The 109,527-nt window shown below is 41.8% G+C and overlaps 1 protein-coding gene across 2 annotated transcripts; it reads left to right on the forward strand.

The window, feature by feature from the left end:
- Positions 1-9,037: 9,037 nt before the first annotated feature.
- On the forward strand, positions 9,038-82,387 carry LOC124709110 (cytochrome P450 4C1-like). 2 transcript variants are annotated; one of them, XM_047240761.1, is made up of 12 exons: positions 9,038-9,261; positions 19,175-19,281; positions 35,228-35,318; positions 38,530-38,715; positions 48,588-48,657; positions 55,843-55,969; positions 61,292-61,364; positions 61,446-61,555; positions 74,285-74,353; positions 74,760-74,931; positions 77,363-77,542; positions 82,080-82,387. In XM_047240761.1, the coding sequence occupies exons 1-12, from the start codon at positions 9,099-9,101 to the stop codon at positions 82,235-82,237; spliced, it is 1,506 nt and encodes a 501-aa protein (XP_047096717.1). In that variant the 5' UTR covers positions 9,038-9,098; the 3' UTR covers positions 82,238-82,387. The 2 variants fall into 2 exon arrangements, with proteins under 2 accessions (XP_047096717.1, XP_047096718.1); XM_047240762.1 differs by lacking the exon at positions 74,285-74,353.
- Positions 82,388-109,527: the final 27,140 nt, after the last annotated feature.

Raw genomic sequence — 109,527 nt, forward strand, 5'->3', positions numbered from 1 at the left:
ATATAGAAGATTGAGAGCAGAAAATTGCGTTTTGTAACGGCTGGTTCAGCAAGCGTGAATATTTCACGGGGATGCTCAGTGGCAAAAACTGTAAGACAAGCGTTGTGCATCACGGTGTAATTTACTGTTAAACTTCCGACATAGAAGGCCAACCGGTACTCTACTTCCTTCTACGTACATCTTGCGAAAAGACCGCGAAGGTAAAATCAAGGAGACTCGAGCTGACGCAGAGGTCTACCAACAGTAGTTCACATGGAGCACCACTCGCGACTGGACCAGAAAAGATAGACAAAGTACCCTGCGCCACACATAGTAAGCTTTGTTACAGAGTATACATATGATGAAATTTCAGACATTAAATATGTCCAGTTGTACTACTGTACAAGCCTATATGGTGTGTGATGAAGGGTATTTCCGGTGCCGCTATAACTTCACCTTATGCCTATTGAACTCCATAACGGTAATTGAGAAGAATGACTGTAGGTACGTGATATCCTTAAATAATAGTCATGTTTCTGCAAGTGGAAGTTACTGGAGCTTTCATCTTTTCTATAGGCGAGCGAATGCCGGAGATATGAGGACAGCAGGTTCTGCCGGAGATTTGCGGGTACCGCCTTCGTTTGCGAGAGCCCATGTTGGTCAGTGTCATGTATTTCAAAACAGATCTTTGTTTCTGCCGTACCCTGTAGAATCAAATAGGGATAAAAGTTTTAAATATTTACAAATTTAGTTTTTGATCAGCTCGTAATAAATGTTCCCGTAGCTGAATGTCCTGATTCCTTACACAATTGCGATAAATTCGTGAGATTGACGATCGTTTTAAAGATTACCAGTTCTTGTATAAATACGACGTATTGTTCGAAATGGATGCAGTTTTCTCACAGCTGCAGCGTAAAATACTCGAAATATTTAATTCGACAAGCTAAAACTGTATCATAATATTTAAAATAATTATTAAAATAAAATGAGTTTTTAATGTACCGGTACCGTGTTTATAAAATGCCACAAAAAGTGTAAAATAATTTCTCCTAGCCCCATACAGATTCCCAACACCATACGAATCTGAAAATTTCTGATTGTGAATTTTTAATTGCTATGTTGTAAGATTTAAATCCAAAAAGGTGAAAACTCTGGATGCATGCTTTAGACACTACTAAGAAGCTGAGCTATTCATGGATCAGTTACGTTTTGCATGCTCCCCACGTTCTTCATTATAAATGTTACAAGTATTTTCATAGCTATTATTAATAACAAATAAAATATTTCATGATTATCTGTATGGGATTAGGAATCTGTATGAGGTAAGTAGAGATTATTTTATACTTTTAAAACCGATCTAAAAACGTCGTATATTAAAAACTGATTTTTATTTAAAGAATTATTTTCTGGCTTTTGGTCTCGGTTGTGTGAAATTACTTAATCAATACCACACATTTTGATAAGATTAAAAGAGAGACGTCGTAAATTTCCGGTTAAGTGTATCAATGATGACGAAAAAGAAACAGCATAGACCACTGCATAGCTCATACAATATACATCGTCTAATTTTTGATTATTTGTAATATTTGTAGAAGTTTGTGGAGATGAGTGAAGAATAAATAAAAAAGTTTATTAGTCAAGACGTTAATGGACGTCAGCGTTACCCATAGTGGATTGTGACTTGGGTCCATTCTCAAACTTTATGACAAGGTTTGTACTGTTGCGGAACTTAAGTCCTGTACCTCTCGCTTAATTACCTCCTTTTCAACACAAAGTTCACACTCACTATATTTACACGCTATCATACGCGCAACGTGTGACACATCCGTAAACAGAAGATTTCCAAGTTTTTTTTTTTTTTTTTTTTTTGCCTGTAAGAGTACAAACAAATTGAATATTCGTAGTTCAGTTCAGTGCTGTTTAACACTTGATGCATCCGTTTGTCTTAAGCTATAGAATTGAAAACGGTGGCAAATTTTAATTAAAGATTTTATCGAGTGTCTTGTTGGCTCTTTAATTTTGGAGAAATGTTATTGCTGTACTGAATTTACTGCAGCTACTTGTTGTTTAAAACTACTGAACATGATTCAAAACTTTTAAAAATGTGTGTGAAATCCTAGGGGACTTTACTGCTAAGGTCATCAGTCCCTAAGCTTACACACTACTTAACCTAAATTATCCCAAGGACAAACACACACACTCATGCCCGAGGGAGGACTCGAACCTCCGCCGGGTCCAGCCGCACAGTCCATGACTGCAGCGCCCAAGACCGCTCCGCTAATCCCGCGCGGCTTCAAAACTTTTAATTAAGTATTCTTTTGTCATTGTTATTTGAGGGGGGGGCTAATATTTTAATTAGCTTAAGAAGTGTCACTTTTTTGTAAATGAAACTAAAAAAAATTGTGTTTTCAATAAACATATATTTTATACTGTTAACTCAGTAGACTCCCCACGGGATATTTCCTATGAGCCCCCAGTCCACCACCTCAAAAGATAAGTGAATAATCTTCTGTATAGTATTTATAGCTAAGTAATATGTGATTACAAAATTGACGTACCTACTGCGCACACTAGCTACCGTTAATGCAATTAAAATTATATCTACTAGTATGTAGCCTCCAATAGCAAGGTACAAACACTAATGATTCGTTGTGATGGGCATACTTACCTATTTCTGTAAATAATCATACTTTGTAACGTGAGCTAACTTGTGATTCTTACTTATTAACAATGCAATAGCTATACTGTGATCCTTCTTCTAATTAAAATTCAAATATCTCTCGGCGATAAAAATATTGCTAGAAATTTGTCATCAAAATGTGTTAGTGTAATATTCGGATGTCTTAATTTACCCCATTATGTACTTATCCACTTCAATTCCGTCGTTCTCTGTCTTTTGTCTAACGAATCTTCTTTCAAGGAAACATAAACCTGTCCATGGGACTAGCTCAGTTTAGGGAGAATAAAAACATGCTGGGATCTTAAAATTTTCTCCTTATGAAGGGTAAGTTTATTCACCGACTTTTTCAGACACACGCAGTCACTGCTGTGCACTAGCGCCAGTGTAAAGCGAACTACTAAAATAATCGAACATGCCACAGAAATAACTATTGCCACAGCCACTTTCACCGTAACATTTTAATATGCAAACACAGCTCCCCCACTTCAGATGTTGACGACTATGTGTTAGAGAACATGTTGGACTCTCGACACAGTTATTCCTTAACTGAGTTATTGCACTGAACATAGTTCAAATTAATGGCTCCGTTTTTGTAAATAATCTATCTAGAACTCGAATAAAAGACCTTGTCAACCTTAGGACAACAGCACTGTATAACAAATCTCAATTTCCGGAAATTACTATGTAGTGCCTATTAACGCAATATTTCTCACTTGACTCGTACCCACGAGCGCAGTTCAATTCAACAACCAATACCAGACCTAACCAGAAACCACTCGTCTTCACGGGATGGTTCTGTACAAGTCGACTAGTACAATAAACCGGAACGAAATCTGAATTTACGCCGCTTACAAATAACCATCACGCCAAAATATCTTTAAAAAAGTGACTTGTTAGCGTACAGCCATCAGCTAATAATCCCTGAAGGATACGACAACCGATTTTAACATCTTAAGTAATCTCTTACTGAACAATAGCTCGAATTCCGCTCAAGCCCAAATCGTTACTGAACAATATAACCATAGGAATCAGTACTAACCTCTTTATAAAGCAATAAACGCAGTGTTTTGAACCACAACATTCACCTGCAGCCAACCTCTCGCGCTGGCTTACCCTACAGTTTAACGCCAACCCTGGTATTCCCAGACCGACAGACCCCCACGGTCAGACCACTTTTCTATATTCTCACGAAAATCTGTCATGAAGGTCATACTAAATTTTTAGGAACCATTAACTTTGAACAAACGAATAGCGTTACAATCACTTTTAACAATTAAGTTGTTGTATGTCATGTATGCCGTCGGTGAATTTTCAGCGGCTGGCTGCCTCTTGGTGCATACTCTACATCTACAGCTACATGGTTACTCTGCAATTCACACTTAAGTGCCTGGCAGAGGGTTCATCGAATCATTTTCATACTACTTCTCTACCATTCCACTCTCTAATGGCGGGTGGGAAAAAGAAACACCTAAATCTTTCCGTTCGAGCTGTGATTTCCCTTATTTTATTATGATGATCATTTCCCCTTCGTAGGTGGGTGTCAACAAAATATTTTCGCATTCGAAGGAGAAAGTTGGCGATTGAAATTTCGTAAATAGATCTCGCCGCAAAGAAAACCGCCAGTGACTGCCACCGCAGCTCGCATATCATATTAGTGACACTCTCATCCCTATTCCGCGATAACACGAAACGGGCTGCCCTTCTTTGCACTTTTTCGATGTCCTCCGTCAATCCGACCTGGTAAGGATCCCACACCGCCCAGCAATATTCCAGCAGAGGACTGACAAGTGTTATGTAGGCTGTCTCTTTAGTGGCTTTGTCGCATCTTCTAGGTGTTCTGTCTACAAAGCGCAGTCTTTGTTTGGCCTTCCCCAATTATCTATGTGGTCTTCCCAATTTAAATTGCTCGTAATTGTAATTCCTAGGTATTTAGTCGAATTGACAGCCCTTAGATTTGTGCGATTTACCGTATACCCAAAATTTATCTGATTTCTTTTAGTAGCCATGTGGATGACCTCGCAATTTTCTTTGCTTAGTGACAATTGCCACTTTTCGCACCATACAGAAATTCTCTCTAGATTATTTTGTAATTGGAATTGATCGTCTGATGATTTTACTAGACGGTAAATTACAGCATCATCTGCAAACAATCTAAGGGGGCTGCTCAGATTATCACCTAGATTATTTATGTAAATCAGGAACAGCAGAGGGCCTATGACACTACCTTGCCGAACGCCAGATATCTCTTCTGTTCTACTCGATAATTTACCGTCTATCACGACGAACTGTGACCTTTCTTCGCCGCTCATGTTGCTGGAAGGTTGGAAACACCCGATACCCACAGCTCGCAGTCTTTCTACTCTCCTTCCGTCTATAACAACCTCTTCACAACAGTTTTACATAAGGACACTACAGGCGAACATAACCACAACAACGTTTTAACTTAAAGTTAACATACAGTTGATCCGTACATAAGCTAAGGCGACTCGTTCATTCATGACGACAAGCGCAACATATTTTGACGCGTAACAGGTTCCTATCATGCCTGTAACATTAACTATTAAATGTGCAACCGTGCAACACTTGACTAGCGCACACTTACGTACCCCGTATTAACCCGTTGAGTCCCAACAGCATGAAACAAAAAATAATTTTAAAATTTCTTGAAAAACTCACCTTTATCGCCATAGTAAGCAACGAATACAAGAAAAAATTGTCACAAAGTAAACAATAAATTGTTTTAAAGTTGTGGTTTCACATTGGAACCACTGGCATGTACAGTTTTCAATCACACATCATTTCATGTAAGCCATTTTTCCTAGAAATAACCCCACATTCTCAAACCTCCATGAACTCATAATGCCTAAAACGAATTATAGTCCTAAAGAGCAAGTAAAAATGGGCCTAAATTCAATATGTTTATATCAAAAGTACGTAGTCCTCTAGTGGTTTCATTTCGAAACCGCTCATAACAGCAGTAGTGCAAACTCAAAATGACGTTACAATAGCTATTGGTATACTTACTTTCTCTGTCAATGAGTATATTTACTTTCTCTGTCAATGAACTCTTCAATATGAGCACTATGAAAAAGGAAGAAGAAACCCCCACATATCACAATCACGTAGCACAATCTCCGCACCGACCGTTGCTTTGAACGTCGTTAAGTGAGTGCTACAATGCATAGCACTCGTAGAACTACTCAGTGTGCCACTAAATGTCTCTGTCTTGCCTTAGCTTTGGCGGTGTCACGCAAATGGCTCTGGTACATCAAAAAATAATAATAAATAAATAAAGTGGTGGTTTTAAATCCTCTTCTCGGGTTTGCTGTCGGACCATATTGTGCAAATCGCACAGTTTTTCGTCGATACAGTTTTCGCCACCTTCAGGTGGTTACAGCTGCTGTTGTCACTGCGACTAATGATGGGCAAGCGGTGAAGTCGAAGTCTATCGGGCCAGAAGCAGGCAATACACGTGTGCGGGAAGACGCTCGGAGTTGGTGCTCATAGTGACACCCACTGGCAGCCGTAGGAAGACCATTCGCGGGTGCGCTTGGGCAACGACTGTGCTGCCACACGCTCCTGTCGTTAAAAACTGAATTCAGTCTCAGCAGTGCGTTGCGTCGAGTGATGAATCGGAAGCTCTTGTTTCTGCTGTTTTGATTTAATAACAGCCAGTTCTGGATTCCAAGCGTCGTTTAATGCAAAACCTGCATCCCTATTGATAGGATTGTCTGCAGTACGGATATACAGGGTGGTCCATTGATAGTGACCGAGCCAAATATCTCACAAAATAAGCATCAAAAGAAAAAATTACAAAGAACTAAACTCGTATAGCTTGAAGGGGGAAACCAGATGGCGCTATGGTTGGCCGCTAGATGGTGCTGCCATAGGTCAAACGGATATCAACTGCGTTTTTTAAAATAGTAACCCCCTTTTTTATTACATATTCGGGTAGTACGTAAAGAAATACGAATGTTTTAGTTGGATCACTTTTTTCGCTTTGTGATAGATGGCGCTGTAATAGTCACAAACCTATAACTTAGTGGTATCACGTAACATTCCGGCAGTGTGGACTGTATTTGCTTCGTGATACATTACCCGTGTTAAAATGGACTGTTTACCAATTGCGGAAAAGGTCTATATGTATGGCTATTGTGATCAAAATGCCCAACGGTCGTGTGCTATGTATGCTGCTCGGTATCCAAGACGACATCATCCAAGTGTCCGGACCGTTCGCCGGATAGTTACGTTATTTAAGGAAACAGGATGTGTTCAGCCACATGTGAAACGTCAACCACGACCTGCAATAAATGATGATGCCCAAGTAGGTGTTGTAGCTGCTGTCGCGGCTAATCCGCACATCAGTAGCATACAAATTGCGCGAGAATCGGGAATCTCAAAAACGTCGGTGTTGAGAATGCTACATCAACATCTATTACACCGGTACCATATTTCTATGCACCGGGAATTGCATGGCGACGACTTTGAACATCATGTACAGTTCTGCCACTGGGCACAAGAGAAATTACGGGACGATGACAGATTTTTTGCACGCGTTCTATTTAGCGACGAAGTGTCATACACCAACAGCGGTAACGTAAACCGGCATGATATGCACTATTGGGCAACGGAAAATCCACGATGGCTGCGACAAGTGGAACATCAGCGAACTTGGCGGGTTAATGTATGGTGCGGCATTATGGGAGGAAGGATAATTGGCCCCCATTTTATCGATGGCAATCTAAATGGTGCAATGTATGCCGATTTCCTACGTACTGTTCAATCGATGTTACTACAAGATGTTTCACTGCATGACAGAATGGCGATGTACTTCGAACATGATGGATGTCCGACACATATCACGCGTGCGGTTGAAGCGGTATTGAATGGCATATTTCTTGACAGGCGGATTGGTCGTCGAAGCACCATATCGTGGCCCGCACGTTAACCGGATTTGACGTCCCCGGATTTCTTTCTGTGGTTAAACTTGAAGGATATTTGCTATCCTGATCCACCGACAACGCCTTACACCATGCGTCAGCGCATTGTCAATGCATGTGCGAACATTTCGGAAGGCAAACTACTCGCTGTTGAGAGGAATGTCGTTACATGTATTGCCAAATGCATTGAGGTTGACGGACATCATTTTGAGCATTTATTGCATTAATGTGGTATTTACAGGTAATCATGCTGTAACAGTATGCGTTCTCAGAAATGATAAGTTCACAAAGGTACATGTATCGCATTGGATCAACCGAAATAAAATGTTGAAACGTTCCTTCGTTCTGTATATTAATAATAAAAAACCTACCTGTTACCAACTGTTCGTCGAAAATTGTGAGCTATATGTCTGTGACTATTACAGCGCCATGTATCACAAAGTGAAAAAAATGGTCCAACTAAAACATTCATATTTCTTTACGTACTATACGAATATGTAATAAAACGTGAGGTTTCCTATTTTAAAAAACGTAGTTGATATCCGTTTGAGCTATGGCAGCGCCATCTAGCGGGCCAACCATAGCGTCATCTGGTTTCCCACTTCAAGCTAGACAAGTTTCGTTCTTTGAACTTTTTTTGTTTGATGCTTATTTCGTGAGATATTTGGCCCGTTCACGATCAATGGACCATCCTGTATATGGTCTCCGTAAGAACACAGTCCCAGAACAATGATGCTGAGAGTAATACATCAGTCTTATCGTAAGACATGCGATTTCCCGTGTCCAAGGAGTGCTCCGCTACTGTTGATTTATGATGTTGCCCCAGAAGTGTATGACGATGGTGTTCAACACAACTCTTTTGCACGGTTCGGCAGGTAAGGTTTCCCACATAGGGATGGCATCTTATATATGCGTAGTTTCCTAACACCAAGATTGTCTCTGAACAAGCACAACAAATTCCTCAGTTTTGCTGGTAGGCGACTTGAGGTCGTGTCCCGTGGGGATTTTTTTCTATTCTTTAAGCGAAGCCGCCAAAATACGGCAAGAAGTCCGTTGCAGTGGATGCCTTCGTATCTTTATTTACGTCCCCGCTTTGAACTTGCTTAGAACGGAATGCATGGCGTACCTGTCTGTCACAGTAGCCGTTCTGTTCAACATCGTCCTTACGTGCTGTAGCTCACCGGGCAGACTGTCGGTTTCAGAGGAAAACCACTTAGTCCCTAAGGGTAAATTAAGCGGGATCGAACTCGCAAATGACTGCTGTATGAAGCTAAACCAATGCTAGCAGCCGCTGCTGTGTTCACTGGTGACCCCTCCCGCGTATCCCCGACACTCAGCAGCGCGTTGTGCTAGTCCTGCGAACCAGCTGTTTTGCGGCGGTGGGGGAAGTCTGAAGGTCGGCCTCTGCCGCGCACAACTGCAGCAGTGTTAGTCCACACCTCGGCGCTCAGTCTCGTCCGTGTGTCGCTACCGGCAACATTTTGAGACGGCTCCGAGCGATGCTCGACTTAACAGCGCTTCTGTTGACGATCATCGTGGTCGCAGTGTCTGCGAGCATCATTTCCAGGAAATGGCGTTGGAGCCAGGTCGAGAAACTTCCAGGCCATGTAGCTCTGCCCCTCCTAGGGACCACTTACGTCGATTTCTTCACGAAACGTGAAGGTAAGCAGACGTTTGCGCTCTTCTTTAGTTTTCATACGTCTCTTACGGAGTGCGTACAGAGGGAATTTCTTAATATTATTCATCTTCCTTGCTATTCCAGTGGCTGACTGATGAAGAGTAAAAGATAATCTCTGCGTATTACCTTGCAACTGCAAGACCAACACCACAGTATCAGATACCTATATTTTTACTGTGCCCGCCTTGTAACGTGGTAGTGACAACGAATGTTTAAATGTTTCGTACTAACTTTAAATATTTTTGGCCCTGTATAGATCGAAAGAAGTGGTATCTGATACTCCCTGTAGAACTATTATAATCGTAGGCGGTTAAAACTGATGGTTTCCTAATAATCATCGAGAGATAATTACTGTATGATTATTTATAGATCACTCAGATTTTGTATTACGTCTTCGACTAGATACGCCAAGAGCAATGCGTTCTCGTAACAGTTAAAAAAACTAGAAGCTATACCAACACTTAATTCATTTTGTTCGGTAATGAGATTATATTTATTATTTTTTTTTAAAAAAAACTTCTAACTGAAGATGGAATGACGGTGGTTTTTAATGGGCGGCCAACTGTCCGAGCGTTATTTTCGCCTCAGAGATATCACAACGCAGCCAGTTGCATAAAAAGAAATTAATTGTTTCAATGGGAAAAATTTGAAAACTTCGATTTTCTTTCTTAAAACTTCTTTTGCATCTGAATTTGCAAATTAGTGGTCCCGCTTCACCTCTGTATTATTTAAATCTGTGCAAAATTAGAAGTATATCAACATTAAAACTGCGTTGTTATGAATGACATTTTCGATCTAAAAACATAAAAACGTGATGCTGGACCACTGATACGTTGTTATACAAGAAAATTATTACACTAGTTGGCGTGGTGTTGCGTAATAAAACAAACTGATACTCCCAGCAATTCTCTAGCCCAGGGCTTCCCAACGTGTGGTGCGCGGAACCCTTAGGGGTCCGCCGGCTCTTTCTAGGGGGTCCGCAGCCACCTTTCACCAAATCGTGTAAAATAGTGAGTAAAAGAATTGAATAAAAATGTGAAAATCAAATTCATCACTACTTTTTTCCTGTGAAAAACGTGTACTTTTACTTCAGGTCATATTCCCAAGCAGCCTTTGCGGTCCCTAAGTGAGAGCGCATACACAGTTTAGTGCCGGAGAATGCGGCTTCTGTGATCGACTGTTTCGCAACAATACGGGGGTCGTTTGTGCGCCGGCTCACGGCGCTTGATGCGCTGAAACCTATTACGCATGCGCAGAGCGAGCTTTGTTGACCAATCAGTGCTCGCTGGCTTGTATGCGGCCACAGGCATCATTAAATGTTAAACTTGCTTTGTCAGTGCACCACCTATATCATAAGTCGATTTTTGAACAGTTTATTACTTCTAACATGGATCGGTGGCTGAAGTCAGGATCATTGAAGAAGGGTGCAGTTTCTCCATCGCCTTCACAACAAGGGAAGTTTCCAGTTCAAATGAATGGAGGGCGACCAAAGGAAGAACAATCACAAGGAGCTCCACAGCCGGATTTATTATCTGAAAACACTGCAAGTACTCCATTGCTTGCAAGATCCTGTGGAAGTGGAATAACGAAGAAGCGAAAGTACAATGAAAGCTATTTAGAAATGGGCTCTATGGAGGCAAAGGAGGGTAAAGCTCAGTGTGTAATTTGTGCACGAGTCTTTCCAAACAGTTTAATGGTTCCAGTTAAATTGCACCATCATTTTGAAGGTACTCACCCAGATTTCCAGGCTAAAGACATTGATTTTTTTCAAAAGGAAGAGTGCTGAACTAGCTGGTCCTCAGTATTGCATGAAAACTCATGCAAAAACAATTAATGAAAATTCATTAAAAGCTTCTTTCTTGGTTAGTTATCGAGTGGCAAAAATAGGCAAAGCTCATACCATTGCAGAAAATCTCATAAAGCCGTGTGTTGCAGATATTGTTTTTTCCATGCCAGACGAAAAGGCAGTAAAGCTTGTATCTTCGGTGACGTTATCAAACAATACTATCAAGAAGCGCGTTGTTGAAATGTCAAATGATGTGAAAGACACTCTTGTTTCTTGCATCCAACACAATTCATTTTCTCTGCAGGTAGATGAATCCACTGATTTTGCAGGATTAGCGACTTCAATGGCTTTTGTCCGTTATGAATATTCTGGGTGTTTTGAGGAGGGCCTCGTATTGTGCAGACTACTACCTGCCAACACAACAGGTGCTGAAATATTCAGTCCATTTGATGATTTTTTAAGGACTAACGAAGTTTCATGGTCTAATTGCGTAGATGTGAGCGCAGATGGCGCAAAAGCTATGACGGATCCTACAGTTGGAGCAATAACGAAAATAAAAGAAAACGCCAAGAATTGCAGCAGTAGCCATTGTGCTCTCCACAGATATGCTTTAGCTACGAAACAAATGCCTGTTTCGTTCAAGAAAGTTTTAGACGAATCCATTCAAATCATTAACAACATGAAATCAAGACCGTTGAAGTCAAGACTTTTCACAATACTTTGTGAAGATATGGGAAGCCTTCATCGTTCCCTGCTTCTCCACACAGAGGTGAGGTGGCTCTCACGTGGGAATGCACTGTCTCGGTTGTACGAATTAAGATTGGAAGTCTTAGCTTTCCTTTATGAGCATAACACGAAATTAGCAGACCCTATTAATGACGAAAATTGGTAGTGTATACTTGCCAATTTGTCAGATATTTTCTCCAAAATTAATGAAATGAGTATTTCACTCCAAGGGCAAAGTTAAACAAAGGTCAGTTCTATCGACAAAGTTCGAGCTTTCAAGAGGAAAATCAGTTTTTAGGCAGAGAGTGTCGAGGAGGGGGAGGCTGAGTGTTTTCCTCTTCTCAAGGAGTTTTTGAAAAACAGAACATTGGCGCTTGGGAAGAATTTGTTTCATCAAATTCTGGAACATCTCCGAAGCTTGATGTCATTGTTGGAGCATTTTTTCCCAACAGCTGAAGATGAGAAGCTGCAGAAATACGAATGGGTGGTCAACCCATTCACTATGTCCAAAAAGCCAAACATTCTATCATCAAATGAATATGATTTGTTGATAGAAATTGCCACAGACCCCACCTTGAAATCAAGTTTTGACACTGACGGCTACTCACACTTTTGGATTCCGTTTGGATAGCAAGAAATACTACCCCCTTGTTGAAAAGGCAAAACGTGTACTTCTTCCGTTTGCCAAACATACATGTGTGAATCTGGATTCTCGATCTATGCTCCCCACAAAACTAAGTACCGAAGCCGTCTAGATGTGGAACCAAACATCCGTCTCCAATTGTCGAGAACTGAACCTAACTTTTCAAAATTGTGTGAGCACAAGTACCCTCAACCATCACATTAGTATTCCATTATTATTCCTGCAGACTCATCTACAGTGAAGAAGAAAACATTTTTCTTCGTAGATGCTCAGTGAATGTACCTGAGCTATAACTCTGTAGGAATTTTGTTTCTGTCTTCTATCACTTACAAAATAATTACTAATTGAATTCAGTTGGCATTGATATTATTGTTGCGAAAATTAAAATGATCTCTAAAGCTAATTTCTTTTCTTTATAGCATATTCCGTCCTCTCAGATAAAATATGGTCTGCCTATACTTCAATTACAATTACTTGTTATTACTCTGACACTATATTGTGCCAATTGGCTACGAGCATAAACAAATGAAGACTTTTCACATGCCACCTTGTAAAAGGTAAACCTCCTCTGCCAGAATTGTTTCCTTTCCGAAAAAAAGTCATACGTTCTGTGAAATGCTTTGTCTTCTTATGTAGAAATAAGAGAGTCTGTTTGTTTTCCTAATTTATTTGCAGTGAAGGCTGACTGCCACGATATAGTGTCCAAGTAGTAGTTGAAGTTGTCAGCTGTGGCTAAACTGTTACAACGCCACCTGCTAGCTGCCGGCTATGGACTGACACCTGCCGTTCAGTGGATACGCAAAGACATAAAAATAACTAGACTTTCCGAGCTGTTTACATGGGCACAAAAATCGATTGTGGAACTGGAAAATGTCTTTATACAAGCAGATTTCCAGAATCGATTTTGAAGTGTTTATCGACCAACCAAAAGCGGAAGTGCGAAGCTTACGAAATCCGGTTTTGGAAACGCCTGTAAACCGGGTGAAAGTATTCCAACACATTCCACAACAGATGTCACAATAGTCCCTTAAAGGCAATTCCTTAGCCTCTTTTCTCTCATGATGTGTTTGTATCATGGGTCTACCTCTTTTCTTCACAGTCGCGCGGAATGGCCACGCACATGTGTGTGTGTGCATGTGTGTGTGTGTGTGATCCTTAGCGGAAGTTAAACTTAGGTTAATAGTGTGTAAGACTAGGGACTGATGACATCAGCAGTTAAGTCCCATAGACTTTACATACACTTAAACATTTTTCTTCTGATTTCACGAAAAACCACACACACACACCACTGTTACGAAATATGGATGCTCCTTACACAACAGTAGCCAAACAGTGGAAGTGAGCAGACCACAAGCAGCAGCTTGTCAACAGCAAACAGTTTGGACGTGACGTTGATTGCTCTTGGAGGAAGGCAGCTCCAAAGTGTGAAATGTCAATTACCAAGTAATTTTAATCAGACTATAGTGTGTTGAACAAAGGGAGTAAATCCACTAGTAAGTGTCTGGATACAGTGGGAATTCAAATTGGATCATTAATTTCAAGTTGTTTTCATTCATTTCTAAACCAAAGACTATTGATACTTCAGGGGGGGGGGGGGGGGAGGTTCAAGGTTCATTGGGAACGTGGCACTTGCGTTACGAAGCTTTCAGTTCCCATGGGTTCCGCTCTGAAATTTAAAATTACTGTGCTCTTGACTGCCTAGGGATCCGCCATGGATTTTCGACTGAAGAAGGGATCCGCGAGCTGAAAACGTTGGGAAGCCCTGCTCTAACCATATCCAACCTACTCTTTCCATTTAACAAGAATAATACAAAAACCGGAGCAAATCCTACATGTCTCGCCCACTTTCACCCCCTTTTTTTAACCCCATTCTTAGGCATTACCCTCTACCCTGCATTCAACTCTACCACTTTTATTTTACACAATATTTGGCGCATTATAGAGAAATATATTCATCAACGTAACAATGAAAACACGTACCTTCTCGCGTATCAACAATAAAAGTGCAGAATCTTATAAATCGCCATGTTCCATGTGAGGTTTAACTCACTCAATAAAAACTCCCAATGACTCTCAAAACAGACGAAGGGGTAGCGCTTTAACTCTTTACAGTGGTTTCGATAGTCATGGTTTCGCTTCTTGCGACCACTGAGTGGTGGCGTTGTCGTCCAGTCGTCTCTGCCGTCACCACATTCTCTCAAACAGCGTAATAGATATGAAACATTACACTAAAACCACAATTAGACAAAAAACTAAAATCTGTAGGCCGAAGTGGTGTCTCGCAGCTGGGTGTATGTATGTAACAAATACAGGGCCGAAAAATTGCAGTTATCCACAGACATCGTTCTCATAGTTTCACAAAACGCGCTTATGTTTAACAGCAGATTTTAGAGGAGGAAGTTCACACGCTGACTGACTTTGTGACGGGTAAAAAATTGTGCTTCATTTTCAACGTAACCCGCTTGAGGTTAGTGAAAAACTTTTCATTGAGAGTAGATTTTATTCCACATGCCTTGAGAAAGTAATATCTGCAAAATGTTCTTCGACACCTCGCATAATCTCTTTGTTAGCTTTGAAACTTATTTATTTGTCAAACTATCTTTGTCGTAAGGAGTTTTAGCCTTCACTTATTTTCACTCATCATCCATTCCTTTATTCCATACTGTTTGGTCCAAAACACTGCGTGGTATTCCACATTGTTAAACTTGCAAATAAACAATGAGAAGAAATCCTTTTTGCTTCACAGAAATACTGATCATTACCTCTCCTCTAAACAGTTTTTGGTTCGACAGTAAAACATGGGTTCTGTGAGCTACTTCATAAATGTTTCATTGTCTATTGTCCGCTACCATAGTCATCTTTCTCACGTTCTCTTCTGCGGTTACAGTTTTTGAACGTCCTTCTGGTGGGTTATCAACAAAAGAAGAACGGAGATGTTGAATTCTATCGCCCATTTCTGTTTGAAATGAATGAGCAGACACCTAATAAGCCTTATTGACTCATGATGACTTCTTCGTAGATGATAAACAATTTTGCGATATGGTGGTATTTCATATTATCCTTTTCGAAACACGTCACTGCCGTTTTGGAACGCTGTACTGGCAGAATTAAAACAAATTTATGGTAGCCTGAACATTTTTCCCTTTGCTCTCGTGAACTAACTGTAGAAATAATGTGGCGTTCTGCGAATGAATGATATAGGAAGGCAACTGAACGTTATTTCTAATCATGATTCGCGGATTTTGTGAGACGTGGTTCACTGAGAACATTTATTACTTTCTGGGACCATGGTGTTTACAAACACTTCCGGAACCAGGACCTTGTGTGTTCTCAACAACGTTCTTTCACAGACCTGTCGAGGTTGCACACGAGCAGATCACACCGGCTCTCAAAGCAGTATTCCTACTACCTATCACATTTATCAGGAATGACGTCATCGGTTACTGTCTCGAAAACACGTCATACGAAGCAAACACGCGATAGCACGTGAGTAACGATGTACTAGGCGCGACCGCGTTCCTTAAATAAACTGACGCAATGTCGGCTGTCGTTCAAGTGAGTTATCCTTTTACAACCGCAGTTGTCGACGGCGAATTGCAACTAACAATAAACGGTAACAGGTACATCTCTGAAATGTAGACTATGATAATTATGTTTCCTATATTAACAGAGAGCATTTCCCTCCAATACAAACGTCTTTTAACATTTTAGTTCTAACAGTGATGAAGTTAAATTATATATCTTCTCTTATTCCTGTAAGTGTTTGGTAGTGCAGTACCATCGTTAATGGCATTCACAAGTTGCGACATGTCGTGAATCGAACAGTGGTCCAGTTAGTGGTACTGAATTGTAAAATTTAGTGCGTTATCACTTTGTGTTAATATGAGCAGAACAGGTTTGACATTTTGGTGCTGAAGTGCACACCTCACGACCCATCATCGTTGCTCTTACAACTCCATTCCTGCTCCTGTTTTGAACGAGCACCGAGAAGTATGTGGACCGTTTTCTCATTTGTAATCACTCCTGGGTGAATTAATTTACTGTAGCTGTTCACGAATTCCTATTTTCGTTGACTGGTGTGTAGTGTTACTAGCTTCCAAATTCTCAAGTATATTTCGCAATGAATACGTGTACATATGCATGCCTGTTTATTGGTTTCTCATGTTCATTCACGCTCTTCCTTTTAAGATCTAACGAACAGGAGTAAGTCCTTGCTTTAACCAAAACGCAACAACCCTTTTATAATATTCGCATGAAACACCTTTTTTCTTCGGTATTCCAACCCATTTGATGAGATTAGCCGCGAATCCCTCTCTTGTGCCCACCACTTAATCTGAGAATAGCACTTGCACCCTACGTCTTCAATAAGTTCTATGCTCTGTCTTATCCCACATTTTTTCGCTCTTCAAGCCCCTTTAGTACCATGGAAGTTATTCCTTGATATTTTAACGCCTGTCAAAAATCGTCTTGTCCTTTCTTCTTCTATATATTCTTCACATGTTCTTGGCCTTCCTCATATCATATCAGCACATCTAATTTCCCACAACCTCCTGTAGCGCATTTCAGACGCTTCGATTCTCTTCTTTTCCGGTTTTCCCGCAATCCATGATTAACTACTACACATTGCCCCAAACATACATCCTCAGAAATGTCTTTCTCAAATTAAGACCTATGATACATAATAATAGGAAGCTTCTTTTGAAAATGATGGAGTGCAGCAAATAATCGTCCTTTCATTTCAGGTTTTATTAAAGCAAATCTAGATTTCGGCTAGTGCCTAGCCACTATCACTGCAGTACATCATAGTTTCAATACATGTCCTAGCATGTCAGTCCCCTGTTGTTCGGGCTTCTGTCACAGTTCATTCAAGACTTTTGAATGAACTGTGACCGAAGCAATCTAGATTTGCTTTAATAAAACCTGACAGGAAAGGACGACTGATTTCTGCGCTCCATCATTTTGAAAGTCATATCATTGAGTGCTCCCACTTGCTTAAGGGAAGGTAACTTGATAAAGCTTCTTTTGGCAAGGAACCGCCCTCTGTGCCTGTGGCCATTGCTTTTCACGTCCTCCCTGCTACGTCCGTCATGTGTTTTTTGATTGCAAGATGGCAGATTTTCTTTGGTTTGTCTGTTTTGTGGACCGAAAATTGGATGTTAAGTTTTTCGCTAATCTGATTTCTGCTGCTTCTCTTTCTTCGATTTACTCTAAATCAATGACGTGTGCTCGTTACACGACAATCCATTCAATGTTTCCCACAGTTCATCGTCTTTCACGGAGCATAACAATGTCATCAACTCATCTGACCATTGACATCCTTTCATATTGAATTCTATCCACTCCTGAACTTTTCTTTTATGTCCAACATTGCTTCCCCGATGTATAAATTAAACAGTATGGGCGAAAAACTACAAATGGCTCTGACCACTATGGGACTTAACATCTGAGGTCATCAGTCCCGTAGAACTTAGAACTACTTTAAACTAACGAACCTAAGGACATCACACACATCGATGCCCGAGGCAGGATTCGAACCTGCGACCGTAGCAGTCGCGCGGTTCAGGACTGTAGCGCCTAGAACCGCCCGGTCACCGCGGCCGGTGAAAAACTACATCCCTGTCATAGAATATCTATTCGAAGCACATGTTTGTTGTTTTTGGTGTTGTTGTTGTTGATGTTGCTGTTGCACTTCTCCCTTATTCATTTTAGTTTCTCCTTCAGGAGGGAAAATGATATCGAATGAATAAAATGTTTAGTGCACAATTTTACATTTGTCTTGAATTGGGCCATAAGTATCTTTCAGTGGCGTAAAACGACTCGACTTTGTCCTCACTTGTAATGTTGGAGCAAATGCAAACACGCATCCACAAAACACACGAATGTATAGACAGAAATGCGAAAGAAAGGAGTAACTGTGAAATCTATTACCTGATCGAAAAATAATTAATTCTTTTCTTGAGTTAAATAATAGAAAAATGCACCACTTTTTGCAATCTTAGCACAACGCGTTTCGAAAATTTGTTCTCCTTTTAAGTGCATTTGTTTAGATAAACATTTTTTGTGTTGTCTGTATGTGTGATTTTCTGCCTCTCTTGCACTGTAGTTGTCTTTTTGGTTGTATATTGCAATCAGAAATTCGGAAACATGAATCTTGGAACTTTTTTATATGCTAATGGTAGAGATAGTAATTTTGTTTTTCTTCTTACAATTACAGTGCCTCCACCATCACACAGAATATCACACATACGCAAATCATCCAGTGCACTGTTTGTTTTTGTTATCAAAACCAGCTACAATGATATTAAGACGGTATGGTTTCACAAAGCGTTTCAGTGCTGTCAGATGTATTACATTTTCTGAAGATTACATGTTGTATGTTAAGTTGTCAGTTATAAAATTTATTTTACCATTATTGAATACTAAATTATGTTTATATTTTGTTGTAGATGTTGAGTAGATTCATTAAGATAATGTACATGTTTATGGAAATTACTGAACTGTCACCTGTTTGTGAAACATTTGAAAAAATTAACTGATTCGCTATCTAGTTTGTGACTGTGCACGGTTTGCACGAAAAAATAAGTAAGTGGTGCAGTTTTTCATTATGTAAATCATGAACGTCACAGCTGCAGACTTTTCAAAAACATTGATTGTGATGAACGAAAATAAATTCCCTTCCCACACAATTACTAGAGTAGTTGTTGAAGTATTGTAAGTTTCACATGATTTTTTTTTGTTGCAGACCGAGTTCGGTCCTTTGACGAGGTGTGCAATAAGTTTGGGCCCATCTTTCGGTTGTGGTTAGGTCCTTACCCAGTGGTACAGATATCAAAGCCAGAATACATGGAGGTAAGTGCAAGTTGTGACTCCAGTTTCCGGGAAGCACTGCAAGTGATCCTTGCTTTAATCATAAACACATGTCCAAGCGATTCCACATGTTATCTTTACATAAATAAAAGTATTATCTTCTCAACAATCTTCAAATCGTGAGCTACACCATTAATTTTTATTCACTCATGGCACTTTTGTTGCTTATGTATGTGGTCACTTTCAGAACTCAAATCAGTCATCAGATTAACTAATTTAATACGACTGAATTTTGAACTGCTGGTGTATCCCTGTATCACCACAATAAAATAAAAACAGTGAATGGTTGTAGGAGTGTGAACGAGAACAGTGGCGTATTTAAATTTACAAAATAGTGACAAGTTTTTATTAATCCTTTTATAAATACAATGAAACGGATAAACCTTACAAAAAAAAAATCAGAAATCAGAAAAGGGATGGTGTTTGAATGGCAAAGCATTTATTTGGGGGGAAACCATACAAATTCTCCCATGATTTAATCCCTTTTACAACACAATCTGACTTTGTTTACATGAATCCAGTGTGAGGCCCAATTCTATTCAAATGCAATCAACTACGACTAAGTGCAGCACAAACTATGGTTCACAGAGAACAGGGAGCTGTGAATATCATTTAACAAACCTCCGCCGGTGCAGCAATACCTTACCCTTTCCCCTTGATTCAGGCTGCCTCAGAAAACGGTACTCTCTTGTCGATGAGCGGCACGCTGCTGCAGCTCTTAACGTTCTGATGCGTCCATGAAAACTTGCAAATTATGCAGACTGGCGTTCTGATTATTAGAACGCGCGAAACCTAGCTACCAGACCCCTGAAATCCCGGCAGATTACAGTATGAGGTGCACCCACTCGCTGGTCTGGCCAAACAATTTGACTTCCAGGCACGACGGCACGCATGGAATTGTCAAACGCCAGATGGCCGACTCAGGACGTATAAGTTCACCCTCATGACACACGATATGTTCGAGATGGTATATAGTTCCACTGTTTGTACAGTGGAAACTGCCACTGGCTCTTAGTCCACCACAAGTCGCAGACCACAAGTCTCACCCTCTAGGGAAAGACCTGAAGTTCTACACCAGAAGACGAAGAAGCCAAAGAATCACAATCACTTTCCACCAAGCCTCGGTACAGAAGCCGAATTAGCAGAAGAAAGCCGCCTCCACATTGTACAAACAAATCAAACTATCCTCTGCTCATTGAATCTCCCCTCTTGACTATTTTGCTGGCCTCGTAGCCAATCCAGATACAAGACCGGGGTTCTCACGTTGGCGAAGCAAGTCTCTGCTTTGGATATCCTAAGAGGAACCGATCTGCGACTCAGAATCTCTCTTGTCTGAAAAAAGAAGACTTTAGACTAGGGAGGCGTCGTTCTCACGGTAAGCATGGCCATGTTTCGGCAAAAAACTCTACCTATTAGAGACCACAGTCCCTCATTTACGAAGAGTTTTAATCTTTCCAGACTGACCATTTCCAATTTCTGAAAGAAGGCAGTTAAGCTTTCCAGACAGTCGTAACTGTGAGCTGTATGTTCTTGCTCCTCGCTTAAAGAACCTGGCGAATTTCTGGTGTCAGGGGCGTTACAATCTTGAACTTCCTAAGACACGTTCACAAGCTGCTCTGTTTGTATCGTCCCAGCTTCTATCATGAGAATGCTTCCAGTTTAATGACCATGCCAAAGCTCAGATTGCAGCCATATCTCATAAATGGCTTCCTCTACCCACTTTCTACCAACTGGCTGACTTCACGACAGTCTGTTGCCTGGCCCAGGTAAAATGTTTTGTGATTCGATGCCGTCTTACTCCAGGCCTAAGTGGGAAGAGTGGAGTGCCATGGCCCAAAGTCCCTCTGCAGGTACAGTTCACAGAGTGCTGCTTCCCCAAAGCACTCTTACAGCCAAATAGCTGGACGCAACATTTACGGCCTACAATTCATCTTTCCTCCTGTTCTCTGTCGCCTCCACTACTGTCCCTTGGGTACAAGCTCTCTACAGGCTACACATGCAGTTATATGAACATTCTACTTACAATTTTCTCATGTAAAAAGTCATAAATCACACACACCAAATGTAGTATAGGGGAACAGTGCAGTTAAAGTGAGTGAGTGGCGTGCCACCTCTCAGCATTACGTACATTACATATTATTCTTTTCAACGACTGTGTACTGTCCTCACCAGGAATTTTTTGCCCCATTATTGAATGAAGTATCCATCGTATATGTTTGACAGGCATTTCAGGTGTTGTCAGAATTATGTGAATAAGAAACACCTTTTGATGTATCTGGCAAATTTTTGTTTGTTGGACGACAGCATTGTCGCAAAACACAATGAGAGTGGGAAGTTCTGACTATGTAAGCAAAATCTCAGTCATAAACTTTCCATGTGTCCTCATAGACCCGTCTAAGTCTTACTCTGGGGCTGACACACCAATCCAGTCCACACAATCTGTTAAATAAAACATCATCATTTTGTAATAAATCAAACTAATCATCCACATGTGGGACAGGAGGGCATGGATAATGAAAGCATCGTTGTATGCACAATTGTTTAACGTATATGAAGAGAAATGGCTAATTTTATTGTACTTACTGTTGAAACAAAGTTGAGAGGCTTACCGTAGGGCCCTATCCAAAATCCACAGGACCTTTAAAGGTCCACCTAGCAACCTAGTACCACATGTGTCAGGTGACCTCGATAAAGTTTGAGGAATTACAGAAGTAAGTTGACAGGAATAATATAATATCAGGATTTAATCGGTTCAATTTAAGAAGAATGTACCGTTTTGATCTATTTGACAATGCGAACGGAATGAAACACTGTTTGGTACCATCTGCAATCAATAACAAAGAAAGGTTGACTTAATTATGGAAACGACATATGTGAGCTGTCCGAAATCCTGGAGGAACAATATTTAGGGCCTTCCGGGGTGGCCGAGCGGTTCTAGGCGCTACATTCCGGAACCGCGTGACTGCTACAGTCGCAGGTTCGAATCCTGCCTCGGGCATGGATGTGTGTGATGTCCTTAGGTTAGTTAGGTTTAAGTAGTTCTAAGTTCTAGGGGACGGATGACCTTAAAAGTTAAGTCCCATAGTGCTGAGAGCCATTTGAACCATTATTTAGGCAGATACATCCAAGAAAAAGAATGTAAGGACCTACTTGAATCAACAGAACATAACAAAGGGCCATCTAGTCACATATGGGTGGAATCGCAAAGAGATTTCGACTAATTTAAGGAATTAAGCCGTTGCAAAACCATCTGAAATCGTGGAATGCATTGTGTAAATAACCTGAACACTTGTAAGGGCACATACATCGATGCTGTCCCTGACACACCAATGTACCCTTACCCATCTTTGGTCCAGTGAGGTAGCATCACTGACGGGGAAGCCACCTTGTGCTAGAAAGGTGCTGCTTTGCATCCACCGTCTGCTTTGGTGGTGCGTAGGTCGGTTTCTCCCCCCCCCCCCCCCAACATCCCCCACCCCTACCTACTGGGCTTCATAAAGAGAGGATCGCGAGTATGCATGTTGTGCGCGGTTGGTTATAAATGTCTTTCCTTTGTTTGGAACTGAGGTTATTAAAAGTCAGAGAATGATTTATAAACTAAAGCTCACCTTTAACAACTTGCTAGCAATGGCTAACTTGGTTCAAACGGTGTTAAACGAATGATTATTAGCTGAGTGAATGTGATAAGGCTCGTCGGAGAGATAAGCTTGCTTGTCTTTAATAACAAATCGAGTGCGACCAAACACGTGCGAACTTCATCGAACCTCATCATACTGATGATAACATTTTGGTGTAGTTTTAATTAGAATTATTGGAATTATAGATAGACTTCCTATGAAAAGTCAGACAGCGAAAATACGCGAGTCAACTCAATATAAAGGAGGAGGCAACGTACACACTATTACCTCTAGCTAGCCACAACATTCTAATGGCGCTGAGCAGCAGGTTAAACTTACCCAGGCTGTCTTCCTGCAACCAGACCCAAGAAACGTGTGTCCAAGCATATCTAATTTCTGTCCTGCGCAAACCTGTGGGATTATGAAATTTCCTAGCTAATTATAACTAATATTACTTGTAAAAGCAAGAAAGGCGCCGGTGTAAACATGGCATCAACCAAAGGTGTCAGTCATTTCTCTCATTCTCTCTTAGATGTTGCTGTATGCAAGCAAATAGGACACGCCGCCCGGGGGTGGCCAAGCGGTTCTAAGCGCTACAGTTTAGAACCGCGCAACCGCTAGTCTCAAGTCGACAATGTTTTGATTTTTTTTCAGAGTTGCTTCCAAAAGTCAGAACTGCCTCTCCGTTGGTCTTTACCTTTCCTAAAATGAAACTTATTGTCAATTTAACATCGTCAGTTTTCTTTTCCATTCTTCTGTGTATTGTACTTGTCAGCAATCTGGATTCATTGCGCTGTAAAGGTAAAATGTGCGATTATTATCGCAATTGCCATCTCTTGCTATCTTCGGAAACGTGTGATGCTGTTTTTCCGAAAGTTTGATAGTATATCGCCAGTTCTACACATTCTGCACACCAACGGGAATAATCGTTTTGTTGAGACTTTCCTCAACGGTTTTACAAATTCCGATGAAATGTTATCTATCTCTTCCGCCTTATTTGCTCTTAAGTCTTCCAACGCTCTTTTAAAATCAAATACTTGATCCCCTTTTTCTTCCCTATCAACTCCTGTTTCTTCTTCTATCACATCATCAGTAAGTCCACCCCTCACAGAGGCTCTTAATGTCCTCTTGTCCACCTATATCCTCTCTCTCTTTCATTTAAAAGTGGAATTCCCTTTCCCATTCTTTGATTTTTTCTATATGCTGAGTCCGTCCTTCCCACAAACATTTCTTTTATGATTTCTTCACATTTTTCACGCATCCTTTTCACCTTAACTTTCCTGCACTTCCTGTTTATTTCATTCCCATGTGACTTATTTGTCTGTATTCCACAATTTCCCTAAAAAATTTGTTGCTTACTTCTTTTGTCGAAACTGAATTATTTATTCTGTTACCCATTGGTTACCTCGCAGCTACCTTCCTTGTAACTACGTTTTTCCTTGCAACTTCTAATGAGTGCCCTTTCTTAGAGATGTCCGTTCCTCTTCAACTGAACTGCTTAGTGAGCTATTCATTATAGCAATATTTACACCCTTGACCAAAAGTATTAAGCACCCTAGGTAGCTCTGAGTGGTTGTGAAAACTAAGAAAATTAAATAAATAGAAACAATTTGTTCGAGTTTATAGTATTTATTAGTAATACAAATCAATATTTCGTGGGTCCACCTTTTGCCCTTATTACAGCAGAAATTGTTTTTGATAGAGAGTACACTAGTTTTTTACAATCTTACACACTTACGGTGCTTCCACTCAAGTCTCAAGTGCTCTTTTAATTCTTCTTTTGACTTAATTGTGTGTCGCCTGACTTTGCGCTTCAATAAATCCCATAAATGCTCTTATGGGGTTCAGACCAGTCCAGGCGCGGACAGATTTATGGCAGGTTGCGTCATCGTGCTAGAATTTAAGGCCATCCATGAACGTAACACCAAAAAGTGTTGTTAAAGAGGGCAGTAAAGCAGATTCTAGGACGCCTATGTACTTTGTGGAATCCATCGGCCTTCACATACGACCATTTGTCCAACTCCTACAGCGTTCATGCAGCCCCAGATCATGACGACCCTGCACCGTGTTTTACGGTAGGTACCAGACACTTTTTGGGATATACTCCTCACACATCCGGCGTCGGACACAGGTCACACCGGGTTATCAAATATCTGAAGTGAGAGTAAATACGGGAGAGAATTCTTTCATGAGTTTTAAATTAATTAATTTCGTTTTTTAGCCATATTGTTACGTGTTGTTATTGCATCAAGTTGGTGAACCACCTACGAATGTTAGCTTAGTCAGACTACATGATACTGTATCTGTCTTGATCGGTGAATGTCTGGTGTTTTAGAGCCCACTCATAACGGCCTTTCTACTCTTGTCAGAGGTCCACGGCTTCTTCCTGGTTTACAGCCTTTATACCTGCTCCTTGACGTCATCTACGAGAGGTGCGAGCAGATATAGTTAAAACTTTCATGAAACTCAGCAGCAGAGGTCTAAAGAGGTTTTCTTCCCATTTTTTAATGACACACATACTACATTCGGTCCTCACTGTCTATTGTGATTCACTTTCACCCGGTTCTGGGCCTATTAAAGTGCTACCCGGGCACAGCGATCCTCTTAGTAGCATATTATACAGATATGCCTGAACATTTCACAGTTTTCTAATCTCCACTTGCGATTTCCCTTGCTCCTGCAAAGGCTTTATCTGCACTCGTTTTTCTTAACTAAGTTCGTTCCTCTTAGGGGTGATGCGGCAGTATCACCGGTGTCTCACATCTAAACAGGAAAAGAGCACAAGATTAGAGATATGTGTTCACAAGGAGCGAGTGTAACGAAATGATTACTACTCAACAGAACATCCAAATAACAAATTTTACTACACCACATATTTTATTGGTGGCTTTCAGGTGGATCATTGTTTCTTGGCCTTTTTCGGTGCCGTCAAACCACTTTTAACCAAAGGTTTTATTTTCTGATATGTATATCGCAAACGTGGAGAATTTCTAGGGTCGTCAAGGGTGTAATAACCTCGAAGAATTTCAAGCAAGTCCCTTCTTTCCTTATCATTTCCGCATTAAAGTTCTTTGCGCAGTGATTCTTCCTAATTAGTCTCTTAAACCTCAGCCTACTGTTCATTATCTCTAAATTGTAGATCTGAGTCTATACCTGGTCCTGGGTGCGCCTTACGATCCAGGATCTGAATTCGTAATTTCTGTCTGACCATGCTGTAATGTAACTGGGATCTTCTCGTATCTCTCGGCCTTTTACTTGTATACCTCCTCCCCTTTTGTGATTCTTGAACAGAGTACTCGCTTGTTAGTAGCTGAAATTTATTACAAAAATCAATTAGTTTTTTCTTTCCTCTCTCATTCCTACTACTAAGCCAATATTTCTGTAACTCTTTCTTCTGCTTCTTCCCCTACAACCACATAACCGCTTTCCAGTCCCCCATGACTCAGATACTTTCTCTCTCTACGTCTCGTTCTTGCGACGGCATGTGTAACTGAACTATTGTCGTCGTTGTTGCTGTGCTATCGATTCCGATGAGAACAACCCTGATACTGAAATCTTCACAGTAACTCACTCTCTGTCCTAACTCCCTATTTATAACTAATGCTACTCCCGTTACACCGTTTTCTGCTGCCGTTCTTATTACCTTATACTCATGTGATCAGAAACCTTTGTCTTCTTTCCATTTCAACCATAGACTCCTTAAGCACACATATACTAGTCTTAACATTTGCCTTTTCAGATTTTCTATCTTCGCTACCATGTTAAAACTTCTAATATTCCAGGCCCCAACTCGTAGAACGTTATCCTTTCGTTGTATATTCGATCCCTTTCCCACGGTTATCTCACCCTTGGCAATCCCCTCTCGCAGATACAAATAGGGGAAGAGTTGAGAATGTTTTGGTTGTGGAGAGTCATCATGACACTTTTTCAATTACAGGTCACATTTCCAGTGAGTACACGTTAGATTATCTTCAGTGCAGTGATTTCTGTTGCCTCCTTGCAACCTCAAGCCATTGATCACTGCTGATTCTTCCGCTTTTGGAGGGGCAGTTTCCCAAGCAAGGGCAAGAGAGTGCCCCGTGGATGACATTTGGCCCTGGATGTATGATAAGGGAGGGTGTCATGAACTAGAAGCTGCCTCCGCCATGTTAATAGAGTCAAATATTAGCTTCCGGTGGAAGTGTTCTGATAAAATATAGAAGCTTGCATCATTTACAGGTATATTAGTCGTTCTAATTATAGTCTAATGTGTAAAGGAATCACATTTCATTCGCAGGTCGACCCGTTCAACCTATATATTCTTTCATATACACGAATTTTAGTTGTAGTGTTACTTTTATTGTAATGATTTTATTTCCGTAATTTGACTTACGATTTCCTATCGACACGACTCAAAAAGCGCTGTGAGAAGGAAACATTGCAATTCGTGCAGACATAGCAACCTATGTTCTCAGTATTTTCGCGAAGAGGAAAACTGCTGGATTACCACATCACATACTTGGCTTCTTGGTTATTCGAAACGTATAACATAAAGAAAATTACATAACGAGGCCAAATGCGTCGTATTACTGGATCAAATATGCCTTTAAGACCAGAAAAAAGTCCGAGAATGCCTTCCTTACACTGTGTTATCCACGAAATCAGTGTAATATTTACTATTTTAAACAACTTTTGCGTGGACACGGCGTAAATTAAGAACAAGAGACAATTGAAAACAGCAGTTTGCTAATGTTTAAGGCCTACAAACGTGTATTGATTTTTAATGGCAACGTACAGTGTGAGACTCTAGCAGCACTTCCCCTTATCGTACATTCATGACATTGCCTCAGAATTATTTAAATCCTTGGGAAAGCTCATCATCACAAAATCTTTCCACGTGGCGTGCTAGATATATGAGACAAGGGAAATATGCTCAGAATTCAGGAAGAATATAACAGTTCAAAAATGGCTCTCAGCACTATGGGACTTAACATCTGAGGTCATCAGTCCCCTAGAACTTAGAACTACTTAAACCTAACTAACCTAAGGACATCACACACATCCATGTCCGAGGCAGGATTCGTACCTGCGACCGTAGCGGTTGCGCGGTTCCAGAGTGAAGCGCCTAGAGCCGCTCGGCCACACCGGCCGGCGAATATAACAGTTCCAATTCCAAAGAGGACAGGTGCTGACACATGTAAATGTTACTGAACCCTCAGTTTAATAAGTAATGCTTGATAATTATTGTCACTAATTACTTACAAAAAGAACAGAAATACTGGGGGACAATGACTTATGGGAAGAACAGTTTGGGTTCCGAGGAAATGCGGGTAGAGGCGAGACAAAATTTACCCTACAACTTATCCTTGAAAACAAATTGAAGAAAGCTAAACAGACGTTTATAGCTTGTGGAGATATCTAGATATTTCATGATAATATTGACTACAATACACTCTTTGAAATTTTGAGGGTAACAGAGGTAAAGTACAGGAAGTGAAAGGTTATTAACTTCGACGGAAACCAGACTGTAGTTATAAGTATCTAAAGACATCAACGAGAAGCCACAGTTGAGATGGGAACGAGACAGAGTTGTAATTACCCCGATGTTATTCAGTCTGCACATCGAGCTAACGGTGAAGGAAACCAAGGAGAAACTGAAATTGAAGTTCAGATAGAAGAAATAAAAACTTTGCGGTCTGGTGATGACATTGTAAATCTTTCATAGTGGGTAAAATACTTCAAACAGCAGTTGAACAAAATGGATGGTGTCTAGAAAACTTATTCCATTATGAACATCGACAAAAGTAAAACAAGAGTATGGAATAGAGGAATAGCGTTGAATTAAATAAGGCGATGCTGAGGGAACTGGATTAGAAAATGAGACACTAAATGTAGCAGATGAGTTTTGCTACTGGAGCATCAAAATAACTGACGAGGTCAAGTGGAGAGGATGTAAAATGCTAATCGGTAACATCACGAAAGGTATTTCTGAAAAACAGGAATTTATTAACGCATAATATTAATTAAAACGTTAGGAAATCTTGTCTGAAGATATTTGTCTGAAGTCTGGCCTTGTATGGAAGTGAAACGTGGAGAAAAAGCGGTTCAGACACGAGAGTACTACTCGCAGCTTTCGAAACGTGTTTCTATAGAAGAATGCTGAAGATAAGATGTGTACATCGAGTACCTGATGAAGAATTACAAGATCAGTTGAGTAAAAAAGAAATGTGTGGTACAATTTGACTAAAAGATGGGATGAGCTGGTAACACTGGTCTTAAGGCATCGAGGCAGTAGAGGGAAGTGTGTGTTAGGTGTAAGGCGGGAGGGGGGGGGGGGGGAGGGGATCAATGCGGGGATTGGGGGTATGGCAGAGGGAGACCAAGTTTGATGAATACAGTAAGTAAGTACTGTACGTTCAGATGGCTGTAGGTTGTGGTAATTCTGTAGAGACGAGGGGCTCGCACAAAGCAGACCAGCGTGGAGAACTTCATCGATCTAGTCCTCGAACTGAAGACCACAACAACAACTTCCTCCATTGCGTTCTAAATTGGTGATAAACAGTTATAATAGGAAAGCATTGACTCCGTTATTTACACTCAACACGTACTTCTGGCCTTAAACAGCCATAGATACCTTCATCAGAATCCGCTGAATCGTATCAGAATCCGGAAACGAAATGAAATCTTACTAGTTATCGCTCTTCTAAACTAACAGATCAACTAAGATCTGGGACGGAAACAGCGTTAACAGTTTTGAGACAGATAACAATATACATGCATAAATGCCGTTTCCTCTCGTCTAGAGGTTTCGGAATTTTGAGAATGTAATGAAAAATCAATACACATACAAGGCATTACATTTAGGTGATATATATTGTCTGAATTAATAAAGACCGTAAAGGAAATTCTACCTACACGTATACTCAAGGTGAGGTCCAAAGTCTACGAGGGCAAAAATCTATAACCCGTAAATAGAAAAATGTCGCACAGAAACAGGCAGAAACTTCAAAACCCGTTCTCAAAAACAAATAAATGCTTTCAGGCGAAACCACTACGGAAAATCATTTACTGTACAATGTATGTTGGAAACGAAACATATCATCAACAGTTAGAAACCAATTTGGTAGCACTGCATAATGAAGTCACTGGTAAGACCCTGAATCTGTTAGAACAGCTAGAGATATACCTCCATAAAATAAAAAAAAACAGAATCTATGACAGACAGATTTCGCAAACCACAGTTATTTCAGTAATTTTACAGACGTATTTAAGGTTATCCCCTGCGTATGTCGATTGTTTAATAATTAGATTTCTGACACTACGAATGAATTCCTCTTCTATCACACCATGCAGAACAACATCTGTAAAGTGTTTACAAAAATGTTTCTCCAAACATATACGTGAATAGTGATATACATGAACAGGATGGAATAACCAATGTTCGAGTATGATCGTGTTAAAAAGGTAAAAACGCTTTTCTTGGATTATTCTGTAATTTTACACTGTTCATTTTCTCCACTGTTCGCACATATTCTCCGCATTAGATTTACGAGATTCATTACTTAACATCAGATGTTTTCGTGACAGGAACATGCATTTCACCTCGTTCAAGAGCAAAACAAATCGTATACTTAGGCCTGGGTATTGACCCACAGGGACTGAAATGCATCGTGTACTTAATAAAACACGAAAATTTGTGACTGAAGCGTTTCTTAATTCTTATTTCCAGTTACATTATCAGTCGAAATCTTGCTGTTGTAGCTTCCTAAACAGAGCTGCACACAGGCGAACAGAAGAAAAAACAAAGGACATAAATGAGTAGACATCAATTTCACTTTGCATGGCACAGAGATACTATAGAATTACAACCATAACATATCTATCTCCATATGTACTGCACGATTTAAAGTGTAATGACAACATAAAGTAAATCTCGGTTAAGGCAGATGCAAGGTGGCAAACCTCTATGGGCTATGCACAGGGAGTGCCACGCCCACGTCAATCGCCACTTTGAAGTTTTGAATAACTAATTATGGCAGTAATGACAAGTAGCAGCATGGATTTGAACAAATTTGTGGTTCATCGTGCTATGCTAACAGGGATGGCTGAAGGATGAGCAATGAGAAAGTGCTGCATTGCGACAAGGGCAAATAATTTTTGCGGGTAGAGATTCTCGCGGGATTATACTCAGGGTGCCGGTGGCGGGAATCCAGCCGCGTGTTAGCCCGAAGGTCGAATTTTACAACCTCCAGCACTCCAGGGGTGTTGGCACTACCAGGGCAGTCTCCAGCGGCGGCACTTTGCTGCCGCCCGACAGGCAGGTGGCATTTCCAGCAGAACAATGCGAGGCAAGCAAAATATCTCCCCGAAGTGAATAACGCAGGGAGACACTGTTTCCCCATCGCCCTGGACTCACGAAAACGTCGTAAGCGACATTACTAGAAAGGAATGTATCTCCGAGAATTCCCCACTCGATATTTTTTGAGCATGAGACCGAGGGGCGAAATGTGTCCATTTAGACGCTGGCGTCTGGAAAGTTCTTCGGACGAGCGGCGATTCCCACAGGCGACCACGATTGGCCAGATCAACGTGACACATGTGGTGTTTCCCACCCATTCACAGTCAAGCGGAAGTAGCGCCCATTGGTGAAATGTTTGTTACAGTTTTGCGATTGGGCAGCCACACCAGCGGGGTGCCACGCCGCACTAGGTTCCTGATAGAAAGGAGACACTTGCATTCCAGCCGTTCAGCCATGTATGGATGTGAAACATGGACGATAAATAGTTTGGAGAAGAAGAGAATGGAAGCTTTCGAAATGTGGTGCTACAGAAGAATGCTGAAGATTGTATGGGTAGATCTTGTAACAAATGAGGAGGTACTGAATAGAACTGGGGAGAAGAGGAATTTGTGGCACAACTTGACTAGAAGAAGGGATCGGTTGGTAGGACATGTTCTGAGGCATCAAGGGATCACAAAGTTAGTATTGGAGGGCAGCATGGAGGGGAAAAATCGTAGAGCGAGACCAAGAGATGAATATACTAAGCAGATTCAGAAAGATGTAGTGTCCAGTAGTTACTTGGAGATGAAGAAGATTGCACAGGATAGAGTAGCATGGAAAGTTGTATCAAACCAGTCTCTAGACTGAAGACCACAACCACAACAACAACAACAACAACACTGCTTTCTATGAGGCAAGCGACCTCACCCAGTCCGATTCTTCAACAGAAGCCTGTATTGCATAGTCAAATGTCATTAAGTGCAGAAGAATCACACTGTAGAAATTTATAATAGAATTCAGAGTTCAGTAAATAATTCATTAGCCTATCGCCTCACACTAGCAAACGAAACTCGAAGGTCGCTTCCCACAGATGCCAAATTGAGATTCATTGGAAGAATTCTCAGCAAAGTAGTCCGCTAACGAAGGAAGTTGCTTTAAAAACACTCGTTCAGCCAGTATTTGATATGGCTCATCAGTCTGGAATCCGTTGGAGATAGAATTGATAGGGAAAATAGAGAAGATCCAAGTTCATTTAAAAAGCGCGAAAGCGTCACAGAGAGCCCAGCGATCTCCAGTGGCACCCAAAGTATCCTCCGCCATGTACCATAATGTGACTTGCATAGTAAATATGTAGATGCAGAATCGATTTTTATCAACAGCTAATTCAAGAAAAAAGTATAAACAAAATGGACTGTCACTATGGAATTTAATATACCAGAAAAGAAATACGTAAAGTATACTGTAAAAATCCATACTACAAGCCTTTGAAGAATATGTATAGACAAATAATTAACAGCATCTACAAAAAGAGGGGAAATATGAAAAGTAGAAAATCTGGAAAGACAAGGTTTTATTAAAAAGGGCTGCGAGAAAGTGCGTTGCCTTCCGCTTGGACTCTGTTCGTTATGTGAATAGTTATGAGGTGATCCATATAAGGTACAGACACCACCCCCACCATCCCTAAAATAAAATCAAGAGGTGAGATGCTAATATGAAGGTTAATGATTTTACCTCTCTGAATGAGAATGAGTATGTTATAGAAGAACGATATCAGCTACCTACTAAGAACGGAATTTGTACTGACAGTAAATAAAATAAAGACAAACATTAATATGAGTAGCATAAAAGCGAATAATGGTTTCTCAGACTTCAGTGACTGAGACAGGTGTAACAGCATAAAGTCACCTTACGCTATGAGAAATGGCATCCATGCCCCATATACAGACCTCAATTTTTTTTGTCGTTTCCTTGATTACGTAAGGCGTATACCGGAATAGTTCTTGGTGATTATTATTAACGTGCAGCTACACATAGAGGTGCACTGTGGTATGTAGCTATGATCTGTAACCGTTGTATGGCAGCCAAACTTAGTAGATATGCTAATGCGGTAATGCGGAACCGATTTACGCCGTCAAAAAATTAGTTCAAAATTTGGCCACGAGGCGCAAATATGAAACTATGCAGCAACTCTTCATGTCCGGCGCTCATTTTGAACAAACTATGTAAGCAGTGGTTAATAATAGAATTAGCATCATACCTTTCTCGCTTGCTTGACCTTTTCTCCTCACGTTCAGTTCCTAATCCATTAGGATACAGGAACATTTCTATAAGTCTTTCTTATATTCACAGCACCAGATTTCCACAAGGTGGCCGAAACTGGATCTAAATATATTTTCCAACGTAAAACGGTTCCGCATTAACGCATCAGAATGTCTAACAAGTCTCGCCTCTATACGATCATTACAGCACACACTGGACGTCTGTGAGTAGCAGCACTTTCATTGTTACGACCTGGAATTGGCCACAACGAATACTTACCAGTACCCTGGCTGGAGTGCGGGAGTGCTTCGTCTTCTGTGATTTCATTCCCGAAGAAGTACTGAATTCCCACATCGCTGAATTTCAATAGATACCTAAACTGTAGAAGTGGGAGTGGAAGACGTGAAGCACTTTTTCTATCGAGGGAATAACGTTTAACGAACGAGGGGCAGAACACAGGAGGCGATAAAAAGGCTACGAAGCTTCCGAACATTTATTTGGAGCACGATACGGGATGAAATTGGACATGAACGATATAAATCAAGAGAATATGGAGAAATAGGAAATAAAGTTAGTGTGGTTTCCGGATCTAGTCATCTGATATCGATCACTACTGATGATCAGATCCAGGGGAATGACGCTGCTTCTCCATTGTCAGCCGTATGGGAAAGCGTCAGAGGATAGTAGAGAGACGATGGTGGGTGGAGGGTGAGGAAGGGACAGCTTGTCTGACTACTAATTAACTGCGCAGGTGATCATATCTTAGGCGGTCTTTACTTGATCCACCGTAATCCAGTCGCTGTAGGTCGCCGCTTTCCATACGCTGTAACCTAGACGTTTGCTGTTACGCAATGCGTCTATTATTAGCTGCCTCCCATTACGAAGTCCGTTCTGGCTCGTTCTTGGGAAAGACTGGCCGCTTGTTGTTGGCAAATACGTGCGTGCGGGTCAAGACAATATGGATGTCTGCACGAGATCTTTTCGTTGATGATGTACTGCTGGGAAAACCTGCACCTATTGCTACAGCGAGCAGTGAAGAATGAAAAGTACAGAAGGTTGCGTAGAAAATATTTTATTCAGTGCGTCAACTACTAAATATAGTGTGTATCATAATTAATGGCGTAAACGTACACAGTTGAAAGTACAAGATACTAGAAGAAAAAACGTCTCTCTAAACATAGGGCCGAAAATGCATACCTTAAGAGCTACAAGCAATTTTTCATCTTCGATACTGTGAAACGAACCTCTTCTACTGCAAGTTCTTTACTTTCCATATTTTGGGAACTCGTAGTGTGGACCAAAACATGAAAGAAAGGTCCAGTAAACATGTGGTCTAAAATGCATTTGTTAAGAGCTATGAGCACTTGTTCATCTTTGCTACTTTGAAACACAACTCTTCTAACGATCAAGTGCGCGTAACTTTTAAGGTATGCGTTTTAGAGCACATGTTTGCTGGACATTTTTTTCTTATTTTGGTCCATACTACCAATTTCAGAATATGGAAAGCAAAGACCTTGCAGTAGAAGAGATTTGTTTCATAGTACCGAAGATGAAAAAATGCTTGTAGCTCTTCAGGTATGCATTTTCGACCCTATGTTTACTAAGACTTTTTTGCTTATAGTGTCGTGTACTTTCAACTGTATGCGTTTACGCCATTAATTATGATACGCCCTGTATACAAAGAAATACCTAGTTTTAAAAACAAACGAGCGATGAACGTAAAGCAGTCGAAAGGTTGTTCTTGTTTCAGCTTACCAGCAATATAAAATCTGATTTGTATTTCGCGGTGTTTCAGAAAGTACTGTCCAGCAGCGAGATAATAGACAAGTCCCACTTCTACGTCTTCCTGTACCCGTGGCTGGGGCAGGGCCTCCTCACCAGCACAGGTAAGGAGCCTGTATCAGAGTTTTCACTAAGACAGAAGCAGGAATTACGGAAATTCAGTTGACTATCATACATATACCTTAAGGATACTATTTATCAACAAATGCTGTTTAGTAAATTACAAAGTCAAAGATCACTTAATGGACAGAGATGGTTCATATTGGAGACCGCTATAGAAACAATATAATGATTCGATTTGTACTTGATTCCTGTACGATGCCACGAAACTAAGGAAACGTTGTATTGTGTAATTTAGTTTATAGTTCTTAAACACAGAATAATAAACATGGTCAGTATCACAACAATGAAATTGCCATTTACAGATCTGCTCGTTTATATTAGTGAAATATTTAGGAATTCTTACTTTGAAAGTGACATTCGTGGTTGTGTATAATTGGAGTTACGTGTTTCGCCTTGTCGAAATTAGAATTATACTGCATGACATTTTTTAAGCGCACCAAATCTAAGTACGTTGTATGTTTCGTAGCCTATTGTTTCAGTCGGCTTGTTACGGTGCAGCAACCATGATGTCATATCACTTTACGAGTGACATCTGCTGAAAGTAAGGATATAAATTAAATTAATTTATCGTCTTATTTCTCATGACTTATATTTGTAATATTTGGTATCGTGGTTCATTTTGGGATCTTTGGAGAGGCAGTGGGTTAGTCGATAGGAGGCTTCGTATATAGTATCTATTTCCTAGCAAGTTACTCTGGATAAGTTTCAGATTTTCTTAGAGTTGGAAGAGGTAATATGTTTCACTATGGCTGCTAACAAACGCAAACTACTGATAGATAAAGTAACACGTGGTATAACAGATTCAGACGATCCCTAAGGGGTCTAGCTCTGGTTTGAGTTCGTGGCTGATCGTCTGAGCGCCGCTTTGAAGTTTGATGGGAACTTGGACGTGGCACCTGGGCGTGGCGGTAACGGCTTCTATCAGATGCACCAGCGTCCGGGCGTTACATGACGAATGTCGTTAGCATTTCGCGCAATGCGTCATAGTGAGACACATTTACTCGCACTGTTTGAACATAAGCCACTAAACCTACAGCAAACCATGGTCGGACACATTACAGTGCTCAAGTAGAAGATTATTTATATTTATAGTTAGACTTTGGTAGTGAGGTATCTAATTAGTTAGTGAGCGGAGAAGGAATCTGTAACGCCATTTGCAATCAAAAAATTTATTCTAATATCATCCTCATCAAGGTGAATCGCATGCACTACTCACATATTTATTTATGCATTTAATTGCCCAGTGAGAATCACACAAATAAACAATTAAAGTCAGCTTAACTAATCATTCAAAAAAGATACACAAATAACATTGCAGTATGTGCTAGAAGAAGTAACCACACATATGAACAATATTTATAATGGTACGTTTTCAGGGTGTAATTGTCGTTTCTTAATAATAAATTACATTTTTGCACGGTCTGCCCATAATTTAAATTCTGTTAGAGCTAGATAAATTTGGATGGCACTGGCAGAAAGAGCACCTTTTTTTCCCTATGAGGATGATGTGCCACTTACGTGAATGCAATAAATGTTCAAGACACAGTGTTCTAAAAATATAGTCCTGATAATATGAAAACTGCTTTCACTTGAATTATGATTGCTGGAGCTCCGTCATGTACAAATTTACTATAACATATCATTTTAATCAGTGTCTCATCGCAAATTTTTTGATGTCTTTATTTTTAGTAGAGCACACACTGATAAAGTCGTGAATCGGACTATGGAATGATGTTAAGAGTTCCTCGTCCCGATGAAGGGGAAATCAGGGTGCTGTCTATAAAGGGGGCCTCCGTTTTTCCCTCGAGGGTGGTGTACTGGAGGCCTTTGATGAAGCGAGATTTGTGTCTCTCTGGGCAGTGATTTAGGTGCTTGGCATTTCAGACTTAAATTTTTTCAAACAGCCATCACTAGAATTTTTTGTCAGTACTTTGAGTCGGGACTTGAACTCTGATAGGACAGTGCATACCAGGCACGAATGGACTTTGGTAGTTTGGGTCCTTTGAATTATTCCGGCTGAGTCGGACTTCTTTTTAAAGCTTTTAGTTCTATGAACATACGCAGAACTTTCAATTTAATACAGGCAGTATTTATTGAAATTTATAATGATCTTAGACAATAAACGGCCCTGGAGTCATTCTTAGGCCGAAATTACAAAATCAAAACGGACAGTCTTCACCACGCCGCTGTTAATTTGTGTATGATTGATTAATTAATAGGTAAAATTATTTGACATTGTTATATCCAACGTAACAAAATTATGTTCCTGATTATTCATATCAGTGAACTTAATTTAATTTTTATTGAAAATAACAGGATAACCAAGAGATGTACAATGTAGATGAGCCAAAAATTTTATTCGCTAGTCGCAGTGAAAGTTTCACAGTTAGATTAGATTAGATTAGTACTTGTTCCATAGATAATGTATATGACACACTTTACTTTAGTGGGAATCTACTTTTTTCTTTAATCCACTAATATTTTGGTTAAATATGGTAACATCATTATTTACTTTACTGTTGTGAGAGTCTTGTGAGTTTTAGACCTCTATAGCGCCTGCCTGCCTGAACTTCTCATTGGACACTGATATTAGTGGTAGAAGTAAAGTTTAAGAAAAATGTTTCATAACGTCGCAAATAGATCGATTCTGCATTGTCGTCCTTTGGTTAGTAATTGTTGTCATACTGTATGAACAACAGAAGGAAAAGAGAAAGCCTCCTCACTCACCCCCCCCCCTCTCCCCACACACACACACGATCACAAACAAACGCGCGCGTGGTCGTTGAGCATCGTCACTGCTCAGCATATGATTTTTTACACGAAGTCTGAGCTAGAAACATACACACTTTCAGTGAAGATTTCATTGTGTGTTCATAGATTATAATTTTTTTTATTTTTCAAATTTTTTTGAAAACCCATATTTATTTACGTAACAGGATTATATTTCGTAACTGTGTCCGCACCACCGCTTCCTTTCCCACCTATTTTCCATCACGGTTGCAGCTGTACGTCTTAAGGTGGATGCTGTTGAAAAGGCATTCTGTCTCCCACAGCATAAAAACGTCAACTGCTAACTGCAAGAAGTACTGGAGGCTGTTCTACAGTGCCAGAAAGGGCTCGAATTTGTTCTTTATTTCGTCCCTAGTATCGATGACTGTCTACTGTTACTAAGATCGAGTTTTACGTTTACAGGTTCCAAGTGGCACATGCACCGTAAAATGATAACCCCTGCATTCCACTTCCGCATATTAGACAACTTCGTCGAAATATTCGCTGAAAATGGAGAGATTCTAGTTGAGAAACTTAAACCCAAGGCTGATGGAAAAGCGTTTGATATCTACCCGTTCATTACCCGCTGTGCCCTGGACATTATATGTGGTAAGTAAACATGGTATCATTAACTTATCTGACGTGAACTGCAAGTAAAAAAGAGTAGAACATTAATTCAATTACTCTGTATTTGAACAGATATGTTCATTGCTGAAAGAGGATTTATCAGTGTACTGTGCTTAGTCTCCACTATCTAACATTCTGTCATGTACCTCACCTACGTAGACATCATTTCACGCCTCGCTAATATACAAACAACCATATTGCTGTTTGTCTCTCTCCACACTATGTAGATTCCACTTTGGGTGCCAGCCTCATTTTACATTCAAAACCCCCTGAGAAAAGACTTTCAGAGGTCTATTTCATTCTAAACGTTCTGTTGCTCGTGCTTTGAATTGGTGTAATAAAGTCAGCTGTTCACAGCTGATCAGATATTCCTGTTGCTTGTATTTTGAACGGGTGAAATAATGGCAGAGGATCAGATGTTCGGGAACGACAAAAAAACACCTCTACAATCCTGTCATTAGTGTGTTATAGTGACGGTTTTTAATGTAGTTCAATTCGATGAAGAAATAAAAAAAACTTTTTACCCAGAGTAGGAATGCTATGAGGATTCTGAATCGAAAATTTCCTTAAAAATTGCTTGTAATATAGAAACTACATATCTACACTACCCATGACATCACAAGTCACGCCCTTCCTCATCTATGACGTCACCATCACATTGCAAGGCACACATCCTTTCTTCACATCATCTTGTCTCCGCCCCTCCCCCCCCCCCCCCCCCCCCACATCTCTCCACTGCCATCTCCAACCAGTCACAGCCTAGCATTTAAGAAGGCATTAAAATGAGACAGCCAGTCATCCTGATACCTTACAAGCTATTAAAATGAAACATCCAATCAAACATAACGCTGGAGTAGCCACCTAGATCGTGCTCAAAAATATCAAAACGACCTGACGTTTCTTCTGTCATGTTCAAATGTATTTACCCGAAGAATTACTTTCAGGGGGTAACTTACAGTATTTCCATATTTAAAATACGTCAGCCACACACTCACTCACACACCCTCAAATATACACACACACACACACACACACACAGTTTAAGTAGCACTTGTGTATGTTCACAGTTTTCTTATTGTACAATACTTGGCGTAAGGTGCAACGGACCTTGAAATACTTTCCATATCTAAATTGTTCTATAATGCTTGTCAGATGTCTCAGTGTTCTTTCCGTGATTAAAACGTCCGCAGAAATACAATATAACACCAAAAATGCAATGTTTATGTCAAGTATCACAATGTTATTCTCTACACACGCACACACACTTCCATCAAAACATGACTGAACTAATGGTTCAAATGGCTCTGAGCACTATGGGACTTAACATCTGCGGTCATCAGTCCCCTAGAACTCAGAACTACTTAAACCTAACTAACCTAAGGACATCACGCACATCCATGCCCGAGGCAGGATTCGAACCTGCGACCGTAGCAGTCGCGCGGTTCCGGACTGAGCGCCTAGAACCGCTAGACCACCGCGGCCGGCTCATGACTGAACTCTCAGATGAAGTGCCCAAACGGTATTCCATGTCTTAATTGTTATCGAAATGTGTGGCTAAAAATAACACGTAAACATGTGGTTTAAGCTTCACGTTTAGTCCTAAATGAGGTACTGTAGCAGAAGTAACCCGATCAAGCCTGTAACCGCAGAAAATGACATATTTTTAATTTAAGAACCAAATTATCTGCAAAAAATGTATTAGTGGCACAATGTCTATGTCAACGTCAATTGCAAATCTTGTGAAAAGATACATCAACAAAACAAACATATTGTTATGTAAAGTGTTATAATAGTCTCTGCATGTCCAAATACGAGAAGGGTGTTGGCATTTCAGCCTGAAAATGTTACTGGGAACTCAAAGAACTATATTATATTTCACTAATTTTGAAAATTGGTGAATGGAAGCATAGCAGTTCCCATTTCTTACCACGAATGTGCATTACCTCAAAGTGTCATGCCGCTTTGATTGCGTGACTCCACGACTTAGCAATATCAGTGTAACATGGGGCACTATAATGTAGACTGACTTTGAAAGTATGTAGTTGCATAGCAACCATCATTTTTAACTATACAAATATATATTGCTACTGTCCAGTATGCCATCTGAAAACATGTTTCATTAGCTCAACCTTTCCAAGTTTTTTGTTACTGGTTTGGACAATCGCCACCAGATGTACCAACAAAAAACAGTTGCTCGTGGTAAGCAACCTGATCCTATTCCTATTCTAAATGCATTCGAACCAAGGGAAGAGGTACATATGAATAGTGAACTAGCTGAAACTGCTTTTCGCGGACGTAATATGTGGACAGTACCAAAATTGTGAGACTAACAATGTTTACTTCGATAATCCTCACCGATCAGTGAGTTTTCAGCTCTAAGCTATACCAGAAGTAGTGCCCATATGTGTTCTGTACACACACACACACACACACACACACACACACACACACACACACACGCACGCACGCACTGGTCATACCGGACTCGAGAGTCCATTACCGCAGCAACGTATTTTCGCCATCAGTCCCTGTCTTGGGCAATTTCCATCCATTCACCTTCAATACCTAGGCTCCTCAAATTAGACTTCACATTGTCCTCCCGTCTACACCTCGGTCTCCCCACAGGACGTTTTCCCTCTAAGTGCCCTACCAGTACTCTGCGCGCTGCCCTGCCCTCATCCATTCGAGCTACGTGACCCGCCCATCGCAGCCTACGTGATTTAATAATATTGATTATGTCAGGGCTTGAGTAGAGTTCGTGAACCTCTTCGTTATGCAGTTTTCGCCACTCTCCGCAAATTTCATCCCTTTTTGCTCCTAAAATTTTCCTCAAAATTTTGTTTTCGAATACTCGAAACGGCTTTTCATTTTGCACAGTGAGAGACCAAGTCTCACACCCATACAGCTTAACTGGTAGAATAGTAGTTTTGTATATTCTAATCTTTAAATTCCTAGACAATATCCGTGATGAAAGTAATCTATACAGTGAGAAGTAGCACACATTTCCCGCCCGTAATCTCTTCTTCAGTTCGGATTCAATCTCATTTCTCGAAGTGATGTCCACGCCTAAATACTTAAATGTGTTCACTTTTTCAAACTGCATGTCTCCAACTCTTAACATTTCCTGATCTACTGCTGTTGGCGTTCTAGTAGTAACCAGGTATTTAGTTTTGTCTTCACTTATCCTTCGACCTACATCTTCACTAGCGTTGGTTAACGCATTTGCATTTGCTGTTACAGATTCTTTCCTATCGCTGATGATGTTTAGATCATCTGCATACCCTAATATCTTAAGATTTCCATTTAACTCCACACCCCCTGAATTATCTGCTGCCATTCGTACAATATATTGTAGGACTAAATTAAAAAGTAGCAGAGACAGGGCATTTCCCTGCTTAAGTCCGTTCTTTATTACAAATTCTTCTGACTACAGTTTCCCCACGCGTACACTACCTTTTGAGTTTTTCAAACTCGCTTCTATAAGTCTAACATACTTCTTTGGTATTCCATGTTCCAAAAGAATTCTGTACAATTTTGATTGTAATTCTGAATCATATACTTTTGTAAAATCTATGAAAAGCTTTTGAACTGGTTTATTATTTGCCCATTTATTTTCCAAAATTTGACGCAGGGCGAATATTTTGTCTATAGTTGATCTGTTCCTGTTTTGTAAATATAGATCATTAAATCTGAAAGGTGTCTGCTTTGATCAGTCATGTTTCATAAGTTCCATTTAAATACATGTCGATTACTGGCACGCACGTTTGCTTATGTTTCGGTAACACATCGAGCGATTTCCGCATCTTCTCTACCACATTAGCTACACTTACGTCTTTGTCTGTAGTCTTCCGTGCGGGTTCAGCCCAGCCAATGAATAGCGCGGACCTAGTCACCTTACTTGAGCAGGCTACCTACGAAACGAGGAAGTGGTCAGTTAAAGTGTAGTAGGTAGCTGGAGTGTGTTTTCTCTTATGGTTGCGAGCAGGCAGACACGGTTGGCCGGAAAGTGGTCGCTAGAAGCTGTGTGTGATGGTCAGACAGTTGTCTGATTTATTCCGTTTTGGTACTGCTGTGGACAGAAGGTGGGATATAAGATGCACGGAAAGGGAGGGAGAGAGAGAGAGAGAGAGAGAGAGAGAGAGAGAGAGAGCTGTGTGTGAGTCCAGTAATAAGTTCGTATTGAGGACGTGAGAACAACAAGTATATATTTACCTTCTCTAATTGTCTGCACAGCAACATCCCAGGTGTTACATGCTTCACCCACTGTCCCTGCTGTCGAGACATCTTCGCGGGTACCGGGCGCAGTTGGGCCACCCTCTCCCCAAGGGGAGTGGCGGGTTCAGCGGCGTTCGCGGCGCATGAGGCGGAGGGTAAATGTGGAGGCTGGCCGTGTGGCATCGCCCGCTCTGCCTGTGGGAGGACATGTGGCTGCTCCTGCAGCAAGGTCCTAGCAGGCACACGGGGGGAGGGGTTTATCAGTTATTGGGAGCTCCAACGTTAGGCGGGTGATGGAGCCCCTTAGGGAAATAGCGGAAAGGTCGGGGAAGAAGGCCAGTCTGCTTGCCGGGGGGTCTCATCCGAGATGTGGAAGAGGCCCTGCCGGCGGCGATAGAGAGCACTGGGTGCACCCGACTGCAAGTTGTTGCTCATGTCGGCACCAATGACTCCTGCCGTCTGGGTTCAGAGGTCATTCTCAGTTCGTACAGGCGGTTGGCGGAATTGGTGAAGGCGGAAAGCCTCGCTCGCGGGGTGGAATCAGAGCTAACTATTTGTAGTATCGTTCCCAGAACCGATCGCGGTCCTCTGGTTTGGAGCCGAGTGGAAGGCTTAAACCAGAGGCTCAGACGATTCTGCGGAGATCTGGGGTGCAAATTTCTCGACCTCCGCTATCGGGTGGAGAAATGTAGGGTCCCCCTGGATAGGTCAGGCGTGCACTACACGCCGGAAGCGGCTACAAGGGTAGCGGAGTTCGTGTGGAGTGCACATGGGGGTTTTTTAGGTTAGAGAATTCCCTCCCTAGGCCCGACAAGACGCCTCCTGAGACGCGGCAAGGTAGGAGGAGGCAAAATGCAACAGGGAATAACAATATTAATGTGCTAATAGTAAACTGCGGGAGCGTCTATAGAAAGGTCCCAGAACTGCTCTCATTAATAAACGGTCACAACGCCCATATAGTACTAGGGACAGAAAGTTGGCTGAAACCAGACGTAAACAGTAATGAAATCCTAAACTCAGATTGGAATGGCCGGCCGCGGTGGTCTAGCGGTTCTGGCGCTGCAGTCCGGAACCGCGGGACTGCTGCGGTCGCAGGTTCGAATCCTGCCTCGGGCATGGGTTCCTGTGGTGTCCTTAGGTTAGTTAGGTTTAAGTAGTTCTAAGTTCTAGGGGACTTATGACCTAAGATGTTGAGTCCCATAGTTCTCAGAGCCATTTGAACCATTTTGAACCAGATTGGAATGTATACCGCAGAGACAGGCTGGACAATGAAGGGGGAGGCGTGTTTATAGCGATAAGAAGTGCAATAGTATCGAAGGAAATTGACGGAGATCCGAAATGTGAAATGATTTGGGTGAAGGTCACGGTTAAAGCAGGCTCAGACATGGTAATTGGATGTCTCTATAGGCCCCCTGGCTCAGCAGCTGTTGTGGCTGAGCACCTGAAGGATAATTTGGAAAATATTTCGAGAAGATTTCCCCACCATGTTATAGTTCTGGGTGGAGATTTCAATTTGCCGGATATAAACTGGGAGACTCAAACGTTCGTAACGGGTGGCAGGGACAAAGAATCCAGTGAAATTTTTTTAAGTGCTTTATCTGAAAACTACCTTGAGCAGTTAAACAGAGAACCGACTCGTGGCGATAACATATTAGACCTTCTGGTGACAAACAGACCCGAACTATTTGAAACAGTTAACGCAGAACAGGGAATCAGCGATCATAAAGCGGTTACGGCATCGATGATTTCAGCCGTAAATAGAAATATTAAAAAAGGTAGGGAGATTTTTCTGTTTAGCAAAAGTGACAAAAAGCAGACTACAGAGTACCTGACGGCTCAACACAAAAGTTTTATCTCAAGTACAGATAGTGTTGAGGGTCAGTGGACAAAGTTCAAAACCATCGTACAATATGCGTTGGATGAGATGGAAAAGAGCCACCGTGGTACAGCAACCGAGTTAGAAAACTGCTGCGGAAGCAAAAGGAACTTCACAGCAAACGTAAACATAGCCAAAGCCTTGCATACAAACAAAAATTACGCGAAGCGAAATGTAGTGTGAGGAGGGCTATGCGAGAGGCGTTCAATGAATTCGAAAGTAAAGTTCTATATACTGACTTGGCAGAAAATCCTAAGAAATTTTGGTCTTATGTCAAAACAGTAGGTGGATCAAAACAAAATGTCCAGACACTCTGTGACCAATATGGTACTGAAGCAGAGGATGACAGACTAAAGGCCGAAATACTAAATGTCTTTTTCCAAAGCTGTTTCACAGAGGAAGACTGCACTGTAGTTCCTTCTCTAGATTGTCGTACAGATGACAAAATGGTAGATATCGAAATAGACGACAGAGGGATAGAGAAACAATTAATATCGCTCAAAAGAGGAAAGGCCGCTGGACCTGATGGGATACCAGTTCGATTTTACACAGAGTACGCGAAGGAACTTGCCCCCCTTCTTGCAGCGGTGTACCATAGGTCTCTAGAAGAGCGTAGCGTTCCAAAGGATTGGAAAAGGGCACAGGTCATCCCACTTTTCAAGAAGGGACGTCGAACAGATGTGCAGAACTATAGACCTATATCTCTAACGTCGATCAGCTGTAGAATTTTGGAACACGTATTATGTTCGAGTATAATGACTTTTCTGGAGACTAGAAATCTACTCTGTAGGAATCAGCATGGGTTTCGAAAAAGACGGTCGTGTGAAACCCAGCTCGCGCTATTCGTCCACGAGACTCAGAGGGCCATAGACACGGGTTCACAGGTAGATGCCGTGTTTCTTGACTTCCGCAAGGCGTTCGATACAGTTCCCCACAGTCGTTTAATGAACAAAGTAAGAGCATATGGACTATCAGACCAATTGTGTGATTGGATTGAAGAGTTCCTAGATAACAGAACGCAGCATGTCATTCTCAATGGAGAGAAGTCTTCCGAAGTAAGAGTGATTTCAGGTGTGCCGCAGGGGAGTGTCATAGGACCGTTGCTATTCACAATATACATAAATGACATTGTGGATGACATCGGAAGCTCACTGAGGCTTTTTGCAGATGATGCTGTAGTGTATCGAGAGGTTGTAACAATGGAAAATTGTACTGAAATGCAGGAGGATCTGCAGCGAATTGACGCATGGTGCAGGGAATGGGAATTGAATCTCAATGTAGACAAGAGTAATGTGCTGCGAATACATAGAAAGATAGATCCCTTATCATTTAGCTACAAAATAGCAGGTCAGCAACTGGAAGCAGTTAATTCCATAAATTATCTGGGAGTACGCATTAGGAGTGATTTAAAATGGAATGAGCATATAAAGGTGATCGTCGGTAAAGCAGATGCCAGACTGAGATTCACTGGAAGAATCCTAAGGAACTGCAAGCCGAAAACAAAGGAAGTAGGTTACAGTACACTTGTTCGCCCACTGCTTGAATATTGCTCACCAGTGTGGGATCCGTATCAGCGGCTCCACACGTGGGCCCCGTTTTCCTGTCCCAGCCTTGGTGGAAGGGTGGAACATTCCGAGACTGCTACAACACTTGGTAATAACCATTATTATTGTACATACATTATAGCAAACAAAATTGAAATTATACAAATATAGTGGTCCTAAACCACTTCAGAATTTTAAATGAACTTGGGCCAGTATTACTCTACGATGTTTTCGCCGCATCTTGTGTTGAAAAATATAGATCCACCTAATAAAATTTGTGGAATTGTTTCTAAGTTATAGACTGAACAACAATGTCGATTGAAGGTCCGCCTTGGTGAAAAACACTTTTAATTTTATTCTCCCCCCCCCCCCCCCAACTAGTTTCAGCCACAGTATCCAATTACCATTGGTTTTTTTCTTTATTCTGAAACATGACGAACAGTTTTATAATAACTTATTTCCTTTAAGTCTCAGAGCACAGCTTCTCCACTGACCGTTGTTTCCGGCATATTTTCTGTGTTTTGGAGCCGTTTCTTCGTCGTACAGCATTACATCTGCAGCTGTATGAGCGGTTGTTATTAACAAATATGAAAAAGTTGACTTACATACGTCAGCGTTATACTACTCGAGAACGTAGTAGTGTTGTGGGTTCAGTTTTGGTATGCACTAGGTTGTTACGTAACTTGCCCTGTCCTAGTGTTCTTTGGTCGGCTTGTAGAAAAACGTAACTTTTACATCTTCGTCATAATTAAAAACATTACGCCATCTGGCTCTTCGCGTGTGTTGTGAGAATGTATCGCATAATACAATGACGTAATATTCTGAATTATGACCAAGTTGTAATAATTACGTTTTTATGTGTTTAAAGGTATCTGCAAGCAGACCAATGAACGTGAATACATGAAAAATTAAATAACAACATGTGCACACCAAAACTGTATCCACATCACTGCCACAATTCCCAATAGCATATCGCAAACTTATCTAAGTCCACTTTTTCGTATCTGTTAATAACAACAGCTTATGCAGTTGATGACATGCAGTATGCGAAAGAAATGGCGGCAAAACACAGAAAACATGCTAGGAACAACTATAACCAACGTAGAAACCATGCTGTGACTTAAATAAGGTATTATAAAACTATTGACAAAATACAAAAAAATGGTTCAAATGGCTCTGAGCACTATGGGACTTAACATATGTGGTCATCAGTCCCCTAGAACTTAGAACTACTTAAACCTAACTAACCTAAAGACATCACACACATCCATGCCCGAGGCAGGATTCGAACCTGCGACCGTAGCAGTCGCGCGGTTCCGGACTGCGCGCCTAGAACTGCTAGACCACCGCGGCCGGCCACAAAATACAGTATTTGGAAACACAATACAGATGTAATAATGTTTTACAATGTTCATAATGTTGCTAATTTTGCATGTTTTAGATGAAGGAAAAACTCACTGATGTGCCGATAATGTTGCTGAAATTAGTTTGTAAAGAAAATGAATAAAAACAACTTTCTTGCCCTTAAGCGGACCCACAATACCCATTGTTGTTTTTATGCAAATACGGCCCAATTGAAAAGTTTCAAGATAACATGATTATAGACTGAAAACAAATACAAAACTGGAAAAAAACAAACCCATCAGGATATTAGTAATGTACGACGTCATAAATTTACTTAATACTAGGAAGATTAAATTGGCATCTTCGAAAACAAGGATTGTGCTTAAACAAAAGGACAGTTATTTAACAAAGATAATCGGAACTGCTAAAGAAAAGCAATGAAAATCTTATAAAAAACTGTTTCCTTTTTTGATGAATTTAATGTGTCAGTTAAGGTCTATTCATTATCAATTCTTAAAATATCGAAAAGATTTACTGACTTATTTTTTTTTAATTTTTGGGGTCCTCTGGTTGTATACACATTACTGCAACAAATGTATGCTATTGACATTTTGTTTGCAAGTGTCATATGCAAGCTTTCTTATGTAAGCATTACTCTTGGTTTACAGGTGTAGCGTCGAAGTGATTTTCATCGAGAAAATAATATATTCAGGCAAAATAGTGTATGTCAAAAATTTGTTGCCAGCGTAACAGATTCCTTTGTCACAGGGTACTTTCATAATGTATAAGGCTCCAGACATTTATACTTCTTTGTATTTTCTTTTTAAAAGAATTTGAAATACCTTTAGACTGATGCTTCCTTCTCGTATGCCCAGAAACAGCAATGGGGACTTCAGTCAATGCTCAGAATCAGACGCAATCTGCTTATGTCAACGCCGTTACCAGGTACGTGTTGGAAATGAAACTTTTTCACTTATAGATAACACAATACTAGTGTATCTACCGACTTCTCTAGGATAGATTGAAATTATCTTTGAGTAAAATCGTATTTTGTTTAATAAAAGTTGTGAATTAAATTGCGAAGAAATACTTTAATCTCTTCCTAGACATTTACAATAGCCAACATTTAAGACAAGGATTTAATTCTACAGATAATACAGGAAATACTGTACGACAATAGCTTACTTAATGCTATTATGAAACCATAGTTTATTTGTAATTCAGCATGTACAGAAATAATATTAAATATCAGTCACTATTTTAAAAAGAGGTACTTCTTTATTAAAGTCATAACCCGTTTCAGGCACAAATACTCGTTTTCAGAATTCTGCACTCTTACATACTGCGTGAAGATGGCACCATGTAGTCTACTGTTGAACAGTGTGAGAAATAGTTATTTTTTTCACTATCACTTTTTTTTTTAAATTTTAATCGATGCTTCCAGTTACAAATTACAAATATATGTTCTAATGCAAAAAATCTTGGTAGCAAGAAGGAATAATTCACATTAATGTGAAAATGTCATAAGGTGCATTTAGGCTGGAAAACTATCGTAAGTGAGCTTTTGGGTAACATCCTCCACGTGAAGATCATGCTTCTGGAGAACTGGAGAACACTGCACAGATCCTACACGTAACAGAAACACGTAACAAGTTGAACCTGCTAGAAGAAATATAAATACATATATACCAGTGTAAGATAGCATAGCTCGCCCGGTTAGCCGTGCGATCTAACGCACTGATTTTCGGACGGAAAGGCTTGCCGGTCCCCGGCACGAATCCGCCCGGCGGATAAGTGTCGAGGTCCGGAGTGCCGGCCGGTCTGTGGATGGTTTTTAGGCGGTTTTCCATCTGCCTCGGCGAATGCGGGCTGGTTCCCCTTATTCCGCCTCAGTTACACTGTGTCGACAATTGCTGCGCAAACACTATCTCCACGTACTCGTACACCTCAATTACTCTCCACGCATACATTGGGATTACACTCGTCTGGTGTAAGACGTCCCCAGGGAGTCCACTGGGGGCCGAACCGCATAATAACCCTGGGTTCGGTGTGGGGCGGCGGTAGGATGAGTGGACTGCTCTGGCTTGTTGTGGGGTTGTGAACCACTGAGGGCTACGGCGGGGACGAAGCCTCTCCGTGGTTTCTAGGTCCCCAGTTTCATACAGTACAATACAACACAATACACCATAACATCTGCTGAATGAGCAGACTGAACTAGCAAATAAAAATCTCTTTCTAAACTTCCACCTTTCATGCTATGTTGTACAATTCATAAGATTATTAATACATTACCTACGTTCCTTATGTGACCTTTGTATTAGAATTATTTACAAGAAACAATTTACCTGAGCTCTAAAAGTATCGTTAGAGAAAAAACAGTGATACATTGTAAATGTGTCTCCCTACTAGTTGGTAATTAGAATATGTACTCCCAATATATCGTTCTATGCAGAGGGTCTTGTAAGTTCCTGAGCTTGCTGTTAATACGTATACATATGTAACACTATTTTGACACATAATGTATTCAGATATGTTACAATGTTATGTCAAATTTCAATTAATTTGCTGTACAACTCAAGCTCATAGGTTAACTTAAGTGCAGTCACGCATAGAAGTAAGAACAAAAAATTAAAAAAAGAAAAGCAATGAAAATTTACTACACGTCACGGATAAGCAGATTTCTATATGTTCTACTGTAAGTTTCTGTTCCATTAATTTCAACATTGAACAACCGTGTAGATATGACGATAACATTTGTGTGCCTCTGCTCCGTAGAAAATCTATGGACATTTAAAAACGTTACTGTTTATAAAGCTCATGACCGGCGCTTGTACGACAGAAAAGTCTCGGTCAATAACTGTGAAGTACTGCCGAGTGAAACTTGCGAACAGTACAAGTGAAATTATTCATTATTGTATGTGCTTCATGATGCGAAGCTGTTGATCAAATTAAATAACGTGTACTGGAACGTACATAGTTTTCCTAGTAAAAAATCGGAATATACGAAAGTACGAATTCAAGTTGATCTTTTCGTACCTGCTGTAACCATTTTTGCAAGCAGAGCACACATTTCGGTGTCTAACTAAAAATATCAGTTAAAATTAATCAACTGTAACTTTAAGAAAGAAATAATTATTTGTCACGTGGTGCAACAGCAGCTATCACGGGGTAAAGAGTACGTACTGCCTCACATGTGAATGCAAGCATCTGAAGTTGGGCATACGCATCTGTTGTCGGCAATGCTTTGAATAAACATGTAAACGATCATAAAGTGGTTCCTCCTGTGTTTTTAATATTCTCCCAATATACGATCAATACAGTGACACAACTTCAAAATAATACAGGGTGAGTATAATTAAAGATCCAGTTTCAGTACGCTGTAAACGTCTGAACCATTGCTCAGAATGAAGTCAAATTGGAACGGAATATTATCGAAGAATAGGGAAATGTTACGGAAACAAAAAAATTAACGAACATTTTACCGCTAGATGGAGCTGTGAGAGGCAGAATATGGGAACATAAAAGACTCGGGATACACGGCTGTTCCTCAGGTTGCGTTTGAGACGCCCAGCATGACAATGTCAATGCAGGATTGCGCGCTGCTGGTAAAAATCTTTAACAAGAACGGTAACTATGCACTAGTCGGCCTGCAGACGTTCTGGACGCCCAAGGGTATGAAAAGAGGCGTTGATCCGATTTCTGACAAGGTTATGGAGCAAATGATTATGAAATTCGAAAAGACAGATTCTTTTGAAGTTCAGTGTGACAGAGGCGAGTGTAAGATGTGACAACAACATTGCGGGCTGGGCTAGACGTTGGCGTACAAACGTGCAGTGCAGGGGGAATTGCCCGAACTTTAGACATGCGTGTGAGCACTGTGCATAAATGTCTACGAACATCCTGCATTGCTGTCCATACAAAATTACCCACATTCCGGAGTTGCCTCATACTGACCCGCCAGTCAGACAAACTTTTACTTTAGAATTTCTTGCTCGAGTGGAATAAATAACAATAAATCACCTTGGAACATTCTGTGTACAGACGAAGTCCATTTCCATCTGCAGAGACTTTTATATACAGGGTGGTCAATTGATCGTGACAGGGCCAAATACCTCACGAAATAAGCGTCAAACATAAAAACTACGAAGAACGAAACTTGGCTAGCTTGAAGGGGAAAACCAGATGGCGCTATGGTGGGCCCGCTAGATGACGCTGCCATGGGCCAAACGGATATCAACTGCGTTTTTAAAAATAGGAAGCCCCACTTTTTATTACATATTCGTGTAGCACATAAAGAAATATGAATACTTTAGCTGGATGGCGCTGTCATAGTCACAAACATATGGCTCACAATTTTAGACGAACAGTTGGTAACAGGTAGGTTTTTTAAATTAAAACACAGAATGTAGGTACGTTTGAATATTTTATTTCGGTTGTTCCAATGTGATACATGTAGCTTTGTGAACTTATCATTTCTGAGAACGCATGCTGTTACAACGTGATTACCTGTAAATACCACATTAATGCAATAAATGCTCAAAATGATGTCCGTCAACTTCAATGCATTTGGCAATACGTGTAACGACATTCCCCTCAACAGCGAGTAGGTCGCCTTCCGTAATGTTCGCACATGCATTGACAATTCGCTGACACATGTTGTCAGGCGTTGTCGGTGGACCACGAATGAAATCCGGGGACGTCAGATCCGGTGAACATGCGACCAATCCACATGTCTTGAAATATGCACTTCTATACCGCTTCAAGTGAAACATCTTGAGGTAACATCGGTAGAACATTACGTAGGAAATCAGCATACATTGCACCATTTAGATTGCCATCGATAAAATGGGGGCCAATTATCCTTCCTCCCATAATGCCGCACCATACATTAACCCGCCAAGGTCGCCGATGTTCCACTTCTCGCAGCCATCGTGGATTTTCTGTTGCCCAATAGTGCATATTATGCCGGTTTACGTTACCGCTGTTGGTGTATGACGCTTCGTCGCTATATAGAACGCGTGCAAAAAATCTGTCACCGTCCCGTGATTTCTCTTGTGCCCAGTGGCAGAACTGTACACGACGTTCAAAGTCGTCGCCATGCAACTCCTGGTGCATAGAAATATGGTACGGGTGCAATCGATGTGGATGTAGCCTTTCTCAACACCGATGTTTTTGAGATTCCCGATTCTTGCGCAATTTGTCTGCTACTGATGTGCGGATTAGTCGCGACAGCAGCTAAAACACCTACTTGGGCATCATTTGTTGCAGGTCGTGGTTGACGTTTCTCATGTGGCTGAACACTTCCTGTTTCCTTAAATAACGTATCCGGCGAACGGTCCGGACACTTGGATGATGTCGTCCGGGATACCGAGCAGCATACATAGCATTTTGATCAAAGTAGCCATGTATCAACACGATATCGACCTTGTCCACAATTGGTAAACGGTCCATTTTAACACGGGTAATGTATCACGAAGCAAATACCGTCCGCACTGACGGAATGTTTCGTGATACCACGTACTTATACGTTTGTGACTATTACAGTGCCATCTACGACAAAGCGAAAAAAGTGGTCCAACTAAAACATTCATATTTCTTTACGTACTACACGAATATGTAATAAAAAATAGAGGTTCCTATTTAAAAAAACGCATTTGATATCCGCGTGACCTATGGCAGCGTCATCTAGTGCGCCAACCATAGCGCCATCTGGTTTCCCCCCTCAAGCTAAACAAGTTTCGTTCTTTATAGTTTTTGCGTTTGAAGCTTATTTCGTGAGATATTTGGCCTGGTTACGATCAATGGACCACCCTGTATACAGAATTGCAGAGTGTGGGCAACGGAATATCTGTTCACACCTAAACCGGTGGCGCTTCATTTTGCATAGGCAACTGCGTGGTGCGGGTAGACGGCATCGTTCAACGTAAGGCCATATTTCTTCGAGGACATGGCTGCTGCGGGTCTTGTTCTTGTACCGTCACTGGCAAACGCTGTGTGAGTCTTTTGCGCACCTACGTCATTACAGCGCTTCAACAGCTTGGATATGTGAATAGGATGATTTTTATGCAAGTTGGCGCTCCTCTGCACATTGCACAGCCAGGAAGCAGCTGCTTCACAGGCGTTTTCGAAATGCTGTAATTATCTGCCGTCAATCACCTGATATTAATCCATGTGACTTCTGGCTGTGGGGTTATCTGAAAGATGCTATATTCAGTGCTCTCAATTACGAACGTAGCAGGACTGAAGACGCATTGCTCAACACACTCTGATTGTGGCCACTGACATAGTCCAGTCGGTCGTGAAACATGCTGTTTCCCGTTTTCAGTTTGTGGCAGAAAACGGTGGACAGCATATTGAAAATGTCTTCCGACAGTCTCACGACAACTAAAAATCATGGTAAGTGCAAGTACTATTCGCGCAGTAACGGTTCTGTACAGACTTAATGATGTAAATAGGTAGAAATCGAGAATCCGGACGCTTTTCATCTTCTGTCGACATCGACACTGGCATGATATCGATCCTGGGAATTCCCAGACCTTCAGGAATGTTTTAACTTTAAATTTCAATTTTTTTATGTAATTTTGCATTCGCCATTGTAATTTTTCATTTATTTTATTAATTTTGGAGCTATGTTAAGATGTCATGCTAACTGGCAATTAATGACGCGTTGGATTCGTCTTCTCTTGTCCCTGTTGCGATTGCTGGTAAGATTCGACGGATGTCTCCAGAGAAGAAAACAATACTGTCGGCCATAGTATTATTGCTGTTATGCAAATTTTGATTTGTTCTGTGGAGTCCTTCAGTGCATATTTTATAGGATATTGGAATCCCATTCCAAACAATGGTACTGCAGTCCTGCTCCAATTACCAGTATTACTTTGCTTTTACATCTTGGAGACGCTAGAACAGCAGTCGATCGCCCTTAACGTCTGTCACAGCCAGGTGACAAAGTCATCGTTTTCAAAGCGGCAGGGGGCGTCATTCCATCGTAGTTCAGCCAGTCACCACGAAATATTTGTAAATTACACACACGAACCTTCCTCGAGAATCACTCTACCTGTTACTGAGAACCAGATCAGAATCTCTACGGTACTTTCTGATATTTTTAGCAGATCATGAAGCCTCTAATAACAAGAAAATATTTTTTATGTGGTATAAATACAATTTAATAATTTTCGGATTTTTTCTTTTACTTGTACTGTGAAACCTTGCTTCTTGCCAAATTTGACGAGTCTACCGTAAAGGGAAGTACACCATATGTTTTGATGAGTGTATTTGCAAGTAAATATATGACATAAGTAAATATGTAACATAAATGACCATATCTTCTGATCGAGTTGGCGGAGAAGCCTAAATTTCTTACTTCGCCAAGGGTCCAATGACCCTAATATGTGATATAAATTTTAACATGATCCTTCTGCCCCTCCCGAAGAAAAAGAAGTGTTAACAGTCGGACAGACAGACAGATACACTGTAAGACAGACACGCGGACAAAAAAGAGATCCTATTCGGGTTCCGTTTATACCGACTGAGGTACTAAATCCTAGAAACCCATTTCACTGTTGCTTTCATGCTGTTTTTGACCTCAGGATAATTAAAAACCGATGTCCTCGTTGATTTTATGCGGTTTTGACCACAAGACAATCAAAACTCGATTTTTTTTTTCATTCAATGTAATAGGATCTTGCTGTGGTGGACGGGCATACATAAGTGTGCCACAACTATTCAATGCCAAACTTGTGCAGTCATGCACATTGGACAGTACGGATGGTTTTCTAGGCAAGTCAAGTAGCCATTGTACTGCAATTCATTTGTCATTTGTAGGAAGACCAATTTATTTTATGACGCGTAAAGCGCCGTCTACTGAAATTCTTTGTTTTCACAACGTTTCTTCCTTCTTCAGTCATATTCCGTTCAAATCTGACGTCATTCGGAGCGGCGTTTCTTGTTTTACAGTGTTTTGAAGCTGGAACTGTAATTAAAATTATCCTATATATAAAACTGTTTTACATATTCAGCAAACGGTAAATCGTGCAGATAATTTGACAAATGTTTAACTGTCTTAAAATTTATCCCAAATTTCAGAGCAAGGATTAGTTTACAAGTTGTGATACTTTTTATTATTTTCAGGATCAGTGAACTAACCGTGGAAAGAATGATTAATCCATGGATGCAGTCTGATTTCATTTTCGAAAGGACTTCGTCAGCAAAAGAGTACTACGACCAACTGAAAATTTTGCACGGATTTACAAAGAAGGTACTGGTAACATGTTCATTCCCCTTGCTTTAAGGATTTAACAAGAAGGCAAGAGAATGTATTTATTAATCTTTTCTACAATTTTACGAAGAAAGTATTGAAAAGATGTTCCTTCCGAATTTTGTGTACGTTTTCTGCAGCTTTACAAACAAGGAATTGACAACTGTTCTCGCCAAATTTTGTATGGCTGTGTCTGGTTGTCAGCGGCTCGCGGTCTCGTGGTAGCGTTCTCGCTTCCCGAGCGCATCCCGGGATCGATTCCCGGCGGGGTCATGGATTGTCACAATCCCCGCGATGACTGGGTGGTGTTGTGTCGTCTTCCTCATCATCATTCATCCCTATTAAGGGTCGGAGGAAGGCAACGGCAAACCACCTCCATTAGGAACGTGCCTAGTATGGCGGTGCGGGTCTCCCGCATCGTTCCCCTACACTCTGTCAAGAAGCATGTGGCTTCACTTCCATTCCCATTTGTCTGGTTGTTCATAGTATCGGCCAATCATTATTTTTATTTATGTTTTCCTGTGTCTTAGCAGTATGTGACTGCTCGTAGATGTCGGTAAATGCACTATATGAGATTCACACTGCCCCTAAGATATGAATAACAATCAAAGCAATATCTGGAGCATTAGTGAAGAAATGAAGGAGTCGCGAAATCTGGTGTCTTATTAGACGTGATGCTATATTCCTCTGCTTCTTCCAGCACGAGAACGAGCCTGTTGGTAGAGAGGAGGTCGTTCAATTTAAAATTCAATTCAGGAACGCGGTGTGTAATGATATTCTACAAAGACAAACACCACTATAAAAAAAAACCGAAAGTACGTGGAATGATCTAAAGGTCCACTGGCAGTACACCCGTGAGTAGTAATGTAATGGCCCCACATTGCTACATTTTAGATTTTCTGGGGACCAAGCAGTACTTAAGAAGCTGACCATTTCGTAGAAAAGAAAAAAGTCTTGCCTATCGGCAGTCAGTCTTTCAGTCTATAATCAGCTCCATACATCGCACCGGAAGCTAGCCTAGCCTAGGAAAATTACGCACCCCCCCCCCCCTTCCCCGTCCCCCCCTCCCCCCGCGCGGCACTGTTGAAGTATCGGGCCCTCTGAAGAAGACTACAGTTGAGTCGTACACAGAAAACTTTAGGAGGGAATGCCATTTGGATGTGCTGTGGCAGGGGGAGTGCCGAAGAGCTCTCAAGCACAAGAGAATACCTCACTGTGTGTCGTCCAACACGTGAAATTAATTCCTGATTGTACAAGAAAATATTTCACATTGTTAACACTCATTTAGTAACTTATCTGACATTGTTATCACATAAAGTTGGTCACCTACAACCTAAAACGGGATATGTATCACCTGAATTTCATTACAAAAAGCAATGCTTTAGATTTTTTCATCTACCTCTATGGCTATTTCACCCTACAGTAGGAAGTTTCCTCGTTCTGCCACGGGCAAGATATCACCACAGACAAACCGTTCTGTACTTTACTGCCACCACGCCACATTCACTTCTTTCACTAACTCAGAATACTACCTCTCTCTTTTTCTTAGCGTTTCTTCAACCGTACGGGGTCCACCGATTTCACGATTTAGTAATTTCTTAGTAATCTCTGTGACCAGATATGTTTCCTGTCGCCTCAGTCGTCAGTTAATCTAAGGGAGGGAAGTCGTATGCGCCAGCTGTCTGTGTACCGTGAAGCCGTAGTTCTGTGTGTTATCGTGTTTTAACGCTTTGTGTATCGCACTTTGTGGGGAGAAAGTAGAGCTGGCACGTAGCACGTAGCATGGGCACGTAGCGCAACAAAACTACTTCAGGATAATGCAATAATCTTCATCTACATACATGCTCCCCAAGCCAGTGTACTGTGCGAGGCGGAGGGTACCCTGCACCACAGCTAGTCATTTCCTTCAGTGTTCCACTCGCAGATACAGCGAGGAATAACCGACTGTCTCCGTATGGACGATAATTTCCCACGTGTTATCTTCGTGGGCCCTACGCGAAATGTATGTGGGCGACAGTAGGATCGTTCTGCAGTCAGCTCCAACTTCCGGTTCTCTTATCTTTTTCAGTAGTTTTCTTCGAAATGAGTGTCTTCTTACCTCCTGGGATTCCCACTCGACCTCCCGAAGCATATCCGTAACATTGCATGGTGATCGAGCCTACCGGTAACAAATCTAGCAGCTCCTCTCTGAACTGCTTCGATGTCTTCTTTCAATCCGATCTGGTGCGGGTGCCAAACACTCGAACAGTACTAAAAGAATAGATCGCACGAGCGTCTCATATGCGCTCTGCTTTACAGATGACCTCCATTTTCCTAAAATTCTCCCAATGAACCGAAGTCGACCATTCGTCGTCCCTACCACAATCCTCACATGCTCGTTCCATTTCATATCGCTTCGCAACGTCACACCCACATATTTAAGCGACGTATTTAAACGACGTGAGTGTGTTAAGCAGGTCGCTAGTAACGCTGTACTCGAACATTTCAGTAAATTACAGTTTTCTACATCAACAGTCAGCTAACATTTATCACGCCAACCAGAAATTTTGAGATCATCTTGTATTAACCTACAGTCCTTCGACACCTTCCCCGTCGAGGAGAACGTACTGGGTTCTATTACTTAAGAAATCTTCTAGCCAGTCACATATCTGGGAGCCTATTCCGTATGCACCTACCTCCGGTTACAGCCTCCAGCGGGGTACCGTGTCGAATACTTTTCTGAAGTCTATAAATATGGAATCTGCATTTTGCCGTTCATCCATAGTTCTCAATATATCATGAGAGAAAAGAGCAAGCTGGATTTCGCACAAGCGATGCTTTTTAAATCCGAGCTGAGTCGTGGACACGAGCTTCTCGATCTCTAGGAAAACTATTATATTCCAACTCAAAATGTGCTCTAGAATTCTGCAGCAAACCGATGTTAAGGTTATTGGTCTGTAATTTTGTGGGTCCGTTCTTTTACCCTTGTTATAAACAGGAGTCACTTGCGCTTTTTGCCAGTCGCTTGGCACTTTGCGCTGGTCGAGAGATTCGCGATAAATGGAATCTATCTACGGGGCCAATGACGTAAAACCGAACTGTGATTCCATCCGGACCTGACGACTTATTTGTTTTCAACTATTTCAGTTTTTCCTCTACGCCAGGGATCCTTATTAGTCATCCATAAGGGCCTCTGAGCGATCGGCAAACGACGGTACGTATCTACGATTCTCCTGCGTGAACCATTTCTTAAACATGGACTTTAAAACTTCGGCTTTCCTTTTGCTGTCTTCTACTGACAAGCCGTACTGGTCAACGAGTGAGTGGATGGAAGCCTTAGACCCGCTTACCCGATTTTACATAGGACCAAAATTTTTTCTCTTCGTTGATCCATTATGGATTATAGGACGACGGCTGGCATGAACTTCTTGATGCAATAATTCACCAACAGCCGTATGTATTGTAGAAATATATTTTATTTTATGAACTTCTACGTGCTACCAGTTTCGGCATTACATTGATGCCATCTTCACGCCCCACTCGTCATAGTCATAAAATCGCTATACACGGAAGGAGCCTGGCCACCAAGAGCTGTTGCAGGACGATGTGATTCACGGATCCAGTTATATGGCTCCTTCCGTGTCTAGCGATTTCACGACTATGACGAGTGAGGCCTAAAGATGGCATCAATGTGATGCCGAAACTGGTAGCACGTAGAAGTTCATAAAATGAAATAAATTTCTACAATACATACGGCTGTTGGGAAACTATTGCATCAAGAAAAAATTTTCTGGTTCTCCGCCAGATCTTTAGCCATGGTAAGACTGTGGTAGCTGTTGTATGCTTCGCACATAGATCTTTTTACAGACGCACGAATCTCTACTAATCCTTGCCTGTCGTCATTTGTGCGTCCTCTTTTGAATCGAGTATGCTACAGCCTTTGTTTCCTCAGCATTCTCCGAATTTCGTTATTAAACCACGGTGGGTCTTTTCCGCTCTTAATCCACTTACTGGGTACATACCTGTCCTGATCACGATTCACAATCTGTTTAAACTTTGCCCATAATTCCTCTATGTCCAGCATTCTGGAACTAAATGATTGCAGTTCATTGTCTAAGTGAGATTCTAATAACTGCTTATCTGCTCTTCCTAGCAGAAAAATTCTCCTAGTTGTCTTGACTGATTCATTAACTTTCGTAATGATGGTCGCACTGATCACATCGTGATCAATAATCCCGGTCTCTATACTGACACCATCGATAAAGTTGGTCCTGTTTTTAGCTACAAGGTCCAAGATGCTTCCATTGCGTGTGGGTTGCAGAACTAGCTACTCAAGACAGTTTTCGGAAAATGTGTTCAAAGACTGTCTGTTTTAGCCCCTCCAACGAATCCAAAAAAGGCCCAGTCTATAATCGGTAGGTGAATGTCAGAACCAACTAGTATTGTGTGATCTGGGTATTTATGCACAACTGGCCATAGATTTCCTTTGAATGACTCTAGAACTGTCACAACGGAGTCGGGTGGTCGTTAAAAACATCCAATAACTAACTTGGTTTCACGTAGCCTGTTATGCGAGACCAGATATCATCACTATCACACTCAGTATCAACTTCAGTACAGACAACTTTTTTTTCAACTGCAGTGAACGTCCCTCCCCTCCCCCCCCCCCTCCCCACCACACACACACCTCCCCACCCCGTACGGCATCTAATACGTCTTTCCGATAAACATTCCAAGACTCGATAAATATCATAAATATCTCGGAGCAGTTGACTTTGGATTTTTAGCCAGCTCTCAGTTCCAAGAATAATTTGAAGTTGAGAATTTTCCTGGAGGCCAATAAATTTGGGAACTTTGTTTCGAACACTTCGACAGTTTACTGATAAAATTTTTACAGTCGAACTGCCTTTGCTGTGAACGCGGTCTGCCTTCTCAGTACGCGTATCGGCTGGCAAGTGTTCGTGGGAGTATCTCAAACTACCGCCTAGACTAAAAACCCCATGTGCACTCCACAAGAGCTCTTTTACCCCAGAGGGTGCTTCCTTTGTATAGTTCTTTTCCACGGCATTTCTAGCAGTTAAAAATACAAAGGCACCTCGTGCCACTGTTTAACCATGACGATTGTTATCAGTTTCGGCGTTTTGCTTACTTTTGTTCTGTTCCCATTTATTCAACTTACGCATAATTAAGTAAGTAGTGTTGACGATTGTTAGACTTGCTAGCTATGAAGTACTGACTAAAAAGCCGTCATTTCTTCCCTCCAGCAGACGGTAGTGACCATTGCTTGCGATGGTTACTATACCATTAAACCTCTAACAATCTGACATGCATTATGTGTTGCAGGTGATAGCTGAGAGGAAATCAGCCCGTAAAACGAGTGAGTCTCAAGTGAAGGCACCGCAGGATGACGACCTAGGTACGTGCTTTCCAGTTTAGAAATCAGATAGAATATTACAGAGTTGTCTGTGGTAAGGATACAACCTAATTACGATTACAGGTAGAAAACGACGTGTGGCTTTTCTGGACTTGCTGCTGGACGCTTCTGAGGATGGTCAGAAACTTGACGACCAGGAGCTGCAGGAGGAAGTGGACACCTTTATGTTTGAGGTGAGACCTGCTACTGCGATGGTTCTGGTACTTGAAAAGAGGGAGACATCAGCAACTGAAATTTAATATATGGAGAAGTTGTTCTGAGTTTAAGGCGTTTAATTATTGTTGCTGCAATAACTTTGATAACAGACACAGGACAGTAAAAAAGGAAAAGCTGTACTCTCAGGACAAGCGTGCGTTTAGTGCAGCGAGGTGGTTCTCGTAATATTCAACATGGACTAAAGATTTCCAGGTATTCGATACCTTCGTGATCCACAGAATGAACGACTATACATTTGTGTTCCGTTTCCAAAGACATCATTGTCACGCGATATGATGTTTTACTGGCGTATTTCTGACTTGTAGAGTTCTCAGGTGCCTGCCCAAGTCACGACTAAAGTTCTCCACGGTATTTCGGCAGACAGATTCGTTGCCATCTTCAGCTGAGCGCTGACAACTGCTGCTCCAGACTTATCGGTGTCCTATATATGTTTGCCACTACCCCGTCCAACATTTCGCTCCTGTTGTAATTGGTAACTCGTTATCTAAAAAATTGAAAAAGAGTTCTTCAAATTAAAAAATGGTTCAAATGGATCTGAGCACTATGGGACTTAACATCTATGGTCATCAGTCCCATAGAACTTAGAACTACTTAAACCTAACTAACCTAAGGACAGCCCACAACACCCAGTCATCACGAGGCAGAGAAAATCCCTGACCCCGCCTGGAATCGAACCCGGGAACCCGGGCGTGGGAAGCGAGAACACTACCGCACGACCACGAGCTGCGGACGGTTCTTCAAATAATGTGCTCATAAGATTCGCAAAATCCATATACTATGCTCCTGATGCCCTAGCACCTCGAATAGTCCACCCCTGAACATGGGTGACAAATCAATTCCGAAAATCGTTTCTTTCCTCCTCGGTTCTTTGTTTGTGTCTTGGGTCAAGTCCACGAATTTCGACAATTACAATTCTTCCATCTTGTCTACCGTCTCATCTCCAGTTCTCTTGTCAGTCGTCAAGTCTCCAGATATGTCTTCTGTCAGGCGCTGAGCTTCCCATAGCCTGTTAAGGTTTCAACTAGCCCACTTAAGTAACCTAAGTTCAGTCCAACATGACTTTACAGTGATGTGTTTGACCAATACGAACAGTCATGTGTGTGGTATTGCATAGCTTAATGGATGATTTGATAAGTAGTTTAGGGATCGAAACTATTCATCGATAAAGAAAATTAATATTGCAACTTCTAAGGTTGTTTGCAATTTTTTGGATAATTTGGTAAATGCTTATGGGTTGTGCTGGCTCATAAAAGTTGGTACCTACGTATCATCTCTCTGAAGTGTAGTATAAGGTCTTGCCACCTCGACGCTATATAATTTTCTATCAACATACCCAGTTTCACTTGATCTTGTCAACACTCATCGAAGAAAGGCCGTGTGAATTCTTCATACGTCTTCATACTCGCACTGTCATTGCTGCCTCTTCTCTAAAGTCTGCACATACAAATTTAATTTTCAGAACTGGTGGCCGCCACTTTGATGACTTCGTGAATACAAATCTTCGGGTGAAAGCTGTTAGACGCGTCCGGAAATAACGAGTACTTGTGCACAGGTACAAACTGTTTCCTGACTTCTTATTCATCTATCTCGGACGATAATGTTTCTACAGTTGCTGTGGTGGTTGCCGATGGAGTTGAATGCGGCGGTACTGACCTGATGTGACGTAACTCGTCTGTCAGTTCTCTGAGTTCTACTCCCTAACAGTTGTTTTTGTTGTGTCTAGACAAGACAGCCTAGACACAATGAGAGGAAGCCGAAAGGCACGCGCTACGCTCACGCAGATGGGCGTGAGGTCTGAAACAGGATACGTAATGAATGCTATAAAGAAAAGTACGTAACTGCTGGAATACTTAACTTTAATCCACCCTTGTGGTACATCTGGAGATTGTGGCGATACAAGTGAGACTCCATAGATACATGCAATGTTGCTAATGGCGCCTTGCTAGGTCGTAGCCATTGACTCAGCTGAAGGCTATTCTAACTATTGGCTCGGCTAATGAGCAATGCTTCGTCCATGTAGTCGCTAGCAAAGTCGTCCGTACAACTGGGGCGAGTGCTAGTCCGTATCTCGAGACCTGCCTTGTGGTGGCGCTCGGTCTGCGATCACACAGTGGCGACACGCGGGTCCGATATGTACTAATGGACCGCGGCCGATTTAAAACTACCACCTAGCAAGTGTGGTGTCTGGCGGTGACACCACAGTTTTCTTCTTCGAATCGTTACGTTCTCCCTTCCATTACTACTCGAATTTCTGCTACTCTCCTTCTCTCTCCTGAGTGTATCTAACGTCTCTTTGTCCCTCTGATTAACGTGGGCGTGTGTTTTGCTAAACTGTTCGATATCTCTAATTCCTTCGTTCACGCGTAGACTTACTGGTGCTGTTCGATTGGACGTGGTTTCGTTACGCATTGACAGCTGCTCGACGGCGGTGGTTAACACCTCGACTTTATGTACTACATTTCCTAAAATATTCTTGTGCGATTTTACGTACTGCTCTTCCCATGTTCCGATAGTCTCAATATTTCCACGTTTGTGTCAATATTCTGCGTGTTGGTGTCCATGTTCCGCACATAGGTATCGTTGTTCTTCGTGTTGGTGTCAATCTCTTTCTTTAACCCGTCTATCAATCCATTGGTATTCTGCCTTAATCACCCCCTTGGTATTCATCGTTAATGTGTCTACTTTTGTGTTAAAGCCTTGTGTCTGTTCATTTATTTTCTTCATGATTTTTTCGTTGCCTAGCGATCAGTTTTCTTGTCTCATGTTTTAAAATGGCTCTGAGCACTATGGGACTCAACTGCTGAGGTCATTAGTCCCCTGGAACTTAGAACTAGTTAAACCTAACTAACCTAAGGACATCACAAACATCCATGCCCGAGGCAGGATTCGAACCTGCGACCGTAGCGGTCCTGCGGTTCCAGACTGCAGCGCCTTTAACCGCACGGTCTCATGTTTTAATCTGCACCTTGTATTCCTTCACATGATCATCCAATTTTTACTTCACAGTCCCAACTTGTTCGTCTATCTTATTTAGTTTTTTTCCAATTGCTTCTTATTTTCTTAAAACTGGGTGTCCCCCTCTTCCTCACCGTTCTTGAATAAAATTTTCGCTTTTATCGAAATTTTTGTCCACCTTAAACTGAACGCCCTTTTCTTCTTGCTTGTCTAGAATTGCGCGCCAATTTTCCTTGAACTGTTCGATCAGAAAGCTCTTCAGATCTAATCCTACAAGTGGTTAACGTGTGGGTTCAGGAATGGCATCACTCTGCGCTGTTCTTTCGTGACCTTGTGTTTCTGAAATCTCCACAACCTGTGAATTTTTTCTCTTGTCTTCTCTTCTAAATTCAACTTCAGACACTTCGTCGTTAACCCGTTCTGACTTTGCTCATTCACTATGTTAGTTTCTATTTGTGATGCTGTTTCTCACGAGCCCACCAAAATCGACCTGCTGGGTATTCTCCTGCTACACCTCCATAACATTTCTATCTGAAAGCTGTTTGTTTCTCTCATAGCCGGCCGGAGTGGCCGTGCGGTTCTAGGCGCTACAGTCTGGAACCGCGTGACCGCTACGGTCGCAGGTTCGAATCCTGCCTCGGGCATGGATGTGTCTGATGTCCTTAGGTTAGTTAGGTTTAAGTAGTTCTAAGTTCTAGGGGACTGATGACCACAGCAGTTAAGTCCCATAGTGCTCAGAACCATTTGAACCATTTGAACCATTCTCTCTCATCCTTGCTAAATCTCTATCTCACACCCCCGTAAATTTCACCAAGCTCTGACAGAATCTTCGCCTAACGTTTGAATGAAGTTAAAGAAAGATCCCTAAAGTTTCTCAAATCTCACGTACACACTATAATCCAATCCCCTCCCAATACAAAACACACAAAGGACATAGAAAAAAAGTCAACTCCTCTCTAGAGGTTCAAAAATGGTAAGTCAGCAGGACTACAATAGACGGACAGCAGCCTTACCTACTGAAAAGTATACAAAAACTGGTTACAAACCAACAACTTAAAATAATTTTAGGCTACTAAATGGATGATAAGTGACACGGAAAATGCAAATCTTTCTCGAAAATTTAAGTAAAAACTGGAAATTTTCGTGAATCTAACTGCTGCATCAGAAGGTATCAAGTAAGCAAATCCTCTGCGGGGGTTGCAAACTGTAAATGGTTGCGGGATTGAGGAGCGCTTGCTGACGTATGCAGTGTTAATTAGATGTGTATTAATGGCCCACTACATCTTACATAATTACTTTGTTGCCCTTTAGAATAATGAACAAGGAATTCGTTATCTACAAAATGAAACGAGAGTCGGAATAAACTCAGTTTATTACATTAAAATGGGTGATAAATGGTTTGCCAAAGCTTAATAATGGTAAGCAAACGCTTTGGCATGCCTAGAATTGGAATACTGAGTATGATTCAAGAGAACACATGTTAGGATAAGCAATTATATTCAAGTAAGTCGCAGTGTAGTTGCCAAAGGGTTAGATTGTGAAAAGAGAAAGCACTACAAGACCATGCGTTTGCATTTATGGCCGAAGTTGGAAGCATACTGAACCACTAACTACAGGTAGGTCTTCTGAATGAAGCTTCAAATTACTGAATCTTGCTACAAAATTATTCGACAGTTTTTGTCACTGTTGCTGCAGGATTGTTGTTGTTGTGGTCTTCAGTCCCGAAACTGGTTTGATGCAGCTCTCCATGCTAATCTATCCTGTGCAAGCTCCTTCATCTCCCAGTACCTACTGCAGCCTACATCCTTTTGAATCTGCTTAGTGTATTCATCTCTTGGTCTCCCTCTACGATTTTTACCTTCCACGCTGCCCTCCAATGCTAAATTTGTGATCCCTTGATGCCTCAGGACATGTCCTACCAACCGATCCCTTCTTCTAGTCACGTTGTGCCACAAACTTCTCTTCTCCCCAATCCTATTCAATGCCTCCTCATTAGTTACGTGATCTACCCACCTAATCTTCAACATTCTTCTGTAACACCACATTTCGAAAGCTTCCATTCTCTTCTTGTCCAAACTATTTATTGTCCATGTTTCACTTCCATACATGGCTACACTCCATACAAATACTTTCAGAAACGACTTCCTGACACTTAAATCTATACTCGATGTTAACAAATTTCTCTTCTTCAGAAACGCTTTCCTTGCCATTGCTAGTCTACATTTTATATCCTCTCTACTTCGACCATCATCAGTTATTTTGCTCCCCAAATAGCAAAACTCCTTTACTACTTTAAGTGTCTCATTTCCTAATCTAATTCCCTCAGCATCACCCGACTTAATTAGACTACATTACATTATCCTCGTTTTGCTTTTGTTGATGTTCATCTTATATCCTCCTTTCAAGATACTGTCCATTCCGTTCAACTGCTCTTCCAATTCCTTTGCTGTCTCTGACAGAATTACAATATCATCGGCGAACCTCTAAGTTTTAATTTCTTCTCCCTGGATTTTAATACCTACTCCAAATTTTTCTTTTGTTTTCTTTACTGCTTGCTCAATATACAGATTGAATAATATCGGGGAGAGGCTACAACCCTGTCTCGCTCCCTTCCCAACCACTGCTTCCCTTTCATGCCCCTCGACTCTTATAACTGCCACCTGGTTTCTGTACAAATTGTAAATAGCCTTTCGCTCCCTGTATTTTACCCCTACCACCTTTAGAATTTGAAAGAGAGTATTCCAGTCAACATTGTCAAAAGCTTTCTCTAAGTCTACAAATGCTAGAAGCTTAGGTTTGCCTTTCCTTGATCTTTCTTCTAAGATAAGTCGTAAGGTCAGTATTGCCTCACGTGTTCCAACATTTCTACGGAATCCAAACTGATCTTCCCCGAGGTCGGCTTCTACCAGTTTTTCCATTCGTTGTAAATAATCCGCGTTAGTATTTTGCAGCTGTGACTTATTTAACTGAGAGATCGATAATTTTCACAACTGTCAACACTTGCTTTCTTTGGGATTGGAATTATTATATTCTTCTTGAAGTCTGAGGGTGTTTTGCCTGTCTCGTACATCTTGCTCACCAGATGGTAGAGTTTTGGAATTATTATATTCTTCTTGAAGTCTGTGGGTATTTCGCCTGTCTCATACATCTTGCTCGCCATATCGTAGAGTTTTGTCAGGACTGGCTCCCCCAAGGTCGTCAGTAGTTCCAATGGAATGTTCTCTACTCCGGGGCCTTCTTTCGACTCAGGTCTTTCAGTGCTCTGTCAAACTCTTCACGCAGTATCGTATCTCCTATTTCATCATCATCTACATTCTCTTTCATTTCCATAATATTGTCCTCAAGAACATCGTCCCTGTATAGACCCTCTATATACTCCTTCCACCTTTCTGCTTTCCCTTCTTTGCTTAGAACTGGGTTTCCATCTGAGCTCTTGATATTCATGCAAGTGGTTCTCTTTTCCCCAAAGGTCTCTTTAATTTTCCTGTAGGCAGTATCTATCTTACCCCTAGTGAGATAAGCCTCTACATACTTACATTTGTCCTCTAGCCATCCCTGCTAAGCCATTTTGCACTTCCTGTCGATCTCATTTTTGAGACGTTTGTATTCCATTTTGCCTGCTTCATTTACTGCGTTTTTATATTTTCTCCTTTCATCAATTATATTCAATATTTCTTCTGTTACCCAAGGATTTCTACTAGCCCTCGTCTTTTTACCTACTTGATCCTCTGCTGCCTTCACTACTTCATCCCTCAGAGCAACCCATCCTTCTTCTACTGTACTTCTTTCCCCCATTCCTGTCAATTGTTCCCTTATGCTCTCCCTATAACTCTGTACAACCTCTGGTTCTGTCAGTTTATCCAGGTCCGATTCCTTAAATTCCCACCTTTTTGCAATTTCTTCAGTTTTAATCTACAGTTCATAACCAATAGATTGTGGTCAGAGTCCACATCTGTCCCTGGAAATGTCTTACAATTTGAAACCTGGTTCCTAAATCTCTGTCTTACCATTATATAATCTATCTGAAACCTTCCAGTATCTCCAGGAGTCGTCCATGTATACAACCTTCTTTATGGTTCTTGAACCAAGTGTTAGCTATGATTAAGTTATGCTCTGTGCAAAATTCTACCAGACGGCTTCCTCTTTCATTTCTTAACCCCAATCCATTTTCACCTACTATGTTTCCTTCTCTTCCTTTTCCTACTCTCGAATTCCAGTCTCCCATGACTATTAAATTTTCATCTCCCTTCACTACCTGAATAATTTCATTTATCTCATCATACATTTCTTCAATTTCTTCGTCATCTGCAGAGCTAGTTGGCATATAAACTTGTCCCAGCCCGGTTTATGACTCACAGAGCGTTCATTCGCTCCCGATTAATGACAGCTTTCTTTCGAAGAGCCTTCTTTTTGGGTGAACATCCATTTCAACATAGGAAACTGTAATCTAAATTAATTAAATCACTGGTACTGATACATATTTTATTTATCGGCGGGGATTAATGTTTGCGATTTGGTTGGACTCTTTATTGCAGATTTTACATCCTTTAGGGGACGATTTGGGAAAGAGATGTGTGTAACAATACTGATATCTTTTTTGGTCGCCATTGTGGGTGGTGGTGATGATGATTGGGATAGTACACCTGCTCCAAACTCGACCCTCCTGCGTCTCAGCTATCGCTATCGGATCCTGACCTCGCTATACACGAACGCTTTTCTTTTTTTATACCCCGTGCAGGGTTCCATGCCTGACTCATTTGTAGACCAAGTTGGACCCTAAAATTGGTGACCTCTTTAATCACCCAATCCAGTGAGAAGAAAAACTATGTAACTCAGTTTTGCTGCAGTCTTCGGTAGGGTCAGTTTTTATGCTATGTTCTGCACAACAGCTCATTTGGTGGTGTGGCGTACCTCACTGTAGCAACTGTATTCATCTATCTTCTTTTGGACAAACAGTTTCCCCAAGGTATGCCTTACAGCAATGGGAGGAAATATGGATGGACCTTGAAACTATTAGGTCCAGTAAAGCGTTAAGTAGGCTTTCTCAAATCAGGGGTCTAGCAAATCGCCTGCAAGTGTGGCAGAGCAAAAATTGGAAAATTATATACATGGTGAAAGAGAGGTGCCGTGTACGTAGGCATCACATTGAATTACGCCACACCATCAAACGAACATGGCCAACTACAGTATAAACCACAACAACACCAAGAAGATACTTTGGCAAGCTTTCTCCATCTGGGAGTGAGTGATTAAAGCCATTGAAATTAGAGTCCAAGAGGTCTAATTAATAAAGATGGCAGCTTACATCTCATTTAGGCACTGCACCTTGCATTGAGCCTTCAACAATAAAACCTTCCCATGCAGTGATGTCCACAGCAGTAGCACGGAAACAGGAGACCGCAATTCAGAGCTGGGCACCGCTACCCCCACCACCGCCGCCACTCATTGGATCAGCCACACGGACAGTAATAGGAGGCGATTGCCTGAGGGTGTAACGGAGAACATACAGGGTAGTCCATTGATAGTGACCGGGCCAAATATCTCACGAAATAAGCATCAAAAGAAAAAACTACAAAGAACGAAAGTCGTCTAGCTTGAAGGGGGAAACCAGATGGCGCTGTGGTTGGCCCGCTACATGGCGCTGCCATAGGTCAAACTGATATCAACTGCGTTTTTTTTTTTAAATAGGAACCGCCATTTTTATTACATATTCGTGTCGTACGTAAAGAAATATGAATTTTTTAGTTGGACGACTTTTTTCGCTTTGTGATGGATGGCGCTGTAATGGTCACAAACGTATAAGTACGTGGTAGCACGAAACATTCCGTCAGTACGGACGGTATTTGCTTCGTGATACATTACCCGTGTTAAAATGGTTAAAATGAACCGTTTACGAATGGTGGAAAAGGTCGATATCGTGTTGATGTATGGCTATTTTGATCAAAATGCTATGTATGCTGCTCGGTATCCTGGACGACATCATCCAAGTGTCCGGACCGTTCGCCGGATAGTTACGGTATTTAAGGAAACAGGAAGTATTCAGCCACATGAGAAACGTCAACCACGACCTGCAACAAATGATGCCCAAGTAGGTGTTTTAGCTGCTGTCGCGACTAATCCGCACATCAGTAGCAGACAAATTGCGCAAGAATCGGGAATCCCACAAGCATCGGTGTTGAGAATGCTACATCAACATCGATTGCATCCGTACCATATTTCTATGCACCAGGAATTGCATAGCGACGAATTTGAACGTCGTGTACAGTTCTGCCACTGGGCACAAGAGAAGTTACGGGACGGTGACAGATTTTTTGCACGCTTTCTATTTAGCGACGAAGCGTCATACACCAACAGCGATAACGTAAACTGGCGTAATATGCACTATTGGGCAACGGAAAATCCACGATGGCTGCGACAGGTGGAACATCAGCGACCTTGGCGGGCTAATGTATGGTGCGGCATTATGGGAGGAAGGATAATTGGCCCCCATTTTATCGATGGCAATCTAAATGGTGCAATGTATGCTGATTTACTACGTAAAGTTTTACCGAAGTTACCACAAGATGTTTCACCGCGTGACAGAATGGCGATGTACTTCCAACATGATGGATCTCGTGGGCGGTTGAAGCGGTATTGAATAGCATATATCATGACAGGTGGATTGATCGTCGAAGCACCATACCATGTCCCGCACGTTCACCGGATCTGACGTCCCCGGATCTCTTTCTGTAGGGAAAGTTGAAGGATATTTGCTATCGTGATCCACCTACAACGCCTGACAACATGCGTCAGCGCATTGTCAATGCATGTGCGAACGTTACGGAAGGCGAACTACTCGCTGTTGAGAGGAATGTCGTTACACGTATTGCCAAATGCATCGAGGTTGACGGACACCATTTTGAGAATTTATTGCATTAATGTGGTATTTACAGGTAATCTCGCTGTAACAGCATGCGTTCTCAGATTTGATACGCTCACAAAGGTACATTGGAACAACCGAGATAAAATTTTCAAACGTACCTACGTTCTGTATTTTAATTTAAAAATCCTACCTGTTACCAAAAGTTCGTCTAAAATTGTGAGCCATATGTTTGTGACTATTACAGCTCTATCTATCACAAAGCGATAAAAGTGGTCCAACTAAAACATTCATATTTCTTTACGTACTACACGAATATGTAATAAAAATGGAGGTGTGTATTTAAAAAAACGCAGTTGATATCCGTTTGATCTATGGAAGCTCCATCTAGCGGGCCAATCATAGTGCCATCTGGTTTCCCCCTTCAAGCTAGACAAATTTCGTTCTTTATAGTTTTTTCGTTTGAGGCTTATTTCATGAGATATGTGGCTCGGTCATGATCAATTGTCCACCCAGTATAGGGGGCGAACCAAAGCAGAGCACCAGTCATCAGGAATGACTAGAAAACGGCAACTAATCCGTCTGTAGAAATGTTGTTGAGACAAGACCGGCGGATACCTAAAAATTCTATAAGGTATCTTTGTCACCTTTAACTGTAAAAATTCCTTTACTTATAACTAGATATGGGAATTAAACTCATTCGGCCAATTTTGAAGCACAACAATTCCGTACTTTAGCACATGTGAAATTCAAATACTATCAGAAGTTCTAAAGCATGAAATAGTTTCATCTGAAGATGACAATGTAGACTGGAACTACAATATTGGATTTTGTAATAAGTGATTTTAACATTAAAAGACGACAGTGACATCCTTTAAAGTACTGTATATGAAAGTGAGTTCCATCCAAGAAATCATAATATCTTCCATTTATTTCTTAGTACCGTGATCCTCGTACTATCTGGATTATATGCGATCGCACAGTGTTAGCTTACAGAAGTAACACACTTGATACAGTTCTGAGCTGCCACACTGTGGATTAGAGGATGATTAGATTTAGTAATGAATAATTCTGAGACTTAATAACAAAACACAGTAAAGTGTTCATCCACACTCACATGCCAGTAGTAACTAAAATATGTCCACAGAACAGAACAAATTGTTGAGGAGAAACGATACTTCCAATAATTTAAAAACAAGTTTCCTCACTGGTGCTGGTTTTCCGCATTGGGTACGTGACTACAGATTTATATTTTAAGGTAACCATCCTCAGTGAGAGCCAAACATAATTTTAAGGCAGAGTAATGTATATTAATTTGCCACTATAATGTGTGAATAGGTATTACCGCTCCTCACTCAGTAACTTGGATTTTTTTATCTGTATTTTAAGAGCAGCGTAAATATAGTGTGAAAATTAAGACTAGGATCTTTATCGATGAAGCTGCTTGCTAGATGTTGGACTGATTATACAGCATGGTTCTCCACAAACCAAATTTGGATTGAATATCACAGAGCTATTACTAGAAGTGGTCCTGTTGGAGGTGGTATGCATTTGCCTTCCTTTGACAACCGAGGTGACCTACTTAGCCCTTAATAGGGAGTGATAGACTGCAAAATTAATTCCATTCATAGTGCAAGTCTCCGTTTTCCACTTTAACTATCTTTGCTGCGGGTGAAATAATGAACAAGTAATGGTGAAAACTTTAGGGTCTATCTAGGAACATGTCATTCGTAGTATCCAGTAAGCCACGATCTACGTGTACTCTTGTTTCACCATTCACAATTAAAGATAACTTTCTTAGACTTTAGTCGCTCTAGGGTATGCGTTAAAGAGGCTGAACTTCAGTACATGTAAGGCCTACAAAAAGGTCCTTCCAGTTTAAATTATCGCCATCGAGTAGACAGAAGCTTTCTGGATACTCTCATCTACTTCCTAACTGTCATTCACGCCATGTCTTTTTCTCTGAAGTACCGATTATAGAGGGAGCCTTATGACACAAAATCAATTGGCAGCTATTTTAGAGCATTTAGCCTCTCGGCAACGGAGGACTTCCGAAAGACTGAGCACACACGCGCGGTTTGGACGATGAGTGGATCGTATCCTATTTCGAGGAAATGTAACCCAGATAAGAAAAGATCCTCCGCTGAATCGGTGAGCGAGGAACTTTACGCTAAACACTAACTAGAAAAAGCGATAAGATGGTAGGACGTGTGTTAAAATGTCAGGGAACAACTTCCATGCTACTGAAACAGTTGGCACCAGGCTGCTTCGAAGAAGTCAAAAGAAGGATGACTACAGAAATGTGAGCAAATATGGAACACCAAGTGAGTTAATCACTGCGCCATCTCATTCGGTGAAGTTATTTTAAGAACGTTCTGTTCTGTTTCCTCTGTTGAAGATTCACTGTCTAAGCAGATTGGCTGGTTCAAATGGCTCTGAGCACTATGGGACTTCATAACATCTGAGGTCATCAGTCCCCTAGAACTTAGAACTACTTAAACCTAACTAACCTAAGCACATCACACACATCCACGCCCGAGGCAGGATTCGAACCTGCGACCGTAGCAGTCACGCGGTTCCGGACTGAAGCGCCTAGAACCGCACGGCCACCGCGACCGGCCTAAGCAGATTGAAATATCTTAATAATGTGATATAAGTTTTGAACAGTCAGTAATCTTTTCATGTGTTTTAACATATTTGAAATAGATTAAATAAGAAACTTAAAAAAAAGTCCAGTGTATTGAATGCTTCCGAGCTGCAGCGGCATTGCTGTTTTTCGTTAACTGTTCCACAAACTCGCAAGGATCTCTAGTTCCATTATCATTGCAATAATCCGGTTTGACGCATCTACGTTTCTATCTGTGTTCTCAAGGGTCACGACACGACGTCGGTTGCCATGTCGTGGGTTCTGGTTCTGCTTGGACACCATCCTGACATCCAGGTGAGTTAAAATCTCTTCCTATCCTTCTCTGTACGTTTCATTTCAAAATCATCGCAGCAAGTGTTTCATTGTCAACTGTCGCTGGTTTTCAATCACATTCGAGTAATTCTAACAATGTCGATCGAAATTTTGGATGGAATATGAAGATGGAAGCTAATGGAGATACAGCCGTGTAATTGCTGTGATGATATAATCCAAAATAATAATTCATGAGCTTCTTGTTTTGTCTTCATTAGCGTTCGAGCGCGCGCGAGAGTGTGTGCGTGTGTGTGTGTGTGTGTGTGTGTGTGTGTGTGTGTGTGACAGAGAGGGAGAGAGAGTGTGTGTGAGAGAGAGTGAGGGTTAAATATTGTTAGTTGTGAGTCGTTCTGTATCGCTTCTTACCAATGCTGTTTGCTTCCTGTAGGAGAAAATCTTCGCTGAGCAGGACGACATATTTCAAGACAATCCTAACAGACGTCCAACTACTCATGACCTGAACAACATGAAGTACCTCGAGATGGTCATCAAGGAAGCTCTGAGGCTCTACCCAAGTGTGCCTGGCGTCAGTCGCCGAGTGACGAAGGAGATTGAAGTTGGTAAGTATACCACATTGTCTTCATTGTACGATTGTCGTTGGTCTTCCACAGCATTCAGACAACCTCTCTCTGCAAACTCATCTAGTGTTGATACAAATTTGACTCCTTGCCAGTTTATGGTCTAATACATATCGACAATTTAAGTATGAAGAACCAGATGATGAGAATAAAAGGCTAAAATACGTCCTGCTTCAAAATATAAAACAGGATTAAGAACGAGAGAGAAATAATCTTACATTTGTGGAGTCGCTGGATTTCGCACAGCCATTACACAATGATTCTTCATAGCTTGTTTTTCCGTCTTTGGAACTAAATACATCACTGAATCTGCGTATCAGGGATCCGAAATTTTGTCGGTAGGTTTGTGGAGATATGTGGCTTTAGATGTCTGGGCACAGGTCATGCCACTTGCGTAATTAACGGGCCGCTGATTTTCGTACGTTGTGATAGCGACCTTGACGAGTTGCGTAGGGTTTACACCAGGCGAATTTTGTCGTCGAGACATAGATGTCAGTTTCCTATAATGATCCTCAAACCACTGTAGCACGGTTCTAGCTCCGACACACGGACCATTATACTGCTGAAAAATGGGATCGCCATTGGGAAGACACCAAGTATGAAGGGATGCAGATAATTCGCAGCTGTCAGCGTGTCTTCGATTACTAGCACAGGTCCTACGCAATGTCTCCCCTATCTCCCACAAGTCTGCGTCCGTGCCGCGATGCACGTTTCGAACCGTTCACCTCGATGACGGCGTTTGTGGAGACGACCTTAGACGTTGTTGTAGTTGTGGTCTTCAGTCCTGAGACTGGTTTGATGCAGCTCTCCTGCTACTCTATCCTGTGTAAGCTTCTTCATCTCCCAATACTTACTGCAACTTACATCCTTCTGAATATGCTTGGTGTATTCATCTCTTGGTCTCCCTCTACGATTTTTACCCTCCACGCTGCCCTCGAATACTAAATTGGATGATCCCTTGATGCCTCAGAACATGTCCTACCAACCAGTCCCTTCTTCTTGTCAAGTTGTGCCACAAACTCCTCTTCTCCCCAATTCTATTCAATACCTTCTCATTAGTTATGTGATCTACCCATCTAATCTTCAGCATTCTTCTGTAACACCACATTTCGAAAGCTTCTATTCTCTTCTTGTCCAAACTATTTATCGTCCATGTTTCACTTCCATGCATGGCTACACTCCATACAAATACTTTCAGAAACGACTTCCTGACACTTAAATCTATACTCGATGTTAACAAATTTCTCTTCTTCAGAAACGCTTTCCTTGCCATTGCCAGTCTACATTTTATATCCTCTCTACTTCGACCATCATAAGTTATTTTGCTCCCCAAATAGCAAAATTACTTTACTACTTTAAGTGACTCATTTCCTGATCTAATTCCCTCAGTATCACCCGACTTAATTCGACTACATTCCATTATCCTCGTTTTGCTTTTATTGACGTTCATCTTATATCCTCTTTTCAAGACACTGTCCATTCCGTTCAACTGCTCTTCCTGGTCATTTGCTGTCTCTGACAGAATTACAATGTCATCGGCGAATCTCAAAGTTTTTATTTCTTCTCTATGGATTTTAATACCTACTCCGAGTGTATCAAAAATGTGATTCATCCGAAAAGCCGACACGTGTCCATTGATCGACGGTCGGGTCCCGATGGTCCCCTGCCCACTGCAACCGTAACTGACGATGTTGATCGGTCAACATGTGAATTTGTAGGGGTGGTGTGCTGCGGAGCTACATTTTCAGCAAATTATGATGAATGGTGAGCTCCGAAACACTTGTGTGTGCGCCAGCATGGTGCTCTTTCGGCAGAGATGCCTCATATCACTATCTATCATACTCTTTGCAGCAAACAAGCCTCAGAAGCTCAAGTTCTGTGAAGAGTCGTGGACTGTTGTTCTACCTGTTTCCGTAGATGCTCGCGACAGGGGCACGTGGACATTCGACTTGCTTCGCCGTTTTTGAGATACTCGTTCACAGGCTCTGCGTAATAATAATCTGTCAAGCCTGCTAATCACAACGTATATCCCCATTTGCAGCCCATATCTTCATCAGGGCGATCCTCCGTCCGTGTCAGTTGCTTTTACATATTTTTGTTCCAGCTTCGCCCGCACCGCTTCCAAGTGGCAACCACGTTGGGCAGTGGTAGTAATGTTTTGGCTTATCAGTGTATAGTGAATAAGGTGAAGTCATTGATCTGCCTCAGGCATGCAGTACGTATAGAGTTTGTAAAGTTATTACAGTAACGTTTTAAGTTTACTTTTACAGTTGACTTCATTTTAATTAGGAGTCAATTAGAGACATTGAACGACCAGCATTAACTGTTAGTCTTATCTGCTGAATGTAAGCATCATGCCAGTACTGTAAAGAGCTCAATTCCATGTAACGAATGCAATTCGCTGGCCTCACAGGAGGCTACACTGTTCCTGAGGGCTGTACAATACTCCTGAACATACGCCAGACTCACCGCGACCCCGACCACTGGCCGGACCCTGATCGCTTCGACCCGGACAACTTCCTGCCGGAGAGGGTGCAGGGCAGACACCCTTACGCCTACGTACCCTTCAGCGCGGGGCCTCGAAACTGTATAGGTAAGTGGGCAGCAGCTGTATTACGACCATATAATTATGTGTCAGTAATTACTTTTGGTAGTTAACTGAATATAGCCTAAATGTTGTTTAACTTTCATGCGCAAGCTATGTAATAGTGTCAATAAACTGTTTTTAAAAAAGTCTCTCATAGTAGATGTCGCGATATTACTGTGTTCTCACAGAATCACATGTGCAATATTGCTATAGGAACGAGGTACAATAATATAATTTAAAAAATTCCATTAAATCGCTTGAAAAATGCTGTTATAATAGGTTTATAGGATGTGACTATAGAATTAACATGAGATAGATTTCTAATATTTCACTGTGTATTTATCAGACTCTCAAGTAATTTGGTCGACAGAGACTAAAATGTCTGAAAGGGCCTCCCTCTTGAAAATGAAGTAATGTAACTTTTCATTTTAATCACGTTGCATTTTTTCCGGAGATCCTGCCCTTTAGCAAGTGCTTCTCGAAGATGCCGGATGGGGAAATCAGATGCAGATACATTGATCAGAAGTATCCGGACACCCCTGTGTAATGCGGGATTGACCACCAGATGAGACGAGGGACTGACTCACCAAGATAAAAGAAGCCAGAGGATATTGTGTTTTCTGTTTCAGTAACAGCTGAATGGATCGGTCAGGCGAGCTCAGTGATTTCGAACGTGGACTAGTCAGTCAATTCCAACTGGGTAACAAATTCATCAGGAACATTTAAAACCACTGAAGTTGACGGTGGCGTGCTTGAGAAATGAGAGAACGAGAAACAACCACAGCTAACCAAGACGAGGAAGTGCTCATACAGTCACAGATAGGGAGCATTCGAGTATTGTGGAGGATGATTGTATATCTTTACATGGAATCAACGCAAGGAATCTCTCGTGAGCTCCATAGTGCTACCAGCAGTTCAATGACTGTTCGAAGGGAGATAGAAAACATGGGTACAATGTACGAGCAGCTCTGCACAATCTATGTACATTCTACATGGGAAAGAAAATGAAGAAAAAACCTTCGCACCACTAAGGAGTTATCCGAATTGGTCAGAAATTAGTAGATGTAAATTTACAAACAAATTACAATTTTTAAAAAAAAATTATTTCTTATACAAGAGGAAGAGCTTCACAGATTCAGCAAGTCAACTACGCGATGGTCCACCTCTGGCCCTTGTGCAAGCAGTTATTTGCCTTGAAATTGAAACACAGGTAATAGATGTCCTTCTGAGGAAGGCCGAGTAAACTGATTATTATGAAATCTATGTGTGATCTACAACAGATAGAGACAATAGGAACCGACTGAGTACTCACCGGGTCTACAGGTAGTAGCGGAAAATAATGTCGCGGGCTGTTCAATCGGCTATTTATTTCACACAAAATCAAAGTTTCTTTTTATATTCGCCATTAAATTGTTCTATTTTTGAGGGCTCTCAAGGTGAATGGAAGGGACAACCGAGGTGAAATGCTGGGTGAGATTATTCACAACGGTCTGTTGATCACAAAAAGGATTTATCAAACAAAAATGTAAATAAAACTCTTCCTGCGGTATACAATCTCACTAAATAAAAACCGAGCGAGGTGGCGCAGTGGTTAGCACACTTGACTCGCATTCGGGAGGACGACGGTTCAATCCCGTCTCCAGCCATCCTGATTTAGGTTTTCCGTGATATCCCTAAATCGTTTCAGGCAAATGCCGGGACGGTTCCTTTGAAAGGGCACGGCCGATTTCCTTCCCAATCCGTCCCTAATCCGAGCTTGCGCTCCGTCTCTAATGACCTCGTTGTCGACGGGACGTTAAACACTAACCACCACCACCACTAAATAAAATGCAAAATCCTCAAGCGGTCTAAAGGTTATGTTGGCAGCACAAGCCTACGAGTCTACGAAGACCTCTGATCTCACTGGGGTGAACTTCATATAACTCGTAATCTCCCAGTTACGCATGCTCATACATATACACACAAGGAGGAGGTGAGAAAGAAAACTGACTGTATAAAAAGAAAAGAAATGAGAACATGTGCGCTCTCTTTTATCACAGGGTATGCGGTAGACACTGAAGCGAAAAGACAAAAAAATTGAAAAAAGTTATATGAACAAACTAGTCGCTATCAACGAGTTAAAGCATAAGTGGATCTCCAGTTTTATGAATTCAAGTTTCTTGACCCATTTCATTATGTGTTATACTACTTAGAGTGCCGACTGGATAACGGAAATAAAGGGCTCTAGACCAACATGGATACAGGAGTCTGTCATTTTGACGGAAAGCGAAATGCGCGCCGCATGTTCCCATACATGGATAGAACCCTTTCTTCTACTTAGCTTAAGACAAATCCTATGTTTATTGTTTCTTGTCATCTCCCTACACTAACTCCTGTTTTATACCCGCTTCGACACTTTTAAAGTATTCGAAGGCTGCGGGCATTTTTTCTAATTTCCTCTTTAACTGCAAACACCTTATTGACGGGGCAGGTCTCTCTATACGCTTGTTGAAGCCTTTCTCCCTAGAGAAGTTTTCAGCTTGGATGTTCAAACAACGTGCCTGTACCACCGTCCTCAATAAAAACAGCTTATATGCAACAGTCCTAATGATTAGCCTCGAAAAAAAGTGGATAAACACTGATGACGACTAAGGCAAAGAAAAAGGACTTACAGATGCCGGAACATAACTGCGCCCGAATAGAAAGTGTCATGAAGTTTCCGAGACAGTAGAATATATTATGCTTTTGAGAGACACAATATAAAGGGGAATGGTTATCCAAAGAAAGCAGATTATACACTTTCTTTAAAGGGTCAGATTTCAACCAAATACAGGACAAGTGAAGATATCCCAGGTGTATGAGGGGGTTTGCTAACGTTAAGAGTTCGTACAGAACACGTGTGAGAGAAAGTAATGGATACAGGAGTGAGCTGGAGTCTGTGGGGTCCTAGGATTTTGACGAAGTGCTTAAAATTGGGAACAGTGGAGGCCCACTTAACATTCACATAGGTGAAAATATACTGGATGAGTGATTCTGTTGATATAATTATTAGTTTTCTCTATTGTAACCTTTATTTAGGATGCTTGGTAGCTGGGCATTTCTCCTTAGTGTTCGACTGTTAATAACTTCCAAAGGAGTACTACATTATATAAAAGACCTCATGGTATAGAATATACACCAACTCCATCCGAAGGCCCAGAGGTAACGACCGACAATCGTGTCATCCTCAGCCCATAGACATTACTGGATGCAGATATGAAGAGGGTTGAAGCCAGCACGCCGCTCCCCCGGCCCTGAAGGGTCGTTTAGCACTGACTACAGAAATATATGGCTTACGCTCGGCCATTATACCCAGTTATTTTTAACTTTCTACGGACAGTCATTTGTCTAGCACTTTTCAACTCATGAGTGATTCCGTTCGCTGGTTTCATGCGATTTTTTACAACCACTCTACGCAATGCTCTCCGAAACTGGTACTGGGGCAACTCTGGTGCGCAACAGGCCATAGATGTCAAAGACGAACGATGGCTGCGGCGATATGTACGGGCGAGCAGACGAGCGATTGATGAGTAAGTGACCATCTGAATGAACCAAGGGACTACCAACAGTGCCTCCTCAACGACCGATCAGTGAACATTGCTGCTTGTGTACCTCGGCAGCAAGCGCCTGGCTCATGCACCCAAGCTGACTGTTGTTAACCGTCGCCAATAGCTTGAATTTGAACACCAGTATCGCAACGTGACGTCCACTGAGTGGCGACAGGCGACCTTTCCAGATGAAGCACGTTTTGTGCTGCACCATACAGGTGGCCACTGTCGTGTACAGCGCGAAATGCCTGAAAGTGAACATCCTGCAACTATCTTCGGAAGCTTCCAGGACAGAGGGCGCTGCCTGGATGATTTCGTCGTTCTGAGAGGCACGATGGATCTATCCTTACGAACCATGTCCACCCCCACATGCAATTTGTTTTTCCTCGGTTTGTTGGCGTCCACCAGCAGGACAACTCGCAGTGTACGTGTGTGGTTCGATGAGAAACAGGATCAGTTTACCATATTCCCTGGCCAACAAACTCCCCGGATTTAAACCCAGTCGAGAATCTGTAGGATTACATCGACCGGGCTGTTTGTGCCATGGATCCTCAACCGAAAAACCTAGAGCAAATGGCGACGGCACCGGAGCCAGCATACCTCCACATCCTTGTCAGTATCTTCCACAACGTCACCTACTCTCTTCCTGCTCGCCTCGCTGCGGTACGCTCTGTAAAAGCTGGCAATTGAGACTTTTGACAGGTGGTCACGTTAATGTGACTGTACTTGATTGTCGGCCTCTCGTTGCGTCTAGTTGTGTATTCCGCGTTACATAGCCCTCTCTGGATACATTGAATCAGATAGTATTAAATACGTACATACAGGACATAGCTTAAGAGCTTCTATAGTTTAATCTTAAGTGTATGATGACTTCTAACATAAGGGAACAGACTAGATGTTAGTCATTAGTGTTTCTATCAGCCAGCAGCAACTGTTTAGTCTGTAGTGAACTGTGCTGTGTCTGTCGGAATTCTCAGGCCAGAAGTTCGCCATCCTGGAGGAGAAGTCGGTGCTGTCGTACGTGCTGCGCAACTTCCGCGTGGAGACGGTGGACAGGCTGGAGGACCTCAAGCTGATCGGCGAGCTCGTCCTCAGGCCGATGAACGGAGTCAACCTCAGGCTGCGGCCGCGGTAGCGCAGAGTCTGTGGCTGTGCCTCTGCCTATCTCCTGTGAAGTCCGCCAACAGCACTTCACGTCATCATTTTTTCATCTTGTGATCTGACTATTTTAATAACCTTGTATATCTTTTTACAATTTATTCAATAAATATTATTTTGTCATTTATTTAACTTGATGGAAACACATACACTGATGAGCCAGAACATTATGACCACCTACCTGATAGCCGATATGTTTACCTTTGGCGACTCATCCTGGCATGGAAACAATGAGGCCTTGGTAGGTCATTGGAGGGAGTCGGCAACACATCTGCACACACAAGTCACCTAATTCCCGTAAATTCCTGGGAGGGGGCGATGAGCTCGACGCCACGTTCAATCACATTCCAGAGTTGTTCGATCTGGTTCAGATCTGGCTAGTTGGGGTGCCAGCACGTCAATTAGAACTCGCCACTGTGTTGCTCGTTGCTCGAATCACTCCATCACACCTCTAGCCTTGTGATATGGCGCATTATCTTGTTGAAACATGCCATTATCGTCGGGGAACATGATCGTCATGAAGGGGTGTACATGGTCCGCAACCACTGTACAATACTCCTTGGCTCTTCCGCCACCTGCACTGGATCCATGGGTGTCCCCGTGAATGTTCCCCAGAGCATAATTGAGCCGCCCTCACTTGTCTCCATCCCATACTACAGGTGTCAAGGAGCTGTTCCCTTGGAAGAGGACGGATTCGCACCCTCCCATTGACATGATGAAGAAGGTATCAGGATTCATCAGTTTTGTAACTGCGACAGGGACTCTCGCGGGGTTGCCGCTAACGAAAACACGGCGGGACCGACGGGAGCGGCGCTGGCCGCTGTGACCGAGCGGTTCTAGGAGGTTCAGTCCGGAACCGCGCTGCTACTACAGTGGCAGGTTCGAATCCTGCCTCGGGCATGGCTGTGTGGCAGATCCTTAGGTTAGTTAGGTTTAATTAGTTCTAAGTCTAGGGGACTGATGACCTCAGATGTTAAGTCCCATAGTCTTTAGAGCCATTTGAACCGGCGGGAACGGCCCGTGAACAAACAAGAAGGACGAACGGTAATGAAAGGACAAGCACGACGACAGACAACCGAGCAAGACACCGAGATCAGCAACAAAGTACTAAACCACGGGGTCACAAAAGACAACCTCACGAGATCAAAACAACGACGATTCGTAAAGGGAAGTAAGCAAACACAACATAAACACGATGTCTGTAAGCGAGATGTCAACTGAATCAACGCGAATAGCAGACTGCCTCGCTCAGTGAGACGCAGCCGCCTGAATACACAACAGAGTATGTCCCTATTGGCCGCTGGGACCACATGCTTCACAGTGGCGCCCCCACGCTAGACTCGGGGCCAGGAGCACGTGCAGCCACGGCTTGTGGCGCTACTGCTGCGCAACCTCAAGTGGTTATCGAGGTCCATGCCGTCAGGCGCGGATTCGAAACCCCTCGGCGCTCGGTATCAGAATCAGACCATGCAGCTGCCTGCCACTGCGGCAACGTGCAGTGCCGATATTCGCATGCTCTTTTCAGTCGTAGTTGCCGATGTCATAGAGTTAAGATTGGCACATGCATGGGTCGTCGGTTGTAGAGGCCCATCGTTAGGAGTGTTCGGTGCACTTTGTGTTCAAATACTCTCGTACTCTGCCCAGCATTAATGTCTGATGCTAGATCCACTACAGTTCGTCACCTGTCGTGTTTTATCAGTCTCCCTGGTCTACAACGACAGACATGAGGGTTGGCCGCCGAACCCCACTACGACTGGACGTGGTTTTACCTTGGTTTTGCCACGTGTTGAAGATACTCACCGCAGCACTCTTCGTATACCCGGCAAGTCGTGCAGTTCCCGAAATTCCATGGCGAGCGTCTGGGCCAACACAATTTGCCCTCGGTCAAACTCAGATAGATCGCCCACATTCTCAATTCTACCTATGGACAGCACATCACTGATACTACAAGCATCTTGCATGTGTTTGACTAGCAGTCATTCCTCGGTGGCCGTGCGGTTCTAGGCGCTGCAGTCTGGAACCACGGGACTGCTACGGTCGCAGGTTCGAATCCTGCCTCGGGCATGGATGTGTGTGATGTCCTTAGGTTAGTTAGGTTTAAGTAGTTCTAAGTTCTAGGGGACTGATGACCTAAAATGTTAAGTCCCATAGTGCTCCGAGCCATTTGAACCATTTAGCAGTCATTCCTCGCCAGGTGGTCTTGCTGCCGCCTAGATGGCTTCGTCTCGACAGTAAGTCGGTGATCATAATGTTCAGGCTGATCAGTGTATAATGCAGATAAATATCGCAATGTTTGAACCATAGACCTATACAGGATGTTTCACAATTTCTGTGACGGTCTTCTACGGGTTGTAGAGGGGACTTAATAGATTAAGTTTTGCACAGGAACCCATGTCCGGAAACGTTATCCAACGATGCTACAGAGCGTCAAAGTTATAGGTGCCGACACCGGCGTAATTCCGTGATGATGTTAGAAAATTTCCAGGATAGTGGAGAAGGACAAATATATCAATTTGAGGGAAGGATCCTTGTCCCGAAAACAAACGACTCGAAAGTTATAAGCGAAAACCATTCTGATATCTCTGACAATGTAACACGTACTGGTACTTTTGTTACTAAGACTAAATGGTAGGCGCTAATATGTACCAAACCAAGGAATAAATATTCAGTACGTATGACTCTAAAATACATATCTGAGGAGCTATGAGCGCTTGTTCTTCTTTTGTAGTATGGAACACATCTCCCCTATTGCACAATTGCTCATATCTCTGAAGGCATGCATTTAGAACCCATGTTCATTGAACATTTTTTCTTGTTTTAGTCCATATGGCCACCTCTGAAAGGTGCCTACTCTACAACCTTAGCAACAACATTACAAGTACATACATTCCACTGTCAGAAGCATCAGACTGGTTTTCGCTTATAACTTTCGACTCGTTCGTTTCCAGTGCAGAGACCCTTACCTCAGGTTGACACATTTATCCTTCTCCATCATCCTAGGAAGTCTGTAATATCATCTCGTAATTGTCCTGTTTATATGAACGTACGTTCACAGGCGCAGCCCCTCTAATTTTGACAGTCTGTAGCGTCGCAGTATGACGCTTCCAGACGTTTCCTACGTAAAATCTGATTTGCTGAGTCCGTTCTACAATCTTTAGGAGTATGTAACATGATTCGTGAGACACCCTATATAAACGACATAGACTGGTCAAAGCACTGCATTACTTGAAGCCAACTGAACACTTAGCCGCCATGTTTTCCAACGTCGTGTTGCCGGCCGGAGTGGCCGTGCGGTTCTAGGCGCTACAGTGTGGAACCGAGCGACCGCTACGGTCGCAGGTTCGAATCCTGCCTCGGGCCTGGATGTGTGTGATGTCCTTAGGTTAATTAGGTTTAATTAGTTCTAAGTTCTAGGCGACTGATGACCTCAGAAGTTAAGTCGCATAGTGCTCAGAGCCATTTGAACCAACGTTGTGTTAAGCGATACAGTCATCTGCTAGCGCGGAATCATGTGGTTCTGTTTAAAATGCAACGACAACTGTTACTGACAGTCACGATTTTTTCTTTATTTATTGGCGGCACGACGCCTTACGTAAAATAATTCCCAAATATTAAGTACGTTTTTCGTGTACTATGGCATCTCAAGCGTAATGTTCACGATGTGCTAGCTACTGTGTTATTCTGGTGGCGTTAATGCAAATATGCCCATTTCTGTAATTATCGATGTGACTTACCCCAAAGATACTGTCGAATTTCTTTACAACTCTTATTTACAGTGATTACACCACTGACTTGGAAGACGTTCAGCGTGTTTCTCGCTAGGATGTTCTGTCTTATGTATCTCTCAATGAAATACATTTATAAAGATCGTTGGTATTTACAGAGAAAGCAGACTATAGTAGTCGTAAATACACATTTTAATATGGAATTCGAAAATTTAATTATCATTGTTGCCGAGGACAACTCCAAATATATGGGATAGAGATTTTTGTCCTAGCATCTGTTTTTGTGGGGCTTTCAGCATTTCTGATGGACGATGGGACTATAATGTTCCATCTCCTATTGTGTTGGGAATTTCGTTTCTTCGAAAATAGCATTTACCAGAAGACCTAAGGTTGTAAGAGCATATATAACTACACTGAAGAGGAGGAAACGGTAAGTACCATAACCCGATTTCCTAGAAGCTCCACTCAGTGGAAAAAGAGCCAAAATAAGTGAACACGCGTCTCGGCTTACCCGTAGATATTCGACCGTTTATGAGAAAACGACGGTCAGAGTTTTCGAAGTACAGTATTTTAAACATAGCTGCGCAACAGCAACGGTTCCACGTAATAAGATTAAAAACAGCCGACCAGTTGCAAAGGATAAAGTAATCTTTACCTAGGTTTGGATAGATTTAAATCTATCTTCTTCAGAAGGCGGCAGTATTACATTAACTTGGAGTGATATGTCATTGTCGTTTTTACAAACATCTGCATAGCCCTGAGAATAGGGTTTGTCAGACAAATAAAAATAAGTACATGGAAATTGGAGAGCTTATGCGCTCTCCAACTTGTCAGACAAATCCTATTCTCAGGGCTATATTTTATTTGGACTAATGGAGCTATGCAGATGTTTGTAAAAACGACAATGACATATCACTCCATGTTAATGTAATACTGCCGCCTTCTGAAAAAGATAGATTTAAATCTATCGAAACCTAGGTAAAGTTTACTTTATCCTTTGCAACTGGTCGGCTGTTTTTAATCTTATTTTCGAAGTACGTTATGTGTCTTTAAGCGAGCAAATAGTTTAGCCGAAGCGGTGGCACAGTGGCTAGTGTTGCGTTCTATGTTCGAATCCTACTACAAGTTTAATTTTTATTTTTGTTTTCCCTTTATCTACTCATGTCCGTAGATGATTAGCACACGAATGTTTCCCAATGTACATACAACTAACTTTGTGCTTATTCGTCTACAAATTATATGTACCGTGAATGAATTAAAAAACAAAAAATGGATGGAAAATTAATTTTAAATTGTTGTCGAAGAAATTCAGTAGGGTTTTTTTATCCATCATTCAGGAAATGTTACAAATCTTCCTAAAGAATAAACATTAGAATAAAATACTGGAAGACGAAGACCTGATATAAGGATGAAATATAGGAGAAGACGGATTTAAAAGGATTGCAAGTCCTGAAAATGCCACACACATACATATTATATAATAAACGTTTGGCACCTGATAAGAAACATTCGTGTAGTAACCTTCTGCGGATATGGGTAGATAAATGAGAAAATAGAATAAAATAAATAAAAATAATAATCGGGTTTCGAACACAGGCCGAAAATGCGAGAGGCTGTGACGCTAGGCACTTTGCTACAAACTGATCTGAGCTTATTGTGCGCTATAATGCATCTGAAGTGGGTCGAAATCTTTTATGGTTGTTTTCTCAGAAACAGCCGAGTATCTACGGGTAAGCCGAGACACTTGTTCCACCATTTTGACTCCCCTTCCACTCAGCTAAGGTTCTGGGAAGTCGAGCTAAGCACGTGCCGTCCTCTCCTCGTGAGTAGGCCGCCATTTGTTCCCGCTTTATGATGGTTACCCATTGTTTTGTTGTCTCTTTGTTTTTCAACGGAATTCTGTACAAAAAGATTAAGACTAAATATCCGTCACTTTACGTCTACAGTCACAAATTTTTTGTGACTGTAGACGTAAAGTAAAGGAAATTTATTCTATATTAGGGTCACTATTTTATGCGCGACCACGTAGCAGGTTGTAATAATGAAGCTTTACTCTGGACATAAAGATGTACTGTCGATACGCTAAGACACACTAAATGCAGAAGGCAGTCAGCTGCATGACATTACATACGACCATGAAGATCCAGAAAATACAACGTAGAAATTTGACAAATACGACAGTAGCGTATAAGAAATGTTACATGTGAAGAAATGCTGCTACCTAGTTGAAGTTCGATATTCCAGCTGTATTTATAATTATTTATTAATACATCTGTACACACTATACATACACTGAACACGTTTTGTGATCAACGAAATAATTATTATTTATACTGAGATAACAGAAACGTATGATTTTCCGGAACCTGTTGCGTCTGTCCAGCCGAAATGTGCGGTGTGCCTGACACTACAAAATATGGCGACGAGTGTTGCTTGTTGCTGCCACCCAAAGTGCTGTAAGTCAGACAGGCTCTCAGTGGTGGTTACATACCTCTTTGGTTTCAACGTTGTGATGTTACGCGCAATGTAATTTCACATTTTGCTCAGTGGCTGCTGGGACCTGATGGAAGCATTTAGATTAAAATTGCAGGGCAGGCAGCACAGAAAACCCCTCATCGCCTGCCTGGCATTTCTAAGACTACCCAGTGCCACATGAAGATGCGGATGGCTTAAATGACTGTATAGCTGAAACTGATGCTTATTGCGGCAAATCACAAAATATTTCCATGCACTGTTACTGGCAAGAGTATAATTTTCTAGCTAAGATCGTCACTTAAAGAAAACAATCAGTACTGCCCGACTTCCATCAATCCGTTCGTTCTCAGTTTCAGTTGCCAAGATACAAAGCGCTTAAAGTAGTCATCCATATTCAGACAAACCTCCATGTTAAAATTCTGTCCTTGACTATGTCTATAATTTATGGAGACAAATACCGGAGCGTGCGATACTTCCAGTTCGACGACTGAAACATTTTAATGCAAACAACACAAAATATTGTTTTTATACAGTTAAGGGTAATAAACGAATGTTACAGATGAGGTTTCTAATAAACAGCTGTTAAAAAATATGAACGATTAATTTTTAAAAGTATATTAAAACCAATCTCAAGCGCAATAACATATACCATTAAAATTGCTACACCACGAAGATGACGTGCTACAGACGCGAAATTTAACCGACAGGAAAAGGGTGCTGTGATATGCAAACGATTAGCTTTTCAGAAGATTCACACAAGGTTGGCGCCGGTGTCGACAACTACAACGAGCTGACATGAGGAAAGTTTCCAACAGATTTCTCATACACAAACAGCAGTTAACCGGCGTTGCCTGCTGAAACGTTGTTGTGATGCCTCGTGTAAGGAGGAGAAATGCGTACCATCACGTTTCCGATTTTGGTGAAGGTCGGATTGTAGCCTATCGCGATTGCTGTTTATCGTATCGCGACATTGCTCTCGCATTGGTCGAGATCCAATGACTGTTAGCAGAATATGGAATCGGTGGGTACTAGAGGGTAATACGTAACGCCGTGCTGGATCCCAACGGCCTCGTATCACTAGCAGTCGAGATGACAGGCGTCTTATCCGCATGGCTGTAACGGATCGTGCCACGTCTCGATCCCTGAGTCAACAGATGCTGCCCTGACCAGCACATTGTCCAGATCTCTCACCAATTGAAAACGTCTGGTCAATGGTGGCCGAGCAACTGGCTCGACACAATACGCCAGTCACTACTCTTGGTGAACTGTGGTATCGTATTGAAGCTGCATGGGCAGCTGTACCTGTACACGCCATCCAAGCTCTGTGTGACACAATGCCCAGACGTATCAAGGCCGTTATTACGGCCAAAGGTGGTTGTTCTGGATACTGATTTCTCAGGATCTATGCACACAAATTGCGTGAAAATGTAATCACATATCAGTTCTAGTATAATATATTTGTCCAATGAATACCCATTTATCATCTGCATTTCTTCATGGTGTTGCACTTTTAATGGCCAGTAGTGTATTTATGAATAACTGTAACTAGTTGCGGTCAGAATGTGGGTATCTTCAGACCATTTATACTAGGATGGTAGCTGGTGGTGGTGAACGGAATAGGTGTTTTGGCTACACGAACGTTAACTGCTCTTGGGGACACACAGCCTGCTCTGTTCATTCACCGCCGTCATCACGGTATAAATAGTCTGAAGATGGCCGCATTCTGACCGAAACCGGCTACATTAACAGATAAATATTTGATTGTGATCAAGGCTGCTTATAATCCATTTTAAAGTAGTTAGACCGCTAGAAAGAGACCTAGGAACAGACAAGGAAACGGAACTTCATGCGTGGAGAGAGTATGTGATATTACGATCGAGACAAATTTGCAAAGAACTCCGCAACATGAATCCTCCATCAGTGTAACGTTGTAATCCCTCAAACCTGGATGCATACCGTTGTATCCTCTCCTTACGCAAACCAGACAACAGCTGTTGTCACAATACTGGCACTGGGACAGCTGATGTCCGAGCTGTTCCCAAACAAGTTCTATCGGGGACGGATACGGGGGTCTTGCTGGCAACTGGAGTGCCTCATTATCACGCCATCATTCATAGAGATACTTGTCATACTTAGACGAGCATTGTTCTATTGAAAAATTGCAGCATGAGATTGTGCGTAAGACGTAACACACGAGGACGCAAGAATGTCGCTGTCGTATTGTTTTACCGTCAGATTCTCTCTGTCACTGCGAATCGCGACCTGTAGTCATACCCAACGGCTGCCCGCACCACGACGCCTGAAGTTACACCGCTGTGCTTCTCCAACATACTGGGAGAATGGGGCCTCTCCCCAAGTCGCCACCACACCGACTGACGATGGTCGTTCGGGATAGGCAGAATCACGATTCATTGCTGAACTGAGTTCTATGCCATTAATAAGCTGTCCATATGTCTCGGTCTTGGCACCACTCCAAACGCAGCTATAGCGCAACTTTACGCTAGCACAGGAAAGTTTCAGTTAATGAAAGGACTAAGCCACTATTCTCAAACATGATTGACTTCATTACAATATAACTCTCTGAGCAAGTCTCGTTCCTAGGTACTTATTACAGCATCATTGCGCTTCCAGACTTGATCTTAAGCAAGGGTAAACAAACAAATGCTCATTGAGCATTAAACTTTGAGACAAGTTATTAAATAATAAAAGACTGAAATATATTTTAACAAGCAGTAATATTTAAACAATTACCAAAGCAACCAGAATCCATAAAAATTTAAGACAAAGTTTCTCATAAACACATTACTCTAATTAAATGTAGCAATCTCTAAAACAAATTCAAGCTGACAAGTAAATGACTTTAGAGTTAACTTCTGCTATAGTTCAACACAGTATCATTAAACAACATTAAGCAAACTCGTGGTTTTAAAATTAAGCCACCACTCACGCAACTACAAATGCATCAAGAGATAATGGTTATAACTGGAGGCGTCTACTTAAAGCAGTATTACACTGCTTTCTTTCATTACACGTGATCTGCCGCTCTTTGTACGAGCCCTTTTACTCTCCCACAATCAACAGGCCCAGTTCGCCCGTCTCCTCAGGCAGGCCGTTGTACACGTGGCAGAGAACACAAAGTAACAAGACAAGCTTCTAAAACACACAAGCCGGCCGAAGTGGCCGTGCGGTTAAAGGCGCTGCAGTCTGGAACCGCAAGACCGCTACGGTCGCAGGTTCGAATCCTGCCTCGGGCATGGATGTTTGTGATGTCCTTAGGTTAGTTAGGTTCAACTAGTTCTAAGTTATAGGGGACTAATGATCTCAGCAGTTGAGTCCCATAGTGCTCAGAGCCATTTGAACCATTTTTTTTAAAACACAGAAACAGATGGTGTTAATTCGACAAGCCTCAAAAACATGTTCATACGCGCCTTAGGGAATACAGAACAAACAATAATGTCAATTTAAACTATGGCCTGGAAAACTTCAAGCAACCAATTGGTCCAGTAAATAAAAATTAAGAAAAAATTAACCACACCTGATAAATCATCAAAACACGGGCATTTCACTACTAAGGAAATCGTTCAGGGCTGGCAGTTGGCAATACCCGTAGCACAGATTGAAGCAGCTGACTAGAATTTCGAATGAGGCAACAATACATTAAATCATGTTGTTACCACAGTTCATGGGCTGAAATTTTGACCACAAAAAAAAGGAAAAAAGAAACGAAAGAAAAAACCCATGGTTCCAATGCTGTCGTGAGCAGAAACAAGGCTGTCCACTCAGAGACCCGTCAACCAATGAACGTCAGAATCACCAACGTCAGGACCAACAGTCTGAGCTCTACGCGTTGCCAGCTTATACTGTGGCCCAGCGTGCTTCCAAACACAGTGCATGCGCGACTCACGCCTCCTAGCGGCTCCGTGTACACTCTCCCTTCCCGTCCCTCTCCACAGGCGTGCGCTTTGCAGGCAAACTTTATGCCAGACGGGATCGATAACCGCTAGGTCGATGTGCACACATCAGCATCCGTTTGTGTTGTATTAAAATCAGCCTATGCGCGGGACGGTGATTCTCTAATCTCTCTGCCGTTAGTCACCGAGCAGTGGGGCAGGACGACACGGAATGTGGCAGGAAGTTCATAACGTGTTCTCGAATGGCAGGCACCGATCTGATGGTATTACGGTGTGCTTTGTGTACAACACAGCGACCCTCCCTTGTAGTGGTCAGACTTGGTGACCAGATACTTGACGGCGTAACAGCCTGCCCTCACGTTCCGATCAAGTCCACTGTCACCTCTGAATACCCCACGAATCTAGATACTGCACAATTCGACCACCGGCTAAACGGAGACACACAATGAGGCCCCATTTAAACCCAGTTAAAAACTTAATTCCGTCCGAAAAGACCTTGAAGGGCAAACGCCACCAACTGATTCCCACGTCCTCAGCAGAGAGGCATCACTGGATGCCGATTGGAGGGGAATGTCACCAGCACACCTTTCTTCCAGCCGTTGTCGATTTAGTAGCGGTACTTGTAAATCAAGTAGCTCATCAGTTTGAATCGCAGTAGCTGAGTGCACCCCGCTTGCCAACAGCGCTAGGCAGACCTGTTCGGCTACCCATCCAAGTGCTAGCGAAGACCGACGGCGCTTAACTTCGAGGATCTGATGAGAAACGATGCTACCACTGCGGCGAGGCCATTGGCTTTTCAGAATCAGTGAGGTGACAATAATTCCGTCTCAAACGAGTATGTACTTTATAAATAAACCACATTTCCTCTGTGAAAGCATGGCTGCATATTGGCCACTTACATAACATTATTTCGTCAAAACTCAATCTACAACAAACTTTGATAAATGTAACCCAACTACATACAGGTACACCGTACTGATGAATTTACCTGTGAAGTAAGAAATGTCAAGCAGAAATGATTTCAGTTTGTTTTTAAAAATTTCATGACGTGTCAAAATAAGGAAGGCGTTCAAATAGTTATATGGCTGCATATTTTGTTCCTTTCAATGTAAGACTGAGATCCACTATAGAGCTTCTATAGTGAATTCCATTTCTTTCAAGTGTTTTTTTTTTCTTGAGTGATACTATCATTCTCATCAAATTTGGTAAGAGAGTATATGTATTGTGAGGTTGTTGTTAGTAAGCCTAATCTTTTAACCAGTTGCCTGCTTGAAACACCAAAAATATTATCCATACAGTATGTTTCTGAGCAATAAACACTTCTGGTCTATCTGTACAATTGCCTCGGGAAATGATTAGACCTTGACATCAATTAGTGGAAGTACGTAAAGTAAGCTACGTTTCTAAAGTTTGCATCATAAATATCACCAATTATACATAGAGAAAGTCTTCTTGAATGTCAACTTTTGAGATGATCTACGCTATATCATTTCCATACTAATTTCTGTTCAATATGCACACCCAGGAATTTTAAACAATCAGTTATACGCATTTCCTTTCCCCCACACTGTCTTACTGATGATGATATGTCTTACCAGTGCCTTGTACAACAATGAATGAACTGTCTTTTCTCTAAAATAATTGATAGACCATTTACAACGAACCAGTCAATAACACTTTTGCATGTTTATTTATTACTTCCTCCGTTTTTGCCGCTATGTTGGGTTGGATTTTTAGGCAGTATCACGAACAAAGGCTAATATTTCTGCTTTGGCAGTGTAAGATTTAATGTCACTTATATGTAGCAATAAAGGAGTGATTTCAGAATTTTCATTGTGGAATACCAGCATCAACTAGCCCGGAACCAGAAGAAGGTTCATCATGAACGGTGAATGAGCCATCTGAAATGATCCTTTCTGGCTTTACTGTTTCATTTTAGAGACTTTCTCTCTTTCTCCCCCCCTCTCACTCCCTGTCTCTCTCTCTCCATTTCTATCTGCATCCCACCCCCTCCGTCTGTCTTTCTATATACCTGCCTGCCTTCCTCCCCCCTCCATCCCTCCCTCTCTCTCTTTCTCTTTCTCTATCTCTTTCTGTCTGCCTCACCCTGCCAGCCCCCCCCCCCCCCCCTACTTTCCCGCTATATACTAGTCCATGACAATTTTAATCTTTCATAGCCAGTTGCAGCTACTTCATTATAAAAGTTAACCAAAAGGCCACACTGGTTTTAAGGTTAACTTATAACGGTAAGAATAGTGATATCACATTTTATAACTAGTGAGTATTTCAATCATATTTCCATGAAGTGTATGAGCTACATAAAATACGATATCAGATATGGTAATAGATCGGGAATAACAATGATAAATGTATTTAAGCATAAAATTTTTGTATTTATATTCTGAAATTCAATAAAGGAAGTAAAAAACTGTACCACTAAAACTTTCCTGTGAAAACGTACAATATTTTGTTTGTGTGGCCTAAGAAAGCTATGTTTGATACCATTCTTGCAAGACCTGTGCAACTCCCAGTACGATTTCGTTAAATGATCCGCCGAGTGTGCACATGCTATCGCTGTTAAGTGATCTAGGTTGGGGCGTGAGATCCGTAATGCTTCCCTTCAAACTCTGGCAAGATCTAAACTCAGAACTAAGTCTCTAAATAATGAGTCAGTAAGACACCGCTTGAGCTCCGCGTTCACAAATTTAAAAACATATTTGTGGTTAAGGCCGGTGCTTGAACACATTACATTGTATTTCTAGCGTGTACCTGGTTTCCACCAAAGTAAAAAGTTCTTAATTCTGATTCAGTATCAAAGGCGCTACCGACAACATAAGATTGCTTGAAAATTCATGGTCGTATATATATATATATATATATATATATATATATATATATATATATATATATATATATATATATATATATATAGTCAGGAATACATAGAAAATATTGTGGGGGAGCGTAACGAAAGACTGCGTTTTATTGGAAGGACCCTTACAAAATGTAACAGATGTATTAAGGGGACTGCCTACACTAAGCTTATCCGTCCTGTTTTTGAATACTGGTGCGCGGTGTGGGATCCTCACTAGATAGAATTGACTGAGTATATGAAAAAATTTCAAGGAAGGGCAGCACGTTTTGTATTGTCGTGAAATAGGAGAGAGAACGTCGCTGAAATGATACAGGATTTGGGATGGACATCATTAAAACAAAGACGTTTTTCGTTGCGGAGGAATCTTCTCACGAAATTCCAATCATCGACTTTCTCCTCCGAAAGCGGAAATATTTTGTTGACGCTGATCTACATGAGGAGAAACGAACCCAATGATGAAATGAAGGAAATCAGAGCTCGTACGGAAAGATCTAGGTGTTCGTTCTTCCCGCGTGCTATACGAGATTAGAATAATAGAATATTGTGAAGGTGGTTCGATGAAACCTCTGCCAGCCACTTAAATGAGATTTGCAAAGCATCCATGTAGATGTAGATGCAGAAGTAGACGAAAATGCCAACATAGGTTTCTAGTTGTCAGCAGTAGTATCAATTTTAGAAAGTATGCCGAAGTTGCAAACTATTATTGGCAGTCAGAACCATCATTTAGTCGTAGTGTTTGTGGGAGACCTCTTTCGTGAGTTAATTCCACAGAATTTGAAAAGAAATACCGCGTTACTTGATTTTAAACACTTTCTACAAACAGATTTTTGAAATAACAATCACTGTCAAAGCTGGAGGCCATAATTCCTCGATAGAAACAGTTTCCCACACGATGTGATTTTTTAATTAATGTAAATTAATTAAAACATAGACATGAAACACCGATAAGTAGCAAACATGCTGCTAAACAGGAATAAAATTCCAAATAAAGATGCACTGAAATAATTATCATCGTTTGATGGCCACGGCAATGACATTCGATTAAATTTGTTGACATTGTGGAAATCTTTTTATCTTCTACATTTACTACTTTAGCGCCCGCTGCTTCCCTTGCGTTTGCGTAGTAATTACAACAAAAATAATTTCATAAATATATACTTGACCTACTGAGAAAAATTAATGTGTAAAGGAGCTGTACGTTACTCTATCCATTTCCGAAAAAAATTTCTTTGATTTAATTCACAAACTGCAACGACTTCTACAACTTTCACGCAAATGAAGGCCTTAGAAGCGTGGTCACCTGACCAACATGCGATTCCGGTAGCTCAAGTCTGAGGTTTTTGTTAAATTTGTCTTATGAGTTCTTGTGGTAATTTTTCTATAGAAAACCTTTGTCGTCTAACACATATTTCTATATTTCTAACCTAGAAGTATGCTTTAAAATGTTTTAATATAATTAATTCTGACGTTGCGGTTGATAATGGAAGCAATACTACACAAAAATCAAGACACGTTCATAGGATTTGTCGGTCTGGAAAAAAGCGTTCGACGATGAAAAGTGGTGCACGATGTTCAAAATTCTGACAAAAATGGGAGTAAGCTGTAGGGAGAGACGGGTAGTATAGTATGTACAAGAACCAAGAGGGAATAATAAGCGAGGACGATCAAGAACGAAATGCTCGAATTAAAAAGGATGTAAGATAGGAAAGCATTCTTTCACCTGTACTGTTCAATCTGTACCTCAAAGAAGTGAAATGATATCAACGATACGATTCGCTGATGACATTGCTCTCCTGAGTGAAAACCACTAAGAATTTCATGTTCTACTTAGTGGAATAGACAGACTAATGAGTACAGAATATGGATTGACAGTAAATCGAAGAAAGACGAAAGCAATGAGAAGTAGCAGAAATGAGAACAGCGATTAACTTAACATCAGGATTTATGGTCACGAAGTAAATGAAGTTAAGGGGTTCTGCTACCTAGGCAGCAAAATAACCAATGACGGACGGAGCGAGGAGGACGTCAAAAGCAGACTAGCACTGGCAGAAAGGGCATTACTGGCAAAGAGAAGTCTTCTAGTATCAAACATATGAGCACGAGCTTCTTGCTTTTGCTAAAGCAATGTGATTAAAACTACATGGAGTGTAAAGATCAAAGTCGTATTCATATCTAGATAGAGAATGGCATCCAGATAAGCGCCATTCCAAAAACAGGTCTATACACGGATGACAAATAATGCTAAGTCCAATGTTTCCCGTGGTTGCAGTAACATGAAGTAATTATTCTTCCTAGTTCCCCATAGGTTTAACCGAATCGTTTAAGCTCCTTCTCTCATCGAATAATACTTCGAAAACCATGAAGGAACGCATGTAAAATGTATTAATAACTACCAAAATTCCGGTATCCCCCATGAATCATGGACCTTGCCATTGCTGGGGAGGCTTGCGTGTCTCGGTGATACAGATAGCCGTACCGCAGGTGCAACAACAACGGAGGGGTATCTGTTGAGAGGCCAGACAAACGTGTGGTTCCTGAAGAGGGGCAGTAGCCTTTTCAGCAATTGCAGGGGCAGAAATCTGGATGACTCACTGACCTGGCCTTGTATCATTAACCAAAACGGCCTTGCTCTGCTGGTACTGCGAACGGCTGAAAGCAAGGGGAAACTATATCCGTAATTTTTCCCGAGGGCATGCAGCTTTACTGTATGGTTAAATGATGATGATGTCCTCTTGGGTAAAATATTCCTGGGGTGAAATAGTCCCCCATTCGGATCTCCGGGCGGGGACTACTTAGGAGGACGTCAATATCAGGAGAAAGAGAACTGGCGTTCTACGTATAGGAGCGTGGAATGTCAGATCACTTAATCGGGTAGGTAAGTTAGGAAATTTAAAAAGGGAAATGGGTAGGTTAAAGTTTGACCTTGTGGGATTTAGTGAAGCTCGGTGGCAGGAGGAACTGGACTTCTCGTTCAAATGGTTCAAATGGTTCTGAGCACTATGGGACGTAACTTCTGAGGTCATCAGTCCCCTAGAACTTAGAACCACTTAAACCTAACTAACCTAAGGACATAACACACATCCATGCCCGAGGCAGGATTTGAACCTGCGACCGTAGCGGTCGCATGGTTCCAGACTGTAGCGCCTGGAACCGCTCGGCCACTTCGGCCGGCAGGACTTCTGGTCAGGTGAATACAGGGTTATAAATACAAAATCAAATAGGGGTAATGCAGGAGTAGGTTTAATAATGAATAAAGAAATAGGAGTGCGGGTAAGCTACTACTACCAAACTATTAGCTTAATAAATCACGGCTGCAAAATACTGATACGAATTCTCTACAGACGAACGGAAATACTGGTAGAAGCCGACCATGGGGAAGATCAGTTCGGATCCCGCAGAAATGTTGGAACACGTGACGCAGTACTGACCCTACGACTTATCTCAGATTAAGGAAAGGCAAACTTACGTTTCTAGGATTTGTAGATTGTGGCTTTTGACAATGTTGGGTGGAATACTCTCTTTCAAATTCTGAAGGTGTCAGGGGTAAAATACAGGGAGCGAAAGGCTATTTACAATTCGTACAGAATCCAGATGGCAGTTAAAAGAGTCAAGGGGCGTGAAAGGGAAGCTGTGGTTGGGAAAAGAGTGACACAGGGTTGTAGCCTATCCCCGATGTCATTCAACCTGTATATTGGGCAAGCCGTAAAGGAAAGAAAAGAAAAATTTGTAGTAGGAATTAAAATCCATGGAGAAGAAATAAAAACTTTGAGGTTTACTGATGACATTGTAATTCTGTCAGAGCATAGGAGCTGGAAGAGCAGTTGAACGCAATGGACCGTGTCTAGAAAGGAGGATATAAGATGAACATCAACAAAACCATAACGAGGATAATGGAATGTAGTATAATTAAATGAGGTGATGCTGAGGGAATTCGATTAGGAAATGAGAGACTTCAAGTAGTAGATGAGTTTTGCTATTTGGGGAGAAAACTAGCTGATGATGGTCGAAGTAGAGAGGATATAAAATGTAGGCTGGCAATGGCAACAAAAGCGTTTCTGAAGAAAAGAAATTTGTTAACATCGAGTATAGATTTAAGTGTCAGGAAGTCTTTTCTAAATGTATTTGTATGGAGTGTAGCCATGCATGGATGTGAAACATGGACAATAAATAGTTTAGACAAGAAGAGAACAGAAGCATTTGAAATGTGGTGCTACATAAGAATGCTGAAGATTAGATGGGTGGATCGTATAACTAATGAGGAGGTATTGAAGAGAATTCGGGAGAAGAGAAATTTGTGGCACAACTTGACTAGAAGAAGGGATCGGTTGGTAGGACACGTTCTGAGGCATCACGGGATCACCAATTTAGTACTGGAGGGCAGCGTGGTGGGTAAAAATCGTAGAGGGAGACCAAGAGATAAATACGCTAAACAGATTCAGAAGGATGTACGCTGCAGTACGTACTGGGAGATGAAGCAGCTTGCACAGGGCAGAGTAGCATGAAGAACTGCATCAAACCAGTCTCTGGACTGATGACCACAACTGCAACAACAATTCTCCCTAGGATTAACCTAATCGTGTAAGCTCCTTTTGTCATCGTGTAACACTCTGAAAACCATGAAGGAACGCATGTAAAATGTATTAATAACTACCGAAATTCTAGTATCTATTTCACAGTTTTCAACATGGCAGGATGGTGACAATTACAGTCGTCTAGTCTAGCTTAAGTAGACATATCCCAAATATTAATCTCTCTGCAGTTCGGCAAATCATCTTAAAAAACGATCATACGAATGAAAAGAATCCTCCTACTGTAACAGCATTCAGTTGGAGAACGCAACATCTGTTCAGTTGTTTATTTAGACCACAACGCTGTGTGACATTCAAGTCTATTGTCACAGAACAATTTCGGATACTGTAATCTATCTTTGATCGCTTTGTTACCATGTATGGAAGTGAAACGTGGGTTAGACAAGAAGAGACTTGAAAAATCTCTCGAAACGTGGCTCTACAGAACAATGCTGAAGATTAGGTGACTGTGTAACATAACTCGTGAGGAGGTACTGAATAGAACTGAGGAGAAAAGAAATTTGTGGCACAACCTGACAAGAAGTTAACGGTTAATAGGATGCATTCTGAGACATCAAGGAATCATCAGTTTAGTAATGGAGGGCGGGGTAACAATTGTAGAGGGAGACCGAAAGGTGAATACAGTAAGCAGATTAAGGAGGATGTAAGTTGAGTTGTTATTCAGATATGGAGAGGCTTGCACGGGATGGAGTAGCATGGAGAAGTGCATCTGTTGTGGACTGGCAAGACAGCCAATCCACTAGGACGGGAGGCCGAAGGGCACGCGTTTAAGCTCACGGAGGATGGTGTGAGGTCTGGAACAGGACAAGGTCTTTATAGTAGCAAAAATAGTACGTAGCTTCCGGAATACTTAACTTTAATCCATAATTGGTGAACATCGGTCTGACGGTACATGCATCACAAGATAAATAGCAAATGATAATGGCGCCTTGCTAGGTCGTAGCAAATGACGTAGCTGAAGGCTATGCTAACTATCGTCTCGGCAAATGAGAGCGTAATTTGTCAGTGAACCATCGCTAGCAAAGTCGGCTGTACAACTGGGGCGAGTGCTAGGAAGTCTCTCTAGACCTGCCGTGTGGCGGCGCTCGGTCTGCAATCCCTGATAGTGGCGACACGCGGGTCCGACGTATACTAACGGACCGCAGCCGATTTAAAGGCTACCACCTAGCAAGTGTGGTGTCTGGCGGTGACACCACAGCATCAAACCAGAAGTCGGTCTGAAGAAGACGATAACAGCTTCGAGAAACGCTGCACATTTTAAATTATTTCACTGAGAATTACACTACTAGCGCTGGATATCAATTCTAAAACTTCCTTGATGATACAGCACACCACCAGCGAATTTTCGTTAACTAAACGTTAGGGCAACATGTAAAAGTGAAAGTTATTTTAGTACAGTAGATAACTAGAAAATCACTTAGCGTTGCCTGATTACAATTACATCACGTATTACCCTTATTACTCAAATCTTTGGGCATGACTACTCATCGGGAGTTCCATCAAGTAACTTAGGAACATTAATCATGAAATCGACAGTACTGTACACCGCCACTTGTATACGAACTATGGTAAACTGTTGTCCGCAGCTCCTTTTTCCGTCAGCAAGCCGAATGTGTAACACGTACAGCTGAAATCGCTCCAAGTGTTCCTGAGTCATGCCTTCCATATTACCCCTTCCCACAGCATTTCCAGCCCTTGAGGTTAAACGACATCAGGCCCCAGCCTAGTGATCCCCAAGACTATGGATGCGACGTTTTTGTTTAGATTTTTTATACATATCGGCTTTTGCATACCTAGTCTCGTCCCTTAAGGGTACTGGAGGTGTCTCACTCCAACAGCATTTTTGTTATTCAGATACTAAGTCAAATGTGTATCAAGTTGGGTTTACACTGCTACTTCATACATCCAACATTATGTTTATATGTCACTGCTGGCCGGCCGCGGTGGTCTAGAGGTTATAGGCGCTCAGTAAGGAACAGCGCGACTGCTACGGTCGCAGGTTCGAATCCTGCCTCGGGCATGGATGTGTGTGATGTCATTAGGTTGGTTAGGTTTACGTAGTTCTAAGTTGTAGGGGACTTATGACCACAGATGTTGAGTCCCATAGTGCTCAGAGCCATTTGAACCATATGTCGTTGCTTCCTTGTCAACAATGATGGTAAACGTGTCTCACTCCCAAGGTAATTGTCTCCTAGGTTTTAAGTAATACGAGCATCAGGTGTGGTTCAAACTGTTTCAGCCAATGCTAGAAACGTACAAGAATCTTTGCGAGGAGTGTGCTCGCAAGTGGCTCGGCTAACAGTAGTATAAGCACCTGAACATACGTACATACCTACGTCTTGGTGAATAAAAACTCCAACAACAAACTTTCAGAGGCTGTTCAGCGATACCTTCTGAGTAGTTTGGTATAAGGGATCCACAGAATCCGGTGGCTCGTTAAAGTGTTACTTCATTTCGTTTCATTTCTCGCTTCTGCTGTGTTTGTACCTGTTTTCACTAAAAATGACAGTTTCGATATGGTGCTACAGAAGAATGTTGAAAATGGTATGGACTGATAAGGAAAGGAATGACGAGGTTCTCCGTAGAATCGTCAAGGAAAGGAATATGTGGAAATCAGTGACAAGAAGCCAGAAAAGCCAGAAAAGAGGCATGATTAGTACGCTCGTAACGAGAGCAGGACGAATATGTGAGCCGCAACACCTCAAACGAGAAATGCAACACCTGGAAACTGTCCTGAGGAGCAATGGGTGCTCCACAAATTGTATTAGAAGTGTAACAGAGCCAAACACTCGGCGAAGTAAGGAACCAGAAAAAGAAATGTCGGGTACGGCCTTTCTGCCATACATTCCCAGAGTGACGGACAGAATCGGCCGTATATTGCGCAAACATGGCGTAAAGACGATTTTCAAACCGACAAGGAAGATCAAAGAGTGTCTTAGATCGGCGAAGGAGAAAAGAGAAAAGAGACCCACTTGCAGTGTCGGGAATATACCGTATACCATGAACATGCGGAAAAGTTTATGTCGGAATGACTGGACGATCCATTAACACCAGGATCAAAGAGCATAAGCGTCATTGCAGGTTGGGGCAGGTGGAGAAATCGGCCGTGGCAGAGCACGCACTGAATGAGACCGACCACGTAATAAAATTCACCGACGCGGAAGTTCTGGCTGTAGAGAAGCACTATCACACGCGCTTGTTCAGAGAAGCTGTAGAAATACAAAAGCACGCGAACAGTTTGAACAAGAAAGAGGAAAGCCTTAAGGTAAACGGATCCTGGCTTCCCGTACTGCAGCGAACGACCGTCGCAGGTAACAAGGGGAGAACCGCACCGGAAATGACCGCGGAGAAGCCCTCGGACGTTGGCGCGCCAGGTACATATAGTCTGCGGCCGCGAGCTCAGCTCCAGTTCACCACCGGCAATGGAAGGTGAAGCTTTGACAATGCCAGCCACTCGTGCTGGCGAAACGTCAGAAAAATCATTAGATGAACGTCGGCCGAAGAACCCGAGACAGAAGCCAATAGGCAGTTTGTTCATCTTGTCTGTCTGTATGTCTGCCCGACTGTTACAAACCCTTTCTTCCATGAACAGATAGGCGTATCAAGATGGAATTTATGACACGTACTAAGGTCCGCAGATCCTTGACATTGTAAGGAATTGCAGCTTTTAATTCAATGCAATCAAAAGATACGGCCATTTATGTGACATATTTTGACACTCACGAACTCCCTCACCGAAGCATATTTGGTTCCTCCGGTTGAAATAGAATCATGGAATTTGGCAAGAATCAAGGCAATAGAGCCAAAGAATAAGACCGAAAATAGTCAATTTGTAATTACATAACATGAAAAAAACTTTTTTCCTTCGTTAGATGACTTTCTTCCTGTCGGTCCATCTGTTAAACCCCCATTTTCACAGAAAGAAGGCAGATAGCACGTTCGAATTTATGTCACTTACTAACGTCTATAGCCTCTTGACTACGTAACAAATGTAGGCTTCTAAGACGATGCAAATAAAATACACGGCCGTTTATGTCAGATATTCCGATACTCCTAAACTTATTCATCAAAACCTGTAGTGTATTTTCCGTTAACCTAGAATGATGAAATTTGGCAAGAAACAGAGTTTCACAGTTAAACCATAGGAAAAAGTCCGAAAATATTGATTTGTAATTATATCACACAAAACATTTCTTATCATTTGTTTTCAGACTACTGCCAGTTCGTCTATGAAGCCCCCTTTTTCTCAGAACACGTTGACTTATCAAGTTGAAATTTAAGTCACTTACAGAGACCTATGGTCCTTCGGTGGTGTAAAAAAAGTTCTGCTTCTAAATCAATGCAATCAAAAGATTTTGTTACGTACTTTGTTACTCGCAAACTTCTTGTTTAAAATTTATAGGGTTAGTCCTATCTACGTGGAATCATGAAATACAGCAAGAAGCAAGGTTTGACAGAACACGTAAAGGAAAAAAATCTGAAAATTTTTAATCTGTAATTCTACCAAGAAAGGAAAATATTTCTTTTTTCCTTTGTTATCCGATGTCAAACATGATTTTCGAAAATCTTGGAATCCCTGTGACTGATGTCTTTCCAATCCCAATGTAGATAACAGGCAAAAGTCGTCGAGATTGTTGATTCCTGAAATGTATCACTTGTTTATATACACAATTAAGTTTGTACAGAACCCTCAGCACGATAGTCCTACTCGCAGCTAGCCAGTTATTTTAGATAACAAAATTGTTCATCATTTTCTTGAGGCCCTAGTCCCACTGCAATGCAGGGGTCGGCCTTGTTACTATTGATTTGGCAGTGTTAGTTGCAGAGGGGGGCCGGATGCCCGTTCTGCCGCCACCCAGAACCCCCTGCTACGGAATTAGTGTGCCCCAGCTGTCTGCGTCTAGTGTAAGCCATGGAATAGTGCGAACGTGTTTCAGATGTCGACGAATCGTGTAACTGAGGCGGAAAGTGGAGACCCGCCGGGTATCCACCTAGCTGGATGTGGAAAACCGCCCAAAAACCATATCCAGGTTGGCCGGCATACCGGCCCCCGTCGTTAATCCGCCGGGCGGATTCGACCCGGGACCAGCGTGCCTATTCAGTCCAGGAAGCAGCGCATTAGCGCTCTCGGCTACCCTGGCGGGTACTTAACAAAATTATTGAACTGGCATGATTTATTAATATTAAAATTATGGTAAACCATGACGCTTTCGTCTGACCAAATGTTGCGTTCTACGAATTGTCAACGTCACTTCTTGTTTCATAACTTAACATTCTAGTTCTATGAGGTTCTACACTTCACTTGTTAGCTTAGCGGACAAACTATTGGTCACAATCTTAAAAGAACATACTAGTAACTTTGGAGCGCGCAGATGGAGTATGACTGGTACCAGGCAGTCATGTGACGTCTACTTTCGACGTGAGTCACGGCAGTCAAATGGGTTCTAGTTGGTTGGACGGAATCGGCACAGTGACATAGATCGAAGTGGAGATGTGACACAACGACAGAAAGGAGCTACTGTGTTTGAGCGTGCAGATGGCCATACCACGAATGGAGTAACCGGATTTGCCGGTGTAAAAAGGCGGCTGTCCAACGTGGCTACAGGGAATGGTGTACCACATTCAGCCATATAACACGACGAAAGTACAGTCATTGTAACCTAACCATCAGGAAACGGAGACAGGTGATACACCTTGTCAATGAAATTCGGTTCCAAATCCGAGAGGAATTGGTGCTGTCAAGGAACATAGGTCCGTCTGAATCAGTTTCCGAGTGAACATTGTGAACACAACTCCATGTATTTAGAAAACAGTACCCGGTGGAAGGCTGTTACCCCTATTGTCCGCTCCATCACATCAAGCACCACGTCTAGGAGCAGGACAGTAGATGCATGATGGCTCGTACAGTCTGTTCAAAAGGACTTTAGGATTGACAGCTATGACGGAAGTTGTAGAGAAAGAACCGCATTCCGAGCACGATACGCGCAGCCGCAGCAAACACGCGAAATTGCCAGATCTTCACACCTCAACCACAGCACTTCCCACTCGCGCTGTCTTTGAGTTTCAAGCAGACTGTTGTCCCGTGTACTGTGCAATTGGTTTGTTGCCGCGTTTGCTGCTGCAGACGTTATGATTTTTTTTGTTGTTACCGTTACTTGTTGTAAGGTACTGAACTACGTCAGAAAGAAGTTCGTCGAAAGTTGAAAGTGGAAAAGTTCAACGTCGTTATCTTGGTCAGGGAGTTGTCATATAATGTTAGTGAAGAGAAGTGTTTTGCGCGTCAGCTCCCTACATTGAGGGTGAAAAACTCAGCGGTGGTCCACTCCTCTCCATTAACAATGTACTCGACAGAAAACACTATTGTGAAAACTGTCAAGGAAATTTCTGAGAAATTAAAGAAAGCTGTAAAAGCATCGAAGCTTCTATCTCTTGGGGAAAAATCCTGCTATGGATAAGCGGATTACCAGTACTGGTCCATGCTTTATACACGGATTCAGCTGCATCTTTGAAGTGCGCAATTTGCTATGGTAAGTAGCTACACAACAGAATTATATTTTCGTAATCTATGGCATTTTAATAAGAGGACCTTATCAGCGTCCAGCTCGAAGTGATGTTTGTCTCAGAAATTCAGTCTACATTACACAAAATAAATATTACGGTTTACCATATAATTGCTGCAAAACTGCAGTAATGTTTTTGTATCAGCTTTGTTCTTTCTCTCAATACTAGCTGGATTATTTAAGATATGTTTCTTCACCACGATAAACACGTATCGATCTTAAATTATGCTACTTTAGGAATAAGTAGGTGGATCAGAAAAATTAACAAGAACTTAATTATAAACCTAGCGATCTGTTTCTCACAGCAAAACTACACGGGTGACCGCTTAGCACTTGACGCATGAACGGACCATAGTGCGTAATATTTAACTGGAATTATCTCGTGTTAGAAAACTCTGACAGAATTCTGGTCAGGAGTAGATGAAAATATAATGTATTGTTACGATTTCGTTCACTTAATGCGTGCACTTAACGTCAATAACAAAATAGCTTCCCGCATGTCGAAAATTTGATAACGTCATCAGAAAATTCATTTTCATAAACCGCGGGTATACTGTCTTAATAATTAGTTGCCGAAAATGTAACTAAAATGAAAACATAGTGCAGCTCTTCCAGAACACATAAATGTTAGTTTCGAATTTATAAAGTGAGTTGTTAGCGAGTTCCTATAGTTGCATCAAGTAGCGATAGATGACGGCGCAATACGTTGCCTTCAAAATGGTCTGTAACGGAGGTTTGTTGCAAGGAGAGAGCTGCCCATGAGTTTCTTTTCGCGGAAAGGCACTGAATCACGGATATCCATAGGCGCTTGCAGAATGTCTGCGGAGGCCAGGCAGTGAATGACAGCACGGTGAGTCGCTGGTCGAGGCTTCTATCGTCAACGCAACAAAGTCGTGCAAATCTGTCCGATTTGCTGCTTGCCGGGCAGCTGCACACATTTGTGAGTGCTGCAATGTTGGAATTGCGGACGCTCTAGTTTGAGATGTTCGACGGATCATAATCAGACACCTCACTACACAACTGCGCCTCTCTGTTAGTAATGCTGACACACCCGTCCACCGCTTGGGTTGCTCAAAGATGTGTGCCCGCTGGTTTCCCCACCTCCTAACAGAAGACAATAAAGAGCAACAAAGGACCATCTGTGAGGAATTGCTTGCGCGCTACGAGAAAGATTATTGATTTTTTTATACGTACATAGACCTGTTTATTTCTACTATGGTTTACATCAGATTACAGCTTGAACATTTAGCTATTTTTCGACATAATCACCATTTCTGTCGATGCATTTTTTGTAGACGCTGTGGCAGTTTTTGTATGCCAATGTCATACCAGCTCGCCGCCAAGCTGTTCAGAAAGTTATGAACCTCTTCTTTCGCCTCGTCGTCGGAGCTGCATCGCTTTCCGGCCAAATGTTCTTTTAACTTAGGAAACTGGTAATAGTCACTGGGCGCCAAGTCAGGACTATAGGGTGGATGGGTGATTCTGTTCCGCTGAAACTGTTGCAGGAGAGCAACGGTTTGCCTAGCGATGTATGGGCGAGCGTTGTCATGGAGAATGTGTACGCCCTTGCTCAACATTCCTGTTCTCCGGTTCTGAATAGCCCGCTTGAGTTTTTTCAGAGTCCCACAGTATCTGTCAGCGTTAATTGTGGTCCCAGTGGGCATAAAATCGACCGACAATACCACTTTCCGATCCAAAGAAACGGTTGTCATGACTTTGCCGGCAGACTATGTTTGTTTGAATTTCCGTGACTTTGTTGCTTGGTCTCAGGTGTAAAGTGGTATGCCCAGGTTTCGTTACCCGTGACAATTGAGTCCAGAAAGTTGTTCTGTTCGGCTGCAAGGCGGTGAAGAAATGTGCGGGAAGCATCAACTCGTTGCCGCATGTGGCCCTCAGCATGCGTGGCACCCATCTTGCGCACACCTTCCGGTAGTTCAATGTTGCCGTTAAAATTCTGAGCGGAGCTTCGGGAAACCTCAGGAACCAACTTGCAGAGATCATCCAGGGTGATACGCCGATCTTCACTCATACTTTACTCAACCTTCAACACTGTCTCCTCAAAAATTGACCGTCTCCCGCTCCTTTATTCTTCGTGAATTTCGGTCCGACCATCTGCAAACTCTCTACACCACTTACGAACATTTTTGACATCCATACACGACTCATCACACACTTCCGTCAATTAGCGATGAATTTCAGTCGGCGCAGTGCCCTTCGCGTTCAAAAACCGAATAACTACCTGCAATTCGCACTTGGCGGTAACATCCAACGGGAGCTCCATTTTCAACGGCTGCCAAGCCAAGACAGCGCCTCAGCGCGGCGTGCGCATGTTTACACATAGCGTGTGAAGCACTCTTCATAACAGTGTGACCACCTGCCACGAAAACAGAGTTCTGTACTTATTAAAAATAGGAGACCTTACTTTTGGGATTACCCTGGTAGCAAGACGTTGGCTCCGACGTCGACCAGTAGAGTGGTATCATGCAGGTGTACAGGCCATCACAGCAAGGCTGCGTGAAGTCATCGCACAGAAGAGAGATTGTGTTGAAAAACTGGATTCTGCAGTCAACAGTGGCGAATAATATGGTGCATTGTGATCCCGAAAAAAATCAAGCTGGTTTCGGAAAAAAAACGTGTTGCATTAGTTATTGAACGTCCCTCGTGATACACGTGTGTTCCGTGTGAAACGTGACAACTCAGCTCCGCGCCTCCACGTGCTCCTGACGACCTTCGATCTTAAAGTAATTTTCAACAGCCTATTGAATGGTCCGATGAATGACGGTTTTGCCCCTTTTTAAATGATGCAGGGCGTCGAGAACACAGACTGACGATTGAGGTGTTTAACCTGCAGTGTGTGTGAAACCTGTTAGTCAAGGAAAGCAGGATTCGGTTACGATTGTGGACGGGGTCGTAATCAGTTACCATTGGTCCCCTTTTGCAATTATACGCATTTATTTTAAAACGGTAATTCCAAACTCAGCAATAAATAGATATCACACGTTATTAATGAAAGAATAAACGATTGTGTAATTAATAGTGCTTTCAGTGCGTTTCAGTTTACCAAATGAGCATAAAATACAGACACAGCAAATAATGTTTAAAAAACAAGCCAATGTGATCCCAATTAGAATT

Source organism: Schistocerca piceifrons, chromosome 7, assembly GCF_021461385.2.
Source record: "Schistocerca piceifrons isolate TAMUIC-IGC-003096 chromosome 7, iqSchPice1.1, whole genome shotgun sequence".
In the NCBI taxonomy this organism is placed as follows: domain Eukaryota; kingdom Metazoa; phylum Arthropoda; class Insecta; order Orthoptera; family Acrididae; genus Schistocerca; species Schistocerca piceifrons.

Bases quoted from the DNA above. Each gene is read 5' to 3' on its own strand.
- LOC124709110 (XM_047240761.1), top strand. From the start codon at position 9,099: ATGCTCGACTTAACAGCGCTTCTGTTGACGATCATCGTGGTCGCAGTG. The intron at 48,658-55,842 runs GTACGTGTTGGA...TATTATTTTCAG, and splicing joins TATGTCAACGCCGTTACCAG to GATCAGTGAACTAACCGTGG. The intron at 77,543-82,079 runs GTAAGTGGGCAG...CGGAATTCTCAG, and splicing joins GGGGCCTCGAAACTGTATAG to GCCAGAAGTTCGCCATCCTG.